This window comes from Drosophila mojavensis, unplaced genomic scaffold (assembly GCF_018153725.1).
Source record: "Drosophila mojavensis isolate 15081-1352.22 unplaced genomic scaffold, ASM1815372v1 contig_74, whole genome shotgun sequence".
Lineage (NCBI taxonomy): Eukaryota > Metazoa > Arthropoda > Insecta > Diptera > Drosophilidae > Drosophila > Drosophila mojavensis.
This window is the reverse complement of record NW_025318899.1, coordinates 18,646,755-18,790,933: the sequence shown is the minus strand read 5'-3', so window position 1 is coordinate 18,790,933 and position 144,179 is coordinate 18,646,755. Positions and strand designations below refer to the sequence as shown.

Genomic DNA, 144,179 nt, shown 5'->3' with positions numbered 1-144,179 from the left:
ATGTCTCATTTAGTTCAGTTTTTGTAGATGGTCAAATAATTAATAATAATTAATCAAATTAATTTGTTAGGAGCTGGTTGAATTAAGCTGTGAGCCACTATATTGACAGTCAAATCCAGATATTTCGAAATGGTAAGGGGGTCAATTTTTTTTTTCGAATTACACATAAAATCAAATTATTGAGAATTATTTAGGCCGTTCTAAATTTCTAAATTTTTCTTTGATTTATCGCATTTTTTGATTTAGCAGAGTACAAATTATCGAGACTCGACTGTATATACATATAAATATATGTATATCTACATATATGTATATGTAACATTTATAAGTAGTCCTGCGTCATGCACTAGTAGTTGGTCCATCAATACATGTAGTATATAAACGTTACAACATGGTCTGAGAAATCATTTGAATGCTATGTAGTAATGAGTAGTTCTCAGTAATAAGAGGGGCACTTGAATTGCATTTCTAAGAACTGAGTATGTACTCACTCTATCTGCTAACTGCAGTCGAGAAAATAAATTAATAAAGGCTTTCTGAAATTGAAACCTAAATCGAGCACTGGCACTTTGTGTGGATGTTTCCGGGAATGTAGAAGCCGCAAGCTATGATGGGAAAACGAGATGAATATGAAAGATTGGTTAAAGCACTATTTTCATTAGAAGCATCTGGAACATAATCTAGATATAAAAGATGTTGATATGCTAGTTTATATGTTTGTTTATGATCCAGTTATATACGGTTTAGTTGGCAACTGATTCTTAAATTCGCTGCAACTCAAGTGACATACGATTTAGAGACATCATTAAATGGTTGAGTTATAGCTACTAAAGGCTTCATTTTATTTGAGGACTGTACGCAGCTCAGTTGAGCTGTCGTAAATAGATCTTTAAAACAGTTTTAAGCTTTATTGACTTGTTTAAGAATGCCAGAGAGACAGACACTGGAAAGTAACTTGAAGTAGTAAATGAATGTGATTGAGCTATAAGGAAGAGCGTAATGATAATCTACTGCAGTTGGAATAGTTTGATATTCTCTACTCAATGGAATGTATGTATGTAGTATGTAGAGCATAAAGTTCTAAAATTAGCTGAAGATATCTAGTAAAAAGTGAATAAAAATCGAACAGCTTTGATTGAAGAAAATCAATATCTTTTTATAAGCCATTCATTAGTTGATTGATTTATCTCCCACGACTCCTGCTACAAACACTTCCGTTGACTTTGCAAATATTTGTCTACAAAGACTTCTGGGTCAACTGCATTGATATAAATTAACTTTAAGCATACTTCTCTTGCTCACACTCGAAACGTTACTCAGTTAGTGCCGCACTCCTCGCATTGTGGTCACAGTCTGATTTCAATTACTTGATTACTTTACAGAGCCAAGTCTCTGCATAATTTCGTTTAATTTGCGTTTAATTGAATTCCACATTGCCTGATTTTCGGTTCACATATTCCGATTTAGTTGCGGTGCATTGCAGTGTAATTAAATAAAGCCTCTGATTGACATTGCGGACGGCTTGACGCTGAGCTGATTGACCGCAAGGCGAGTCCAGGTTACGGTGGGGCGTGGCTGATAAGTGATGGCTAATCGATTTGCCAGACAATGAGATGTACTCTATAAAGACCCGCCGCTTCTTCTGCCCCCACGTCAGCCTCATAAAGCCAGTCGATGAGCAGCGGACAAACAATCTGAAACGTGTGTTGCCCAAAAGTCAACAGCCCGAAATCGAATGGGTGCCACTGCAATGCGAATGAACGACCAGCGGCAAATTTGTAAAATGCCGTGAAATATAAAACGTGACCAATGCAGTCGAATTGACAACACACACGCACACTCATGCACACACACATAGACAGCTGCACTTTGCGTTTATGCTGCATTTCGGTTGCGTATACGACGTGTGTGCCCCAATGGCCACGTTCCGCCAGCTAAAGCTGAAACATTTGATTATTCTGCTGATGGGATTACGTTGTTAATTTTCGTCCTCCTCTTCATTCTAATCAGTTTTGATTTGGTTCATACGCTGAGCTCATTGAAAATGTAAAATCAGGGCAAAAAGGTTTTGGGAAATGTATTTAACAGGCAGAACGAGGGTTGGCAAAAGCCACGAATTATATGCTATATATTTTATATTATGGGATATATGAACGCGTCGATCTCTGAAAGGATAAGTGTTAGAGATTTTAAATTATATTGAATGTTCCTATATGAAGCATGCACAGATCGAGTTTAATTAGAGAAATTGATATCTATTCCAGTTTGGATGTAATCGATTTATCGGCTAATTAAAATGTAGTTACCATATTTTCATAGCTCACAAATAACAGTTGAGCGTTTCATTATGTCTAAAAATAAATCTTTTCTTTTACTGACACTCTGAAAATGGTTATTCGTTTTCCCCTCGACTGTTTGGATCAGTTTTATAAAAACAGGTAAAGGTTTGTATTGGTATGCGAAGGCTCTGTTGTGCATGTGTATGTGAATGGGAAGACCATTTGTATTGATTTTAGCATACTTACTAATCCGAGCATCAAACGTATTGCTCCTTAAACGATGTCCGTGTCAAGAGCGTAGATCAACTCGGCCCGCACACTAGAAAATAATAATGAAAAGTAGTAAAGCAAGAACAGTTGAATAAAAAATACATAAATAAATTCGTCTATGTAAAAATCCAGCTAGTTCTGGGTTTAGGGTACCTCTTAGAGTTTTCTTATTTTTGATTTTTAATAATTTTATTCCTTTTCTCGTTACACTTAAAAGCACATTTACACAGTTGGAGTAAGTCTTAGGTCTAGTAGATTTAAACGGCAAATGCACCTTTCAAAAATACCTTAAAACTTAAAACTAAACTTAAGTTTAAGCTGAAAATTCGTCATACTGAATATACTTATTTATATTTTAAGAAAACACGAGGGTGATGCTTGGCTTCTCACTGGGAGTCTCTATTAATACTGCTAGATAGATAGAGATAGAGTAGAAAAACTGAATACGTATATGTTAGTGCTCAGATCATACATAATTTCTATACACTTAAGGGATATTCTAAGTAAGTTTAGCGACTAGTTTCATAGATCAGTTTGCTGAATCAGGCTGGAGCCGCGTCGTGTTGTCGTGCAGAACGCCTCCTGCTGATCGCTGAGGCAAATGATCAGATTCTCTCTCTCTGCATCTGGCGCGGGCACGGTCAGCTTGCCATTGGAGCTGCACGACTTGGGCGCATTGGTGGAGCCCGTCTTCTCGGCTGTGGTTGTCGAGGAGGTGGTGGTCGAGGAGTTGTTGTTGCCCATGTGCAGAGAGAGCAGCGGCGGCTGCTGTTGCTGCTGCTGCTGCTGCTGGGTGGTGTTCAGCAGACGTTTGGAGCCGCCGCGTCGTCGGCTGCCCTGCTTGGTGAAGACGCTCGGCTCCAGCTGGAGCTGGGCATTGATGTCCTGCTTGTTCATGCAGGTGAAGGCCTTGAAGAAGCTCTTGCGAAAGTTCTCGCTGAGGAAGGCGTACAAAATGGGATTCACTGCCGAGTTGGAGTAGACCAACGCGCCCAGCAGCAGGAAGATGAGTATCTCCAGCCGTGACAGATCACGCTGTGCCGGATTCGAGTTGATCAGCGCCAGCTGCGACATCCAATGCGGCAGCCAGCAGGAGATGTAAACGGTGATGACGGTCAGCACTAGGCGAGTTACCTTGCGATGGGCGCGACGCTTCTCCTTGGACTTGGTCGTGTGCTTGGGACCCACCGAGCGCAGCTTGCGTATGACCAAATAGTAGAAGCTGAGTATGAAGCACAGGGGCGTGGCGAAGCCCAGAAAGAAGGTGTACAGTATGAAGGTGGTGCCGGAGTGCTTCTTGTACGCGTCTGGCCACATGATGTTGCACGAGTAATTGATGCCATCCTCCTGCTCGACGGTGCTGGCATAGAGCATCACGGGCAGCATCAGCACCGCCGAGGTGCTCCAGGCCAGCGCCGAGACCAGCTTCGCGATGTGCAGAGTGCGATAGCGCGGCGACGATATGGGATGACAGACGGCTATATAGCGATCCGCCGACATGATCAGCAGAAAGATGGAGGAGGTGAACGACGTGATCGACGTGCTCACCATATACGCCTTGCACATCAGCTCCCCGAAGCGCCAGCTGCAAATGCGCATCGTGTAGAGCAGAAAGGGAATGCCAATCAGAAAGCACTCGTCCGCTATGGCCAGATTGAGTATGTAGATGTTGGTCACCGTCTGCATCTTGGAGAAGCGCAGCACCACATAGATGACCAGCGTGTTGCCAAACAGGCCCACAATGCAGACGAGCCCGTACAGCACCACAGTCAGCAGATCCGCGAAGGAGTTACGCGTCGCCATGCAGTGCTGATACGTCGGCAGATCCGTGCTGTGCATCGAGCTGCCCGTCGCTGGCAAATATCCCTCCGGCTGGGGGCTATAGAGCGTATCATTCGGATAGTCGTAGGGCCCCCTGCTTGTGTTTCCTCCAGCCAGCAGCCAGTCCGGCTGCTCTGACTCGGTCGTCGGACTGCCACAGACCAGTTGAAGCCACACGAACAATAGCCACATGGTTGTTGCTATAAGCTCTCTACATATATCAATATATATGTTACGTATATATTTAGTTTGTATTTTAGTTTTAAGCCTTATTGTTGTTTTCTCATTTGCCAAGTTGCAAACATGTTGTTGTCTGTTGCCTGCAAAATAAATATGCAAATTGCCAGTTAGATATTTTCTATTGGAAAAGCTTTTGTGCTTGTTACAAATTGATTGAGCTAGGGATTAAAAAGTTAGAATGCAGACTAACAAATACTCTAAACTAAACTAAATTTTCATTAAGACTGTAAACCTTTAATATTTTAAGCTGAAAGGAAACTTTTTCCGATCTATGATCTATTGCAATTGTGATACTTTAGTTAAATAACTTGCGTATTAGTGTTGCGATTTCATTGCAATTTTTAGCATGATGTCTTCTTATATTATTATATAAACGTCAATTTTGTTACATCCTCAATCTTTTCACATATTGCCAATTTTCGCAAATGAACTTCAATTTTAGGAAAATTGTGAAAAATTTTATTGTTAGCCAAAATAAAATGCAAATCAAAATTGTATAAAATACACAAATAGCTAAATGCAAAATTAGGAGCCTCTAGCTTCATACACGTAGGAGCATACCTATGTAATTTAATACAGGTATCAAATTCAGGAAGTATGATAATCTATAACACTAAACAGGTATAGCTATTGATTACTAATTTTTTACATTTATTTTATATATATATTTATTTTTAAGTATTTATATATTTAATATATTCTATTGAAACTTATATATTTATATGTTTATATAATATATTTATATTTTTTTATTTATTATTATTTTATTATTATTTTTTAAAATTGTAAGTCTCTTGCTCTTATAGGTTCAGATTTTGATACGTTCATATGTACGCACGGACGGTGAGATGGATGAACAGATGGACGAATGTAGTGCTGTTCAAGAATATTTCTACTTCAGTGCCTACACGCTTCCTTCTGCTTTTTTTTATAAGACTCAATGAACTATGCCTGTTGCATACATATTCACAAACCCATTATGCCCGGATTTTTCATTTTCAGTGGGCTCAGGGTACTCAAAAGTTATTTCAGATTGGCCAGTTAATTAATTGTAGCTATGGTTTCCCAGTGATAGCGAATCCTTGATGCATTCATTTATAAACTTCTGTAAACTTCAATTAAACCACTTCCAGGAATAACTAGAGCAAAAAGTAGTTAGCAATTTATTGATTGAGCTCAGCAACTTTTGCGTGTATCATTGAGCTACAATTTTTTTTTTTTTTGCGAAACTTTCTAGTCCGACTTTTTGGCCGAATTTCGCGCTCCTAACTTTGGCCAAGTCCGTGAAATTCATGGCTAATGCGCGCAATTAACTTTGCGCAAACATAAAATTCATTTTGCACAATCAATAGGAAATGGGATTTGCAAATTGGCATTAACATTTCAATTGAATTCAAATTAAGCATATTTCAACTCGAGAGAGCAGCAAATATATTCTCACTCAACAATCCAATAAGTGCAGGTGTGTGTGGTGCAGGTGTTAAGATAAACAGCCTGTGCTGTTGGCCATTCCAATTGACCTTTGGTATCGATACTTTGCTTAGCTTTTGCCAGGCCCCAAATTTGACTATAAACATATTGGCTTAGGCTTGTGTTTAGCTAGGCAAATTAATTTGTGGCATATTTCACACTACGCAAATATTGTAGTTGGCCCCGGCTGGCTCCACATTTTGCTGGCCCAAATGAAAATGGCCCTCTGCTATTGGCAGGTTAATGCATCTGCCATAAATTACCACACATTTTCAAGTGTTGGATAAACAAGCCAAGCTCACAAAGCTTTACCCAAACCCAAACATTTCGATTTCCATGCAACGCGCCTCGAGCACTGCAATACGAAACTGCACTTTGAAATGGGAAAATTAAACAAAAACTGTACAGAGACGAAACATTGCAATGGAAATTGCTGCAATGTAGCAGGTAGTTGATAATGCCAGAGACTGTGGCTTTTGTTGGAAAATAATTTGAAATATGCACATGTACAGACAAATTGTTATATGTTGTTCAATGTTTCGGGTCTGAAATGGCTGTGAACTCACTTACAAATATTGAGCAGTTAGCTCAAGGCCATTTTTCGGAAGTTGTGGAAAACAAGTTTTTATTATTATTTTTTCTTTTTAAGTTGCTACAGCTAAATGATTTACTATAGATAATTTTTCTTTTAACTTTAAACAGTTATTAGGCCTGTGATGTAGCATTTAACATACAACTTATTTTTCTCTGCCTAATATTAATTTATTTTATTCCCTTACAGGGGGATACTTTTTCTTTGTCCTCATTTACTCATTTCATACAATGTGCAATTTTAACAACAGTTTCACAGCTTCTGCAAAATATATTGAAAATTTTTTAAAAATATTTAGGGTATTTGCTAAGCCCCAATAAGTATGCTACACTATTTTTGGGTCGATCTGGATCACTGTTGATGATTATAATTACAAACTCAAGGTTCTCAACTTTAAGTGGGGATATAGCCTTTTCGATTTTTCACGCCTCAAGAAACGTTTCTATAACTATTTAAATTTCTATAACATAGATCAACAGTAATCGGATTGTCAAATTTTTAAATTCAAGCGTTGCACTTTATTTTTTAAAACCCTAAAAAAAAAGTCAAATTTTGACATATATGTAAATATAAATATATATAAATAAATATATATCACAACATATTTGACCCAAACAACTATAGCTTCAGAAATAACAATAAGTTCGGTACTTCATTCGCTTAAACAGAAGGAAAAACCTCTCAACTGTCGCACACGTTAAGCTCACTTTAAATTTTAAGTCAGCTCTGCAAAAACCTGGCAGAAATTGCTTTTCACAGTCGGATTGAAGCTGATTGAAGTCGACCCACAAATTGCCTGGGTATTCGGTTTGTCAAAAGCGTTTTAAATTTCGTTGTCGTCCACAGTTCATGCAACTGGAACGCGACTCACGAGTAATAAATCGCTTGCAATTGACGATGGCGCTCATTGAGTGGCGGGAGGCGGCGGCTGTGGGGGGAATTGTGGTTGATATCGGACAGGATTTGGTTGTGCCATCAATTAACGGAAAGTTCAGCGTCAGGTGCGTGAAATGAGCATGCGAACAGCGGAAAGTTGACGCGTTGTCAAGGCAAAGAATATCATAGTTGCGGTTTAAGATATTTATTTAAGTTGAGCAATTTAAAATCAGGATGCCTAAGTATGTGTATGATATATAGGTTCATGTCCCGTACTTCGCACAATTAAAAAAAATGTCGAAAATAATAAGGTAAAAAACATACAAAAATTAATAATAAAAAATAGATTTTCGAAAGTGTTTGAAAATGATCATTTTTATGGATTTCCTTTAATACATCTACAATCTGTATTATTATTTCAATTTTTTGTTATTATTTATTATTTGATTTTAAACTATTATTGAATACATAAATTTTTAAATATTTTTAAATTTTCATTATTAATGTTAAAATTTTTTGTTATGTCCATATATTAATTTGTTTTGAATACTATTAAATGTTACATTAATATTTACTTTAATTTAAGAATAATATAGAAATAATATAATAATAATTATATATAAAATATGGGAGTTGTCTAAACTTGTTAATGGTAAATACTAAAATAAATTATTAATTATACTTTTCAGATAAATTGTCCTATTGCTAACATCTCTTATAAGTTAGTTATAAGTTAGTTATTAGTTATAAGTTAATACATCCAATGATTTCAGTTTTTAAACAAATCTAATTAAACATGCGTATAATTATATATTTATATAAAGAATATAAGATCATAAGAAATTGCTAGTGGTAAAGAAATTTTTTTTTTGTTAAATGGTTAGTCTGACGTCATTTCAGATTAATTATTAAACTGCTAGTTTTCATTATTCTAAACATAGACTATATTTTAGTATAAAAATTACTTCAAACGATTCTATTCGCTCTATAAAAGGGAAATTGATATTACTAAAAAATACTAAATATTTATTTTTTCTGCCAATCAAATGTTAAATGCATTTAGTTTTGCATAAATCATAAAATATTCTGCAAATGGGGTAGTGGGTGACCTTTCGCCCCCTTTGCCCGCATTTTATTGCAGTGCTAACTGCTTTGACATTCGGCTGAAGGGTTTTAACGGCTTTAGTTTAACACCTGTCGACGCTTTGTTCTGATATCGTATTCGTAACTTCTGTCTGTTGAATAGTTTTTTGTTTTTGCTTTTATTGTGCTATCAAATGGCAAATTGCAGGCAACTGCTGCTGCTGCTGCTGCTGCTGCTATTGCTATTGCAACAATTGTTGCTGGTAACTGCAACCGCAATTCGGTCACAAATTGCAGCAGCAGTTGCGGCTGGGTGTGGCTGCAGTCACAGCTTATTCACAGAGCTCTGTCCATTGGCTGCCGTTTGACAGGCAAATAGGAGAACATGTGCTGCAATCATTGCAGCCACTCTGAGGCAGACGTTGGCCAAGCGAACTGAGAGGGCTAAGAGTCAGCTGCAAGTGCCCAGTTTTCGATGCTGACTCAGAGAAAGTCGGCTCCCCTCATAGCTGTCAAGTTTGTTCTGCTTATTGTTGTTGTAGTGTTGTTGAGAATGTCCCTTGGACGCATTTTGAGTGTGGCGCTTATTAAAAATTTATGCAGTTTATGAGAGACCGAGCACTCGGTGCCCATCTTCTAGTCGGATGCGGTGCAGCATGTGTCTGGACATGGTTGATGCCACTGCTGCCGCTGCTGCTGCTGATGATGATGTGGCAAAGGGCTATAAAGCAGCAGTTTAGCCTGGGGGATATGCATCAAAGCTGCGTCGAGCTGTTAAAGCGTAAAAACTATCGCATAAGCCACAGCAAAGACTACGACTGAATGGTATTCCATTCAGAGCTTGTCGCTAGAGATTTTTCAGCGCAAGCATTGAGTTTTAGTGAATTTCATTGAAGGGCGCAAAGTTCACATACTGGAAAAAAAAAAAAAAAAAAAAAAAAAAGGAAAAAACTCAAGCAGGGGGAATTTGCTTTGTCACTACGGTTTATATAAGTTGAATAGTTAATGATGTATGCAGTGTAGGATTTATATCTAGCTTATATATACTATATATACAGACCATGTGACATTATTATATTGTTAAAGCCAAAGCTGACGGTACCAGAGCTGACTGAAAATATGCTGAATATGTAAAGAAATGTAGAGAGACAGATTGTGATGTAAAGAAATAGTACAGGAAGATAGGGAGAGGGAAAAAGAGAAAGAGAGGGAGACAGTGAGTGAGACAGAGAGTATGAGTGATAGCTAGATAGATATAGAGAAAGACAGAGAGAGAGAGAGGGAGATAATTAGGAAGAGTGGGAAAAAGGGTCAAAAAGAAAATATGAATATAATATAAATAGACAAAAATCAGACAAACGGTACGAGAGAGAGAGAGAGAGAGAGAGATAAATACCGAGACAGAAAATACCGGGGAGAAAGAGAGGGAGATATAGGGGCAAAGAGAGCCTGAAGAGAGAAATGATACAGATATAATATATAATTTATAATATATATATATTATATATAATATATAATATATAATATATTATATATAATATATAATATATAATATATAATATATAATATATAATATATAATATATAATATATAATATATATATATAATATATAATATAAAACAATAACATTTAATATATATTATAATGTAATATATTAATAATGTATATATTCTACTAATAAGAGTAAGGCAGACTTACAGACGAAGAGAGATTGAGAGAATCAGATTCATAGATGCGCTGTCAATGAGATAGAAATTCTGTTAATGACAGCGAGACTGTGAATGAGTGACGCTCTAATTGGAAAAGAAATGTAGAGAGAGAGAAAGTAGAATAGGAAGAAGAAATGGAGCAAGAGAGACGGCACTCGAAATACAGTTGGAAGCTCGCTAAGCGCACATTTGATTGATTTGATTTATGGAGCACAGCAAAGCAACTGCAAGCGGTAAGAGTGTGGAGCACTTAATTAATTAAAAGTTTGCACAAAAGTTCGTCATTACCGACAGGCCACGCCCCACCGCAAAAGCCGAAGCTTAAACGAGAGAACTGAGCGAGTGCGGGGCAACTCCATTGGCACATACTAAAAGGCTGCAAGTTGCTGCACGCGTGCGAATAATGCCATAAAATTAGAGTTTAGTGTGCAGCGCATGGATGAGGGATGAGGCGGCGCAGGAGGAGTCACACATTTCAGTTGGATTGTGTGCGGCAGAGGCAGGCAGCAGTTGGGCAGTCAACAGCTTGGCAAATGTTTGGCTGCCGGCTGTCGTTGGGGCCGCATGTGGGGCGTATAATTTTTGGATACACAACAACAACAACAACAACAATTCATACATAAACAACAGCAACAACACACATACACTAAGAGTGTGTAAATTTGGCCAGCGCATTTGCATGCAGACCCCGCTCAGCTCCAACCCCACACACACGCACACACACACACACATATGCAGAGAACACCCAGTCAACAGAACAACTGCAGTTGGTGTGGGCCATGTTTATGGAATGTGCGGGCTGCCTGCCTAGTGTAAAGTGCAACATAAACAAAAGCCACTGGCGCTACTCAACCTCTCTCCCTCTCTCTCCCTCTGTGTGTCTCACTCTATTTCTGTCTCGTTCTGTATTTCCTTTGTTTGCCAAATGTTAACCGCACTTAATCTTTGAAACACCTTTGGTTAGGGTATGCTTTGCCGACAAAACATGCATTGCAACAAGTTTTACGCATAATCTGGTTTAGAGTATATAATACTCTAGTCTACTTAGAATTCAGTTACTCAAAAGTTAGGGTATATGAATGAATGTTTATAGCATTTAAATTGTAAAAAAAATAAATCATTGAAGCAAATCCTAATTTTTGTTATTTTGTTTATTACTTTATTCTTAAAAAATGAATTAAGGCAAGTTATGTGCATTCAAAGAGTTACAAAGAAAATAAAAAAAAAACAAGAACAAAAAAAAAAAATCCACAATAATGTATATAACATATAAGAATAATGTAAAGTAGTGAAATTTATATATTTTATTATATATTTGCAAAGGGCATTGTGTGTGTTTGTATCTTAACGAGCTTAAGTGTGCATCTAATATATGAGTTTATGCTTATCAACATCTAAACACGCACGGCTAGAGCAAGAGCCAGCTTAAACGAAGCCATGGAGCAACATAGCTTCAGTCGCATTGGAATGAGTTATATCAACGGCAGACGCCGAATATTAACTATGTAAATTCACGCACAAACATAAGAGCCTGAGTTCGTGAGTCCTGTTCATGGCGAATCACAAGCCGAACCTTTTGCCCATCTACTTTAAAAGCCACTCACGCCTCTGATAATCCACTTCAGAAATAGAAGCAGAAGACATCGGTCTTTTATCTCTTCAGCTCATATAATATAATTGATTTGTGAATGCAAGAGAAGAGTTTTAGGAACAGATCAGACAACGAACAGCAACAGAAGCCATCGGTCTCTCATCTCACCTGGAGGACGTTCAAATGAATTCAAGAGAAAAGTTTCATGAACAGATCAGAAGCGAAATTTAGTCAAATATTCTTAGATGATCACAGCTTGCTTTTAAAATAAATAATTGCATTGTCTCGCTCAAGCAAAGGCTTTCAGTATTCTGCCGCTATATTATTCACATCAATATTGGAAAATTTGCAGTTGGGCAGTTTCACATAAAGTTTGGTTATTTGTTAAGCTAACGCTGCAGTCAGTCAATCAGTGAGTTCAAATAGCCCAATACACTAGTATTCAGATTTGCTCTGACATTTATTGATATATCTAGCTTTGCTCTTCACATTTGAAGGTTCACATTTCCCATTTAAAGGTTTCTCCCATATTTTCACAAAAGTGTAGAGCTTCAGCTTTCAGCACTAACTAAACATCAGCTATCCGCCCGTTGGGTCAAACAGTTTTAAACAAGGCGCAGACTTGTTTGGTTGCGGTTGAAACCTTTTGTTGCTCAACAGAGATCACAATAATCGAAATGTCTGACTTTATTCCAATGCGTAATGGCAGAGCAGAGCACAATGTCAGTTACGGCCCTTTCAGACGGCTCAGTTATGCATGGGTGTGCAGGCATAGATGGGTATGTGTGTGTGTGTGTGTGTGTGTGGGTGTCTGTTCACACATCGCTAGCCAACTGCAGTCTAAGTCCTAGTTGTGAGAGTCCTGCGGCTTTTACCATTACCCAGCCGGACTGCTCATTTTATTTATGGAGCTCACTCTCACTCAGCCACACCTTGGCATCCCCAGCCAGCCAGCCGCCCCCGCTCACCCACACGCATATATCATAGGCACTGGCTTTCAGCTTTTAACAGACGCATTTGCAAATACTCACACACACAGTCACACACACACATACACATTCAAACATTTGCACCTTTTGTTTGGCTTAACGAAATGGAACACAAAATTGGGCCGTAGCTGGCCTTTGGCGTGGTTTGTGGCTAAATGGCCTCAACTGCAGACCTAAATCCTATGTCCTAGCTATCTGTATTGTTCCATGGACATTTTCTGCTCTCTATCTCTAAGTGATCCAGGTGATATATCAGTGGAACATTAACGGTACTGCTCCTGCCGGGAAGCAAACAGATTGCCATCGTAAATTAGAGCCGAGACGAAAATTTGTCTCCACTTAGCCAAGTTAACTGCAAGGTGCTGTAGAAGCGGCTTACTTGCTGCATTAAGTTTTCGATAAGCGCTGACAATTGATTTAATTAACAATTAATTAATAATATTTCAGTTAAGCAAAAGGAAGAATTTTTTATTGCTAATATGAATTTTGGAAATTAATTCTATTTTATTTCCAATTTTCACTGAAAAACTGATATTTATATATATATGTATATATATTCATTATTATTATTATTATTTCTTTCTACTATAAATGAAATGGTGCCTCTTTCAATTTCTATAAAAAAATATTGTTTAATATGAGTTTATATTAATTTCATTACAAAGAGCATTTAATTGTTGTATTATATTTTCATCCAAAATTGAATGATTTTATTTATTCTTCGCATTAATAATAAATTTGATAATTTTGTATTATTAATATGACTTCATATCGAATAATATTTTTTTTATTTATATTTATATATATATTTTTATAATAAACTTATATTATTTATATTTTTTATAATAAACTTATTTTGTAAGTATATAAATATATATATATTTTTTAAATTGCGATTAATATAAATGATAAAATGATTATATTTTTATTTATTAATTTATTATTATTATTATTTTCAAATTTTAAGTTTTATAATAACTTGAATTTTATTTCACATTTAATTTTTTTTTCTTTTTCGCAAAACTATTTATTTTAAATGTAATTTTTATAGGCATTTTTTTTTTTTCATCATGACTGCATTACATATTGCACATTCTCCTATAAATGAAGTCCGTTACCTAATTTATCAATTACAATTTTACGCTAATATAAATCACACTAGATTTTCTTTAATATTGTAATTTATTTCGTTAAATTTATAATTTCGTCGCTTGCCGAATGCAGCAACCGCAGTCCGTTTTACGCATGCTTCACTGTGTGTGCTCGTGTTCGCGCATTACCTATTCGGAGACCGCGGATAACGCAATTTACATAAATTAGCACCAATATATTGCCACGCCCCACGGCCTAATAGCCGCCCATCTGTTGGACATGCTCCAATAGTTGTCGCTTCGTGAAATTTTCAACAGCAATTTTTTTGGTCCACATAATTGAAGCATGCCCATTGAATCCATATGTGTTCAACTGGCCTTAGTTTAGCAACTGATGGGCGTGGCACTCGGCTTGCCGCCCACAGTCAGTGTTGCCATTGTTGCAGCAATGAATGAAGCCTTTGTCAGGCGACTATTTTGGTTTCTATGGTGCCGACAAAGCAACAGCGACATTTTAATTGGATGCTGTTGAAATTCGACATTTTATTTTAGCTGTTGGCTCACAGTTTGACTTTGTTGAAGGGTTTTAGTGGTAAAGGGCTTTAAATTCGTTGAATGTTCTGTGCAAAAGCGGGTATATGATTTCTGTGGAAAGCGATTTAAATAGGCAGATGAAGGAATTTTCTAGCTGAATGAAGACTTCAGAAGAAATATGAGAATGCCGATAGCAATACTCATTTTTAGTAAATCGATAAATATCGATTATAAAATATACGTAGCAGAACTTTATGAAAAAACATTGGCAATACAGTTGAAGAAATTAACATCTGTTCATATAAATATATTCAACTTTCGCTATAATTTACCCAAGAACTTATCGATGTTGGAAAGAATTTATTAAGCATATCTAGGCAATCAATGGTCTATAAGCATTTTAATATAAATTTCCTAATTTTCTCATATTAAATAACACAGCTAATCCTCCTAATACCTCCGGGTATCTTCTAGTCGAGCACTCCCCACAGCAGTTCTTCCGCTGTTGTTCTATTCACATGTTTTTTCCAACAGCTTAGCTTACACAGTTTTTTGTTACACGAACAACGTAAAATTTTGCGTGCTATAATTGTTTCGCACAACTTTATTAATATTGTCGCAAACTATGTTTAAAGCATTTTCAAACAATTCAATTAACATTTTTTTTTTTTTTTTTTTTTGCATAATTTGTGAACTTTTTCATTATAGTTGCAAATTTTGTGTACAGTAGTAGCCAGTCGACTGTGAACTAATTTAAAATGGCAATCAAATTTATTGAGCTGTTTATGGGGCAAACATAATTTAATGCGACAAAAATCACTCATACGCCACGTGACACTGATTTTATTTATTCTTATCGTATCAAAGAGATTTTTCTATATTTTGTGATTTCGATTTCCCAGAACTTTGCTTAGTCAATCAAAGTTATGACATTTACCTGTGTACAAATAATATTCGAAGTATAATTACCGAGCTGGAATAAATAGGAAGAGAGAAAATGGCTCGACTCGGCCTTTTATGTTTGCCGGAGCCTCTGCTCTTTTCTGTCTGTCTGCCTGTTAGTCAGCCTATTAGTCTGTCTGTCTGTCTGTCGACAGGTCTATGTGGCTCATCAGTTTGCCTTTGTGTGTCTGCGTTGATATTTACAGCTGACTCAGCAGCAGGCAAAGTGAAATATAAAAATAAATAAATTGAAATCAAATCAAGCGTTAGTCAAAGCAAATCGTCCAGCGGAAAGTCGTTTGACGCTTGGCAAGAAATGCAATTAGCAACATGAATGGCCAATTAATAATTATTGCAGCAAATGCATAGCACGTGTTGTTGTTTTTGTTTGTTGATGTTGTTATTTTTGTTGGTATTTGTTGCTGTTGTTGTTGTTGTTGTTGTTGGTCTTGTTATTTTGGTTGCTCCCGGCAAGTTGTTATTGCTCAATGGCACACAGTTTCCTGCACTTAGTCAGCCATCAATTTTATTTATTCATTTAATTGTGATAGTCGGTCAAGTTAATATACTCAGTAAACAACAGCACTGCACGGGGTATATTGAGTGTGGAATGCAAGCTGAAGAGGCAGTGGAAAATGTTTATATGTATATGTATATTAATATTGATACTATGGAAACTTTTATTGGGATCATTGAAAACTGCAGCTACTAAAATATTGAAAAGAGGAATATATAATAATAATAATACTATGATAAAATAATATTAAACATTATAAATATTAGCTCAGAAAACGTTTTCATAATTAATTATTATAATATAATATTATAATATAATACAACATAATAATATTTATATATACATTTTGTTAAATAAATTTGCCTTCCATAAAACATATGTAAAAAAAAAAATATATATATATACATATATATATATATTTTAAAGCCAAAAATTAAAAATAAAATATATATATATATACGTTGTCTATGAAAATGAATCAATTTATTATTTATTTTCTATGGCATCTATTTCTAAGTGCTATCATATTTCGAAAACTCATAATAAATAATTTAAACAAATATATATAATTCTGGAAAAATTACGAATATAATTCCAAAATTTCTATTATTCGTCTTTTTTTAAGGATTTTTTTATTTCTTTTCATAATTAAAAAATCTATGAATTGCAAACTAATCAAAAATTTGAATATGGATTACTTTTTCGTCTATTTCTAAAAGCTGTCAAATTTACCAATAGCTCAAAATTATTTCTACAAAAAACAAAAAATTTCAACAAATTATGTATCTGTTCTGTTTTTGAGAAATAGAAATCCCAATAAACTGTGATTATTATTTAAAGTCTTCAAGTCTTGTGCATTTCATTACTTTTAGGCTTCCGAACAGAACAAAGTGATTTCCTATTAATTTAACTTATAATGAATATGCTAAATCTCAAAGAGCTCACGTCATAAACTAACAGCTTCTCTTTGTCAGGATATTTTATAGTCGAATTTTCTGTGAACTGTTTCCCCCCACTTTGTTGTTGTTTATCCAAATTGCTCACTGATGTTTGTTGTTGTTGTTATTGCTGATATTTGTTTTCACTCACGTTTGCTTATTGAAGTATTTTTAATGGTCGTACGTAGCCATGACCAACCTAGACAATGCGCCTGCCATCCGTTCATCTGCTCTTATTTTATGAGTCCATTTAAGCAGAAACAATGAAAATGTGATGTACATTTAATTTAAATTGATTACTCTAGAGCAGTAGCAACGGAGAGTGGGCCGAGAAGTGGGCCACCAAGAGCTACCAGTTGAGATATGGATAGCTCTGTATAGTATATATACTTCTACATATGTATATATTTTTGTTTATGTTTGAATCGATAATGCATTGACGTTCAATTAACACTAAATCATGATATTAATTAATTGATATTATTTTTAGTCTCAGTCCTTCTCCCCCACTTCGAATCTCTTCAGCCACACACACACACACACAAAAAGTCCAATCAATAGTGCCCGAGTTGACATAGACGGGGGGTCTTCTGACTGCCGGCTGTCGCCTCCATTTCCATGCCATGGACAATTATTCATTTCGTCATCGGGCCGTGGCTAATTGAATTGCGAAATCGATTCGGAAGCTCAGCGAAATGGATCGCATGACTCACACATCAACTCACCAATATCTGCTCGAACATAACTAATGGAGTATTTAGTCAATGTGGATCGGAATGTCGTTGTGATTGATTGGCTAGCTAATTTCTGTGCGGCATTGCAATCAGTGTAAGAAATAGTTAAACTAATTTACTGCACGATAATGTTATCAACTTTTAGATATTGCTATATCCCGCAGAGCCAGCCAGCTGACTGTGGGGCATTCATTATCGTGTAACCCTTTGTTCTTTATGGTAATTTTGTTTTTTTTTTTTCAGCTTTTTATATACGTTTTTTTTTCTTTTGCTTATGTTTTATTTTTTTATTTTTATTATTTTTTTTGCTATTGTTGTCGTTGCTGCTTTTCTCTTTTGTCGTCATTAACGTCAGCCAGGCGTTGTTTAATTTGAGCATTAATCATAGCTACGCAAGCTGGGACTCCCAGCGTAACGGTATATAGTTGCAATCTGCTTGTGCTGCTGCTGCTGCTGCTACTGCATCAGCAAATGGCTGACGACAACTTGATGAAAAAGTTGTGGCAAGTTTTTCGGGATGCAAAGCACCAACCACGTTGCATAAGGTGTTGCCAGCAGAGCCAGAGCTGCACAATGTGCATTGTGCTCTGCCATGACTTGATGAATTCTTAGAAATTTGTTTTGAAAATATGTTGACATTCCTCAACCACCCGCTGTCCACCCACTGGCATACTTATTAACCACATGAGGTCTTTATATAGCCAAAGTATTCCCATTTTTTGCTCTCTTCTGTTGAATAACTTTGGTAGTCAAATTTATCATTGCACAAGTGTGTGCATGTGTGTGTGTGAGAATGAGCTTTTTGAGAAGGTATGGCTGACTTGGGAATTCATACAATAATATATTTTAGAGATTAGCTTAATGGCCTTTGCTATTCTGCATACAGAGGCAAAACTGCAATTAATCTCTGTTATAATTATGTGACACTATCAAAGAGTTTTCAAGTATGCTAAAATTACTCAAACACAAATTCCAGTTGAGCTATTCTGTATGCATATATATCATTTACTTTGGCTATAGAATGCGAGGGAATTCATTCACAAGTTAAACATTAAGGCAGACAGATAGAGAGAGAGAGAGAGATAGAGAGAGAGAGACAGGGAGAGAGAGACAGATAGAGAGAGAGAGGGATAAAGAGAGAGCTTTGTCTTAGTCCTTGCTGTTCTAGGTAGCTAAGCATATTTGCAATTAATCTCAGTTTTAATTATGTGAAACTATCAAAATATGCCAAATTATAAAAAACTTTCTAGCACAAATGCATAGTATGTATATTTATCATTTACTTTAGTTTTAGAATTTTACTTAATATAAAACTCACGACTATATTATACTATGCTATACTGTATTATACTGTAATATAAAGTACCGTAATATTCATGAAACACATATGTAATTCATTTAAATATGCATTATTTCCCATTTGCCAGAGACAAACGAAGAAGTATTATATCAGTATGTAGAGGAGGTTAACAGTGTTTAAGCTGCTGGGTTATGTGATTCAAGCTCTAAAATTGGGATTAAATGCGTTTGCTTTCAATTTGCCAGATCCCTAGAAGACATAATATCATAATGCTTTTTATTATATTACATACAGATAATATTTGGACTATCTGTTAGTGAGCTGAGCCAGAAAATGGGGCGCATCCTTAAGAAAAATATTAATAACATTTTTATATTTAATTAATTTTTTTATAGACATGTTTACAATATATATTAAATTTCCCATAGGCAAACCCGCAGCTAAACTTATACTCCCTATACTTTACTTATAAGCAAAATCTTTAAAGCATCGATAAATACTGTTTCGCTTCACAAGTTGCCTTACTTTATCCAAAGTTTGTCTCACTTTTGCAGCTACCTCCTCACATCATAATTTAGCATAAAAAAAGAAAAGAAAAAACTGCAAGAGATGTTACAGCATCCGCTTTGCAAAGGTTTCTCTTGACATTTTGCCAACACTAGTTTCAAATTCTCTCTCCCTCTCCCTCACTCTCTCTCTCGCACTTGTTATGCAGAATTTTGTAACTTGCATCTCTGCATCGTTGTCTCATCTAATTTCTTTTTACCACTTTTTGGCTTTTGTTTTCACTTTGTTTTCACACCTTAGTGCAGCTTTGTGGCATTGAAAGTTGTTTAGCACTCACAAAGTGCGCTTTAATGGACTTTTGTTTGATTTGAATAGCATCGATTCATCAGCATAATTTCTTGGCTAATGGGGAATGATTTAGTCTAGCTCTATCACAGCCTTCCAGTGGAGTTTTGCTACATTTATTATCATCGCATCGATGGCCTTTCAATTTTCATTTACGCTGCACACCTAATTGCAGCAGCTCGATAGCAGCTTATCTTATCTATCCGATGCGGGTGCTTTATACTATCTACAGAGGCAATGCAATGTGTTCCATTCATCCGCCCCGCGCAACTCGTTTATATAGATCGGTTTAAAGGTCCCATCGTAATTAATTGCAAAACTTTTCGCATTGCACGACGAAAAATTTGAAAAGTTTGCTGCTTCTGCTGCTGCTGCAGCTTTGGATATCTCATTAACTGTTTGTGGCTCTGCAGCCATTGAACGAGCGATGAGTGCTGAACGCAATACACCTGCATGACTGTCAGATATCATGGCTAAGTACCTGATGGAATGGTGGAAATTTGAACTGAGCTCGAGAGCAAAGCAAAGAGATAAATGACAGAGACAAATTGCATGGAAAGCAAAAGCTTTATATTTCTTTTTTCCCAATTAAATCAGCTATGTTAATTCAAAAGCCTAATATACATAGTTTCAAAAGCAAATCAACTCTAGTCTAATGAAAATCAAAGCAAAAGACCGCATCCCAATTTGCGAATCTGTCGCGAAAGCTTTTCATTTGAGTTGCCCCAACTTAAGTTAACCACAGTATTCGTTTGACTCGGTTAGGAATTTCTGTCACTTGGTTCTTTTCCGTTGACTGTTTGTCGAGTGTCAGTAGATCAGGAGGAGGGAGACTGGCTGAGAAGCTAGAGCTGGAGCTGGAGCTGGCGCTGGCGCCGCTGCCATCAAATTATACGAATTTGCTATGCACTTTGTCTGGCAAAATTCGAGGACAGAAATTTTGGCAGCTGGCGCTCAAACCATAAGCCTGAAGCTTTTGCTGCCTATTTTTTGTCGTAATACTCTTTGCATAGTATAGAATGGGTGGCTACAAAACACAAAGGAATGAAGGCAATTTTGTTTTTTATACAAGTGTTGAGTCCATACTACAGCATTCTGTGCTATAGAGTACTTAAAAGATATTTATGTATGCAAAAGCAGGAATCTTTCGGATCAGCAATAATCATAATGCTTATCTATTTCAAAATGCATTTTAAATTGGAATATTTCGTTTGTCCTATACCCTGGGCTGCCCAGTATTTCATTATAGAGTAACTGCTAGTCAGGCATATGCATGTCTGCATATAGATATATACTGTTAATCTATTCAATATTCCAAGCACAGCTCTATTCGAGTAAAACACAGATATTTAATTTATTCTGTGCCGCCTAATATTTGCATATACAGTAGGATATATTGTAGTATATAGAACATAGTAGAAAAACTGTCATGAATATATATAATATATTCGATATTCGATATATCGAGTGGAGTTTTTATACATTTTGCCTATTAAATAGGACATTTGAGGTAATTTCTATATATTTTCTATACATCTAGCAGCTACAGGGTATCTGCTAGTCATGCATATACTTCTACATTTAAATACTGCTTATATATTCATTAGACCAAGCACTGCGATAATTTCTTAACTCTATCGAGAGTAACTCAGTCGGCAGTGGATCTCACTCAAGCATAGGGTAACTGCTAGTCATGCATATTCATCAACTGTATTCTTTTTATCACATCATTTGCACTGAAATGTTAATGTTTGTTGTTTCCCTTTGCCGTTTCCTAGGGTCCCCTGTTTGTCCTGTATGTCCTGGCTCAAAAAGCATTTCCAACTGGCAGCCAGTCAGCCGTAATGGAAGGAAACTGTTTGGTTGCAATGTCCTCTCGTGTGTGCTGGTGTCGATTGTCGGAAATGGGAGTGGGCGTGCGAGTGGGAGTGGGAGTGGCCGAGGTGTCTTTGACTTGACGTTGAAAGAAATCTGTCTGACAAATTACATGCGTAGCAGCTGCTGAATGCTTCGTTTGCCCATGTTGTCCTTTTTGCTGTTTCTACTCCTGCTCCTACTGTTCCTGCTCCTGCTCCAGCTCCTGCGCCACATTTGGCTCAGCCAACAATCATCAGCCAAATGCGCGTCAGTCACGCTGTCTGTCTGTCCGTCAACAAGGAGTGCAACGACCTTTTAGCTGAATGGGACTACGTTTTGGTAAATGACTTCAGCTCCTTTTTTTACAACTGCGGCCCAATGAGCTGTACCTTGAATAATTTGATAAAAGCGTCTGCAACCTGATTAGGCTAACAAAGTTTTCTCGGACTTGGCTAATAAGCTATAAGTGACCCAAGACTTTCGCATTAGATACAGATATATATTTAGTTTTATAAATACTTTAGGATATTTAAAAAAAAAAAAAAACAGTCAAATATATTTCTGCTATAAAAGAGTTAAGATAATATTTATAAATAATAAGAAAACATATATTATTTATAGTTATTTGTCTCTTTAACTTTTCTTCTTCTTATACAAACAAGAAAAACAACGTTGAAAACTTTCTCATAGTAAAAATTGTATTATTTACTTTACTATTTTTTTAAATAACAAAAAAAAAATAAAATAAAATAAATAAATAAATAAAATAATAATAAAAAAAATATTTATGGGGATTTAAAATTTTATAAAACAATATACATATACATATATATATTTTTTTTGTCTAAAGTTGCAAATAAAAAAGTAAATATTTTTATATTGAAGACAAGATTGCTAGCACTTTATAATTTTTTTTTTAATAAATTAAAAAAAAAGATATATACTTTGTTTATTATTTAATATAACATTTTTGTTTAGAAGACTTTAATTTAATTAAATAAAAAAAAAAAAAGGATTTCATTAAAATAATTAATTGTATTTGTTTGTGTGGCTTTATATTTTATAAAAAAGATTTTAATATATATTTTTAAAAATTGTTTTTAAGCGCTTGTTTAAAATAATAAGAATCACTTTACAAGTTGTTGCTGATTTAAAGTCTCTGTAGAATTAGTGCGCGGTATTTGACAAAAATATTTAAAGTATAAAACTCAGACTAAGATTTTTGTTAAAGACATCATATAAAATTCTTAAAACTAAAGCACTTTAGTTTTATTTTTTTTTTCTAACGACTATTTGGCATTTTAAGCTCCGTCCAGGCATTCCTGTCACACTCTATTGCCCCATCATCGGCTTTGAAGTGCTTAACCCTCGCATTCAACAGTTATAAATGATTATGCGTACAAATTGTCGCTATCTTGATAAATTCGCATGCACAGCACAGGACGTGAGAGGACCTTTCGAAAATGGTATTTCTTCTATTGTTTGGCCAACATATTCACACGCACACACACACCATATGAAAGATACAAATGTATCTCAGAAATGTATCTAATGCTTACCATTGTTATGCGTCGCCAGTTGCCGCCTTGGCACATGGTCCACATCCTCGACTGCGTTTCGCACAAATTCCCAAACGGCACGCACTTATTTTTCTTTTTTTTCACCACGTTGTGTTTTGAGGTTCTCAAAATATTTGGCAAACGTTTCTATGATTTCTCGAATTTCACGAATTTTGCGAATTTCTCTGTTATTTTTCACTGTCTGAATTATTTGTGTTGCTGCCTGCGGCCGACGGCCTGCAGAGTTATTTGTTTATTTACGCTGCGTTCTGCTAATTTGAATTAGCTCTGCCAGCGTTGCGCAGTCGTCGTCGTTGCCGTCGTCGCTGTCGCCGTCAGAGTACCGTTGGATTTACGCACTGTTGCTTTTGTTTCGCTTTTAGCGAAACTAGAGGTTTCGCTTATCGCTTATGCGCTCGGCCCGGCTCGCTGCTGCGACTGCCAATGCCAACTGCACGTTTCAGCTTTGTTTTGCATACTGCGCGCCGCAGTTGCCGGCGAATGTTGTTGTGGTGCATGCGACGCCCCCGACTGCAGAACTGATGCCCCGACGAGACGCCAGCCTCGTGTGCTCACTCGGCAAAATTGGCTAACTGTTCATGCTCGTGTGTTTTTCATCTGTTCGCTTCGTATTCGCTTTCTGCTCATAACGAACTGCATGCATGTCTCACATTGCAAGTGCACTGGGAAAAAAAGTGTAGTAGTTTAAATATATGAAAAGTATTAGAAATTTCTAAAAAATCATATGGTAACTACATAAACTGAACAAGAACGAACAACTTTATTATAATATTCATTTGTTGGCCAAAATTTTATATAACTGTAAAGTATGTCTTCACTGCAAGATTTTGGGAATTCGACTAAAAAATATATAAATAAACATATATTTAATATTGAGTGTATGCCTAACAAATTTAAAGACTTGCCACGCTTATACTTAGTGCATGCATAAAATATTCTCTACCTTTAATGTGGGTGAAAAGTTTCTACTCAGCAGGCCAAACAAACACACAGAAATACAGACAGACACTCGGAAGGACAGGCGAACCAACAACAAAAGAAACTTTTAATAAAAGCACCACAAAGACTTTTCTCAGTGTCTATTACAATTAATAACACATGGCATAGACTGCTCTATATCTCTCTCACTCTATTTCTGTCTCCTTCAGTGTCATATGTTTGAGCTGTGGCTCTCTTATACTCACGCGATTATAAGTACTAGTATTTTTGCCGGCAAACTTTCACTTTCAGCAACTGCGCTGCTGCTGTTAACATAGCAGGCAACTGTTAAGCGCTGACAGCGCTGTTAGTGTGCAGCTAGGACATTTGTTGATTGCACACTGATTAAATGCCGAATCGATTCGGTTTATGTGCGATTGCTTCCAGCTGTGGGACTCATTAGGCTAATTAAACAGGTGGGAAATGGATTTTAAATATCAATTTCTAATTGAAAATCAGAAAGGTTTTTTTCTTTTCCCATTTGATTTGGATGAACTTGTCTGTAGCAGAGATGAAACGAGAAATTTCTCGGAATTTTAGATATTATTAGATGCAGCCTGACTATATTAAAGGAACTAATTTCAATTATTGGGCAAGGCTGATGCAAAAATGTCATGAAATTCAAGGAATTTTAGAGCTATGTCTACTCTATGAAGAGTAAAAATTCAGATAATTGGTAAGTCATGAAATTCGTTTAATTTTTAATTTCTTAGCATTTGTTATCTGAAGGAAATATTTTTTCAGTTGAAAATTGTCAGAGCTAAGTCAAGTGTGAAATACGATTTTGTAATAGACTTTCTTTATGTTAGGCTTAAATTTCTTTGAAACTATTTTTTCCTATCATATCATATAGATTTTTCAATATATTTCAGAAGAATTTAGTAAACTGCTAAGCAAAGTAGAAAGTCAGAAAGTATTTGAGTTCACCAAATTCGCTCAAAAAGTAATTAGAAATAAATAAAATTTTGCTGTAACTTTTTTGGGCCAACTCTTGTTGTTGTTGTAAATTTGTAATAATTTGAATGTGCAACAAAAGGATTCTTTGCTAGGAATTGAAACTTTGACTTAGGCATCAGCAGGAAAACATAAAAGTAGAAACAGAAAACAGCGTTAGACAAGTTCTAAGGATTCAAAAGAGATAGATATATAGATAGACGGAGGAAGAGGGAGAAAGGGAGAGATAGAAAATATATGGCAGCTGTGTTCTTTTGGACTGCGCCTTAGTTCGTCTTTAGAGCAAAACTTTTAATCCTTCTGCCTGCACTTCCATCACTCTCTCCCTCTCTCTCTCTCTCTCTGTCTCTTTCTCTGTCTGCCTGTCTCACTCATATTTCAGTTATTTTGCTCTCCAACTGAAATCCTCTAACGCTGACACTGAAAAGTGCTTAGAGTGCGAACTGGCTGAGCTGTTTATTGTGTTTACAATTCTCGCCCGACGTTAGGGGGCAAAGGACTGCAACTCGACGATGACCCACCCAGGCTGGTTTTAGCCGACTTGCTGTGCATTTTAGAAAAACTTTAATTAAATAAAAGCCACAACTGTTGACAGAATTGTTTGTGGTATTGATCAAAATTCAATTTAAAAATTGTTTTCTAAATCTACTGAATGTTGCACATTGAATTTAAGGCAAATGTGAAGAGCTGTAAGCTACAGCTCCTTCCTTAATCAACCTTGTTGCTAGGCTATTAATTAGTCAGCATTGCTCAGCTAAGGAGCTGAGCGGCATCAAAGCCTTTTAAGATTTTCAACTTTAAGCAGCCGATTCTAAAATATGTAAAACACAATAAATTAAATATTCTTTGGCTCCACAAAAGTTGCTGATATTTGGCAAAAGTTTTTATTGTGGTTATGCAAAGAGGATGTCTGGGAATGCAGACTAGGCGTATGCCAAACGTCTTCTTAGCACTTTATTCCAGATATATACACATTTACATAGACACATATATATATATATATATATATATATATATATATATATATATATATATATTTGTTTAGACAGTTTTAAGGCTAGCTCACAGAATTGAAAGGGGCATATTGGTTTTGTTTCAAGATGTTTTAGCTGTAAGAATGGAAGACAGTGATATTATAATGTATTCTCAATTCAATTTGAAAGTTTCAAGATACTATGATAAAAGCTTGTAACTTTCGAGTTGAGTTGAGAATCCATTATAGGAGATATACGGTTGTTGACCTTCTCTCTATTAATTTGTATAGAAAACCTTATATTTGTACAACCCTTAGGAGCGTTTCGAATTAAATAGATCTTCACTGTAGAACATTTATTTATATATTCCTCTGATAGCCTACTAAGAAGGAGAGCCATAATCTTCAGTAGATTTAGCGGAATACTCTCTAAGTTTTAGCTGGGGGATCACAATCGATATCTTTATCGATAGATCAATTCATTATATTTTTAATCCATTGAAAAGTATTGATTTTTGCGCAATTTTAACCAACTTTGCAAACGAGTATTGTACAGTGTATATCCTTTGGTCATGCTTCACTCAAATATTCTTTCTTCGTTCTATTCGAAAGTTGTGGGCAAGTGTGTTTCAGTAAAGTTTTCGACAAGTTTTATGGTAAATTTAATTTGGCTTACGAACCTAAACAGCCAAAGTTGAACTTTAAGAACTTTGCGCAGTAAAGCTGCATAAATAGAAGTCGATGATTTTGCAGCATCTCAGCATAGATACATAATTAAATTGTTGATATAAACGATTGATAATGTAAATGTATTTGCGAATTCGCCATGATTTTCAGTCGATTGATTTTCGCTTTGTAAACAAATTCTAATTACATTGTGCTAAATGTTTCGGGGTCGCTTCGAATAGATAAATGTTGAAATTAATTTACAGCTCTCATTTCATTACAGTTTTATTGCCAATTTTCGGTTTTAAGTGCATTATTAAATGCTGATAGAGCAATAAAACATAAATGTGCTGCCCACATAACAAATGCGCGAAAATAATTACACTGCATTGGGCATTAATTAATAGCTGGCAACACTTTTTTCGGGGCCAAACATTGAACACGAAATAGAACAAAAAATCGAGCCAAGCTGGATGCGCCCAGCCGCAGAATACCCGTTCAGAAATAGCTACAGTTATACTACATATTGGGAATTTAGAGCTTGTTGAGCATCAGTCCGGGTCGGATTATTTGATTTATATATGATATGAGCATTTCCAGAGATTCATTTCATTCTTATTCATTCTGATTTTGCAAGAGCTCAAAATAGGAGCTTATAGTATATCATTTTATATAAATGTATATGCATATATGTAAACACCTTTGGGTACGTTTTCTATATCTTGTTGGTTATATCAATTGTCGTAACGTCGCCTAATTCCAGAGATTATTCCAGCTGTCGAGTATATTTATTTTCTATGTTTACCAAACTCCCAAGTTAAATTAACATAATTAATAATTATGTCATGTGAGTGCTCTGAATATAGTTAAAGTGCTAAATTCTTTGCTCTAAACGATTCGGAAATATCGAAGGACTTTTACGGAAGACTATACAGTAACAAAGCAGGTCAGCTTTAAAAATGTGATAGATCTTGATCTTTAACATTTCAAATTTATGAACATACTGAAACACTAGATAATAAATAAGAGTATGAATGTTTTAATACTATATAATAATTGCCAAGCATTGTACTGTATTTAATTTAATAAAAAAAATAAAAATAAAAAATATAAAATATTAAAAAATAAAAAAAAATTGAAAATATTTATATTGAAATTTTGTTTCAAATGTAAAATGCTTCGCATCTATATACAACCTGATGGGGAAACATTTTATATCAAAGTAGTGAAAACACAAAGCCAATATACTCACCTTTGCTCACCTTTCACGAGTATCTGGCACAACATATATTCATATATAATTACTAGGTGTTTAGCGTGTTTATTTTCTTAAAAATTTATGGCGACAGCTGGTAATTAAGTCATGGGCTTTTGTAAATGAATATGCATAAACATTAATTAGCCACGTAAATAATCGAAATTACAAATAAAATCAATGCAAGCGAAGAGTTTTACTGTGGGCCATCAAACTTAGATGCATTATGAAATGAGCTGTGCGACAAAAATTTGAGTGCCTCTTTGGCTGTCAATCAAAGCGACGACACGCTGTCACCCGCTAGCTAGATGCAGCTGCAGATAGAGATAGAGATGCTGTCGCTGTTGCTGTTGCTGTTGCTGTTGCTGTTGCAGCTGCAAATGGAGACGACGATGAGGCCGCTGAGGCCTACGAGATGGATGTGTGTACGAGTTGGCTAGCTGGCGGGCTGGCTGGCTGTCAAAAAATGATTGACATGCACAAGTGAATGCTTCTGTTCTAGCCAAATGAATGTTGACCGAAATGGGATCGTGCTGGTTGCAGAGGGGCAGCAGGGGGCAACAGGGGGTGGTGGATAGCACGCAGTTGACCTTAAGCACGCCCACCCGGGCAAACGTCAAATGATTTGCATTTCACCGAGCCATATGCATATCTCACTTTGCTTTATTTTCTTTTTTCTTTTTTTGGCTAGCTCGGTTCATTGGACTCGGCCGAGCGGTTTATTTAAGTGCCTGCGGATATGTGCGGACCACATTCAGCAAATATTCGGGCTACTTGTTTGCCCAGAAGTCTGGCAATTGTCGTGGCATTCGCCATCAAGTCAACTCAATTCAGCCCGCGCGCTGCCATAATAAATTCATCCAGAGTTCTCTGCATGAGTCATGCCACATAAATCACGAAAGCTCACTTGTCAATATTTATTTTATTTCACATTCTCTGTGGCTGCGGCTGCCGATGCCGATGCCGATGCTGTCTCTGCTTTTGGCAAACAGAGCGTGAATGACAGCTCCATTGTTGGCCCTTTGGCACCAAGTTCTTTATGGACTCCAGCCAGCTGGACGACGCGTCTCCCACCTGAACCCCAGTGGCCTCCTGGCACAAAGTTTCCCTGAAATTCCCACTGACTGTGTGACTGACTGTTTCTATCACAATTAGACGTAGGTTAAGCTGCTTATGCATACCTTTTTCGCAACTTGAGCAACTTAAGCCGCTTAGCAGCTAATGTCCCAATGGTCTCTATTAGCCTTGCCAATTGAGCGTTTCGCTTTTGCATTATGATACTTTAATAGCAAGTTAGGCTGATTATTTCTAGAGAGACGCGGCTCTAGAAATCACAAGTAGTTTTTGTGGAATCTTGGCAACAGTCAGCCTCAATCAAATGCACAGCTAGGAAACTACTTGCATCCATCCAAGTTTAGTTTTGCTACCGCCTCTTGTTTTATCTCTTATGACTTATATGGCAACTTCAGCTTCAACTTTAACTTCAACTTCAACTTCTACTTCAACTTCAACTCACGACAATTCCCGACAGCATGACATAAATTGTCAGTCAACGTGCTTGAAAAAATAAATAGCTTTGTTCTAGCTGGCAGTGATAGACTAGAAGATACCCGTTATTTATATACCTTTACGTATAACAGCATTTCTTGCCTAATTTTATATTCATGGCAAATGTTTGTACATAGAAAATTCTGATTTAAAGTTCTTTAAATGGCGAAGCCAAACATCCTTTATCCTTAGTCCTTTCATAATAGTCACTTTTCATTATAATTCTAATACAAATTATTAGAATGATCGTAAGTTTGATGATGATCATCATTTTCCTAATGACTATCATCTGTAGTTTGCAAACAACTAAATACTTAACATTGCTCGATGTCTGCAAATAAGTTTTACTGACTCTCTGAGTGAAATATCAGAAAGTAACTCATTACGTCGGTTCTACAAAGAGCTGGAAATTTATTGGTTGTATATGTATTGGTATGTTTGCGAGGGTTGACTTCGTAAAACACACCAAATATTAATATATTATTATTTGCTACCTTCTAATAATAACTATTATGAGTACAATCATTAAGATATCTTTTTTTTTAGAACTTACGGCTTAAATAATGATCATTAATATAAGAATAATTATTACTATGAACAGGAAGATATTATATTTCCTCTTTTCGTCTTTTCATTTAAAAGAACGCTAACTCGAAATACCCCCGCTGCTTAAGCATTTTCAATGGGTGAAAAAACCCCACGCCAAGCATATGAGTTTTGTGCTCCACAATATGCGGCAGTGCAGCCAGCGCAACCAAACTCCCACTTGGTTGGTCGAGCACCCGCTCTTAAAAATTCATTTGCTTTGTGTCTGCGTGTGGGAGATTATAACTGAAAGTTGGGCCAGGCAGCTGATATATCTGAAGCGAGCAAAGTTTTTTAGAAGTTTATGACGAGCTTTGAGGCAGCAGCACTCTATTCGTCTGGTGTGTGTACAAAATGAAATGTGAATGGAACTACAATAGATAGTTTTCTAATTTGAGTTATTTCTCTTGACAATATTCAATTAGTTAAAGAAGAAATCATTTGCTAAGTGTTCCTTAAAGTAATTAAATATTATTTCGTTGCAAATTCCTGTCTGCAAATCTCTCTCACATTCCCCTTCATCTAGCTATGCTTGGCTTTTATTTTTATTTCACTGCATACTTTTGGGCAGTTCCACGAAATCACGCATACGCCGTGCACTCCATTGAACCTTGAACCTTGAGCGAGCCGAGTGCGCTCTATGAATTTTGTATATTTTATGCCCTGGCAACAGATTGTTAATTGCTCTTAATGCGAATGCTTGTCCAAGCGTGACCACGCCTCTCCTACCGCTCGTCATTGGACAACTACTACGCGCCGTCACGACTCGCCCGGGACCAGCACCAGGACAGGGACAGGGACAGGCACAGGGACAGACACATGTCAAATATTTCAGATAACGACTTTTTGTTGGGCTCTGCTCTCGGTTCAAGGCATTATAATTGAGCGGTTTATGGTCCTGTTCCTGACACCGAGTTCATTTGCTCGCTTTGCGACGCACGTCGTCGCTTTTGGTTCGCTGTGGTTTTTCCGTGCAATTAGAATGCCATTTTCACTCTGTGCCACTTTATTTATTTATTTTTCTTTTTTCTCACTTTGCTGTTGCTGTTGCTGTTGCTTTTTGACAAGTTTTTTAATGAGCATTAGCATTTTGGGCCGAAAGTTTTGCTAGACATCTGTGTGCTGCGGTTGCCTAGCATGCAAAAAGCTGACAGCCTGACAGCGTGACAGACAGACTAAACGCGCTGGTTTTGCCTCAACTAAATTTTATAAATTGCTTGAAAATGTTTACATAAGAACATTGAGACGGCGAAATGTATCGAAAGTCACTTGCAATTACTCTACTTTTCTGTTTAGTTATGTTGCTAGCTGTCTCTGTTGAGCTCTTCTACACGATTCTCATATTTACTTATATTCGATTTGGCTAACAGAGAGAAACAATAAGTATATTTAAGCTCACTTTCAATTTGCGGTATATGAATTTATTTCTCTTATTACAACTTTTCTATGTGATTCTCATTGTTATGCAAATTCCTGAATGGAAATAGAATCAAGAGCCGCTGTATCTACTGCACGATTTTGTTTTGATTTATAAAGTTAGTGAAGCATTTCTCTATTGTTTTACTCGCTCTGTCTTTATTATATTATAACTCAAGCATATATAAATGGAAAATATGTGCAGCACCCTGGGCTTTGCTATGCAATGCACAGCGTTGTTAAAACTTATGAATAAAAGCAAATTGTTAGTCGTTTTGATTTACTTCAAAATGGCTTTTCCTTTGTCTGTTTTGATCCAACTTCTTAATGAAATGTAGCATATGCGAAGATATAGAATTGTAATATAAAATTATATAAATATTCGTATATTTCAAAATAAGTAAAGCCATATTCAGATAAACATTTCTTTTGTATGCACCTTTCTATGTAATTCTCATTTATATTAAATTAGATTGATATGAAAATATATAACTAGTAGCTATGTTTGGCAGTACCTTTTCCCTTTACCTTTTTTCCTTTCTTCTTCCTTTCATTTTCGTAATTTCATCAATTGATTTGGCAAGACAATTTTCATTTTGCCTTCAAATTAACTTTTCATAGGAATAAAAAATGATTCCTTTATCAGATTATAATGTAAAATATATTTGAAATTCACAATTTTTGATTCTCCTTTTATCAATGCCCTAATTTCTATAAGTCAACCTTTTTCACATGAATACGCAATATGCTATGCTATTTTTTCGTTCATATAATCATTCGTTTAATGTTCGACCAATTCCTGAAAAAGATTATGTAGAATATTTTGCAACCTGCAAATTGCTCTTCTACAGAAACTTTGCGTAATTGAATGGTGTCTAGGCGGAGGATGTTTACCAGAAGATGAGATATTATCATTATGAATTCCTTTTTTCTTAGCAATTAAAAAGCATTTAGAAATTTGAATGGAATGCTTATGCGAATAGAAGCGAGTCAATAGCAGTCAAAAGGGCACTAATTAGAGCAACGTGGCACTGTTGAGTGCAGCAATTGCATAATAACAAAATTAAGGGTGTGTGAATGTGTGCTGCGTATGTGTGTGTGTGCGTGGTTATGTATTTCATTTCCATGCTCCTGCTGTGGCTAGAACAACATTTGCTGTCGCTGAGGAATTACGCGAAACAAACATGCCACAACACAGCTGACGCAGGGGCAGCGACAGAGGCAGAGGCAGAGGCAGCGACAGAAGCAGAGGCATTCAGTAGCAGCACGAGACTTGATGATGGCGATGAGGTTGCGTGTGCTCAGGGCGTGGACGACATTGACAAATGATGGCCGCCTTGGAACACACGGTGCGGAACACGGATCGGCTACGCCATGACACGGCAGGACAATGCGAGCTCTGCGCAGCTGATGGCGATTTGGCCAGCCATGTGCTGCATATTTGTGGGTTCACTAGGTCACACACACACACACACACACACACACACACACACACACACACACACACACACACACACAAAGCACACACTTATACACATGTATACTGTGCTGTACATGCTGTAGCAACTGGCGAAAAGTGCAACGACCAACTGACCAAGAATAACAATGGATCTAAAGCTCTTTGTTGCAACTTGGCCCAAGGCGACAAAAGTTGCAGCTGCATTTTATGGCTACGAAAATGTTCATATTCCTAGTTGCGCGCTAACTTCCTGCTTTATATTACAGGGTGCTTGTAGACAGAGATAATTAAAGCACATTTTTCATATGAGATAGAACTTGTGAAATTCTTTAAGAAATCCCATTGCTGAGTGCCCAAGGCGGAGTATTAAAGACGAGTGCCAGAGTCTTAGAGATGGCAGAGTGTTAGGGAATATTAAAGGATTTATTTAAAAAAATTCAAAATTTTAATTGAAGACATGTAGAGTTGTAGCTTGATTATATAGCCTGAAGCAGGAAACTAGTAAAAAACATTTTTCGAATGACAGAGTTAGAAGCTCTTTGAAATGCCCTCAGTAACTGATATGATATTAGATATGATATTTATATTAGTATTTTAATACAATTCGATAAACCATCAGAGAAAATCGCCATAGATAAAAAAAAATTCTATTTCCTTGAAAGAAATTCGTTGTTCGTTCTACTATATAATATAATATCGAGAGTCTGTAGACTGTAAACATGTATCCCCTGCTGATGACTAATATCCACACTCGGAACACCCTGTGTTCGCTCACATATTGTACGCGTTGCCCAGCAAAAATGTTCGTTTCAGCGGCAGTTTCGAAACTCCAAAAATTATTGACAAAGTAGCTGAGGACGTGACACAGCAAATTCAATTTGCAATAAAAGTGGGCGTGCGTGGGGGCAGTTGTTATACACTATATATATGTGTGTGTGTATATGTGTTGTCATTTATGTTGTACAGTAAGCTTTACTTTACTCTCTCTCACTCTCTCCATCTCCCGCTCTCCCTCTCTCTCACTCTCTCTGAGCAGTTAACACATGCCTAAAACTCAATTGACACCCGCTCGCCTCCTGCTGCTCTATAGTTCGCCCTCTGAGCGTTATTCGCTCGTTCTCGCTCTCGTCGAATGATATGTGTGCACATAATATGTCAACTAATGTGTCAAGCTTGTGTGAACACTTTGATTCAGTTGTCAGTGCCAACTGTCCCCCACCACCCGCACCACCGGTGTCTGGCTTGATGCGAGCTTTTAAGTTCTGTCATTTGCTCGTAATCCACATTTGTAGCGCTCACGTTGCAAAAATCTCAGCAGCTGCGTTATGCAAATGAAATATTGTCCAACATTTGCATTGGCAAATAGCAGGTAAATGCCACGGACGCACAGTTAGTGCCGCCTACGATACACCAGCCCCACCATGCAGCACCACCGCATACCAACGGCCTCTGCATATAATAAGTTATAAAGAAATAAAAAAAAATGAATGGCATTCGAAATATGAATTTCAAGGAAGTGCGTCAGTGCGTCTTGTTGCTCTGACTGCTCCTGCCGCTGCTGCTGCTGCTGCTGCTCCTGCTCCTGCTCCTGCTCCTGCTCCTGCTGCTGATGATGAAGACTTCGTCAGCAAAAAGTACAAAAATAAATAGAGGCATTTGCTTTTGGGCACATGGCTGAGTGAATACTCTTTGCTCATGAATGAACATCGTATATAGAATATTCCGCTTCCTGCCGTAAGGAGAAAGATTATAGAGGAGTTCCCTTGTGAACGAAATTTATACTACTTATAAGTATATATGATATTTTTTAATGCCTTCAAAAACCAAAAATGTAGCACTCTTATGGTTTTTAGAAATTTCTTCAAAGATTTGTTTGCTGGGGTATACCAATTTTATGATGATATAACATAAGATATTTTATATTTATATATATTTTATATTTTGTCTCACACAGAAGAGTTCTTTAATTATATATTTTTTGTATAATAGTCATATATAGTTATCATATTTTTGTTTTATTTTTTTTGTTACATCTTTCATGCAACAATCGATATATCTCAGTTGAAGTATGTAAGCATCGTCGAAGATGGATTTTCATTTCAGTGGGCGCTTTATACAGAAAAATTATAGCCCAGCGCACAGACTATATAATACTCATTCCAAAAGTAAATATTAATGTATAAATAAAAGTACAAAAATAATAGGCGGAAGAATGCATAATAATCTAATTATTTGACAACATCGTTTATAGGTTCAGCTGACTTAAGAGGAGGTTTACAATAATTTAGCTGTTTAATTTTATAGCTCTAGCTCTGAGATTGTAGAATAAAGCTAACTTTTTGCTTGCCATGCTTCATTTCATCACGATTCACTTAAAGCCTATATACCCGTTTTGTCGCTTCACGAACGTAAGTGAAAAGCATCCGTAATCCTCATACTGATTTTTATTCCGATTCGCTCATTCGCAATTTGAAATACTCGCTTTGCATATGTTTCAGCAAGCTGAGAGATTCCAGCACATATATTATATGCCATGTGATCTACATATACAACTGCATGCATGCATATATGTATGAGTGTGTGTGTGGGTGGGTCGCAGGTCTGTCTGCATTCATATTCAGGTTTCTCTGGTCCTCGCCGACGACTTTGCGGCGCAAACAAACCAAACGCGTCCTTGCCACGGGCTTTAACTGCTTCCTTTACTCAGCTCTGCTCTGCTCAGCTCTGCTGTTCAGTTAGCTGTTGTTTGCTTTATGCGCGCACGAGTCAACCAGATATAGCTAATGGATGTCGAAGCGCACACACACACACACACACACTCATATGTTAAACTGCATTAACCAAAGCTGACACTTATCTGCTGCTCTAATTAAATAATGAACTAACAAATTTTACTCTAGAGCAGAGCTGGCAACCAGCAGAGACGCCGACCATCCCGATGAACTGATAGAATCAATATTTTACTTTAAATTTATATATGTGTATATACATATTTACATACTTATAGGCAAGCTGATTTATAAACCTAAATTGATACGACTTGTTTTCAGTTTTACGCGCTCTAAGGCTTTCATCTCCTCAGAGTCTATTGTAAATTTATAATCTGATAACTTTAGCATTTATTTTTCTAATTTATTTTTTATTTTATACATTTGATTTATTATTCATATATTTATTTTTATTATTATATATATTTTGTTTATGTATAAAATCCCAGTGGATCAATAGGACGCTACGAAACATAAATGCATGGAAAGTCTTAGGAAAGCTTAGGCATTGACGCATGATACCTAAACTCCCTGTGTATCTAAAACTTGAGCCTGGACCTGAATCTGAACCTGATCCTGAACTTGTTCCGGAACTTAGAAACTGGAGCCTGGAACCTTGGATCTGGAAATTAAGACCTGGTTTCTGAATTCAGGAATCTAAGCTCTAAAGCCTGAGCCAAGAATTCATCAGCCTGAACTCTTTAACTTAAAACTTAAGACTAAACTAGATTCAGTTCCAGCTTACAGTTGATTCCAGTTCTAGATTTTTTAAATGAAGCGCTGCTGTCTATGTATAAGGTCCAGAAGGCTCAAGTAGGAATTATGCTTTTAAACTGGCGTCGTCTTGACTGTGAATGAGTATATCTACAGTTGGTAGAGGCTGATCCATTTATGGCAGCAAAAAAAAAAAAGAAAAGAAAACTCAATAAAATATGTAATCAATTTAATGGCAACAGCAAACAGTTATCGATAAAGGAATTTATATGCTCGAGCATCTGAATAAATGTGAATTTTTAAAGACAAATCCAATTGCAAATACAGTATGCATAGTTTATTGAATTGAATAGTGAATAGTGTTCGACAACTGAGTTTCCTCTACTTCTTCTTCTTATGCCTCCTCTAAGTTTACTTAATCATCTTGATTGCTGTTGACATAAATACAATTATACATATCACAAATACACTGACACACATAGCTAACTACTCAATCAGCTCCACCTCATCGTCTTTGTCGCCCCAGTCAAATGCCGGAACTACAACAGATGAGTCGAGTCCTTGTGTTGCCTTTGAGTGCTGGCTGGTTTTTGCATCCTTGTTCAATACTTGTTGTTGATTTTGTTGCCGGCGTTGGCTGGCGCTCTATTCCTTTGTCGGATGCTGGCAATTTCGCTGTGACTTCCGCCAGAAGAGTTAAGAGTTTTTATTTTAATTCTCAGCATAAGCGAAACGCGTCCGCAAGCAACAATAAAGACGAAACCGCGGCAGACAAGGATATCGCATGGGCGGAGTGGGCACACACACACACACACACACACGCACTTTTTTGCGCTCATTTCCGTTGAATAATAAATGGCGGGCGGGTTGCTCTGGCGCTGGCTGCTGAGACAGCTAAAGGATATAAATGAAATTTATGCCCCGGCGCGTCCCTCGCCCTCGCGCCTTGCACACTCGCGCATGCAAACACGCAGAAGTGTGTGTGTGTGAGTGAGGGTCTATATATGCTTAAGGATTGCTATCGCCGATATCTGCTTGTTGTATACACTTATATACACACACACATATACACATGTGTATATGCACATGTATATATTTGAATTGTCGAATTGATTGGCTGCTGGAACGTGCCACACGCAACGCAACGCATCGCAACGCAACTCGACCCAGCTTCGCCTTGCTGCAAGATGCTCTACGCAAACAGTTAACTGCCGTGGCGCGGAAATGAAAACGAAATTAAACAGAAATTTTACCGTACGTGTGTGTCGACAGCAACAGCAACAGCAACAACAACAACAAGCGCCACTTGCGCCATCTTGTTGCAAGCGCAATTAAACCAAAAGGAAATGCATTGTGCCCTTGGCATAGCCCCAACAACAATTGCATCAGTATCTTTATTTGCAACGGCTGGCAATTTACAGTTTGTATTTACAGTTCGGCCAAAAAGAAGACAAACACAAAGGAAGCGAGAAGTGAAAAAGCTTGATATACAATTTCATTTGCAGCGCTCGACCTTGATCCTGAGCGGGCAGGTGCGAACGGAAGTGCGGGAAATGGCACAGGTTGTTTAACAAGTTTTACATTTTTTTTTTTATAAAAAGTGCAGGAAAGATAAGGGAAACTAGTGGAAAGGGTGCGGACTGTGATAAATATATATATTTCTCATTATTACTGAATGGCTTTTTGCTGCTTTAATGAGTAGAAAAAATTGTAGAAGTATAAAAAAGATATCATTTATTATTAATTTATATATTATTAATTTATATGCTTAAAAAATTAACATATAATTATTAATCAGATACTAAGAAGCTTATGGATATTTATACGTTGTTTTATGACAGTTACAAAAATTAATAAAAAATAATAAAATGATATTAATTAAAGAATAGAGTCAGAAAGAGAGATAAATGTATAAATATAAATATAAATATAAATATAAATATAAATATAAATATAAATATAAATATAAATATAAATATAAATATAAATATAAATATAAATATAAATATAAATATAAATATAAATATAAATATAAATATAAATATAAATATAAATATAAATATAAATATAAATATAAATATAAATATAAATATAAATATAAATATAAATATAAATATAAATATAAATATAAATATAAATATAAATATAAATATAAATATAAATATAAATATAAATATAAATATAAATATAAATATAAATATAAATATAAATATAAATATAAATATAAATATAAATATAAATATAAATATAAATATAAATATAAATATAAATATAAATATAAATATAAATATAAATATAAATATAAATATAAATATAAATATAAATATAAATATAAATATAAATATAAATATAAATATAAATATAAATATAAATATAAATATAAATATAAATATAAATATAAATATAAATATAAATATAAATATAAATATAAATATAAATATAAATATAAATATAAATATAAATATAAATATAAATATAAATATAAATATAAATATAAATATAAATATAAATATAAATATAAATATAAATATAAATATAAATATAAATATAAATATAAATATAAATATAAATATAAATATAAATATAAATAGTTTATTATGCTTAGCAAAAAAACATATGGGCATTCTTAACTCACAATTATAGAGAAAGTCCTAAATGTGAAGGATCGAATGGATAAATATCTAAATATCATATTAGCTTAGTATACTTGAGCAAAAATTGTTTGGGCTTTGTTAGCTTACGATTATAAAATATTCACAATGCTAAATGTGAAACATCGAATAGCATAATGTGCATATAATTTTTGAATATATTATATCTTATAATATTCTAAAAACCATTGCATAATATATTTGGTCAAATGTATGAAGGATATACATATAGCATACCTGTGTAAGTGTATGTGTGCATTATATAATTTATTATTTATTTACAAATGTCTACAAAGCCCAACAGTTTTATGCAGGGCATCACCTGGTCAGACACTCCCGTCATTAGAGACCAGCTAAATAATCCTTGTTTCAGCCAATCATTTCATTTAAACTATCTGCAAATACAGCTTGTCATATTCCCGTTATCATTGAAGAATATATAGATATATTCATAATTTACAGCAAGTAAAAAACATTATTTGAATTGTAATATTTATTTAAATAGCCTATAAAAAAAACAAACATTTGAATAATCTATAATCCAAGTTAGTTAAGAGTTTCTTTTTCCCCACAATATTTCAACTAAATTCTCGATTTCAGCATTTTATTCGAATTGAATAATCGGCAAAACAAAAGTTTTTCAGTTGTTGTCGAGGTTATCTATTTAATGACCGCTGAACCGGACCAACACAATGCAATTGATGGACGCAGCTTTAAAGATATTTTATTTTAGAGTTTTTTTTCCACTGCTGCTGCTGCTGCATTTCGTGGTTGACCGCAACATGCGACAGCTAAAAAGTAAACATTACATGCAAGTTCACTAAATTACAATGAAATGTTTGCGATTTTTATTAAAAAGTATTTTATTTATTTTTTTTATTTTTTTTTATTTGTTGCAGTTGGATTGGAATACATTTAATTGGTTTTCGCTTGTGTTGTTTTTTTTTTTTCTTTTTTTTTGTTTTAGCTGGACAAATGGAAAACGATATAATATTATAGCCGTGTATTTCGCATGCAAATGCGAACGAACAAAAAATTATATATAATGCCAATTAAGCGAAATATCTCGTCTCAATGTTGTTTTCGAATTGTAAAACATAAATAATAATAATAAAGCAAAGAACAAAAAATAAATGAATGACATTTCGTATGCCCAATTGACGTTGTACAGCTTGGCTTTAAGGTTGTTTCTAAAAGAAATTGCCTTAAAGCGTTTTCCGCAAACTCGTTCTTATCGCATGCACAGTGGGTAACCATCGTATTTGTCTATAGTACATAAATATTCGATGTCGTTTTTACGCTCAAAGGGTTGAAGTGCTTTGATAAACACCTCAATAAAGGCAGGTAGTTGCTACCTGCTGCTTTCCTATCAAGCAAAATGTGCAAATACTTCATATGTAGATGCAAAGCACACAAATATGCGCACACACACTTAGACACGCGCACACACGCACACAAATATTGTAAGCAGCTTTTCTTTTATTATATAAAAATAAAACTCAAATAGGAACGTTGCAATCGGGCATTATCGACTGTAGAGTACTCATTCTCGACTCAAAGACTGCCACATTTATTTTATAATGTATCATGTGCCGAATAGGCTTAGATATATCCGCCATATCTGATTGATTTTGGGTTGTCAGCATCGAGTATATCTATCTTTCATTTCCATTTCAACTCTCTGCCACGGCTTCTGAAATATGGGAAAATTAATTTTCTGCTATGCTACGCCACTAGTGGAAAGGCTAGGATATGTTCAGAATATGCACAAAATGCCAGACAGTCATTGCCTAAAACCAATATACCCATTTCACTCTCGTGAATGAGTATAAAAAACAATTTTGCATGCTCAAGTGTGCGTGTGTGAGTATGTTTGTTTGTGGTCGTTGCCATAGGCGCTGTTTCTGCTGTCATGACAGCGCGTGGAGAGCACCTCAATATTCGGGTAAAACTTTTTTCAAAGGCGTCTCCCGTCGAGTTATTTTCAAAATCAAATTTCTTTGGCTTACCTTGCAACACACACCTGCAGCGATTTGAGAGCTTAAATAAAACTCGACAAGCCTCAATATTGCTTTATTAATTTGCGTGTGTGTGCGTGTGTGCGTGAGTGTGTGTGGCTGGAATCTCGCTCGTAATTTCCAGCGAGTGCATCGCAATTTATGAGCCAGTATGTGACTCTCTTGTTCATTTGACTCTCTTTATGTCAGTCAAGTCGAGCGGCTAACCTAAAAAGAATCCCATCTAATGGGATTTTTATTTTTGCCTGCCAGAAAGAATTGACAAAATTGCTTTGCGTGACAGCCAATTTTTGGCATTTATTCTTCATTTATTCTCCATTTTTTCCACATTTTTATTTTCGCTTTCAGACTGACATGGGTCAAGTGCGCCATGTTTATTTAAAAGATATAAAAAAGCTTGAGTAAACGACCAGATGAACTGTGAAGAGAGACACAGAAATACTTTTAAACTGCATTTGTTTATTTTATTCAATATATATTGTTATAAATATACTTGACATACTTAGTCTCAAATATATTTGTGTTATGCATCGCAGCAGAGTATTATATTAGAGCATTAAAAGCTCCAAAAATAAAATCAAATGCTCTTTGGCTTCATGTAATAAATAAATTTTGCATTTTTGATATGAAATGTAAATTAAAAAGTTTATTTTTTTATTTTACTTAATCCTGTTATTAGCCTTTGAAGAAGTTTTTTTGTTTGTGGAGAAGCAGCAAACTTTTTAAGCTTGGGCTTAAATTTGATTGTGAAAAAAATTTGTATTTTTTCTCAGAAATTTGCCGTGATAAAATCTATTAAAAAAATACATATTTCAATTTATATTCAAATGCTTAGTATTTTTTACGCCTAAGCGTATTTTTTAATTTCATGATAAGCGCTTTAGTAATAGTTCTGATTAAGTTAAGTAAATATTTATGAAAGTTTTTATATACATTAAGGTCAAAAATATTAATAAATGTCATTATAAATATGTAAATATATTTAGAGTTAAAAATGAAGCAATTTGGCTATAAATAAATACAAATAAAATTAGCTTTTAATTTAAAAATTTTTGATACAAATAAATATAAATATCAATAATATTCAAATATTAATAAATGCATATATAATTAAATATAAACCAATAAAAATAGTTATATAAATGTTTAAAACAAAATGTAGAACAATATTTGATTAAATATATATTGTTTTTATTAAAATTATATGTCGAAATAAATCTAGTAATTATAGTTATATAAATGTTTAAAAAGAATGTAGAAAAATATTTGAAAAAATATATATTTTCTTTTTATTAAAATTATATGTCGAAATAAATCTATTAACTATAAGTATCGGTACATATACATATGGGCATATGTATGTCGTTTCACAATACTAGTATGATCAATAATCCGTTTTTCCAAGTCATCTAACTCTGTTCAATTTAGTCATCAGTGTTTGTAATAGTATTAGTGTGAGACTGAGAGCAGGAATAGTTGCTGACAGACAATTGCTCGAGTGAGTTGGCAGCCTAACTGCACGCTGCTCAATTTCAGAGTATCCCCTAAATCTCTAGGCTCAAGAGAGGTATAATGGAAGAGAGTGAGACAAAGGCAGCTGTTGCTGAACGCTCCGAGCAAGAGAGGGATATTTATATGAATATCAGAGGCTTACTACAATTTCCTGTGAAGAGAAGCAACAAGACATTGTGATTCCGAGAATTCGTTATGAGGCGCACTTGTTAAAGTATAAAATTAGAATGGAGCATAACAGAATTGTGCATATATATTCGAAGATATCAATGTTAAGCAGACATCGATTGTATATTTAAGCTAATTATATATCATTTATATCTGTACAGTTCCCTTTACTGCTCTATTTACTTTCCCCAGAGACAGTTGCTATTGTTGCCCCTTCAAGCTCTCATTAAATTCAAATAATAACTTCTTTTGTTAGCAAGAAAACGTCTCCGAAAGAGATAAATGTGTAAGTTAGAGTGAGAGGGCAGCAGAATGGCAGCTGTAGGCGAGCCATTCAATTCTATTCCGCAGACAATGCCTGAAGATATCAGAAGCCGCATTACCGTCCAGATTGCCTAATCCCATTGACCTGTGTAATTAGCGAATATGCTTTGTGTATAGAGCCAAGGCCAGGCAGAGCGAAACATGTAAATTGTATTCGCACAACATTTCGTTTCATTAGCATAAACATTTCTAATTGCAGTCTGTGTGAGTGTAAGCCCACTTGGCTTATCATAATGAAGGCCTAAGCGTGATGCTGCAGTCAGTGGCTTTTGCACTTTGAGCGAGAACTTTTGGTCTAAGAAAATTCAATGGAAAGATTTTAATTAGATGTAATTTCATCTGGCATTCAATTTGCAGCCATTTAAGCGAGCTGAGCAGCTCTTAAGCCATCAGCTGCGGTCTTTCATATGTCATCTGTGCTCTCCCAGCACGTCTCGAACTTTGCGCCATTTGCCAGCCTTAAATGGAATGCCAACAAATAGTGAGAGCTTAAGTGTCTCGGCACCGGCGCATTGAACTGATGCGGATGGAAGTTGGAGCTGCTGTGGTGGCGCCAACTGTTTAAGTGGTTGGCGGATCAGACGAGGTCGTCCCTTGGCCTCTTCTGCTTGGCTTTGGGGTACAGTGGGCGCACACATGACACGAAAATGCGCTGCTGATTGTTTTGATTAATTAGTAAGCCATGCCATGCGCTCGACAACGACACACAAAGCACATCAGACTGGCCCTGATGGAGTTAATTGTCTTCGATATTCACTTTGATTAACATCAACATTTTCGTATCGCTTGCTGCTGCTGTTGTTGTTGCTGCTGCTGCTCCTCCACCTCCAGCGGCTCCTGCTGCCATTGTTGTTCTTCCATCGCAACTTGAAAGCTGTGTACATTATTTGTAATTATTGGCTCGTGGATAAACAATTAAATTTAATGGGCTCAACGAATGCCAGACAAAGCAGCCATTATCAGGCCCACTTTATTTAATGGCAAACCATTGCCATGCAAACCAAAAACTCCAATTAGATATTTCACAAAATCACCTTAACAATTTGCAAAGTAACTCAATTCCCAGTTGACACGATTCACTGGCATTTTTGTCGTTTGTGTCCCTTCGTCCTTTTGTTTTGAATTACGCTCCTAATTAGGCATGTAAGCATTTCAAAATCCTTCAGAGCACGTACGTGCCTGGATCTACCTTTTGCAAAAGGGCCAAAACGCTCGCACGTGGCTTTGTTTCCTTTATTTATTTATTTTTATTTTTTTTATTTTGCATACTAATTTACAACAAATTTAACTTTTGACTGTCAAAAAAAAAAAAAGACAAAGCATTTCTATATATATATATCTCTCATTACGGTAAGGCCTCTCTGTTGCCAGGCAGAAATTCCTCTCGGGAGGCTGCCTGGTGACGCGACTCTGTTCCCATAATCGAGTCATTGTTGCCTATTCGACAGCCATTCGAGTGTAAACATTTTAATATGCACAATAAATGAAGCAAGAATTATGCCTTCTGTATTGAAATGGGTAGCGAATGGGTATGTGGGCGTGGCCCACGTCTCCATTTTGAATTGCTTTCAATTTCAATTTCATTTCCGCTCAAATAAGTTTTTGTGCATTTTTTCTTTTCTTCATCGAGTGCCAGGCTGTTACAATTAATTAAAATGTTTGCATATTTCCAACGGTTGACATCTCACTTCGCGGAAGACCCTGAAGTGTGCAATTGGCATTCCATTGGAATAGTTGAGCTATAAGAATTTGAAGCACTTTAGGGTGTGATTCAGGTTCTGATACAGAAAAGATTTATTATAAAATCGCAGATGTGACTAGCGGGAGATAGTGAAAGAGACGATGGGAGATAGAGATAGAGATAGAGAGAGAGAGGCAGAGACAGAGAGAGGTAGGAAGGCAGAGAGAGCGAAAATGAGACGACTTTGCTGCGCGAGGCGATTCTGCATATTCATACATTTAAATATTCATATATTCATAAATTTATACATTCATAAGCATCAATTTCCTCTATGCAGAAATTTAAGAAGGCATTAATTCACAAATTCATGAATTTATTAATTCCTAAATTCATAAATACGTAAATTCATAAATACATAAATTCATGAATATATAAATTCAGAAATTATAAAATGCATAAATTGATCAATTCATAAATTAATGAATGCATAATGAAGTAAATTTTAATAAAATATAATATAATTTCATAAATAAATCATAAATACGTAAATTCATAAATACATAAATTCATAAATTCGCAGATTGATAAATTAATAAAGTAATTTTTAATGAAGTAAATACAAATATAGTTAATATAATTTGAAATTATATTATTAATTTCATAAATTTATAATTACGTAAATTCAGAAATTCGTATATTGATAAATTCGTTAATGAATTCATAATGAAGTAAACACAAATATAATGAATATAATTGCAATTCATAAAATTCCTAAATCTATAAATACGTAAATTCATAAATACATAAATTCATAAATTCGCATATTGATAAATTAATAAATTTATTTATAATGGAATAAATACAAATATAGTTAAAATAAAATAAATTTATAAATACGTAAATTCTTAAATACATAAATTCAGAAATTCGTATATTGATAAATTCATAAATGTATTCATAATGAAGTAAACACAAATACAATTAATATAATTTCATAAATTCATAAATTTATAAATACGTAAATTCATAAATGAAATAATTCATAGTAAGTAAAAACATAATTGATATAATTTCATGAATTTCATAAATTTTATAAATTCATAAATTCGTATATTGATAAATTCATAAATTAACTCATAATTAAGGTAATACAAATATAATAATTATAGTTTCCTAAACTCATAAATTTATAAATACGTAAATTCAAATTAAATAAATTCATGAATACGTAAATTCATAAATGAAATAATTTAAAAATAAGTAAAAAATATTATTGATATAATTTCAAGAATTTATAAATTCATAAATCAATTGATTTATAAATTCTAAAATTCATACAATCTTAGATACTTAATTGGATATTTACATAAGTTCATAGTTTTACACATGATGTATTTTAACGTAATGCAAAGTATGCTCCTTTACTGCATTCTAACATACGTACATCGAGTAATCTTGGCTACATGGTACCCATACAATCAATCTCTGCTCTGTCACCTGTTTAACTTGGCGAAGTAAAAGTCAAATGGATTCGCTTTCGAAGGCCAATGCCACATAATGGGTGGCATTTCACACCCACTGAAAGTGATTCGCACCTGCGACACAGCTGTCTGGGCCTAAGCCCCTTCGCATCGAATGAGTTCTCAAGTTTTCTGTGGTTAATTAGCACACGCAGACGTTGGCCTTGCCAGACTGGCAGCAGCGGCAACAGCAGGTCGAACCACCTGATCGGGTTGGCTCGGCTGACAACTTTTACTTTTTGCCAGCAGCGTGTCAATTGATGGCTGGAAAATTCGGTAGATTTGCTGTCATTCTGTTGCCGGTTCAATGAACCTGGCTAACAGGAGCGACATGTTGCCAAACTGAAATCGGAAACTAACCAACTGTTGGATGGCTCGTTTAATGATCTTGAAGAAGTACTCGAAGCGGCACGTGTTTGACCGTTGGCCATCAATCAGGCAAGGACTGGACAGAACGGGACAGGACAGAGCGGAACAGGACAGGATAGGACAGGTAAGAACAGTCCGACAGATAATGAAATGTATTGTGAAAGGTTTCCACTCTAAAGCTGGCAATAATCAATCAGAGGCGTGCCCACCCTCCCCTCTCCGCACTCTTTTCTGTGGCCCGACATAGGCCGCAGAATTCAATCAATTCATGCGCCTGCCCAGCCCTTCACAAGCAATTTCGAGGCTCATATCAAACGCATGACTAAATTGAATTTCAAATTTGGGCCCGGGCCAAAAGCTGATAAATTGAAAACCATAGCAAATGATACACAATCTAAACAGTAAATAGCTAAAAATCTTGTCCGGATTTGCATATGAAAGCCACAGAAAGTCAGCCAAATGAATTGTAACCAAATTTCAATAATAGACATAGACAACAAGCTTTCGCTCCAAACTAGCACAAAGCGAAGCGAATTCATTGAATTTTGCGGGGCCAACTATCATGAGGGCATAGTGAGTGGAGTGTCTGCTCGACTAACAGATACTCTCGCTATTCTTAGTTAATTGAATTTCTGTATTCGAAAATCAATAAAGCGCAATTAGCGCTACTTCAAAGATTAAAGACCAAGTGGCAAATGGATAAATGCGAGTGCTTCTAATTTAATTAGGCCAACAGCAGCAGCAGCAGCAGAAGAAGAAGAAGAAGAAGAAGAACAAGAAGAAGAAGCAAAAGAAGCAGAAGCGAAAGCAACAGCAGCGAGGCTAAGCCAAAGGAATTAAACCATTTGCAGCTTTAAGTTACATAAATTGTAAAATCGCGCATAACAAGCAAGTAAAAATGTTGCAAGCGGGCGTTGCCGACTGCAGAATACACATTCATTGCCAAAAAAAATTAAGATATTTATTCCCGATTGGAGTTTGCAAATTTAGTCAAATTTAATTCTGTGTTTATTAAAAATAGAAGTCAAAGCTCTGCTCGATTTCACAATGCGAATTTATTTACACAATTTCAAGTATCTAATAAAAACATATAAAAGATCTTGAGCAAAATACTGGATAGTTAAGTACGATTGGCCACGCCCCTGGCGGGCAAAAAACAGTCATAAAATTTGTGGTTAGACTCCTGAGGGCTACTGGAGCAACATCACTATAAAATTGTGCAACCTACGCTGAACAGCTGTGGAAATTATAGGGTATTTTTCAATATGCCAAGAATGAAATGAGGCAAATTAGTGTTGGGTCATCGATAGTGGAGGGTAATAGTACTCCAAAAACTGTAGAAGCTTAACCCGATTTGGCACGCCGCCAATGGGCGTAGACATACATGATAAATATGCTTTATATCTATTTGTTCTTCAGTTGTCCCAATTTCTCTTTATTACTTTAAACAACAGGAAACATCATCAAACAACATGCAGACGGACAAACAAACGGAAGGATGTACTGCCGAACGAACAGATGGACATCAATCCGGATAGGGCACGAAAGCCAATACACTCATTTCACTTCGTGCTCGAGCATCAAAATGAAAGGCAACAAGCAAAAAATCTCGAGTCCGACCACGAAACGAGGGAAGTATTAGCTTAAATTTCATGGCATTGGGCGGCGCTGGCAGCGCAATGAACACGCAAATGATAAAGATAAGCCCAGTTTATGAATGAATTTTTTATGCGACGCGTCGTCCGCTTTGGGTGTGGCCCGAATTCTAGCCGGCATTTGAATTGGGCGTTAAGGGCGCTCCAGCTCGAGGCAGACACCCAAAGGAGTAGTTAGCATTAGATAAACGACGCTTTAGGAGACACGGCCCAGACTATTGTGTGTCGAAGGGGCCAAGCCAAGTCGGCCACGCCAAGTCGGCCACGCCCAGCAAAGTCAGCCCTCCGCAACTCAGCTCCACTTGCAGCCAAACTTTGGCGACTGTCGGCAGCCATAAATCACAGAGACTTGAATCAGGGCGACGTTGCTCGATTCGAGTGAAGTGCTAAGAGCAAATCCTGTTGATCTAATCCCTTGGAGCAAATGCTTTAATCTATGCAAATAAGTTGCATATGCATGCGTAGGCGCCTCTCTCGGCACTTCTCAGGGCAATTAGAGTGTGTGTGTGTGCATTTTCTTTTCAATTTGCCTGAATCAACTCAAGCTGAATTCATTTACTCATGACTCTGTCCAGCTGTCCAATAAAATAAACTAACAGCATTTGCGTGACATTCATACAAATGTAGGTGAAGTTGACCAAGCAGGCGAGACTCAGCCAGACTTGGACTTGGAACTTGGCCAGAATTTTTGGTAATTGCTTTATGTACACACTAAATGGATTTACACGTCTATTAGATAACACTTGAAACTTGTTTATATTTAAATCGTAATTTGGTAATTGAAGCTTTTGCAAATATTTAGCAATATATTTGAAAGTTGAAAAACTTTTTTCAAAAGTGGAATTTCCACAGAAGTCGACCTCTCCTTATTATTATTATTTTTTTTTTTTTGCTGGCTGGCATGCCAGCTGTTGTCAAGGTCGCAACATAAAAGGGTCAGCATTGTGGTTTATTTAGGCCCGTCATGCGGCTTCGTGGCAAATAACAAATAAAATTCATTTACGCACTAAATGAAATTACTTCCCTTTTAACGACCGACCATAAAACGCTTTTCACGGCATAAAATATAAGTTTTCATTAAATTGTGCGCTGCGCCTTGGCCATCGGGATTAGATTTAAGGGCTAAGCTGAAGAGGCTACACTGGAGTAGAGGATTGAAAGCGAGTATTAGCTATATTTGCCGTTAGAGCTCTACAAATTTGCAAAGCCCACACAAATTGCTGGCTAATATAAGGCACAAAATGCGAAATTATTAGAGATATTGCGCTGCCAATGAGCCAGCCAGCCAGCCAGCTAACATCAGCCATAATCAAACCTCAACCTTAGGCTAGCTGAGCCACCCCAACCCACAGCAGTTGTCCGCAATAAACGTGGCCCATTTTGCATGGTTTGCAATTAAAACGAGCCGCACAAATGGAAAAACAATGTACTCCCGGACTGGAAGCATTTAACGCCACCAATATATGCGAGTCGAGGCGAGCAACGAGCAATTGTGGCCTCTGCCGTCGGCGTTCAATTTGCGTTTTTAAAGCCCGACCGAAGGCAACCAACTGTGATATTATTCTAAGGGATATACTAACTAGTATGGCATACGCATTTAGTTAAATACTAGCGGAAATACCAAAGGCCAAGCTAAACAAATTACCAAAACTAAACTTTGTCTAGCTTCTATCGAGCAGGAGGCTAATGAATTCAGAGTGAAAGCAGCTGAAGAAGAAGAAGAAGACGAGGACTGAGAAAAACAAAGCTTAATTTAGTGAAATGAAGCAAAGTATGGCATATATGCCAATTGTGAATGTATATGGCCATAAATCAATGCGTGCTGAATAATGAAAATTGACAGAAATCGAAGTCGAGCATTATTAGTCAATTTAATAAACAAAGACTGAACAATGGGTAAATACCCTAGACTTTTGTTTTATTTAGATACTTTTTTTAGTGAAAGAAAATATGGAAACGGAATTGAAAAAAAAAATAAAAATTCAAATTAACTAATGTCGAATAAAACCAAAATTTTACATACATATATGTATGAACGAAGTTTAAAAAAAGAATATTTAATATTAATTTTTTATTTATATTTATTAATATATATGGATAACAAATGCATTTAATATTTACTATTATCATTATTTTTATTTATTTGAACAAAAAAGAAATAAATAAATAAATAAATAAATTCGAATTTTGTTTGACTACATTGCTTAGATCGAAATTTAAACTGTATTGATTATATTATTTATTATTTACAGCAGTTTTAAGTAAGAATATTAAAAATTCATTATTTTTTGTTTTAATTTTATTTTTTTATTTGAGATAATATGTAATTTGATAAACAATTTTGTGTTAACTGATTAATCTCAATTGAGTAAAATCGAAATGAAAAATATATTAAATGTATTTTGTAGTTTCAAAATTAATTTTAAATATTATTTAAATTTTTTTATTTTTATTTATTTATTTTTTGGCTTTATTATTATTTTTCTTTATAGGATAATTTAATTAATTTATCTTTCTTTTATTTCACTAAACAAACTAATATGCTCTGTTTGCAGTCTCCATCGGCTTAGCAAATGAAATCAAGGCTTAATGTAAAAAGGTCTTGAAATCCACTTGTTCACATGTTTTTGCTAGACTTTCAAAGATTTATGCGCCGCTAAGACAGACACGAAAATGCCACAAAAGCAAAACAAGACAAAAAAAAAAAAAAAAGAAAATCTGAACCCATATTGAAACTGTCAGATAAACGAAATTGTCAAATAACTTATGGACGCAGTGGAACAATAAATGTGTGCGACGCGATAGCACGCGCAAATATATATTTTAATTGCGCATACGCCGTGTGTGCCATTAGCGTAAAATGCGAGATGTATTCTATTTTTTTTTATTATTTTTATTTTTATTCTGGGCGAGCATTAAGTAAATGTGTCAAAGGATACACGACGATAAAAACGTTTTGGCAGTGAATTGATTTATCGCTGAATTGCCATTTTGTTTTATTTGGCTTTATATATGTATGTATTTATATGTATATGTATGTTTCTTGATTGCTTCTGAGTAAAGACCTCGCCCATGTCAGATGTTGATACGCGATTTGGTCACGCACCATTTGCCGGCAATAGTCAAGAGACGGCGACAGAAGGTGCCCAAATTTATGGCCTAAGCCACATCGGCTGAGCCTTGACGTTCATATGAATTTCAGGAGCGGAAGCATAAATAAAATTCAATTAAAATGCCAAGGTGAAGCCGCATATTTGCTATTGTTGGTCAAGCCAAGTGCAGAACGCGCTAAAAACTTCTTAACAAATTCCTCCGCAAAGCTAACAAAAACAGCTGATTTTTTTGGCGGCTTTTTCCAGCAGCTGGAAGGTAAGATGAGAGAGCAACAGAGCGCCACGAATTCGGAGTCAGAGAGCAACAGAGCGCTGTTAGCTAATGCGCTGTTAGCAACAGCGCACTGTTGGCAGCATAACAGTGTAACTTTACAGTGCTATGTTATGGACAGTGCTACTGTTAATCGCACTCGGCTGGCTATATAATTAGTTTATTTGCTTTTCTTACACTTTTTAGCCATATTTCAGATTGCCATTTGATAGATAATCATGCCACGGCTATTGATTTAGGTGAAAAGTGAATCTGGTTTAACTTGAGTGCCAGCCACACCCTCTTAGGCCGGCAGTTGGCCTTCCAAGTAGTCTGGCATGTTATCAGAATTCATTAAAATCTTTTACACAAAAAAACAGCTACAACAGCCCAACCACTTGAACCACTTCAACCACACTTTGTCTCTGTATGTGTGCGTGTGTGTGTCTCTGCTTTGCATATGCTTAGAGCTGAGATTTCCATTTCGCATTTGATATTCGTACAGCTCCAGCGCGGGCAGGCAGGCAGGCAGGACATGTTTGACAGGCTGTCGTCTCAGTAGCAGGTTTGAAAAGGGTTCTTGGTTCTTGAGCACTGGCTAATCAGTGCGCCTCATGTCCAGGTGGTATTGAGGCTTTCGGCAATCTGATTGACACGCTGTGAACATGAGCCTAGGGAATTGTCTATTGCTCGCTCTCTCTCTCTCTCTCTCTCCCTCTCTCTTTAGCCATCTCACACATTAGAGCGCTACGAAGTGTAATTAATTTCAAATTAAAGCTAGCAAATTGCAATGGAATTTCTCCAAGTGCTCTCTGGGGATTCTGTAGATTAGTCAGATAGCGTGCCACAATTAGAGGCACTTGCATTATGCCCGGCCACATGTATTACTTGTCCACACCTTCGCATTATCTACTGCTACCTGGCGCAATTTCTATGCAGCAGCAGCTGCCAGCTTGTCAGCTGTCTGCTATCTGCTGTCCCCCTCAGCCCCATCAGCTCGCCTCCCACCAGCTGGACACGTGCACGTGGGGCTGCTGTGGTCCAGGCGCAATGCTCGTGCGTCTGAGCTATAATTACGCATAGCTCGGGCAAGGCCCCAGGTGAAAGTTTATATAAGTGTGACTCTGTCTCGCTCACACTATCTGGCGTGTGGGCGTGGTTGGCCGAGGTCTGCGCCGTGCGTCCTGCTTGCGTCTCATAATCAAAATATCAACCGTGACGTTATTTGCATTGTTTTACATAAGCCGACAGAGAAAATGCTCGGCCGTCGACAATGTGCCAGGGCGGGAGGGGCTGAGGGGGCGGGAATAGTGAGCAGAGTTTACAATGAAAGCCAGCGCAGATAAGTGTATAATTAATTTCATTGGAAACATGGCTAAAACATGCTGCGCTGTCAAGGCAAATTGTCAGAATTTAAATGCTATAAAAGGAAATGTGAAATATATATATACATACATATATATTTATACATTACTACATATATATATAAATCAATGTGCAACAATATCGTTGGCAGAACTTTTAATTGTGCCCGCATGAAGTTTTTGTTATTGTTATTTCTTTTTTTTTTTTTTGTCTGTTTTTTTTAATTTATTTTTTTTTTATTTTTATTTTATTTTTTTTTTCATTTGTGTATGAAAAATTGACATCGTTATGCGACAGGCTGTAGCATCATTTATTTGATTAACACGACCGGCCGCACCGACATTACAAGCATTACGGGTTTTCATTTATATATATTTTTTTTATATATTTCTGTATTTTATATATATAAATTTTTTTTAAAGCTCTTACGTTAACAGAACTTTTTATACGCAATTGTTTTTTGTTTTGTATTCTTTTTTTTCGATTCCAATAAACTGGAATCCATAATTGTAAGCTCCATATCATGGCATATAAAGCGCCTCTCATTTAAAAAGAATCGCTCCGGCTCACATTGTGCGCACCCGTTGAATTATTTAACAAGTTACACAAACAGAGAGAAGCAGAAAATAAGAGAGAGAAAGAGGGAGAGGGAGAGAGAGAGGGAGTTGGAGCTGCTGCTTTTTGTGTACATTTTAAATGCCGTTTGGCCAAAAGCGTAAAAGACAATTGAATATAAAATATGAACTTCAGTCGTTCCACTTAAAGTCAAACCGCATGAATATTCTATAAATGCGTGGCAAATATTTATTTAAAGTTCACGTCTTCTGCATTATACATTTTGCTTGCTTTGATATGGCTGCTAATGCTTTGACGCGCCCCCTTTTTGACGCCCATTTTCTGAGTCGCCTTTTTGCTGCTACTGCATGGCCGATGAATTAATAATGAACAAGTTAGGGTATCAGAAGGGCCTCTGCTCAGAAGACGACAAATTACATATGCAGTGTTGCATGATTAGGCTGATTGAAGTAGAATGATGCTGTTGTCATCTTGCTTCTTTTTTTTTTTTATTACTCACAAACATTTTAATTTATCTTCTCTAAGGCATATTCCTTTTGAAATATTTTTAAGAGAAGTTAAAAAAAAAATTAAAAATTTAAATTATTATTATTAAATTATTATTCAATTTAAAAATTTAAACTTGCAGAGCTTCAATAAATAATTGAAATTATTATTATTTCCAGAACATTTCAAAATTGTAGGTTCTCTTTTAAAGCACAGAGAGTAGAATATTGGGTCTGTTCAAGCAACTAGACTTAAGTAGAATTTTTTCCTTTGATATGGATAATCATAGATAACAGAACAACGATCACCTAAGGCTACGATTTAACAAAGACTTTAGTTACTAAGCCTATGGGCCTAAGCCCTATCCTAGGGAGCTGAAGTCTAAAAATAGCTAGAATAGGAATAGATATAATAGGAACACAGCGAATAGGAGCAGAGAGAAAAGGCAAGAATAGGTACAGCGAGAATAGCAACAGTAACAATGGAGACAGTGAGAATAAAAAAGTGAGAATAGGAATAGGGAAAATAGGAACAAAATGGGAATATAAACAGGGAATCTAAAGAAAGCGAGCAGAGATTTATCCCTACAGAGATAATTCCCTACATTACTACATTATATTTATATGATATCATTTAATGATTCCAATGATTTAACGGGCTCTGTGTCTACTCTTGGTATGATATACATAAGTCTAATGCAGCGCCTGCTCCCAGATGAGCCAAGCAATCACAGCACTTTCTGAAGATCAACATAGCAAACATTCAAGGATCCATTGCAGCTCAAAAATTCTGAAGCTGAGGTAGGTAATTGAATATTGATGACATATATGAAACTTCCATTTATAAAATTTCCATTGCAATAAAAAGTAAAATGCAATGATTTCAAAAATATAATATTTAAGAGCAACTAATAGTGCCCAGAGTCATTAATTATTATTAAATATCTTTCAATTATCTACATCATCTTTAACAAGAGCACAGAAAACAAAGAGCGGACTCACAATTTTTGGCATGTTTCATTCCTTATTCATTAGCAAGAAAAGTCGCTCACAATCAGGAGAAGACTCTCAACTGAGTAACAATTCAGCTGCAGTTGGACTTAAAGCAATTTAGTTATTCAAGACTCTCACTCCTGCAGTTGCCATAAATGCAACTGCTGCTACGCTGCCAATTAAATAATATAGACAACCACAAAGTAGAGTATTACAATGCAGTTAAATGCAGAAAAAGCAAGCCCTGCATTGGGACTTATAGACTGCACAGCAGCAGCAGCAGCAGCAGAGCTCTGCTCAGACAGAGCCGGCGGCAAGGGCTGTGCATAGGAAATGGCTCTTAATGCCATTCAAGCAGCAAATGCCAGGGCAGGTAGCTCAATGTGAAGCCTGGCCCAGGCAAACTAATCGCGCTGCAGCGGTTGACTGACTAAATTAATTTATAATAAGCGCAGCTTGATTAAACTGCATTATGCTAGCTGAATGACGACAGCCCAGGCCAGGGAATTGACGTCAGCTTGAAGCAAAGGCGGGTCACTTTAAAGCTGAAAAAAAAACAGTCAAACTAATGTTGGACAATATGTTGGGCTAAAATTAAATAGAGTCGTTAAGGAGTCTGCTGGGAGGGAGGCGAGCCAGTTGCACTCGAGGGACACACATTTCATTTGAAACAATTTGAGATTTTAGGTAAGCAGCGCCCTAGGGCTATTTGACCCGAATCGAGCTCTTTTTTTTCTGTTTCTTTTGGGTCTGCTGGTTAAGAGCTGACCGCGTCATTGTCACTCAATTTGCTGGCCCGACATTTGAACTGTGAACTCGATGCAGACGTTGGCCAAAACTGAGAAACTGTAGTCATAGATTTTCACTGGGTCAAGAGCAACAACAACAACATCTAAGCCCATGGCGTTTCGGGTGGCTGTGCGTGTGCTTGTGTGCGTGTGTGTGTACTGAGGGCATAATTTGTAAATGTCCCAACATGAAATCAAGGCAAAAACGCTTTTATATGCTACCAAATCCAACGGGCCAACACATAAAAACTTGTTACTGAAACACAAGCCCCGAAAACAGCTGACTGACAGACAGCCATGTCAAACGAAAAAAATAAAATAAAATAAAATAAATAAGAAAATAAGAATAGAAGACAAAGATGTAGCCAAGGCAAGGCTGAGGCACTTGCCTCCCCATCAACTCACATCTCACATAAGGCGCAGACACAATTGGGCCAAGCACGAAGAAGCTGTTGACAATTTAAATTCAGGCCAAGACGAGTTTTCAAATCAAAGTTGCGGACGAGCAACAAAACAACATGTAAAATATTTAACGCAAAATCTGCTTTTTTGTTCTCGCTGCGTATTTTCATAAAGCTCGTATATGTTCCACACAAAAAAGGAAATTGCCCGAGGGCTGAGAGAAAAATGGGGCGAGCCGAGCGCCTGCTGAAAAGTAATGAGCAGCATGCGGCGTCGGCGTCGTTGTCGACGTCAATGCCAACTGAGACGGCATAAAAGACTGCGACGCTGTGATAAATTTACTAACAAATTTATAGGGGCAACAGTTGTTGGTGCCATAATGGGCCCGGAGCGATAAATTTGACAACTCGTGTGGATATGGATATATATATAGTGGAGACCCTGATGAAGGTAGACAAAGAGACTGAAAGGGAGAGAGAGAGAGAGTGTGTGTGTGGAATAAACTAATTGGATTTAGCTTTAAATGCAAATGTAAAGTACAAAATTTTTAAAAATTAAATCTAATTGCAACTTTAATGAACACAGATTTGTTTAAAATAATTTTAGTTGAAGGTTGAAAATTTGAGCTTTACAAACTAAATTTTAAAATTGTTCAATAAATACAACAATAATATAATTAAATAAAATTAAATTATTTAAATATAAAATATATATATTATGCAAATTAATAATAATAATATTTAATATTTTAATCCAAATTAATTAATATAATATTAATAATAAAATAATTATACAAGATTAAATACATATACAATATATAAAACAAAACTAGATATATACAAAATAGAATAAATAAATTGAATATTAGTTGCTTTGATTGTAAATGGGATACTAAAACTTCAATAAAGCAATTTGTAAAAATAATTTTAACTGCAATTTTCATATCAAAACATGCAAAACACGGTTCTAATTGCAAAATTAATAAGGGACATTCATATTTAGATTTTAATGGCTGCAATAAAATATGAAAACATGCAAATAAATGTAAAATTGGAAGAGTTTTAGAACAATTCAATTTTCAATTGAAAAGTTAGGCTGAAGAAATTAATAATTGAAGGAGAAACCTGAAAAATGATTTTTTTTTTTTTTTTGTATCGCAGCAACAAAATAAAAATATTAATGTATGTAAATACTTATAGACTCTGATGTCGGCAGCTATAACTGGACTGGTTAATAAAGAAAGAGGGGGAGAAAGTGAGAGAGTGAAACCATAAATGAGTTAAAATTTAAATGGAAATGTAAAAAAAAAAAAAAAAAAAAAAAAAAACAATGAACTTGAAGTGAGTTCTCACAAAATGGCAAAATTCAAGTTAAGTTGAGCTCCAATAAATACAATAATATATGTAAAACCTAATTCTATTAGGGAATTAAAAAAAATAAATAAATTAAAATTAAAAAAAATAAATAAATAAATAAAAAAAATAAAGTTAAATTAAAGTAAATCTAACCAGTACCTTAAAACAACAATATATTAGTTCATACATATGTATAATCATAAACGTCCCAAATATCACAGCCAGCTCCCAAAATTAGCTAATCGCATGCAGTTTTTAGATAAGCCAAAAATATTGCCTGCCTTGGATACGAATGGCAACAGCTGGCACGAGAGAAACGAGCTACGAGCCACGAGAAACGAGCCACGAGAAACGAGCCACGAGCAATGAGCCAACTGCTTGTTGGCCCCAATTGCCTGGCACTTATTGCCGCCCATTAATTTGCAGTGTAAATTGTGTGTGCAGCTTGTGTGTTGCATACTTATTAGGGCCAACAGGGAGCTGCTAACTGGCATCAGGCATCAGGCAGCAAGCAGCCTGCAGCATGCCGCCTGTGGACGCGATGAAGCCATCATCAAAATGACATTAAACAATGCCAGCGAATGGGGTTAATTACCATTGTGTATGACATTTGGTCATTTTGCAAATCCATCTCTCTCTCTCTCTCCCGCTCTCTCACTCTCTTCGCCACACTCCTTCTCCGTGTGGAGCTACATATATCGCTTTAACATATCGCACATCATCAGACGCAACAATTTGCATAAACTACAGCAGCAACGTCGCATCGTCTGCGCTTTAAAAACAAATGCCCTGGCATAATGGTTAATTTATTAGAATTCTGCGCCTCATTGGCCTAGCCGGCGCTCGGGTTGACTATATGTCGAGTTATGGCGTTATTTTGATACTCGCCAAGCCACCGCCAAAGTCTGACGGCGATTACTCCAACTTTCAGTTTTATTGTGCCCTTGAAGATATCGTCTGCTCTGCTCTGCTCGGCTCGGCTTCATCTTAACTTAAATTAAATAGCCTAATATTTATTCTTTCTTCTTTTTAGATATATGCACTTTGCATATATATAAATACATGGCTGAAACATATTTTTCGTAAAATAAGTTTAAGATCTGAGATAAGAGCATATTTTATGCTTAACACTATATGGCTTGTTTTTGTTATTTTTAATAGTCTTAAGTCGTTGAGCATAGATATAAAGGGTAAAATGCATATTTTGGAAGCTAAATGTTGTAGAGGAGCAAGAATGTTTATGCAATGTAGAATATTAAGTGAATATAGTTTAAATTACGTTTACTTAGTTTAGTCTACTGGAAAATAGAAAAAGAGTCTAAATGGCAATCTAAATCTTGCTCTATGACTGCTCTTAAGCGCCTATATTGATTGTATGTTGGCTATAAAAGACAGCTTGCGGTTAGTAAAAAATTAATATCGTACAGTGTTGTGCATAAGTATTTAGCCATTATATAAGAGTATACAGAAAATATAAAATAATGGAAATTATTGTTTTTTGTTTTAATTAAATGAAATACAGGTAAAAAAAAATAATATTTCAAGTACAAAATTGTTTATTTAATAATTATTAGGTATATTAAAAATTAATTTAATTAAGTTTACATTCAATTCAATTTTGTTAATTTAATGTATATTTTATTATCTATTATTCATATTATTTTCAATCATTATATATCATTAAATTGTTTTCCCTACCTCAGTCCAACGAAAAAAAAGCAACATTCATATTTATCATGATTTATAATGTTAATTTTGTTATTTTATAATTTTAATCTTGTTATTTTTATGCATATATTATTTATTATTATATTTAATAAGTATTATTTATATTTATTATATTTAAATATACTAAAATAATGTTAATTTAATTTAATTTAATTTATTAAATAATACTACGAAAGCTAACTCAAATTAAAGTTAGTAAAAATAATTCTTTTTAAATGTATTATTTTATTATTTATTAATATTTTTTTTTATTGCTGATATTAATAAATTTTTTTCTTTATTCACATAATTACATATATTAAATGGTATTCTTTATGGATTATGCAGAGTAAAAATAGTTACAATTTTAAAGTTTCAACATCAACTGCGTAATATAAAAACAATATCTTTGATTACAGAGACTAAGAGTAAGCAAAATGCAGGCAACTCTATAGTGAAATAGCTCTAATACTTAGAGTATCTTCAAGTCGTGTACTCTAGGGCAGACCTCTCTCACTTGTTACACATCTTGTTGCACTTGATTTGATTCATGGACATAGTTAGCATGTCTGTCGAGTCGACGCAAGTCTCAGCTCGACTATTTTCGCCTCTCCCCTAGGCCTGACAGGAGACGTCCGCTCAACTGAGTCGTCGCGCCGACGTCATCGTCGTCTGAGGTCGCGCCCTGCCAATTTATTTGCCCCAACAAAACAAGAAAACAACAATAACAACAAAAAGTAAAAGTAAAAGAATGACAAGTTTATGACTTGGGCGCAGTGACGCGTTGGACAAGCGGCAAAAATGTGATGCCAGCGAATGCGATGTCCAGGCTGGAAGCGAACTAATCAAAATGCTGTGAAATGGAAGCTTTATGGCGCTTCATAAGGTGAGCTTAAGCACCATGGAATGAACTGCTCTGACAGCAAGTTTATTGGACATTAACGAGCCAAATGCTTCGTCCCACTTAAATGATATTTTAAGCCCAGGGCAAAAGAAAATAGTACGTTTGACAGCATTGGACAATTGTTGTCTACATAAATACAACTGTATATATTTCTGTCATCTATCTTTAACTTTTTTGTTTGCATTTTGGATAAACATAGAAATTTATATTGGATTTTCTATTGCTGCTGCTCCTGCTGCTGGAGATTGCTGTGTGTGGGTGTGCGTGAGTGTGTGTGAGTGCACATCCTTTGGCTGATTTGTTTTTGTCTGGCATCAAATCACATCTTGTTATGCATGCCACAGCCAGAGAGCCAAAGAAATGGACAAACGAATGGATGAATAGACTCGAAGAGTGGACGTCACATCGCCAACTCATGGCAGAGCATAATACAATATAATAATAATATCAGGGAGCTATACTCGCTTCTGCTATTTGCATAGTCCGAGCTTCTTATTTGTTGTTTGTATATATGAAAAAATAAATAAATAAATAAAGACAGCCTGCAGCTGGGAATTAAAATGAAAGCCATGCTCGGTGTTTGTTGTGTCGCGTTGTCATAAAAAGAATATAGAAATTCCAGCTAAACAACAGAAAACAAAATATATATATATATAATTGTTTTGCTTTCGCTAGAAAAACTTTTTGTTTGTACTCGGACGTTGTAGAGGAAGGCGCCAACGCGAAATATGGAACATATATAAAGTGTAGGTCAGCGCATTCCGATACAAAGTTAATTAAAATCCAATTAGATTCGATAAGAATTCTGGCTGCCAAAACCGACTAAAACGAAGCAATTTTTAATGAAACATTCTTGCTTCAATTGAGCAATTTCTTAATAAATAATTACTTTGAAATATGCCCAACAAATTGTCTAAAACGAAAATAAATATGGAGCATATGTTGGGATAGTATGCGAGGGCTGCTCGAGGAACAACATGTGCAACTCCCATTAGATAAATTTATGCCTGTTGCTAAAGCAAATATCCCTGTTGTATCTATATTGTCTGCCGCCACCCCCCTTCACTCATACTCATTAAGTATGCTCGACCCTTACCCAAGCAAAAAAATCAACAACAAAATCTAAAGCAAATCCTCACACTCCCTCGGGCTGCTGCTGTTTGTAACGATTCGGCTTCAGTTCGAGACTATTCCAAAAATGTTAAAGCAAATATTAAACGGAAATGTTTACTAAGGCTGACTTTTGCAGTTTGCTGACTGAGAGAGAGAGAGAGAGAGAGAGAGAGAGAGAGAGAGAGAGAGAGAGAGAGAGAGAGAGAGAGGCGCAGGCTCCACGTCATGGCGTATTATTTTGCGTTTAGGCTGCCACTGTCACGCCCACCTCCCCCCATTTGTATAATGTTTTTTGTGTGTGGGCTCTGCTGCTCTACAAAGGACATAGAAAATTAAGATATGTGCTCAAGTGCCAGAGGATGGGCAAATTGGGAATTGGCACGCGAAGGTTCGACTTGACTAACAAATTGATTTAAACTAAGTTGATTTTTATTGATAGAATTCAATGAGCTCAGCTCATCGCATTCCACATGCAGGTCAACCAAATGGTTACGATCCGAAGGACCCCAGAATATATTCACATTCTAGCTGCTCGCAAAAGGTAAATAGCACAACAGTAAAAAAAAAAAAAAAAAAAGAAGAAAAAACCGAGCGCATAGCAACAGTCAAATTAAAGTTGCCTTTTAGCCTGAAGTGTTAACCAAAGTGCTCGCAATGATGCGTCTCATTTAAATGCTTTGCCTCTCTCACACACACACACGCACGCACTCATACACACAATGCGAGTTTTCAGAAAAACCTCTCGAGCACTCACAACATGCTCAAATCTGGTACGCTTAATGGCCAGCAGGCGAGTCCATTAGCTAAGCTGTCAGGTTTGCAACAGTTCAAGCTAAGGTATGCAAATAAAGATTGGCGACTTTCATTAGATATGCAAAGTTTATTTATATAATTTATCAGGAAAAACATTCATAGAAAAGTGCACGCAAGGTGAGAGAGGCACGCCTCACCTCTTGACAAGGTATTTCGTGTTCGTGCAGAAGCCATTGATATGCCATCTTCCAAAAAGCGAAATCAACAAAATCATAATAAAAAGGCCATAACTGTGCTGCCAAGAGGAAAACATGCCGAGACGGGAATAAAAATAGAAAAGAGCGTTAGAGAGAGTGGAAGAGGGAGAGGGAGAGAGAGGGCGGGTCAGAGGCTGTGTGAGAGAGAGGGAGAGAAAGGCAAAACTCAACATTGTCACAATGTTGCGGCGCCTACATAAAAGACTGAAGCTGAAGACATGGCTTCGAAATGGGAGCAAAATATTAAAAAAAGTAAGTAAGCAAGCTGCAAGCGGGTGTTATCGACTGCATGATACTCAGTGGGAATCTCTTTTGATAAAGGAGCAGAAAATGCATCGGCAGCAGTTTGAATGTACCATTTTGGAGTCGTTCAAGGCATGGGAAGCTATGGTAACCTTCTACGATTTGCCACGACCCTAAATTGCATACACATAACAAGTTACATGCCATACGTTAACTTGAATTAAAATGAATGTGAATTAATATGCTTACGTATTGTTTCTCTTTACATATAGAATGCAGTGAAATGAGAGAGAGTAAATAAGGCATGCCTCGGCTATGGCCGAGGATAGTCGAACTACTCAGTCAGCCATAAGAAATCCACGAAGAAGGCAACCGAAGGTAAAAAGCCGAAGCGGAGATTAAGCGAGAACAGATAGATAGAGATAGAGATAGAGATAGAGATAGAGGTAGAGGTAGAGGTAGAGGTAGAGGTAGAGATAGAGATAGAGATAGAGATAGAGATAGAGATAGAGATAGAGATAGAGATAGAGATAGAGATAGAGATAGAGATAGAGATAGAGATAGAGATAGAGATAGAGATAGAGATAGAGATAGAGATAGAGATAGAGATAGAGATAGAGATAGAGATAGAGATAGAGATAGAGATAGAGATAGAGATAGAGATAGAGATAGAGATAGAGATAGAGATAGAGATAGAGATAGAGATAGAGATAGAGATAGAGATAGAGATAGAGATAGAGATAGAGATAGAGATAGAGATAGAGATAGAGATAGAGATAGAGATAGAGATAGAGATAGAGATAGAGATAGAGATAGAGATAGAGATAGAGATAGAGATAGAGATAGAGATAGAGATAGAGATAGAGATAGAGATAGAGATAGAGATAGATAGAGACAACAATTAAAATATCAGTTAGGCAGTCGAGTGGACTGTCCCCCTCAATCCCACTCTTTCAATTCTATTCATACTCCCACGAGTGTTAGGCTCCCAAAAAACCAATATACTCATTTCACTTCATAAAGAGGTATAAAAAAGAAAGCGAAAAAATAATATAAAATTGAAATGCAAAAAGCAAAGAAAACAAACGCTTAGATAACCACAACAGCAACAACAACAGCAACAACAACAGCAAAGCGTCATGGACACCGACCGACGTGGCTGACAATAATGGCGCACAGACCGGAAATAGAGCAGGAAATGCCATCAGAGCAAGCCCAGCTCACATATATTGGCTTAAATGTGGCATGCGACATGCGGCATGCGGCATGTGTGCAGCTGCTTTGGTTTTCCTTTCTACTTTTTGGTTTGGCTGCCAAAAGTTCATTGCGAATAAAAATAAATATATCTGTTATTATTGCCGCTTTCAATTTATGCCCAGGCCAATGGCCAAAATGCGCATTCATACTTGGATTATCCTGAAGTCAGCCTCGTGCGAGGGCGAAAACTTCTTCAAGCAAATTGTTATAACATGCTCGAGCGCCATTTGAATGACTCAGCGCCAAGTCACACACACAGAAGGAAGCAAAGTTTGCTTTTTATTGAATTTATGCAAATAGTTAGTGAATTGAATAGGCCAAGTGAAAAGCGACATACTTTTTAACTAGTTTTTTATTTTGCGCCTTTACCACCTTGACTGGCAGTTGCATGTCCCCAATCAGATCAACTCAAACTGCCCAAGTTTCAAAGCGATTGCATAAGTTTTTAGGAACAAGTTTTTTTGTATTTATTCATTGACATGAGAAGGGTATATAGGGTTTGAGTAATGCGAGCGTTAATTTATGCCTTTCTGCATAAAAAATAAATAAAATTAGAACTTTTAAAGCGATCATGATTGATTGATTGCTTCTAAACTTAGCTAATAAAGTGTTAAGAATATATATATATACATATATAGATGATAGGGATATATACTATGTATACCATATAAGACTCCATTGAAGTTAGAGATTTTAAGTTTGGTACAGATATTCGATGCATAAATAAACGTAAAATAAATGTAGTATAAATGCCCACAAAGGATTCATGCACATGCCCTACATATACATATACACATACACAAACATAAATATATTAAATAATATAATATCAATTATTTCTTGCAGAAACATTTCTTTATTTTTCAGCTAGAAAAACTTTCCTTTGTCAGGCATTTGATGAGCACATACCAACTGTATTAAAATGCAATCATGCAGCAGCATTTGCGTTTACAAAAATATAAACAAATATTTTGCAAGATGATGATGATGATTTTGCTCAGTGAAATATTTACGTTTACATCGTAAAATCACGTCAATTTGCGTACGTTGTAAACTCAATCAAGTCAATCAGCTCGACAAGAAATGCTACATAAATTGCTGGCACAAATGAATATTGAAAACAGAACTAGTAACTACTTGGCCACGCCCACACACATAGGCAGGCAATTTGCAATGCAATAAAATATCATAAAAATCCACAAACAATAAACTTGAACGACAACAACAATGGGTGGAACGGCAAACGCACATGTTTGGGCAGCAGTTGGCAGTGCTTGAGGATACCCTGTAAATTGTGCAATTGACAATGATTGTTGAGATTAAATATACAATGTTAAACTTGTCTGCTGTCTACCAGGGTATAGTGTATAGGGTATGCATAATTGGTTTATGACTCTCATGAGTTGATTGGGTCAAAAGGGTCATGGACGTACTTACCAACAAAAAGGAAAAAATAAAGGGTGTTGGGTCGGGCCGGAGCTGGTAAATTAAGCATTTTATAAGCGCTGCTCGACTGAATTGAAATAAACGCAGATATATGTGCACACATACACATACATACATACATATATATACTGTATATTTGTATATATCAAAAAATATATACACTCAGGCATTGAGATGTATGAAAGCAGCCTCTAATGTGGCCAGCATGTGTGAAATATCAGCGACCAATTTATGGCGCTTGTGCGGCGCTGCCTTTTGTTTATAAATTGCTGTGAGCACACACACACACACACACACACATACGCACACATAAACTCTAGAGCAAGTTCTACTCTTTTCTGGCTGCTCTCGTTGCGCAGCGTCACCAAATTAAATTTAATGAGCAGCTGTCGCTTGGCCACAAAGAAAAGGTTCACTCAGCAATGCGTCTAAATCAAATTAACATGCAGTTGCAAATTGTCCGAGTGGAGGTGGAGCGAGTTGACCCCCCCCTCGCATTGGCTCCGTTTTGCTATGTGCTCTGGCTCTGACGTGTCTCGCACATAATTCGCATAAATTGCTGTAATTGTGCCCAGCTGCGACACGACCAAGCTCAAGCTGCCAGCACAAATGTATATATAAACATACATATATATATATATACAGAAATATACATATATACATAAGTGTATATATAGCATGGACCGACAAAAGTCAAAAGCTGTAAAAATGGCGGAAAATATGTTGCGCTCTGATATTTTATAGCTCAAGCGGCAGGACCTTTTCAAAATGATTATATTTTATTAAAAAATACCTCTGTCTATCGACGGCACGCTGCGAGTAGGAATTAGACTATGAACAGGAAATTATTTAATAAACGTAAAGCAGCTTGCATGCTTGAGATGAACAGCGAAATAACGTGATTTTGTAACGCTGAATGACTTTGAACATTTATAAATAAATTTTATGTAAGAGAAAAAGAATCATATATTAAATTTGCATAAATTAATTTTATACAAAATTCTAGTTACTCCACAAATATTTATTTTTATCATACTGTCACTTCTTATTACAATCACGGCTTTCGTCATTTTTCTCACAGAGAGGTCTGTAAGTTCTTTATAGCATCACCCAAGTAATTGAAAAAAAATACAAACAATTTCCAAAAAAAAGTAATAATAATAAAAATAAAAAATTATAATAATAAATATTAAAAAAAAAAAAAATTAAAATAAATAAATAAAAAATAATAAATACATAAATAAATAATTATAAAAATAAATAAAATAAATAATAAAAAAAATTAATATAAAAAATTTTCAAAAAAAAGAAAAAAAGAAATAATAAAAATAAAAAATAAATTACAAAAATTAAAATAAATAAATAAAAAAATAATAAATACACAAATAAATAATTATAAAAATATACCAAATTCATGTCTTAATAAAAAAAATTTAATTTAATACCAATTAATTATAATAATTAATATTAAAAAAAAATAAAATTAAAAAAAAATAAAAAACAAAAAAGTAAATAAAAATAAAGAACAAATAAAAAAAAAATAAATAAATAAAATACATAAATAAATAATTAAAAAAATATACCAAATTCATTTCTTAATAAAAAAAAGTTAATTCATAAACAATAATGCTTCAGCTCCCACAGCTGGCCAGAAAATAAGCTAAGAAAAGAAATGAGATGATTCCAAACGAAATTATAAATAATTCGCACTAAATATGGAGTAAGTAAATAAATAAATTAACTAATCCTAATAAGAAAAGCAACCACGGCAAAACAGTTGAAAGCGCAAACTGAAGAGCCGACGATAGCTTAAATAAGCGTTAGCTCTGAATAGAGTTGGCCCAAAAATAGTAAGACAAAAAATTTATGAATGAAAAATAGAAATAATGAAATATCAGACCAAAACTCAATTGCATGCCATAGACTTATTTATGGCACTACTTGTATAGCTAATGGTATTAAATATCGATTGGAGAGTAAATGAATTATAATAAACGACTAATTATATAAAGAGTACCTAAATGCACACCAATTGTCAGTGCTTACAATGTCGTACTACCTCAAGGTTCTGCTGAATCTCTTCAATATTCTAACCAAAATATTCGGATTCAATGAATTTGTTTATGATCGCAAACGAAATAAAATGGTTAGATGTAGCCTGTTGCGCTGGTATATGGCAATATTACATTACGTCGTCATTTGGCCAGTTAGCTTAGCAGTAATTTTATCTATCAGACCTTGGAGTATGAAGAAATTGACGCTTGTGTACATGCTGATACGCCTGGGCGTGTACATAACTGTTAGTCGCTATATTGCCAGCGCTCTAATGGGCTGGTACATTATATATTATCGCCATGATCTCCGCTGTCTGCTGAATCAATATCTACGGCTGGCGAAAATGCATCGAGAGCTCTTTCAACGCGACGTTCATGTGCCGTGGCTTTGGCTAATAATTCATTTCATGCGCGAAATTTATTTAGCTTTTTATTTTACTCCGTTCAGCGTAGGGTTCGGCGGCTCTTTGAACTTTGTGACTGCAAGATTGCCTTTTTTGTTTGTTCTACTTGATGTGGGCCTGATGGTTAATCACAATATGATTCGATCTTTGGCTGAGAACTATGATGAAATCTCGCATAGCCAAGATCTCAAGCGATCATGCATAGAATACTTTGAGCAATTGCTGCAGCTAAAAGCAAAGTTGCAGCAATTCTGCTGGATCTCGACTGTGACGAGACTGAGCATCGAAATGATGCTCACAATGATGCTTTGCCTTACAGAATTTTGGATGCACTACATGCTTGGCAATACGACTTATTTAATATCAATAATTATTCAATGTGCGCTCATGTCAAATATCATAAGTAATATAAGAGTGGCAAGATCTATCGAATTAATGGAGTCCAAGATATTGCATCATTTGTATCAAGATGAGATACTGTTCAGCTTAAAACATCGAAAAGCGACAAGAAACTGGCGAATGGAAAAGGTAACTGTTGATTGAGTTCCTTAAAAAAAAGACATACTTGTTAATAGTTCATATTTTGTTTTCTTTTGAAGTTGGAACTGATTCACTTAAAGTGCTGCACTAAAAAGGAACGCTGTGTTTCGATTTTGAACTACATTTATGTCTTGCCTGCTCTAGTACTATATGTCGTCGACTTTATATTCTGCAATGTCTTTCTGATGATGACTTTCAGCATAAAATAGAAAGCATAGGATCAAAGCCTGATTTAGTGATTGAAAGATTAATTCCTGAATGTGATTAGACGTGATTATTCATGAAAATAACACTTAATTATAATAACATTTTAATTTATAATGAAAATCTAGTTTTTTTTTATAATTAAAAAATAAAAAGGTGGGTTTTTATTTAATAAATTATTTTAAATATATTTTTTTTAACTATTTGATATTTGATAAATAATAAAAAAATGTTTTGAATAGTCTATAGTTAAAAAAATTTTATATCTAATGAAAAATTCAAAAATTGTATTTAATAATAATATTTATAAATGAAACAATATAACAAAAAAAATTTATATTAAAAAAAGAATAAATAAAAATAGGTTAATAAAATTTATTTATTTCTTTTTATATATTTCATAATGAAATTTTCATTTATCTGTAATTTATAATAAAAAGTAAACACGAGAAGAGAAGAAAAATATACGAGGAGGAGAAATCTGCCATTTTATTTTGTAATTCAATACATACCAAACAGCGGTTTATTTTCGATTTACTTTATTTAAATTGCTCTCTACACTTACTTTAGTGATAGCAATTAACATAATGGCAATTGATAAATAATTACCGTTTTATTTCTGGTATCTACATCTACACATCTGAAGTTCTATTATAAATACTTTGTGGTCTCTACACACCTTTAAACATTTGCGTAAATTAATGACAACGAAAGTTAATTATAATACTATATAAATATATTTCCTAAGAAATTGCAGAAATAATATTTCCCAAGCACTTCTCATTGAAATGTGAAGAAGTTTGCCTAATCGAAATATTTACTCATAAACAGCCATCCTTCAGCTGTCACACGCCGACTGTTGACCAGAAAGTAGACGAACAAGAAGAGAAAAAGCAATGGTATGACCATTAACCCAGAACATTTGTTACCCCAGCAAATTGGAAACAGAACTATAAATAATTCGCACAAAATATGGAGACTCATAAGTAAATGCATAAATGAGCCGCACCCACACAGAGGACTCGCTCAGCCAAGCTCTCACAATCATAAATCAACGCTAATAGCAACGATTAATTTCTAGCGAATTCCGAGAAGAGAAACATCAATGTCGGTGAGTGGGTCGCCAAACTCCATTGTAGGCTGTCTCACAAATTAGGCAAATTAAAATGCTGCTAAGAGCTTGATTGCCAGGCAAAGAAAAAAACAAAAATAAAAAAAATAAAAAGAAAATAAAAGAAAAGAACAGAAAGACACCCACAGCAAGACAGTTGAAAGCATGACCATATATCATGTACGCCTGGCTGAAGAAGTGGGCGCCTAAAACCCACACAGGAAGTCGACAACCTAAACAGGTGTTGGTAGCTCTGAGCAGCCGCAGAGTAGGCATCACGACAATTATGATGAATGAGACAAGTTCGTTGTCAAATAAATTACTCTAGGGTGTGCTTACCAAGAGCGGTAGCAGGGGGTAAACATCGATTCACAATGTGTACATATGTTTTCGCAGCGCCGCACCAAGGGCCATAAATGAGAGTAGTTGACTAGAAAATACCCTGTGTGCAATTATAAGAAAAGAGGCCTCACCTCACTTGCTCTCTAGATAAGCCCTTCAAGTCACAATATGGAAAAGCAATTTCCTGGCTTTCCCTAGTTCCCTTTTGGCTGATATAGACATTAATCGCATGCTGGCTGAATTAATCATGCGAGCGACTTTCGCTGTGTGAAGTGCTGTTGCTTGATTAATGGAATAGTCAGGCACTCACTGTGCCGCCAGTTTCAGGCCAATTAGCATACCACAGTTCTCATCTGCTTTATGACTGCCTAATTGAATTGACTTTCGCTCTCACAGATAATGAACGAAATTGAAGCGGCCAATCATCCAGCGGGTGCTTATACGTTCACGAATTGTCACATTCAGTGTTTACAATGTCGTACTACCTCAAGGTTCTGTTGAAGCTGCTCAATATTCTAACCAAAATATTCGCAATCAATGAATATAACTACGATCGTAAACTAAATAAGATGGTCAGTTCTCGCTTCTGGCATTGGTATATGAAGATATTGCATTGTATCATCATTTGGCCACTTAACGTAATTTTTTTATATTTATTTTCGTATCAGTGTATGCATGAACTGAACCTTCAACTAATCCTCTTGCGGTTAGGTATCTATATAGCTGTCACGCGCTATATTGCCAGCGCTCTAATGGGCTGGTACATCATATATTGTCGCCGTGATCTCTGCCGTCTACTGAATCATTTTTTACGGCTCGCAAAAATGCATCGAGAGATCTTTCAACGCGACGTCCATGTGCCGTGGTATATACTGACGGTGCACATTCTGCACGAAGTCTATTTAATTTCACGTTTTAGATTTAGAAGTTTGGGGTGCATATTGATTTTGATAAGTGGAACATTATTTTTCCAATTTTATTTGCTTGATGTTGGCCTGATGATTCACTTCAATATGATTAGGACATTGGCTAAACATATCGCTAGCCCCTCGCCTATACGAAAAGTCCAACGATCTCGTTGCATTGAATACTTCGAACAGTTGACGCAATTGAAGCACCAACTGCAACAGTTTAGCTGGATCCCGACCACAGCTAGGCTGAGCGTAGAGATCGTGTATGTGGTCATGCTCTGTGTTGTTGCTTTCTGGCTGCACTTTTTAACGGGTAACGTTAAGTCTCTATACGTAATATTTCGTGCAACTCTGGTCATGTCCAACATGATGCACAATATATGGATGGCAAGATCCATTGAGGCAGCAGAGCGGCAGGTGTTGAACCAGATGTATCAACATGATATGCTGATTCCTTTAAAACATCAAAATCCTGCAAGACGGAGACGCTTGGTAAAGGTAAATATTTGTATTGCAATATTTGTATAGAATAAAAAAATATAATATGTATTTTTCATGTCTCACTTCTCAAGTTAACCCAAATCTATTTGAAGCGCTGCACTAAGAGGGAACAAACTCCTTCAATATACAACTACATTCACATCAGTCGATCTCTTAATGTGTTTATCATCAATGTCGTAGTCAGCAATGCGTTCTTAATGATTATGTTCAGCATAAAGTATGAGCGTCGCTATGAAATATTCTCCGAACATCATCAGCTGCACACTGCAAACGACTTAACACTCAAAATAATGCATAACATGGCCCAATTGTGATTCATTCGCGCGAGCATAATTCAATGAATATATTTTTTGCTTAACAATTAATAAACTCATTAATTTAACCAAATTGTAATCGATGGTCGTTGAGCATTGTGTACGAATAGCAATTAACTAAGTCGAACGACTAATAATCCAACGTCAACGAATCGTCACATTCAGTGTTTACAATGTCGTACTACCTCAAGGTTCTGCTGAAGCTGCTCAATATTCTGACCAAAATATTCGCAATCAATGAATTTAACTACGATCGCAGGCAAAATAGGATGATCAGTTCTCGCTTCTGGCATTGGTATATGAAGATATTGCATTGTATCATCGTTTGGCCATTTAACGCATTTTTTATGTATTTATTCACGGATCGGTGGATGCATGAACTGAACCTGGAACTGATTATCGTGCGAAAAGGCATCTACATAATTACCATACGCTATATCACCAGCGCTCTAATGGGCTGGTACATCATATATTGTCGCCGTGATCTCTGCCGTCTACTGAATCATTTTTTACGGCTCGCAAAAATGCATCGAGAGATCTTTCAACGCGACGTCCATGTGCCGTGGTATATACTGTCGGTGCACATTCTGCACGAAGTCTATTTAATTTCACGTTTTAGATTTAGAAGTTTGGGGTGCATATTGATTTTGATAAGTGGAACATTATTTTTCCAATTTTATTTGCTTGATGTTGGCCTGATGATTCACTTCAATATGATTAGGACATTGGCTAAACATATCGCTAGCCCCTCGCCTATACGAAAAGTCCAACGATCTCGTTGCATTGAATACTTCGAACAGTTGACGCAATTGAAGCACCAACTGCAACAGTTTAGCTGGATCCCGACCACAGCTAGGCTGAGCGTAGAGATCGTGTATGTGGTCATGCTCTGTGTTGTTGCTTTCTGGCTGCACTTTTTAACGGGTAACGTTAAGTCTCTATACGTAATATTTCGTGCAACTCTGGTCATGTCCAACATGATGCACAATATATGGATGGCAAGATCCATTGAGGCAGCAGAGCGGCAGGTGTTGAACCAGATGTATCAACATGATATGCTGATTCCTTTAAAACATCAAAATCCTGCAAGACGGAGACGCTTGGTAAAGGTAAATATTTGTATTGCAATATTTGTATAGAATAAAAAAATATAATATGTATTTTTCATGTCTCACTTCTCAAGTTAACCCAAATCTATTTGAAGCGCTGCACTAAGAGGGAACAAACTCCTTCAATATACAACTACATTCACATCAGTCGATCTCTTAATGTGTTTATCATCAATGTCGTAGTCAGCAATGCGTTCTTAATGATTATGTTCAGCATAAAGTATGAGCGTCGCTATGAAATATTCTCCGAACATCATCAGCTGCACACTGCAAACGACTTAACACTCAAAATAATGCATAACATGGCCCAATTGTGATTCATTCGCGCGAGCATAATTCAATGAATATATTTTTTGCTTAACAATTAATAAACTCATTAATTTAACCAAATTGTAATCGATGGTCGTTGAGCATTGTGTACGAATAGCAATTAACTAAGTCGAACGACTAATAATCCAACGTCAACGAATCGTCACATTCAGTGTTTACAATGTCGTACTACCTCAAGGTTCTGCTGAAGCTGCTCAATATTCTGACCAAAATATTCGCAATCAATGAATTTAACTACGATCGCAGGCAAAATAGGATGATCAGTTCTCGCTTCTGGCATTGGTATATGAAGATATTGCATTGTATCATCGTTTGGCCATTTAACGCATTTTTTATGTATTTATTCACGGATCGGTGGATGCATGAACTGAACCTGGAACTGATTATCGTGCGGTTAGGCATCTACATAATTACCATACGCTATATCACCAGCGCTCTAATGGGCTGGTACATCATATACTATCGCCGTGATCTCTGCCGTCTACTGAATCATTTTTTACGGCTCGCGGAAATGCATCGAGAGCTCTTTCAACGCGATGTCCATGTGCCGTGGTATATTCTGACGGTGCACATTGTGCACGAAGTCTATATAATTTCGAATTTGAGTTTTGACAATTCAGGACTCATTATGACGTTCATGACTGGACAATATTTTTTCCAATTTTATTCGCTTGATGTTGGCCTGATGATTCATCTCATTATGATTAGGACATTGGCTAAACATATCAATAGACCCTCGCCAACACGAAAAGTTCAACGATCTCGTTGCATAGAATACTTTGAGCAATTGATGCAGCTGAAACAGCAACTACAACAATTTAGCTGGATCTCGACCACAGCTAGGCTGAGCATGGAGGTCGCGGATGTGATCATGCTCAGTGTAGTTGTTTTCTGGCTGCACTTCTTAACGGGAGAAATTTTGTCTCTATTCTATATATTTCGTGGCTCTCTGCTCATGTCAAACATGCTGCACGTTGTTTGGATGGCAAGATCCATCGAGGCAACAGAACGCCAGGTATTGAATCAGATGTACCATCACGAGATGCAGATGCCTTTCAAATATCAAAATCCTACAAGACGGAGGCGTTTGGAAAAGGTAAATATTTTTATTTAAATTGAGTTTTAAAACATTTAATGATTTTTTCCATTCTCTCAAGTTGACCCAAATCTATTTCAAGCGCTGCACAAAGAGGGAACAAGGTCCTTCAATATATAATTACATTTACACCAGCCGAGCTCTGGGTGTTTATATCATCGATTTCATTGTAAGCACTGTTTTTCTGCTGATCACATTTAGCATAAAATATGAACGTCGAAATGAAATATTTTCCGAACATCATAAGATTAAGGACGATATCAAACTCAAATTAGCGTTAGGCATGACTAAATGATAGTTCGTTTCATATTTGTAATTGTTTTTATACCACATGCCCACTGGAATGTACACGACCATAATTCAATGAAAATATATTTATTTTTTTTTTTGCTCAACAACAATTAATAAAATACATTATGTAATTAATTTTAATTGATGGTCGTTGAACCTGGTATTCGAATAGCAATTAACTAAGTGGCATCTGCTATATACTCACGCTATGAATGTTTGAGTTTTGCAATGGAATATTAGTACTTGATCTCACATACTTCCTGAAAGTTCTGCACCAACTGGTTAGCGCAATGAGTGAGAAATTTACATAAGTAACTTTAAATAAGTAAATATTAAAAAACTTAAAAAATCTGAAGCATTAAAGTGGCACTTGGTTTTTATTTAATTGTAATTTCTATATTTAGAGTTAGTCTAAATAATGTGAAATTTGTATTGTAAATTTATTAAATAGTGATTTGATAAATCTGATAAATCAACGTTGCTTGATTAAAATTTTAATAAAATGGATATTCAATAGCCGTAGAAGTCGAGCAATTTATTTATTTTTCTAAATTAAACTGCATATTGAAGTATTTTTTGATAAAATAGTATTAATTCAAAGTTGTTTATTTTTACCATGCAATAAAACTAGCCGTAATAGACATCATCACAGCAAAATATCATTTTTTTTTTCTAGTGGTTTGCAAATATTTACACATTTTGCTGGCCATAGAAAACAAATTGATTTCACAATTTAACAACAACAAAGTTGACATCACGAACATTATTTTCAATCATTTTTTATCAGTCTATTGTTATTGAACTAAACAATTATAGCAGAGATATACACATTTCAGATTTTCGTTTACCAAACATAAAATACCCTAGTATTTTTAGTATGTATTTTTAATATAAATAAATATATACATTTATGTATATATTTATATACAGAATTTCATACATGTTATTATTTTATGTCAAATGGTTTGCATTACGAATCGATAGGTAAATTATTATTATTTTTTTTTTTTAAATATATATTTCTAATATTATAATTAATATAACATTTTTTCAAGTTTCATAAAGCCTACGAAACTCTAAAAATATATTTCAACTGTAAATTTTTAATATAATTTTATTTTAAATTTTTTGCATTGTAATTTTTTTTTTTTTTTTTGATTCTTTAATTAAATACAATATATTATTATTATTTTTTATTGCATTTAAAATTTTTAAAATTATTATATTGTATATAAACTCTTCGATTTAGTATATCAATTTGAATTTTTTTATTTATTCAAAAATTTCTAAATTCCATTTTATTTTTCTTATCTATTGGTCTAGAATTCATAGGAAATCATATTAATTATGGGCTAAAAACATATTTGCATACACTTTGTTTACACATGTCCATAGCGCGTCAGCTAATGGCTTTTCATTTGAATAGCCACGAAAATTGTTTGGACAATTGATTTAGAGCCACACGATATTTGATATTTGGTATATTTGCAAGTGATTTAACAAATGTTGCATGTTTTTATTTGTTTTTATTTGCTCGCGGTTGTTAGAGGTTGCCATAAAAGTATTTAAGCAAATTTCATGGTTTTTGTTTCATGCAAATCAATTTTAAAGCTCAATTCTAAATAAAAGATTTTTTATTTAAATTGAAATTCTTGATGCAATTTTCCATGTTAAAGTGGTATATAAATGTGATAGAGTCTTAACCCTAGATACCTTTGCTACCTCTACCTTTCGCCTCTCTTTCGTATTATTTGCACCTGAATGCGTCCACAAAAATGCGCTTTGGTGTGGTAGCAGGTGTCAAGCGGTGTGCGGGCTGCATGCCACGCTCAGACAATAAGACGCGCGCATCTCCCCACCTCTGCTGCAGGTTAATCCCCCTGGCGCTAGGTGGCGCCACTTGTAATTGCAATTTTTGTTCGCACACGTTTCAACTTATTTGTTTTTGCTATGACTTTATTTACACTCGAACTGCAAGTGGCATATCCCGAAAACTAGAGTTTACACGTGCACGAAATTCGGAATACTACATGTTAGATTATATTAGACATTCGTTGTCGAGTATAAAAATTCAATCGTGCTATTATGTCTACATTTTTAAGAAGTAAACCTTTTGATTTATTTTAGCATTTCAATTAGTTCATTATTTATAAAGAACATTTTGAATAACTATTGACAGTTTCTCGATGTTTCTCAGAGCGTCTTTTGCTGATCGTCTGAGAAGCAAAACTTGGAGAGTCATTGCTTGGGTCGAATTTTTAACGAGTTCAATCGCAATCGGCAAAGCCTGTTGTGTATGTATTGTTATGCACATGCGCGGAAACTATCTCTGCTAAACTCATTCAGAGCGTCTCCTTGTGCGAAACTCAATCGTATTGCTGCCTAAACGATGTTCGTCACACGATCAACAGAAGCCAACGAAAAGAACCCGAAGTGTCTTGCTCGGAGTGAGACCAATATAATATCAGTTTTAATAGTTATTTGTTAACAGTGAAATGAAGTGATAGAGATCGATGAAGAAATGAAAGAGCATGTAAGAGCAAAGGTCATGCTCTTCTTGTATATGGCTAAAAAATTAATTTTGAATTGTAAACTTACAGCGATTGATCGTTTTCTCTTTTGGTGCCAGCTCAGGGAGAAGCTATCGCCGATTGCAGCTCTAATTGTGATATACAGCAATTTGAGTAGCTGGAACAGGATAAGAGACACAAACTTTTATAAATAATTATAGAGAGTTAATTTGTTACTAATCAAGTCACTTTGAAAGTTGAAATTTAAATTGAATTCACTTAGATTGCTTAACATACATATTTCAAAGAAGCAGCAGGAAGCAAGTCAAAAATATGAAAATAAAATAAATTTGAAAAAATAAATAAAATGCTAAAAAAAATATTTAAAAAGCACTTCAAATAAATAAAAAAAAAAAAATATAGTAAAATAATAAAGTCTACAGCCAGGGAAATTCTATCGTTGCTATCGTTATCCAATAACATAAATAAAAACCAAATTTTAAATGATTTTAAAAAAAAGTATAATAATAATCATTGTAATAAAAAATAAAAGATAATACATTCTAACACCAGAGAAATTCCATGTTTTACATATTTTACTTTAGCCAATCTTCAATTTAGATTTCATGAAATTTTTTCTACAATAAACTTCTTAAATTTTTAACGATGCCTATTTAATTCTAGTCACAATTCACGCATATACTCAAAAAGGAATTTTATTGTACATAAATATACATTATTTGGCTCACTTTATGCCTCGGCCTCGGCATTGAAGAACAATAACTCAATTCGTGAAACGTGCGCGCATAAACCGCTTTCAAGTCCGTCTCTTTTATGTGTTTTAGGTGCAGCGGGTGTGATTTTTAGCTCCTGCCGCTGGTTAAAAATTCAGGGAGCGAGCAAACGATTTGGAATCTCTGAAATAACTTTTTCCGGAATGCCAGAAGGAATGCCGATTGAAGCTGAATGCGAGTGCTGGGAAATTAAAGCCATCAAAATGGAAATGCTGATTTAGAGCCGATAGGAATTAGATTGAGGCAGGCATTTAGCCAAGGCCTAATCACACTTCTGCCATGCTTATTTGTTGGCCTTTTGGCCAACGCTGGCAATATATCAAACGAGATGGATGTTATTTGACGATCCCGCTGCTGCTGCTGCTGCTTCTGCTGCTGCTCCTATGGCACCCTCGGCAGCAATGCCGTCGCTATCGTGTTTAGAGCTCTTCACATCAATTACTTTGAATGTTTTGTGGCTCTTTAGCAGCTAAAGCAGCAGCAGCAGCAGCAGCCGCCGCATCTGGCTGCTTGCCCCTTTCAATTGTACAAATGCGAGTTCGGGGCACTAAAAATGAGGGCAAGGACCTATAGCAGGAGGCGGGAATAGGGGCAGTGGCAGCAGCAGGGAACGGGACGGTGGCAGGAGCATGGACAGAGAGACAGGGTCAGCAGTCAGCAAACGGATTCGCGCCATGTGAGGGGCGCTATGGCAGCCGTGGTTTTTATGGTCGCTGATTTCATTTCCACGAGCTGCTTTTAGTATAAGGTTTCCTCTTTTTCCACATTTCCCTTATTTGTTTTTTTTTTTTTTTTTTTTTGCTGGTCAAAAGCATTTGGCCAAGCATATAAATTAAATGATGTTGCAGCATTGAGCGATTGAAATTAGGCTGCAACGTGCGCCACTTGAAATCTGATGCAGTGCAATCTCTCTCTATACCCCTCTCTCTCTCTCTGTTGCCTGCTCTTTTCTGGTAATTGCATACTTTGTGGCATTCTATTACATTCAAATTAGTGAAATTTGTTGCTGAGCGCAGACAGCAGCCAAATAGATTTTATAATGCCCTGCGAGCTTATTTAACTAGTATTTAAAGAGGGCATATTAATTAAGCGCCTAAATTACAGTGATATAGGAGAAGCTGCAGACTATTCACTAATCAATAGAGACTCGATACTGAGATATAGCTAAATTACACGCATTCATATAGTGGAAACCATTTAGATGAACACAAAAATGATTTATAATATAATATAACATATATAAATTCAATCAAGTAAACACATTGTAAACTTTCCACCATAACTAAGCCCCAAAGCCAACTCTAAATATTAATTTAAAGCCAGGCCTGAGCTCCTCGCCGAACAACTTTCATAATTATACTAATTTCAATATGGGCACATCCTGTACAAGCATATTCCATTAGAACAACAAATTATACAATTAGAAACAAGCTTAGCTGCTAATAGCTGCCATTTATTACTTAAGCCTTCGGTAAGTACAAGAAACGAATACCAATTTGCCAAGAGCAGCCCGAAAAGTTTCAACTCGAGCACGCAAACTTTATAATTGCCGCCCAGTCCCCCCAAGTTCCTCTGTCCAGGCCTGTGTGGCAACGACCTGTTGCAATTAGCAGCACTAGGCCGTCTCCTGCGACGCATTAAATACAAACAACGAAACTACAATATCAAGTATCCGACATGGTGCTTAGTGGCCACCAGGTGCCAATTTAAACGACTCGCAAATTGCGCTATCAACAGCTAAAGCTGAGCGTAACCTTGGGGCTCTGAGCGTGAACCATGTGCAATGGGTTGGCATTAGCTGGACTGGGCTGGCCCGGCCATTGAGGCAGGTGTATAAATCCTTGGCATGCCTGGAAAGTCACCTGTCCGATATCCTGATAGCCAACATCGACCAGGACCTGATATCGATGGCGATGTCGTCGTCTCCATTAGAGCTGCTGTCAAAGCGGCGTGCACCAATATTGAAAAAAACAGGGAAGTGGGTGGTCGAGGGGGTGGGGCAGCGTATGCATTCAGCGTGTGCAGCTATGCAAATGATGTGCCAACTTCAAAGAAATGGCCAACAGCATTAAAGCCAGGCACAGTGCTGCTAAGAGCTCAGCAGCTGCGGAGGAGTCAAAGTTCGCTCAGCCATGGCAATAAAGCGAGCTGTCGTCCTTAACTTAATGCTTGGCTTCGCTTGGCGTGGCTCGACTTGGCTGGCTGGCTAGCCGGGGTAAAAACGCATGTTGGCGGAAATTGTTTAACAAACGCAGGAAATGTTACACACACGCAATTACATAGACACCCGATGCAGCCCGCTCTACCAACACCCTCTATGCAGCTTAGATTGGCGCACATATGCACCACACGTTACGTATACGCAATGTACGCCCGCGTGTTGACAACAGTTTGCAATTGGGTTAATTGTACATTGGCTGCCGCTGACTGGTTAATGCCAACTCTCCCTCCCTCTCCCTCTTTCGCACTCTCTCTCTCTCTCTCTCTCTCTCTGTGTGCTTTTTAAATGTGGGTCATTGGGTTAGAGCTGGCTTTGGGGAATATCGTGAGCTCGCTTCAATGCCTTTGCAATTGCAGTTCGTAAAAATAAACATTTAAGCACGCCAAATGCTTGAACTTTGCTAAATTTAATTGCAGCCAGCTAGACGAATGCTCTTCAATACACTCTGTCTGTCTTGGTCTTTCTCTCTCTCTCTGTCTCACTCTCTTCCTCTGCCTGTCTGTTGTCCTCCCCAGCAGGCAACGTCGCTTCGTAGCTCAGCAGTCAAACGCAGTCGCAACACGTGCGGCTATCATTTGCCGCTTACACACCACTTGATAAACGCTCGAAGCATTGCTTGCTTGCAGCCACTGTACTATGGGCCAAGTCAGCCAAAGAAATATTTTAAATTTGATTTTTGAGCATGCATCAGCTTCCTTTTTTTATTGCTGTGCCCAAAGCAGAAGGAGCACAAAAAGTCTAAATTATTATCTAAATTATTTCTTTTTTAAATTATCATAAATATGCTATTTTAAAAATGAATTTTCAAAGAAAAAAATTTTTTTTAATTTATTATTTATATATATATTTTTGTTAAATTATTTTTACCAGTCAGCTTTTATTTAAGGGATATATAGTAGAATCCCTTTCGTCCAGCTTAATTGGATTTAGGTATTATTTGAATAAATAATAATACCTCGTATATATTTTATAAAATAGTATTATTATTTTTTTTTTTATTATTTTTAGTACTCCGATTTTATAAAAATAAATAGTCGATTCCATATCGTGAATAAAAATAAAAGAAATAAATTGCTGTATTATATTATTGATAAATTCTAGCATTTCTTATAAGCAAAATGTTTATCATTTATAAAAAAAAAAATACATTGACTGCATTTATTTAACTTTCTTATATAAAATATTAATAAAAGTGCAGAAACTTTTTAAGAAAAATAAAAAAATATAGGATTTACTGGGTTTATCTAAATATTTTTTAATTTATGTCAAATCAAGCTGGCATTTCGCCCATCGTGCATTGTTATGACTGCGACCCTTTCTGCCATAAATATATGCAAATATATTACGTGATTTCTAGCTGAGATTCGCTCATCAAGCAAACAACTAGTCGAACGACGCTGCAGCGAGTGGAATTTGCTCAAAAGAAAACTAATGCAAATATATATAGGAGAAAGTTAGAGAGTGAGAGTGAGAGTGAGAGAGGGAGAGCAAAACCTGATCGACTATGCGATGCTCTGTCATTTCTTAAAATTTTTGTTTTCAATTATTCGGCCAGTTAATTTTAAGCTCTTTGACTCATTTCATCTGGATTTATTATGCTACTTTCGGCTGTCGCTGCTGCTGCCTTTTATTTATTTAAATTGACGCGGGCAGTGGGTCGAAAAATAAACAATTACATCGCATTAAACATTTACTTAACGTGCTTTAATGTTTATGCCTTGCAATTATATGTTAATTAGCACATTGTTGCATTTTATTTTTTCGCATTATAATTAAAGCACATTTAATGAGGCCGCAAATTTGCATAGTTAATGCAACGCGCCACGCCCCTGCCCTCACTGCTGTCGATAAGGGCTGAATCAAAGCCAAACAACGAAACGGGTAAAAAAATATATATATACATAAATATTTATATATATATAAATATATATATATGTATATATATATATATATATATATATATATATATATATATATGTGTATATATATATCCAACGACGGAAGTCATTTAAAACACATTTCAACGCCTCGTTTTGCACAGAGTTGCTCAGGCCCCGCTCGAGGGAGTTGGTCCCGTTAAGGGTTGATGCTAGGGGCTGGTATGCACACCGACATATGCCGCTTGTAATTTCCATTAAGCACACATTAAACAAAATTGCATGTAATTCGAAATGAATTAATGAACCAAGCAGTTTCTGCCGAACAGTCAAAGACATAAGGCATGGAGCCCAGGTAAGAGGAGACGGAGGAGAGGAGGAACATGAGGCCTACTGGCCCAGGAGGAGCTCATTGTAAATTTGACACGTAAATGCAAATGACCAGCGAATGACAGGAAGGAAGTTGCACTTAAACCATAAAAATTAAGTAAGAATATAGCAATCGGGCGCTACTGACTGCATAATACTCATTGAATGATTTTTGGTAAAGAACTTTTTAAGCAATTACTGCAGAGGTTTACTGATTTAATTCCACCCCTGAAAAATAGAGAGAAATTCTTATTATACAGTATGTGCCTTTAGATAGACGTTGGTCAGTCGTACGGCAGACCGATAAACTTCACCAATATACTCACTTCACTTTCTAAACGAGCATAAATACTTTTAATCGCTGCAAAATTGATTAAATAATTAAAGATTTTTTTCATCACCCAAGGAACGGGGCCCCAAGCTCTTAAGGCCATCTGAACAACATACATATATATGAGTGCGTTTCACAGTCTATATAAGTTGAGTAAAATTGTGCTCTTAAATTATACGAGTGGACATAAAGCAGATTCCCCTCCCGAATGCTTAACCTATTTATTTGCTCAACGTAATACGACGAAGTCGTGAAGCCGAGCTGTGGCTCTTGATACTTAATGTGCTTCGGCTAATTTGCTTTTTATTAAGAGGAGGAGAGTAACTCAAGATTTCACCCACCTCAGGCCCTCAGTTTGAGGTGTCGAGTGACGTCGACTGCTGTTGCTGCTGCAGCGTTGCCTTGCTGACAGCCGCAGCTGACAGAAAGCAAACGTGGCCGAATTCCGCCTGATTCGAAGTCAAGGAACATGCACATGTTTATTATGCTGTAAATATATGGTAAATATAAAATGGGTAAGTGCTTGATCGACTGTAAAGATACCCTAGAGGAAGGTACTTGAGGCACTTATGGGGACTCCTATATTGGAGAGAGTTTTAAAACTCCACTTTAAAAGAATCCACAATAAGTTTACTCGGACTCGTTTTCTATGAAGAGCTTGCTCGACTATTGAAATACCCTTGGACACATTTCAGTCTTTCTATTTCTAAGAGAGTTTTTGGTGGATGCATGAGAAGAGAACAGCTGAACCTTATTTAAAATCTCTTCGGACTTCATATATCGGGGAAAGACATTGGTATTTAAACACTCTCTTTGCTTATATCTAAGTATATCCTATATCTAAAGAGCTTGCTCGACTATTGAAATTTCCTGGAAAATATATATATATATGACTTACTATATATATACTATATCGAAAGAGCTTGCCCGACCATCAAAATATCCTAGAAAATATTTATATGACTCATTGATGGATTTATATATCTCTTCACATTTCTCTGAGAGTAATTGGCGGCTATTTATGTTGTTGTACAAAATGAATTTGAATGTCTTATAGCTAAACTTTTGTTTTTTTCTGCGAGCATAAAAAAGCGTTACGAACGTAGCCAAGGCTGAGTTGCATGTTTCACTGTACATGCATATACATTGATATACATATACAAGCTTATATTACTCCACAGTCCAGGCTCCTGCGCCACATCCTTGCTCCATGGCTGGCTGCTGTTTTAATGCAGTTGCCGTTTGCCTGTGCCTACAGCGCGGCGCTTAAAAATGTTTACTTAAATAACAAATTTATGGTGAGGAAGAGCCAAAGTGGCTTTTAAAATTAACTGCGTTAATAAACACACATACAAATATGTACATATATATATATATGTATGTTTGCAATAAACGAATGCCAGCAGAAATATTTATGCGGCACCTGGATTTCATAGGCCAAGGTAAAAGGTGAGAATGTAGAAAGGGAGAAAGCGCTAGATATGCGAAATACCAAAATAAATGCAGCAATTAAAAAATGTAATATCCATCTATATATATATCTGCATCTATATATATATATATATGGCGAATAGTGAGTCGCACCCACACTTATTGAATATTTATGGCAACCATGAATAATATTTATTCAATACAACGGTATTTATTTTGGCCATAGCGCCAACAAAATTAGCCATCGCATTTCATCATTATCACGATTGGGGCACGATCATGATGGTGTTGCCAATTGAAATATTAAGCATACGCCGCATAGCCAGCGCCAAATGGCTTATGGCTAATTATTTACAAAATCAACACACACATACATATACAGTGGGCAGCGTACGCTTTTGACGTCACGAAATGTATTTAAGAATCAATTGACACATTCATAAATTGATAGCTGACTTATTACCAATAATTGCTTTTGATTGCTGCGCGTTTCTTTCCATTCGCCGAAGATGCAAATGCTACGCTACGCCCATAAACAACAACAGCAACAGCAACAAAGGCGTAAACAAACAAACAAACAATACAAAATTCACATAATTTGTTTATAAACAAAAGTGCGCAGCCGAGGCACATTAAACCGAACAGCGGCGAAACATCACAGGCAACACAAGCCAATTGCCGGCGCAGACTTTTAAAAAGCAATTATAATTATATTAATAATATTATTAAAATACGCGCACTACACAAACAAAAACTCAATCCCATATAACATTTCAATAACAGGGAATGCAAAGAACAAAAAGAACTCGGCTAACAGACCTCCCAATTGGAGCAGCCTGCTGTTAAATTCGACTCTAACAGCGCTGGAAATTGACTCCGAAACGAAGACGTTTCGGGCTGCGCACGAAGTGTGCTCTCTCTCTCTCTTTCTCTCTCGCTCACTCGTTCGCTTATACGGAACAGCTGTTTGGCGTGGGCCTGGTGGAGCATCATTAGCATCATCATGATTATTAACAGTGACAACAACAGCGAGCACACGCACACAGATATGATGTTAGGGCCAGCGGCTTCTTTAACGGCCTCAGTCGTTGCCTGTCAACAAAGCGCGACGCACGTGTGCTACAGGCGGCGCTCGTCCAAAATTCTTAACTAAAATCAAACAAATGCGAAACGCGCCAAGTCGAAAAACTTTAATAAAATAATAATAAAAAACTATGTGAAAAATTAAATTAAATTATTATTAAATAGCTGATGTGAAAATTGTGAATAATTTACAACACAAAATTAAAAATTACTTTTACTCAAGCTGCAACAGTTCAGTGACAATAGCACAATAAATCAAAGCAAAGCCAACAAGTTTTCAAAACTCGCAAAACGAGCTTCAAAACACGTAAATAGTTTTTGCCAAGCAGTTGTTAAACAAACTTCTATAATATAGAATACGAATAAGTATATATGCATATATAAATATACATTTTTGGTTCATAAATTTATCAACGCGTTCCATCGCAGCCGCAAGACAAACTCAAAACAAAAACGAGGTAAATATTTATTATTGTCAGTGCACAATAAATCTGCTTGAACATGAACTCAACTGCAGAGTTTATCAAAGAAAAACCCCAACAAAAAGAGCAGAAAAAAAAGAACAGTTAGCCAAACACAAAAACGTGTCAAATTTATGCGAAGCGGTAAAATGAAACTGCCGGAAATTTATATGGCTTATAAAGGGGCCACGCACAAGTGCACACACTTCAAGGATCTTTGTTTGCCTTTGTAATTCAATGCCAATTCTCAAATGGCAAAACAAACAACAAAATATAAGAAACCATAAAGAATGGAAACTTTCTGCAGCTTTGTTTAGATTTTCATAATTGCGCTATAAACAATCTTTTCCTTTTTTTTTTTAAGTACTTGATAAACTAGCTCAAGTTTTTAGTAGAATTTAAATTTTATTTAAACGAACTGCTTAAATAAACAGAGATTGCCAAGATTCATAGCGGCCAACCATAACTGTTCAATTAGAAAATCGATTATCATAACAAAGCCAAAGAAACTTTTTCAAAAGACCAACGCAACCCCCGAGACTCGAGGAAGTCTGCGCTAGGGTTACCTCTATAAAGCACATCAAGTCGCTATCAACCTCGAGACCCCGCAGCAGACGCATGTTGAATTTGTCGAAAATCTAAACTTATATCGTGCCACAAACACACACACACACAGAGAGGAAGAGAGAGAGAGATGCTGTTGCCTCGGCACGAGTTGGCTGATAAAACGTAGCATACTTTTTGGGGGCAAATTGCTTAGGGAACAGAGGGCCACAATGCATTGTAATGGGAGCGCCGCACAGCGACAAGCTAAATTAATAAACACGTCAAGAAAAAGAGGCAGACACATTACAAATTAAGCAGTAGTCAAATAGTTAACCGAGCAGCTGCAGAGAAAGGGCCAAAATGCGCAAAACCGCAAACTCAATGCAGATAATTAAATGTAATTGTAATGTGTTTCTCTATGGGTTACAGTAGTTACTGTGAGTGAGCTTAGATGTCTCTGTGTCTGTGTGTGTGTATTAATAATGCTTATAAATAGCCAGCGCAATGCCAACTGCAAAGAGATGTACAACATATGGTCTAATCAAAATTTTAATACCATAACTAAAGAGCTTTGCCTGATCAGATATAACTATTAACTTAGTTATTAACGTTAGGAATTCAAAAAATAATAATAAATTATAAAACAGTTACCTTCCTCAATTTCAATAATTGCTCTTAACTTACCCTTGATTATTGCCCATTCAATTTTCTTGTTTCGATTGTCTTAAACGATTTTTGGAGCACAATTGCAAAATTATCCACATGAGTGTTGATAATCTTCATATACTTTGAGATAATTGAACTAATAAATTGCTCACTCAAAGGAATTTATATGAAGTGTGCAGTTCGCATCAACTCATGCACTTACTAATGTACTTCAAGTCATTAAGAGCTCAAGTAGATTCTGCTTAAATTGTAATAGTTCATTAGGTGAATACATATTTAAGCCGAATTCTGAATGACAGCCAAATAAATATTAAAAATTAAGTGTTAATAATAAAAAATTATAGAACAATAGTAAAATATTAATAATTAAAAACAAATATAAAAAAAATTTTTAATACCAAAAAATAAAATATTTATATTATAATAATGGCTAAAAATAAATAGTAAATAATTAAATATTTAATACTAAAATTATATTTATATAATTATTATTATTATTTTCTATAATTACAAATATTTAGTAAACGAAAAAAAATATTTTAATATATTTAAAATATTAAATACATAAATAAAAAATTTTATAAATCAATAATTTATATATATTTAAAAATGTAATTAATTAATTTATCTGAAAATATAAATTTCCCACTGAGATAATATTAAAAAGTTGTTAAGATTACTAACATGCAAATATTAACAGTTGAATTAATATACTAAATAGCGTAAATATTTCTCTTGCCCTCGCAATTCACTTTAAAATGCTTGTCGATATTTCGCTTACACTAACAAACAAACTATTACAACATTATATCTGATCAATTCATGAGAGAGCATGAAATGCAGCTCAAAGCATATTTCATGCAATTTTATTGCATATAAGTCGAAACCCATTCATACACTCATAGTGCGCCTTACTTAATTAAACGCATTTAATGTTGTTAGCTTGGATGTAATTAGTGTAATTTGTAATGGTTAGTTGCAGTAATTATTAAAATATCTATTCCAACCATCTACTATGCCGTACGCTTCATTTAAAAATCGTTAGAGCTCGCCCAGCTCTCGCTGCCACGTAATTGAAATAACAACAATTTATGTGAAATAACAACAACAGCAACAAGCAAAAGCAATCTCATATATATCTACTACATGCGTGTCAGTGTGTGTGTACGCGTGTGTGTGTGTGTGTGTATCGAGGGCATAATGTGCGCCTAATGTCAGATAAGAGCTTATAATAATGACGTGCCGGGCAAACGCGGGTTGCCAAACTTTAATAGTTGGCATTCGCTTGTCGACGGCAAAGTCAATAAAATGTAATTAAATCAACATTGTTATCAGCAACTCACATATACACACACACACACATATACGCACACAGGCACACCCTCGCACAACAATTTGAGCCTTTGCTTTATGTATTAATTTTAATAGAAATTTTTGCCTCCAGATTTCGCCAAATTTTGCTTATCAATAATTTTATTAATTCAATGTTCGCAAAATTTGCATTTAGAGGATTTATAAAATAAGCTGACTATTTCGCATAGAAAACTCAGCTAATTACCAAGATTATCTTGAATGAGCTCAATTGCCAAGTAGCTCGCGAAAAAAGTAACAGTGCTGAGTTCATAAACTTTTTCATAAAAGTTGCCAAGTCTTCTCAGAAAAAAAAAAAGATAGAATGAAATGAAAGCATAGCCAAATAAAGGTAAATTATACCAAAGCTCCCTGAACGGTTCAAATCGACGAAACTAATTTATGCGCACAATGCTCTTGAAAACTATAACGATTTCCAAGTTGATGATGAGAAAAAGAGCGACAGAGTGGGAGAGAGGGAGTGAGAGTAAGAGAGCGAGAGCAGCAGGCCTGCCAACTGCTTTTGGCAGAAGGGGAATGGGCGGCAGCAAAGTTTGAAAGGGAACCAAAAAATAAATACTATAAAAAAGGAAATTGATAAGAAAAATTGCAGAACGAATATTTAATACTCTTTTGCTCTGATGAGCTGAGCTCATAGAAAATGGAAAATCAGGGTAAAATGTCTTATGTCTTGTTTTTTTTTTCTTTCTTTATAACTCAATACGAGGAAATGATTAAGGGGATAGAAACAGCGGAAGATTAGGAGAGAGAAAGAGAGAAAGAGAGAGAGAAAGAGCGCGAGCGAGAGAGAAAAAGAGAGAGAGAGAGAATATAGGTTTGCAGGTTGGCATATATTAAGAGAATATATGTATATGTACACTTTTACTTCCTCTATTGAAAGATAATGTTAATACATGATAATACATTTTAGATATATCGATATATTTTTGATGGGATATATCTATAGATTTTGGACGATATCATGTGCTGTTAATATGTAGATATTTTTTAATCTTTATATGAATGCTCTTTCAATTACAAATGCTGACTTTTGACTTTGATTTATTATTATTATTTACTATAAGAGAATACATTCCTATCCCTTCGATGACTGCATGATAACGAATTACTTTCACTAAAATTAGCTTTTCATAATACTATTCCAACTCAAACTGTTCGCTTTAGAAACCTCTAGCTGACTGCTGACCCAACAATTGCTACGCCTCAACAAATACGTATACTTAATGTAACTTTTGAACAACCTTTACGCTACACTAAAAATTTCCCAACACAGCAGAACAACTCAAATTGGAATAGAAAATAAGTTAAAGAGAGCGGCCAAAAAATAGAAAAAAAAAGAAGAAAAAAAGAGCGCAATCAGCTCGTTTTCATTTACCTTTTTCGGCTGTTATTCAAATCTTTAGCGATACGGCGGAACAGAAAGTTTAGCTAGAGCTCTTTGAATTTGATTAACAATTTGCGCTGGGCAGCTATCAAAAGTTGGCTATTCATATTACGAAAAGTTCCCCGGCAGACCCTTGAAACCGAAACCCGCTGATTTTAATTGAAATTACAGCCAAAACCGGTTGAAGAGAAAAGGTTAAGTGGCCTTCCTCAAGCAAAAAGACAAAAAATTGGCAAGAAAATTAAACGAAAACTTTTGTCATTCCGGTAATTTGATAATTCACAGAGGGCCTATCTACAAAAACCAGTTAAAGATTGTCCCTTTCTAACTGTTTAATACAGTGCCATGCACAAACTTCAATTGATACAGATATATATGTATCATCAGTCGAATGACAGAGCTGAATGAGTGAAGTGAGCTCTTGTCAGATTTGCATTTTACGAAATTGCATAATTCAATATACAAATAAACCTCTGCCGGCAGGCAGACAATCATCAGTTCATCAACAAGGCCCGTTGAGCCCTTCGGTTTGGCCAAAACCAAGTGGTCTACTATGCACACACGTGCTCACACAGCATAGCTGCAATCGCTCTGACTCTGGCAGTTGGTTTTTCTGAAAGTTTCATTACATAATTGCCATCTGCATGAGGGGCTCTGCACTTGTGGCAGCATCTGCAATGCCCGATTGTCGAGGAGATGGAATTGAAGTGCGTGCCATGGCACCGTCCATGGCAAAATCTAGTGGCATTCAGTTGAACTTGTGCCAAACTAGTAAGCTATCAAAATATTGTTGGCCCAATATCAGCAAGAGCAGCAAGCAACCTTTGCCCACGTTTCAATTAGCTACTTCACTTGGGGCAACGCTTGTAGCAACTGTTGCCCCGCAATTTGTGTTCCCTAATTATTTGTATAGCTATGCAATCTAATATCCAATTTAATTCAAGTTTGATTCTCAGAATGTTGCAGCACAGGTGGGCAAATTAGGTAATAGTTAGTTACGGCTAGCTGAGCTTATTAACTTACAGAGGAGTTCTTCTTCTATCTAACTCGCTTATTTCCTCAGCTTCTATCTCATTCTCTCTCTATCTCTTTTGGCATTTCTTCTCTCCTTTACTATCCAATTTTATTTATTACTCACTCTCACTTTCTTTCTCAGTTTCACTTTTTATTTCTTTTTCTTTTTGTTTCTATCGTCTCTTTCCCTCTTTCTTTCTATCTATCCTGTTCTTCTCCTTTTTCTTTCTCTATCTATTTCTTTCTTATATCCACTCTCTCTCCCTCTTTGCTTTTAATTCTTCACTTTCTTCATTTTTATGTTACTTTTTCTTCTCACCCTTTTCCTATTCCATTTTAGTCTATCTTTTTCTGTCTTCATTTATTTCAGGCTCTGTTTTATTCCTCTACTGCTCTCTCATCGTTTCTCTCTTCCATTCGTTTTTCATTCATTGTTTATCTTCTTCAATCTCTTCATATCACTCATCTGTTTCTTTATCGTCTCTTTCTCTCTCCCTCATTCTTTCTACTTATCTCTCTGTTTCCTTTATTCTCCTTCCCCCTTTGTCTGTCTCACATCTGATATCTCTCTCTCTCCCTCTCTCCCTCTCTCTCTTACTGTCTATCTCTCTATCTCTTACGATATTTCTTTCCTTCTCGTTTTCTTCTTTCTCTGCTCTCTCCCTCACACTCTGTCTGAACACCCACTGAAAATCGCATAGAAAGGCGTTTATTTTGATTTTCCACAACTTTGTTCAATCTAATTTCAACTGTTTTTCATCGATTGATTTACACAGACACTTGGCTTCGGGTTAGAAACTGTGTCCACTCAATTCACTTGGCAACTCTTGGCAGAAACTCTGGCGACGCTTGCAACAAGTGTTTGGCTCGTAGAAAATTTATCGATGATAAAACTTGGCTTCAAAGTGAATTACGACAAGTTTGCCGTTGCTTTTGCCACCAGCCCCAAGTCAGTTCCCTAGCCAGGTTTCTCTTTTTATAGCCAGCGTGGCAAAAACAAATAGCCGTATGGCGAGTCATCGGCCCAGGCCCAGGCCCAAGTCCAAGTCCCAGTCCAAGCAGAGCGTGGAGTAAGATAAATGTGTTGAAGTCGAGTCGTCCAAGCATGAGCATGAGCGTAGTTGGAGTCAATTTAATTGTTTATTCTGACTAATTAAAAACTTGTAGCTTCCAAGCGACGAAAATTGAATAAAAAAGTGAAAACAAAAACAACTTCAATCTAGCGAAAATTCTGGGAATGAAACTTGCTTGTCAATCACTATAAAAGTTGTTCATAAAACTAACTTTGGCAACAAAATTAACAAATTGGTATTCAACTTTATCGAGTAGATTGGCATAAAGTCCTTACATAGCATAGGCGACAGACAACCTATAAAAATGAATTCAATATTGACTCATAAGCTTAAGCTAACTTACGTTTATGGCCCTACAGGACAGTCAGTAGCATCTCCGATGCTAACTAGCTTATGTTTTCATTGCCAATTTATGAGCGTTGCGAAAGAGCTGGCCGGCTGGCTATCGGACTGGCGGAGCGGCTAGCCATCATTTTTATGGCATTCAGTGTGCGTCGTGTTCGTGTTTCACTTAAGCTTCACTTGACTCATAAATTGGCCAAGTTATTTTAGGCACGCACATGTTCGAAAAGTCATAGACGCATATATCTTTTTTGTCACAATTCGATCTGCATATCGGACGCATTCCATTTCCGTAGCGGACCTTCGTTTGATTGCCGCACATACCCTGGGGAAAATGTAACTAGAAGGGGGTTTTGATTTTAGTCAAAGATTCGTTTTTTTCTCAATGATTAAAAATCCATGAATAGATACATATTATTATAAAATTATATTTGCATATTTCATAGCCAATTAATCTTTCATTTTTTTTTATTATTATTATTAAGTCTTCTCTTTGGTGTTATACTATCTGAAATTTTAGCTTCAGTGAATATATAAAAATATTAATATATATAAAATTAAAAAAAAAAAAAAAGATTTTGAAGTCTTTTCTTTTAATCATTAATAAATGAAAATAATAAAATTTCATTTCCTATTATTTTTAGAAATTTTTTTGGTTGTACTGAAGAATTTAATTATTATACTTTTTGCTTTATTAGTTCTCCGTCTGATTCGACATTTACTCAAACAATATTTTTAAAATGTTATCAAAAAAGGTTCACATTTAAATTCGAATTTTCATTTTTTCTTAAGGAATAATTTTCTTATTAATATTCAATTATTTTTAAGAGTTTCTCAACCAACTTTATCCTACCTCACTTTTCACATTCCCATTTCTAGCGCATCCATTAGTCGAGCAACATCAGCTAATACTTATTTATTTTATGCTTTGTTTATTTTTTGCTATTTTGCTATAGTGCTACGATTTATGTGGACAGCGTCCATTTATCGCGCCATCATGTCTTGTTTTTGCTGTCAAACATGAGGCCGAGTTGCCGCTTCAATGGACATGTACCCATAACAATAAATATATGTCAAATATTTTACTGCTGCTCTGTATAGTGGCATATTTTTACAACCAGTCGATGCTAGGCGTGGCGGTGCGAGGCGATGCGGAGTGAAGGCCATCAACTTTGTCACTTTTTGAGCATTTCTATGTGCATACATTTCAGCCATTTTATTATGCCTGAATACTCTTGTTTATTTTTTATGCTCTCTGTTGTTTTCTCTTTTTCTCTGTCTCTTTGTCTTTCTCTCTCTGTGCCTGTGTATTGTAGTCTAGTTTATGTTTGCGTTGCTATTTGCTATTTCCTTACACGCTGCGCACAGCAAACTGCCTCGAATTCGCCATGAGACTGCAGCTGCAGCTTCTCGCATTTAAAGATGTTTCTGAAGACATTTGAGTGAATTATTAATAAAGTCAATAAAATATTCGTATTTGATCGAATTGACTAAATATTCTGTAAGTGTGGAGCTACAATGATTGATTGATTGATAGAAACTACAGAGAAAAATTAAAGATTTGCTTGAACAAACTGCTTACATTTATATATTTTATTTATTTTAAAATATTTATGCTGCCTTAATTTATAAACAAATATAAAATGATTTATCTGCTTTATTTAATAATTGAATAATAATAAATAAAAAACATAAAAAATCAGTTTATAATTTTACGTTTATTTCTATTATATATTTTAAAAGAAATTTTTACAAAAAACATTTTTAATATTTTTTATATTAAGTTTATAAAAAATTTATTAATTTAATCTACTAACTATATAAGTATATTAAGAAGTCTTGAAACAGGTACAAAAAAAAATCCTGTAATGGATTTATAAATATTTGGCATACTTCGCTGGGCATCTTAAAGTCAAGCACTGCGAATACGCCAAATATTCCTAAACAATTCAATACATTAATACCATAAAATATATATTATTGACGTTTCTTCTTCTTGTTGTTATTTAAATATTTATCTCTATCTATCGCATACCCAGCATAATTATAGCTTCCAGCTAACAATGGCGATGCTGTAGACGCCCACGCAGCTAGGCATCGATATCGACAGCTATGTTGCTGTCATTGTTCTAGTTGTTGTTGTTGTCGCTCATGTTGTTGTCCGGTCATGATTTATAAATAATTAAATATTTATTTTCGCACGTTGTAATGACGTTGGCAGTGATGTCAACGGTTGCCATTTGCCCACCTCATATGCTCATTAATATTAATAAGGCGGCATATCAAGCTCTGGCAGGGCGCTGGCATAGCAGCGGCATGGCTTCCACTCTATTGCTCTCTCTTGTTGCTCGCCTGCTCTGTTTCGACTGGGCGGTAATCTCAACAGGTGTTTGTGTTTATGTTTCGACTTGGCACACGTGTCGTCCTTGTGGTAATCAACTCAAGTGCCTGGGAGCTGAAGCCTGGCAAAGTTTCACTTGCTACACGGCTGCACGCTAGCCAACAAAAGATACAGAGAGAGGGAGAGAGAGAGAGAGAGAGGGAGCGAGAGAGAGAGAGAGAGAGAGGGAGCGAGAGAGCGAGCTAAAACGATGTTTATCGTTGTCGTTTTCGTTTAGGCTAGAATCCAATTTCCATTATCCAATTTTGATGCTGTCAGGCGAGCATAAATAAGACGCACAGCGCGCACAATATTCGAGGGCCGATCCCCGATGCTTTGTTATGCAAATCTCAGCACAAAAAGTATCAATCTCCTACTTGGGACTTAGTCAAGCTAAAGTCCATTTACTGTATGCACCCCAGGCCGCAGCTCAGACTCAGGCTCAGACTCAGGCACAGACCCGGACCCGGATCCGGACCCGGACTCGTACTCTGGCCCAGCAAATGTTTTATAGCCTTAGCCTTAAGAGCACCCACTTACCGTCGTTTTATAGCCGAAAAATATTATAACTCATATTTTTCTTAGAATTTTTGAGTGACTCCCCGAAGCGAACAAAATAAAAACGCAACAAGAGTGAAATGAAACAACAAAAGAAATTTGTCTCTGATTCGCTGCTTAAAGCAATCTTTAAATTCTCGCACAGCTGCCGCCTTCTCAAAATCATTTGGCAGAGCATAATTGCCCTGGAAGCGAGGACGCATGCATGATATTTCATAATGAAACAAATTGTATTATTTTTATGTAAAATGTACACAAACAGACGAATGCTGCGAACGCTTTGAAAACTCCTGCAAGAAACGTTCCTTCCTGACTTGATGCGGCTCCTGCTTCTGCTCCTGCTGCTGTTTTTGCTGTTGCTGTTGCTGTTGCTTTTTGGCAAATATATTCAGACGCTGCCCCAACGCCCCTCCACTAAGTGTTATCACAGGTGTTCGATGGAGGCAAAAACCTCACGGCAAATAAATAACGAAATCACTTGTGTATAATTTTCAAGGCAAATAGCGAGGCACCAATAAGAAATTCAGCTACAAATCTACGACTATAAAACATACCCTAGAGTGGTATGCGTAAACTTTCATTTATGCAGACAGCTGCTAAAAAATTTGGATCAAAAGGGCAATTCACCACAGATTCGACTGTTGTTTGATAATTATAATATTTAAAATAAAATGAGCCATCGAAAGACTGAAGCGAGCGCTGGCAGTTAAAGCCAACAAGCAAAAAATCTCTTTAGTAAATTAAAGGAATGCTTATTGCATTCAAAAATATATAATATATAAATTAATAATGTAAATAAATTAAAATAATAATATATAAGTATATACAGTCAAATAATTTAAAATTATACAAAAGATATATGAATAATAATTTCAAAATAATAATTATATACAATAACAATTTAATTATATACACTTATAAAAACTAGATCGATAGTAATAGTAATAGATCTATAATAATAGTATAGAAAAGGTAGTTAATATAACGCTGTCAAGGCAACGCAGGTAGATTTTCGCCTTAATATATAGTAACTTCAATTAGTCATATTTTTATAAAATATATAACTGTAAACAGTAATAATAAAATAATAATTTATGTAGTATATACACAGCTATATAAATAGTCGTAGAAAGGGTAAAGAGAGCACAGGTAAATCTGTACATTAATAAATTAAAGAAATACTAATATAATATATGGAAAGTAATCGAAATTGTCGAATATGAAGTGGCATAAATTAAAGAAAATTCAATTGAAATTATATAAAAATAAATTAGAATAATAATTTCCAATCAAATAAAAACCTTTTCTTATACAATATATTTAATATAAAAATCATTAAATAAAAAAAAAATGGTAGAGCTGCCGTGGCTTGCAGCGTGTGTCTGCTCAAGCTGTCGCTATTTATAGCAAAGCTTTCAATTTATCTTAAATGTTACCTGTGTGTCATCAGATAGAAATGCCCAAAGAAATCGGGTATACACCGACAAATAATCTGAAGCAAAAATTCTGCAATTAAAAAAAAAAACAACTCATCAATATAGAAAATCTTACATATTAATAGCTAAAAGAATTCAAAATACTCACACCATTAATAGTTTCTAATATATGAATATACCTTAAGGCATGTTTACAGGGTATGCGAATGTTTTGCATGATAACAAATTTGTGCACAACATTTGCAAGTTGACTTTTCGTGGCGCGTGTCGTTTCATGTGAGAGTTTTCATTTTCTGTTTCTTTTTTCTTTATTTTCTTACGACAGAGGTGAGCGTACTTATTATTTTTATTTTTGCTCTTTTATCTATATAATTTGATTTATGTCACTGGCAGCCACCGACAACCACACTACACACATTTATCGATTCTGTAAATTGTTGCAGTGGTGAAGATGGTGCACTGGATGTGGTGCTGCGGTGGCTCAGCGCCTTGCCCCAAAATCGCTTTAAGTTATCGCTCCATGAATATCCATTAAAGATGATGAGCCATGCGAGCTTTCAGCAGCGGTTAATGCCAGCGTCAACGACGTGTCACGCCCATACCGGGCCACGCCTCCGCCTAAGCATTTAAGCAATAAATTAATTTCGGCCACGAACCAACTGAGAAATCAGTGTCTAGACACAGGTCCCGGACGAGACCAAGACTCAGAAATCGCGCGTTGAATTTAAAGAGTCCGCAAGGCGTGCTCCAAGCATTTTTCGAGTTCAATTTCCAAGACTTCGAGTTCTGCCAAGAAAACGCAGCCGTCCTTAGGCTTGCCTTTTGTTCTTTTCATTTTAGATTTTCTTATACATTTTCATTTGTTTGCTTTTCTGGCTGGTCTGGGGCCTTTAGCGTCTTGCCTTGAATCTTTTATGTTACTCGCACATTAGTCAAATGCCACAGAGCCAAACAAGTAAATTAAAATATGCGAAACATTTTTCAAATAGGCAACACATCATTATGACGAAATTGTTTATAAAGAGCAACAGAAGAAGAAGAAGAAGAAGCAGCAGCAGCGGCAGCTACAGCAGCCAAAAGATCATCAACACTTCATATACATGACTTTCTGCGTCTTATAAATTGCTTCTGCGAACTCAAATGTTTGTTTAATTGAATTTTATTTTATGTGCTCATATCTGCGCGCTTGCATAAAGGGAATGCTAATGAGGAAGAAGCTCTTGAATAATATATGAAAATTAAGTACGCTTAGTTTAAGCTCCCAAAAAGGAGATGTTGTGAAATTCGCTAAGTTTGTTGTAGATTTAAATATGTACAGTGCTTATCATAATTATAGCCCACTTTTAATCCACTTAAACGAATCGGCTGAAAATTTTTCCCAAATGGAATATTTCCTCAAAATCTTCAAAAATGAGTAGTTCAATATTTCAATTATGAATGGCAAAAAACTTTTTCACTTAAAATTCACGATTTAATAACGATTTCTTAAAAAGAAGTAAAAAACAAGGAAAAACAGCACCATTTTCTGTATCAAAATTATAGCCCATATTCATATTTTTGTAAAAAAAATCCGAATTCGTTGCGGATTAATGGAAAAACTAATGTTAATACTTAGTCCGGCCTCCATTTGTCTTAGTTAACTCAAAAATTCTCTTCCTCATTGAAACCACTAAATTTAATAAAAGGTCCTTTTCGAAACTTTGTTATTTAGTCATTGTCGTTTAGAATTTGCGTTTTAAGATATCCAACTGTCTCCAACTGGCGATTTTTGGCATACACACGTCTTGCAAGATTACCCCAGACATTTTTATCGGGTTGAGATCCCCAAAACATGCTGGCCAGTCAAGGACATCAACATGACATTCCTCCAAACACTCTTTTGTACGTCTGCTCACATGGATTCTGGCATTATCCTGTTGGAAAACCATTGGTTTCTCACCTTATTCCCTTGAATATGGAATGAGACTACTATCCATAGCCTGAATATACTCTTCACTGTTCATTCGGTTCATTAAAAACTTCAATTCCCAGGTACCAAATTAAAAAAATGGACCCTAAATCATGACGGAGCCACCTCCAAAGTCTGTCCTTGAAAAAAACATAGATCCTTCCTCCAATCATGCTAATAAGTATCAAACCCATCAGGACCATCCAGGTTAAACTTCTTCCCATCAGAAAATGTGACCTGTTAGGGTAAAAATTTTTAAATATACTGTAAGCCAAAAGACGATGATTCAAACGCGCGTATGTCAGATCGGTCGCAGTATGTCCTTCGGCAAAACCAAGTCGAGCAACCTTGTGGCGACTTAGCAACATGGATGCTTTGGTCAGTTTAGACCTATTTATGATTCCTGAGCTCTTAAGTACTCGCCAAACAGTCATCGCTGACATAGATTCGCCCACATGTGCGGCCAAAGCTATACAAGCGGCTGGGTTGTTGCTGGCTTTCTTAATAATTTTGCGTTTATCGTGCGCAATTAGTAACGGTTTTCACCCAGTACGTCTTCTTGATCCTTATTCTTCGGGGTTATCCAAAAAAATTTTAATTACACTTTGACTTTTTTTTCAAAATTCGTAAAATACTCGAAATAGACTCTCCTGACTCGAAAAGTGAGAAAATACGGTCCTTTTCATAATAAGATAATTGTTTTCCAAGCGGCATCTCTTAAAAACTATCGAAATTTACTTAATTACAATGTCTGTAAAGCCAAAAGTCTGTTCCGCACTTAATAAATTCAAATTTGCGACAGTGGGCTATAATTATGATACACAAAAATGCAAGCAAAAATGCTAGCACAGAGCAAAAGTTAACGGTTCTTTCTTAGTTTTCCATAAATTGAACTAAAATTTTGATAAAATCTACTGAACATGCTCCAGTCTATAATGTGCTGTAAAATTTATTTTTAAAAAACCTTAAAAATTTTGTTACAACGGGCTCAAAGTTTAAGTTGCAGGGTGGGCTATAATTATGATAAGCACTGTATAAACATGCATGTACGTAGATCCCATCCAAAGCAAAGTGCTTTATATTATGCAAACGTAAGAGTAATTATGCATTTATAGCTTTAGCTGTCAATACCACATATAAATATTTGAATTACTAAAGCTAAAGAGTGATTTTGTTTAGCTTTGATTTACAAAATCTTGTCGATAATTTGAGGCAGCTGCATGACAAAAGCTGAATGCTATAATACTCGATGTAAGGTACATCACTGCCAATGACTGATTAATATGAATTCATTGATCATGATATATAAATCATATTCATGATTCACAGAAATATAAATGGTCTTAGTTTAGATCTTCTAACGAATTTATGGCAAAAGCTAAATGATATGAGACTGCATGACAAAAGCTGAATGATATAACACTCGATGGATGGTACATCTATGAAACTTGTGGAAATATTGATCAGAATTTGCTCGCTAAATAAAATGCATAGCCTTGAGAATGATTACGAAACTGTGATCAACTCTTCTAGTGAATGTGACAAAAACAAAACTTGAAACTTGAATTATGGCAGCTGCATGACAAAAGCTGAATGCTACAAGACGCTGTGAATGGTACATCAATGCCAAAGATTGCATACTATGAAGAAAATACTTAAGTACATATAAATCTGCATTTAAAATTTGATGACTCTGGTTCTATAGATGTAGCAGATAAAATTTTATTACTGAATGTCGACGATGTTTTTAATCGATAACAAAATAACGGGATGAGTTATCGATTTTTTGAGAACAACTATACCCTGATTTCCCATTTTCAATGGGTTCTTGTGCCTAATTCGCTTTAAGAGATTAAGCATTATAAATCATCATGATTAATTACGATTCATAATGCTGCTAATACTCTTAGCATTGTACTCATAACAAAATCCCTAGGCGTCTTTTTTTACCTTAAACAATTTATTTGGGTAAACAACCGTAAGCTATTTATGGCTCTCATTTATAGGTGTATAATTTTCAATTAAACAGAGTGCGCTAATAAACCAGCACAAAATACAATTGTGAGCAATGCACTATATATAGAACATTTATCAATTAAATTATAAGCTCAGCCTTGGGCTCTTGGACACGGAAATGGAAAATGAAAAAAAGAAATATATATAAGGAATAATCAAGTTATATTTAATAAGAAAATATGAAATTTTTGGATGCCTACCAGGTATGAAAAATGGCAATTGCCTAAACTTACTGAACATTTTATTTTCTATATTTTCATTTTGAATGTTCATTATTCGTTCACTATTCTTTGTTCAATGCTCAAATAAAAATGCAATATAAAAGAATTTGTAAAAGAAATCCAAATTCATAAACCAATAAACACAAAACAAAAAATTCATAAATTTTCTTCATATTTATATATATTATATTTATCGATTAAAACTTGCTAAGATGCTGCCCAACTACCAACGAATTTAATGGCTGTGGTCCATCCGCTCAGACTCAAAATACTCGGGGCTCCGCAAGTTCGTATCTGTTTTAGCTCAGCCCAACTCTGTCGTTAGGTCGGCTCATGGTCTTTTGTGGTATATGCGTCAATGGCAACATGTGTAGCAATTGATTGCTGACCCCATTCTGTGGCCAGCATCTGTTGTGGACAGGCCTTTTAGGCTGATCGGCAGCGTCAGCCTGATTACCTGTCGGCTAATCAAGTTGAGGCTGCCCGGTCAAGCCTTGCTGCACAAGCATTCAGGCGGCACTGTTATGTTGCGGCACATTGTGAGTCGAAAGCGATTAGAGGAGCTAATTGAAGAGACAGAGGGAGAGGGAGAGGGAGAGAGAGAGTGAGAGAGAGAGAGAGAGGTTGACTGGTATGGCGTTGTCTAGTTTATGTGTTTTGGTTGTCTGAGCTGGGCAATTGTCATTAATCGCAGCTGTCGACCCTCTGTTTGGGTGTAAACCAACAACTCATATATTTCTGACGACTCATGTTGTTTATCTGACGGCGGACTATGGCAATTAATTCATTAAAGTAAATCATGCTGCGAGTCTGCAAGAGTTTCGCCTTGACCTGACAAGGAAGACCACGAACTTTTGCTCCATTTGACTGCGGCTCGTGGCAAAACTAATTCTTGGCCCAAACAAAAACTTGACAGCTTATTGGGGCCGCTGTCTGCCGAGTTTTGTTTCGCTGTTTGGCAGACTGATTTACGCAAAAGTGTCGTGGGCCTCATAAAGAGCATCAAGTTTGCGCTAAATTATGGCCTAAACTCAAGTTCATTTTCGTTTACGTGAAATTGCAGCAGAAAGTAGTTTTTGTTGTGGAACTAAATAAACATTTACCAACACAATTGTTGTGTATTTTGTTTGCTTAGTTTTTAGTTATTGCTTTCATTTGTGCTGCTTTACTTTTTGCTTATCTAATTGGATTCTGGCTGCGAGTGTGCTGGCTGTCCCAGGTGCTCAGCTAGATTATATTGTCTACTACAATCCTCAGGGCAAACTCTCTGAACAGTTGAACATATGTTGTTCAGTGTGAAGGAGCAGAGCTGTGTCCATTGCAAATAGTTGGGCAGTAAATTGGGGAACCTAACATAAATTACTTCAAGCATCTGTAGGGCATCTGAATTTAATTTTTTCTTGTATTTTACTTTTTATTAAATATATTTTCTTTGTATTTCTACGACGCTTTTTACGAAAAAAAATTGTATTAGCAACAGTATTTTCTTTTTCTCAAAATTTATTTTCTTTGAATTTTAATGTCTTTCATATTCTCATGAATTTAGAAAAATGTCTTTCAAATTGGATTTATTTTTGTTTTCTTTTTTGTTTTTCATAAAATAACATTATGTTAATACTAGTGTTGGGAAATTCCTTTTTTTTTTTTTCAAGATTAATTTTGTAAGATTTTTGTTTTCATTTTGTTTTTGTTTTAATAAATATGAAGAATGCTTAACACGAGTGAGAGAAATAAATTTTAATAAAATGAATTTACTCGCACATATTTACAAACATAAATATATTAACAATATAGTTTATAAATTCATATGAATATATCCAAATATTTTGGTATTTTAAAATTTAATTTAAAACAATACTTCTATTAATTTAATTATTTTTGGGAAGAAATAATAAAGAAAGATTGTTATAAATAAATATGTTTATTTTAAAAAATAATTGATATCTTTTGCTTTGGTTTCCTTCTGATTTTAAGCATGCTTATGCCCTTATGCTACCTCGAATGGTCGTAAATTATTCGATTCGCTCTCGCAATCCTCTTGCAGGCTTCAGATGCTGTCATTACCACATTCATGCTTCAACAGAGATATTACACATGTTCTTTGTCAGTTAATGCTGCAGCTTTTTTTTTAAGCTTTTCATATTTATTTGCCATCTCTGTTTTCATTCAATATTCCCAGCAGCAACTATCAATTGTTGCTCTGAGAATTGAAAAACGAGCGGCAGAGCATAGTTGGACAATAGCCAGAATAAAATGCATTGGTGTGAGCTATTATGCATGCCTAACGTATGATATAAGAATACATCAAATCAAAACTAAATAACTGCAATAGGAACTTAAGCCCTTTCACAATGCGAGTCTCTTGCATATTTACATATGCATTTATGGTTATTTACCAACAGCAACAGCTCACACACGATGGCCAACAGGTCGTCCTGCTGCTGGCCAATAATTTCCAACAATTGAAATCAGACTCGTATTATTTGAGCGAAGACAAACTTTTGCCTTTGGCTGCTTTTAAGACGGCGCTTCACTGATTGCAGCAGATCAATATATATATACATATATATATATACATCTATACAAATTCCACTTAATTACAATAAAGTGCATTACCTAACAAACGACTTAAATTTGTTTGCTGTAAACACCTTTTGAGTATTTTCGAGCCGATTGCGTGAGAGGCTTATGCAAAGCTTTTGCGAGATTGCATAACAGAATTTTTTGTTTCGTTTAGCTTAGGCCATGTCTAATCAATGCTAATTAGTTGTGTAATAATAATCATAGGCATTTGCCAACTCTCTGTCTCTCGTTTCATGTGCAGCACTGAAATTATGTGACGACAGCTGCGTGGTGTCCAGTCGCTCGGTCAACACGCCCACACACCTATACGCCCACGCAGCCTCTTCCATGCGCACGCATCAAAAATGGAAAACATATCAAAATATTTGAATTTTAGCCGCAGGCAGCATCTAATGTACGCTGCTGTCCAGGATTGAAAATTAGCCAAGCGAACATAACGATAGCAACGGCAGCAGCAGCAACAACAACAACAATAGGCAATAACAACGCGAACAGGAACTGAGGCAGTAGGAGCAGCAGCAGCAGCAGCAGCAGCAACACCAGCAGCAGGAGGAGGATTAGCAGCAGCGGCCGCACAACAAACATGAAAGGTTACTCGAAACCAAATGACGGCGCTAACCGCAGCTGCCACATGGACCATGTCCATGGCCGCTGTGGCATCCTGTTATTTGTACTGACAGCGCTGACACTAACGAGCTTAATAACGCCCACAGAGCAGCTGACAGCGACGCCGGCGTCGACAGCGACGTCAGCAAATGGCACAGCCGCAGCGCCAGCCACTAGCCAACAGTCTATGCCCAGCGTCAGGGCAATGGATGTTGAGGGCGTCGAAGGCGAAGTCGACGGCGCTGGCATTAGTTCGATATTGGAACTCTCCGACTACTACAAGCACATGAATGCGAATATGGTGAATGGCGATGGCAGCGGCAGCGGCAGCGGCAGCAGCAGCAGCAACAACGGCGGCTTCATATTTCCCGGCTTCAATGGCACACTGCCGGTGGGCTTTGGCAGTGAGCTGCCCAACGGCAGCGGCCCGTACAATCCCATGCAGGGCTGTCGACGCGACGGCAACTTTGGCCTGGAGCTCATCACGATGATACTCTATGTGCTCGTCTGCATTGTGGGCCTGTTTGGCAACACGCTGGTCATCTATGTGGTGCTGCGCTTCTCCAAGATGCAGACGGTGACCAACATCTATATACTCAATCTGGCCATAGCGGACGAGTGCTTTCTGATTGGCATTCCCTTCCTGCTCTACACCATGCAGGTGGGCAACTGGCCCTTTGGCAACTACATGTGCAAGGCCTATTTGGTGAGCACGTCCGTGACGCAATTCACGTCGTCCATCTTTCTGCTCATCATGTCGGCGGATCGTTATATAGCCGTTTGTCATCCCATATCGTCGCCGCGCTATCGCACCCCGTTCGTCTCGAAAGTCGTCTCGGCCGTGGCCTGGACGACCTCGGTGCTGTTGATGCTGCCCGTCATCCTGTTTGCCAGCACCTATGAATCGGAGCCGAATCACTTCACCTGCAGCATCAACTGGCCAGAGGCTTTCAACATACAATCGGAGACGGCATTCATATTGTACTCGCTAATTCTGGGCTTCGTGACGCCGCTGATCTTCATTATGATCTTCTACTGCCTGGTCATACGCAAGCTGCACACGGTGGGGCCGAAGCACAAGAGCAAGGAGAAGAAACGTTCGCACCGCAAGGTCACCAAATTGGTGCTGACCGTGATAACGGTCTACATTATGTGCTGGCTGCCCCATTGGATCTCACAGGTGGCGCTGATTAGCTCGACGCCCAGCTGCGCCTCCCGGCTGGAGCTGGCCGTGTTTTTGGCCTGCGGCTGCCTCAGCTACTCTAACTCGGCCATGAATCCCATACTCTACGCCTTCCTCAGCGACAACTTCAAGAAGAGCTTCATGAAGGCCTGCACCTGTGCCGCCCGCAAGGATGTCAATGCCCAGCTGCAGCTGGAGAACAGTTTCTTTCCCAAGTTCGGCAAGGGCCGGCAATCGGAGCGTCTGATTGGCCCCAATGCCATGGCCAGCAATAGCAAGGCCAAGAAGAAGGCCCTGGCCAATGCCCGCAACAATAACGCCCACATGGCCGCCACAACAACCACAACGACCACAGCGGGCACCGATGTCATCACCGCCATACAGCCCATGGCCCTGGCTCAGGCGGCGCCCACCCAGGTGACGCCCACTGCCGCTGCGCTGCTGGTCGTGAATGCCGAGACCAACTGTAAACCGCCGGTGCTGCACACAGACTTATAAGAGCGGGCTGCACCACCACCACCACCACCACCTGGCATGCCACTGGAGACGGTTGTGTTTATAGCGCGCAGATGAGTGCGAATGGCAGTGGATGGAGAGGAGCCGCTGCAGCTGCAGCTGGACGCGAAGCTGGTTAGCAGACCAGAGTGTTTACTATAAGCATTGATATTTTTACCATATTTATATATGTATATGTATATGTATATGTATTTGTCTGTATTCATTTCAGTATTTTCTTTCTGTTCAAGTTAATCCTTACATTCACATACTCCCCGCGCGCCTAGGTTAAGCTCAGTGAGTTACAGATTTAATCTTTAGCTATCAGCATGAAGCCCTATGCCAAAGATCTAATCAGAGAAAGACCTCGATGTTGTTAGCTGGAAAGTTGTCTAAAAAATCAAACATCCAAAAAGGAATTATTCAAACAAAAACAATTCCACTGGAAATAAAACGAAAAAGAAATAATTAGAAACACACACACAAAGTATTCGAACAAACTTTCACATTATCGAATTAAATTCCCAATGTGATGATCAACTAAGAAACGAAGACGATTATTAAGATATTGCTTAAATAAAAAATGAAAATAAATAAATAAATTTAATATTAAAATATGAATGTTTAGATATCATTCAAAAAGTTTATAAATATTCAAGTAAAAAAAAAAAAAATAATTAAACTAATTTTAATTGAATTTTAAGCTTAAAATAAAAATACTTCAAGTCGATGTGTATCCCGTGAAAAAAAAAAGTCCTAATGGACTATTAAAAACTAAATTAGGTTAAACGAATAAAATTGCTGCTAAGCCAAAGAAATTTATAATAATTAAAATAAACAATTATAATTAATTCGAATCGCATTTTAAGTGTTAAAACAAGCAAATGTTTACATGTAATATTTGTATTTTTGAATGTCAAAGAAAAATAAACTTATTAACATTCTCATAGTTGTAACGATTTCCAAAAACTCTTATCAATAGTCAGACAAAAATCTACAGGAATAATGCATGCATTCATATTAAGTGTAATTTGAGCTGTTTCAAATTGTGAAATTCAATGGAATTTAAGTTCATATATAAACATTTTAAACAGAAACAAAAAATAAATAATTAAATTTAAAATACAAACGAATTTTGTGAATTTATTGGAAAAATATCTTTCTACTGCTGCTTGTATTTACTTTCCTATGCTTTATTCTCTCTCCAATTCTCAGTAAATATTAAATCCATTTATTAGCATCATATTCTAATGATAGTGTATGAAATAACTTAATGGTAACATTCAAAGTAGCCTTTATAGCTCACCTCGCTATCTAAATGCTTATCTTTTACATTGCTTGAATTCTCACTTCCCTCTCACTCTCTGTCTCTCTCTCTCTCTCTCTCAATCTGTCTCTCTCTTGCCTGCTGTTGACTTGCAAATGTAGCTTTGACCGTGCGTAATAGATGCAGATATCAGAGGGAGAAGCAGAGAGAGACAGTGAGTGAGAGATAGCAAGAGGGAGAGAGACTGATAAAACTTGCATTTGAAAGTGCGAGAATAAACTCATAAAAACAAGATACAAAAAAATATATATATTTGAGTGTGACGAAGTGGCAATACTCTACCAGATAGAAATAGAAGAAGGAGTTATAGAAAATATGAAGTATAGGATTTTATTTATATTATATACAGAGAGTCATATATAAAACAATATATATATATATTGCAGCAGCTGACTGTAACTAGAACGGTTTAAGGTAAAAGAGCTCGTAATATTCTAAGAGATGGATGCCAGAGGTAGAAGTAGAAGAAATTTAAAATTAGAATTAGAGGAAATTTATTAATATTTTATAAATATAAAATATCAATATATATAATATAAGAAATAAATGCAGCGAATTCTAATATATATATGTATGAATATTATCGCAAATATATATTTTATGTTATCCATAATATTCGCACAAATAATATTAGACAAATTCGCAAATATCTCAGTGTAAATTGCTCGACACCCAAACGAATTCATCGACTACAATTTCTGCTTCAGTTCAGTTAAGCATCTTTGCTTCAAAATAATAATACACTCTTTTTCTAGTGTATCTCAGCTCATCAAAGTGTGAGCGAGCAAAACAAAACAATAAACAACAAAGTGCAAAGAGGGCTGCTGAATTGTCAACAAGAGAAACAATTTTCATGCTTGATGTAATGTCCATTTGGAAAATTCACAAGATGCTAACAACCGAACACAGGGCGCTTGTCTGCCCAAAGACCAAGTGAAAAATGCTGAACTAACAGATGCTCTGTAATTATGGTAAAGAATTAATATAGAAAAAAAAAAAAATAAATAAATAAATAAATAAAATATGCCAAAAATATGAGAGATACTACCAGGATATATTTAAAGTCATTTACTGCCACAAATTAAATCGGGCCATTCAGTTTACAGGATATTAGCGCATCCACAATGCAGCATAGGAAAGTGAAAAAAGAAAACTATTTCCCTAGAACATATACTGAAAACTAAACCGAAATTTTGTGAGCAAATGGCTGGCTCGTTGCTCGCTGAACAATGGAAGCTGCATTGCTTGAACGAGGACTTCTGCTGTTGAGCTGCGAATAATGGGAATTAGGGAAAGAGTGGGCATGATGAGGTCTAAATGCACTTACGAAATTTCCATTCGCATGCGATTTAACACGGATTCGAGGCAGCATTTTGACTGGCTGAAGATGGCGCCATTGAGAGCCAATTTTACAGTTGAAATTCGATGAGAGCTTTGTATACTCTCTTAATGCTCTCTCCAAAGATAACACTCTTATAGCACTCGCTAAATCCTACATTCAAGTAGAGTATTTAGCATGAAGTAATTGCTGTTCAAGTTTCAGCGCCACAAGCCGGGGCAATAGACTTCAATTTGTGGGCTTTGGCTTGGGGTCCCAGCGATAGTAAATGTTAGTGCTTGGCAAGTGTTGAAAAACACGCAAAGTGTGGGCAACAAAGCAAATCAACAATTGCACACAGCTCGCGTGGGGCTATGCCACCCACCCACCTCTCTGGCTGGGCAAATGTTTTCCATTTTTGCCCCATCAACCCGGACATTGATGCTCCATGTGCTGGTGCTGTAGCTGTGCTGAAGGTCAGGCATATTGATTATTTCGAATTTCATTAGCTGGCGAGTCAAAGTCAAAGCCGTGTAGAGACTGGAATTATGATGCTCTGCCTGCATTCTTATGCACTTGTCCATATGCTGCACTCTGGACAGACAATGGCAAGGGATAACCAGCTGCTGGCAAGGATACGAAAAGTGCTTGGTCGATTGGCTAGCCGGGTCGGCTGGCTGGCGGATGGGTGGGGAGTCGGAGGTGCTGGTGCTTTCTGCGCTCTCAGGATTTTAATGGGCTTGTGATGATGGTGTCTGGTTAGCGTAGAAGGCTAACACGGCGGCTGCATCACGCAGCTGCAAATGCAAATCCCCTCGGCCCAGACCGGGGCCAAGTTGAAAGTTTGAGGTCAAGCGCAAGTACAGAAACCACTTAAAAGTCGCTACGTGCGCCAAGTTGCGGAACGAAAGACGCTGCAACCGGATACAACTTATTGCCATATTGATGCAGCGCAAACTCAGCTGTCAGTTAAATTATGAAAGCAGCCCGAGGAGGCTGCCGAGGCGTTTTATACATAAACTATGCTTTGTGCCGCCAGTGTGCAGCTGCTAATTAAATTCCTCGTAGACTCTGGACTGACCTTGCTCTCACGCCCCCTACCACTCCACTATTTCCAATTTCAATATCAAAGTCAAATGTGCGGGGGCTGTGCGGTGGGAGCGGAGGGGGCAGAGTGACTTCAAAGCGCGCGCCAACACAATTCCATACGTTTTTGACCCAATTTATTATGGCCAAATACATACGAAGACACGCGCACATACATATGCATATACATATGTAGAGAGAAAAAAATCAAATTAATGCTTCGCACTTCATAAATCGGGCATTGAAAATGAACAGATTAAAGGTCTGGCCAGAGCATTTTCATTTTCATTTTCACGTTATATTCAATTTTCCTATTTTCTAAACTAAAAATACAACAAAGTCGCTTTATAAATACATTAGCACCTCAATATGCTGGGTATGTATATATGTATATACTTTATATATATATAGATACATTGTATATCTGACATTCAAAACAAACAAGACATTGTGTGTGTGTGTGCTTTAATATGAAAAAGGCAGATTAGGCAAATTGGCTTTTTGGCTTAAGGCTAATGGCTAATAGCAAATGGCATAATCTCAGGTGGAAATTCGTGAGCACCTTTTACAATTGAGCAATAAAAATAAACATTTCACATTTAATTTAAATACAAATTTAAATGGCCAACAAAATTGAACGAGATTCTGTTTCACTGAATGAATTTATAAAGATATTTAAATAAATATTTATAGAATTAACAGATTTTTAAATTTTAAATTAATGCATTTTAAAAATGTATTAAATTTAAATCATGTAAAATTGTATATAAAATATTTTTAAATTGGAATAATTTATGGAAAATGATACAATCAGTTTTTTTTTTCTTTTAATTTACAAACGTAAATTTGTGTATATTAAATATGAATTTTGATTTTGTTTATTTTTTAATTGCTTGTGGAAAATCATAATTTAATATGGGATGATAAATATTGTTCTTTTCTATTTAAATTTGAAATCAAGTTTCAAAATATAAAAATAAATAAATATGTATATTTCAATTTATATTTAAATTTATTTTAACATGAAATAAATTAAAATATTTTTGTGCTAATGATAAATTTTGCTGTAGATTTGTATTGATGCAGTTAATATACAAATATATTAAATTGCTGTAAAATTAAGGTGTATAAAATATGTTTTTATTATTATTATCATTTTTTTTTAAGAATTTAAAAAAATGTATATATAATAATTTGGTACAAAGTAATACCATAATTTTAATATTTAAATCTTAAATGTGAGTATTTATAAAATTTAATTAAAAAAAAAAAATGTTTTACTTTATTTTTTGTCATTTCATTCATTTATTTACAATTTTTACAATTTGTATGTATTAAATTAAAATCAAAAGACATCAAAAAAATTATTGCAAGCGATTTTTTTTTTAAATTTAATCTTGAGATAAAGTAAATAAAATAAAATACAGAAAAACAGAAGCTGCTGATGAAGGCTGCTGTTGCTGCTCGACTCTTACTCATCGCACAGAAAGTTTATCTCGGGTTTTATCAACATATTCACACATATAAATATTTATTCAAGCATGAAATAAAAGCTTTTTATGAGAACATAAATTAATTAACTGGGATTTTTTTTTATATGTGTGCCATAAGTTATTTGTATTGAAGGCAACTTTAAAGTTGACTGAATGAGTTTTAGTGCAATATAAATGCATTTATATAAATGAATATAAATGTGTGTATTATTTATTTAGAGTATAACACTTTCTTATCAAATTATCAACGTGAAAATGTTTTGAATGAAGCTGCTTGATAAGCTAACATTGATAAAGTGGATAAGCGTGGACAAATAACAGTTATTACTATATAATATCAAATCAAGTCACAGTTTCTGTTTAGTTCTCCATTCAAATTCATATGCAAAAGACGACGACGACTTTTACATTTTCACGGTGAAAATGTCGATAAAAGTTCAATATTTCGTATATATTCTACATTTGGGATACTTTGCTACAGCAGCTGCTGATGAAAAACCGGTGAGTCAAGCAGTCGTAAGTTCACATTGAAATCGTGCTGAATTTCTTCATTTGCAGCTGAACAATGTGCTGCAGAGTAAAACCATTCACATTGTCGATGTCAATGGGAGTGCGGGCTCTATGCAGATAAATGCAACATATAAGAATATAAATACAGTAAATATTGCAAATGCGAATCAGAGTCTGTTAGCAGATCTCATTGGCACAGGTCTAATAAAATCTCCAGTCGTCCCAGCAGCAGATGTGACGGCAGTCATAAGCGAACTGAAAGCTCAAATAAACAGTCTGAATGCCTCTGTGAACTACTTAGGGAATTTGCTGACATCGCACTTAGCCGAGATGGAGATGGAGAGGGAGAGGAGGTCAAGTGGTTGCTCCGTGATCGAGAATGCGAACAGTGTTCAGGTGATCCAGATTCCTGGCTACGCTCCATTTCGAGTGCTCTGCGATTCGGATGTCGAGTGGATTGTCATACAGCGTCGCTACGATGGCAGCATTGACTTCTATCGAAATTGGCAAGCCTATCGCAATGGATTTGGCTACTATCAAGGTGAATTCTTTCTCGGCCTGGAGTACATACATCAGCTGACCACATCACGGCCATATGAGCTGTACATCGAGCTGATTGACTTTGAGAATCGCATGTTCTATGCACGATACGACAACTTTCTCATCGGCAGCGAACAGGAGCAATATATGCTGAAGTCTCTCGGCACGTACAGCGGCAATGCCGGTGACTCATTGAAATATAATCTCTATGACAAGTTCTCGACGTACGATTACGACAACGATGCTTGGCCGGGCGGCAGCTGTGCCAACTATTATGAGAGTGGCTGGTGGTACAAGTGGAATGCAAATAGGTAACTGAACAACTAGCAATAGCAGATTACCGTACCTAATTACTAACTAAATCTTTCTACTTTCATCAAGTAATCTCAATGGCAGATATATGAAGGGTGGCGAGAAAAGTGTAAAGGGCATCTGGTGGTACACACTGAATGGCTACTATTCGCTGAAATCTGTCGGAATGTTCATTAGACCGAAGTACACTTTACTCTGACCTTAGCATACAAAGTAAACTGATTAAAAACTGATTAAGTCTGGCGAAAATACAAATAAATTATTCGATTTACAATAGAAGACATGAAACACATGTTTTATTTATTGTTATTTATTTATTTTATTATATTTTTTTTATAAATTCAGGTTATATTGGTTTTGTTGAAAGGTATTAAAAGGCCATATTATATTTATTTATGATCGGCGGCATAAGCCACTCCGATTTAACTTTCTTTCAGTCTTTTATCTCCTTGAATATAGAATGTTTAATTGATATGGATTTGGATATATGCTAGTCAAGCATTCCCAACAGCAGTTCCACTGGGTATCTCCCAGTTCTACGCTCCCACTGCGACTTGAATCGTTCAATTATTTGAAATATAATCGCCCCTACACTGAACCGGAGAACTTTATTGCTTTTTGCAAATTGTTGCATAAGCAAAAACAAAATTTTGATAAGTGCCTGATTTGTTGCTTTATAAAGCGAATTCGTTGCTCAGACTAACAATATTCGCGTTCTTCCAGTCGGTCAGTGCACATCGAACATGAGAGCTCTAGACTTGTGTATTTTAAAGCTTTTTCTGCTTACATTATTGGCAGCTAGTTACGACTTTCAAGAAACTGATGTGAGTACAGTATATTTTACAATATCTGCAGTTGTTATATTTTTTGTTATATATGTTTGTTTATATAATAAATAGGCCAACTCAACTGAAACATGTAGTTCGGCTTGCCTACATGAGATGAAACCTCTGTTTAAGAGCACCCGGGAAACAAGCGAGCAATTGAAAGCTTATGAGACGTCCATGCTGGAAAAGGAGAAGAAAATTGGGAAAATACAGAAACAGCTAAATGCCATTCAAGTGCAGCAATCAAAGACTAAAGATGACCTGATGAAGGAGTTTAGCAAAGCTCAAGCTGAAGATAAGAAATCAATCGAATCAATGAAAGCCCAATTGGATGCCAATACAGAAACTCTCAAGGTAATACTTAATGAAATTGCCAGCTTGAACAGTTCGATTTCCGACTCGTGCTATAAAGAGTTGGCTAAAGATCAGGCCATAAATTGTATGCCCTTCGAAGACTCCTGCGATGTCCATGATATATTTATCAGTGGCTACGGCAATATCTCTGTGCGATGTAACGCCGATATAGCTGGAAGCGGTTGGTTGGTGGTGCAGAGACGCTTCAGTGGAAAAGTTGATTTCTATCGAAACTGGACTGAGTACAAGCAGGGCTTTGGCGATTTGAATGATGAGTTCTTTATTGGACTTGAGGCACTGCATCATTTGACCAAATCTCTGCCCTACGAACTATATGTAATGCTTGTCGATTTCAATGACAATGTCCGTCACGCCCGTTACGACAACTTTCTGATTGGCAGCGAACAGGAAAAGTATATGCTTAAGTCACTTGGCACCTATACAGGAAATGCTGGCGAATCATTATCATACAATCTGCATGACAGCTTCACCACCTATGACCGCGATAACGATCGCTGGCCTCAAGGCAATTGTGCTGTGTATTATCTAAGCGGCTGGTGGTACAACCTCTATGGCAACAGGTAACACAGGCTTTATACTCGATTAAGTTGAATACATTTATCGTCAATATCTCATCTCATTGCAGCAACCTCAACGGGCGATACTTTAATGAAAGGGTTAATAGTGAGCAGGGCATTTGGTGGTATGATTGGCAGGGCTATTATTCACTGAAGGCCGTTCAGATGATGATACGACCCAAATATACATCGATTTAAAACTAAGAAAAATATCAAATATTGATTTTTAACACATATATATTTAATTTTGTATTAAAATGTGAAAGTAATACGATTATTTAAGGCATTTTTTATATATCCATATCAATACAAATATAAAATATATGATATTGTCTAAATATAGAAATATCTATATAAATAAACATTTTTTTAAATTGTACTACAAATATGTTTTGATATTTGAAGCTTATTTATATTTCTATTAAATTACAAATTTATATATATTTTTGTTATATTTTATTTTTATTAATTAATATATTTAAATATTGAATATATTTTTCAGAAGATATTTACTTTTATTTTATCTATTTTACTTTTATTATTATTTTTTAAATAGCTACAATATCAAAATAATAGTCTTAGCATATTAATTTTCAATAAATTTTTATTTTTATTTTCTGGTATATAACAAAAAAGCTTTTAAATGTAAAAGAATATATTACCTATGTAATTAAAAAACAAATCTTAGTTTTTAATATTGTGTATTATATTTTAATCTAAAACATGCCAGTCTATCGGTTTGATATGCAAGTGTGATTGATTTATCTGTATTTATATAATCTAATTATAATCTTTATTACGTCTCACTTGAAGTAAAGCACAAAGAGGGTGCGAATCGTTGTCCAAGGTGCATATGCTTTGTCCAATCAAACCTGTTGCCATTTTTGATAGCTTCTACTCTCTGAGAGAAAAAGTAAAACACAACCGATCGAGAGACCCATATTTCAATTCCAAATCGTTCCTTTTATATTGAAGTGTTTGAAGAGCCTGATGTGAGGGGACAGTGTCGTTCTTATAGATCTTCTTGATAATTCACTCAAACAACACTTTTTCTCAGCAACAAAATGTTTATGATTTTATTGAATCTCTCCTCCTCCTCTACCTCATTAAATGACTCAAAGACATTTAACAACAATATATTCAAATAATAATACAAATATTGCTTAAAAGGCTTAACAAGCAAGGCGAAACTAATTCTACCTTTTAAGTTTATATTTCAATTAAGTTCTCTTAAATAAAAGCTCGAGAGCATTGTATGGCCTAGTCTCTATGAGAAGCATCAATTGAATATTATGTCTACAAGACTTAACAATCGTGTCAAAGCAATATCGTCTCTGCAAATCACTGCAACTGCTGCACTGTTTGACATTTAGTCAACCAATTATGTTCCTTAGAACAAAGTCTCTGTCAGTTGAAAATATTGTCTGCAAGGCTATCGAACGAAGCGTTCCTCTGCTCATAAAATCATTCTGAATGCATTAGGGTTCAATAGGTGCTTGGGGCCAAGGTTATTTGCGCGTCGAGCAACTTTGCATAATCCATAATTTTTGCATTGCCAATTGCTCTTTCAGTTTGGTGGCAGCTTTGACACTCACACACACACGTACATGCACATCCATGCACACATACAGACTCATATAAGCACACACTGGGCACACCCCTTTGGCTGCTTCGCAGAGCCAGCTGTTCCGAGCCAAAATTCGCCAAATGCGCCGTTAAGGAAATTGCTCAAATTTTGCGGCCAAATTGAAAAGTTCTTCAGCAATTTTTTTGTGCACTCTTCTTTTTTTTTTTTTGCAATTTTTTGTTCTTGTCTAGTGGGTGGACCAGCGCTGGCAGCACTTGTTGTGGTTTGTGTTTTATTATGTTTCATTCTACACTCAGCTTTTTGAGCGCATGGCTGCCTGATTGCCACCATTTCGATACTTGACTGAGCAAATTGAAAGTTTTCTCCATTTTGTTTGTGTGCTCGCTGGAAATTCTGTGGCCATTCGCCCGTTGCAGCACTCCATTTTCATTTTACTGTTGATATTATTTTTCTCTCTCTCTCTCTCTCTGCTGTTTTTGCATACGAACTAAACTAAAAATTTATAAACTATTTCGATTTGGTGTGCAGTGCCTTTTCTCGCCGGTAATCCGCTTCAGTATCAAATTGCTCAAAAGTGCAAAAGTTGTTGACTCGACCAATAAATTTGTGAATCGTTTTCAGGTTTACTTTACGCTAGCTGCAGTAATTGGACGCCAAGTCACGCCTCGGCCATATCACACGATGCATGCCAATTTAAGGCAACCACAAATCACATCGCATCACAATTGCAGCCAGTTGATTGAGTGTTATATTCGGTAAGCGAAACGCTCGAAAATGAATTTGAGTAAGTTATAAACAAGGAGGAGGCATAAGTGTAATGCAAGAGAAAATTAAAGAATTTTAATAGTAGTCAAAGCAACAATATATTAAATATTTAAAAAAAAACTTTGGAATTAACAAATAAATATTTTATTAAAAGAAAAATAAATAAATAAATAAAAACAAAAAAAAAGAAAACTTTAGAATCAGAATGGTATTCTGTTTTAGATTTTTCAAATAAAATCAGCGTCAGTAAAAATAATAATAAAATATAAATATATATAAAATATATAAATATATATAAAATATATAAATAAATATAAAATATAGATATATATATATAAATATTTATATACTCCTTTTATAAAACTAAAGTAATATTAACTATCTTTCTTTTCCGCTAATAAAACATTCCTAAATTCTACAGAATAGTTAAACTTGACATAATATAAAAATCATAAAATATTCCTTTAGCTTTCTCTCAATAATCTCAACCAAATCCAACAATTTCATCCCATACGAAATCCGAAAATGTAATAAGAGCTCGTGCGATTCAACTCAGAGTTTGCTTAATATTTTATCACACAAATTGTCGGCTTTGCTGTGGCCCAAAAACTCGAGTCACTTCCATTGTCCTCGGTTGACAGGTCGAACTCAAATCGATCAGGGCAGACGGCAGAGGATGGCGCCATGTGAATGAACCTTTTGGTCAGTCGACTTCCGTAAACAAAAGCCACACTAACTGCTTGTCTTCCTCTCGGTCAATGTTTTCACTGTTATTTTGTTTCCTCTCCTATAGCTCGTCCTTTCTTTCGTTTTGGGCTGGCATTCTTTGGCATAAACATGCCTCAAATATGTTGGTCATATAAATGGTTCACGTCATGCTTTTAGGCAGCCAGCGCCGCCTAAAACTGCCCAGCAAAAAAAAAAAAAAAAAAATAATAAGAAAACGAAAGAAGTTGCTGCCAATGACCAAGTCCACGTAGTAAATAACTTACGTGCCCAGTGGGCATGGCCAAGTGGAGCCGCCCACATTGTACTTGTACGTGCACTTGCTCTGGGGCCCCCAGCCATAGTCATCAATTACGTGAAGTGCGTGAAATGTTACACAAATTGCAGGCGTTAATAAGACGCTCCATGGCTCTAGCCCCTTCTACTCTGGGACAGCTCAAAGGAGCGTCCAAGTGGGCCGTCAACGGCATTGATTGAATGAAATGGTAAAAGGCATACAAATTGCAGCTGATTAAACGCGTCACACTTAAAGCACAGCAACGAAAGCCGTAAAGCCAAAAAACCTTGGACTCACATTTCAACGCAACGAGATAGCATCTTAATTACCCACCCACAGCAAACAAACACACACACACGCATACAACCATATATATACACACATACACTATTACATGCAGTAATATCAGCAAGTCATTGACCCAGCCGCAAGAGCAGAACATTTTGGTCAAGTCTTTAATATTGTGTAAGGAAATGCTTACACATCCTCACAGATTCAGTAACCCATCGCTGATGACGCGTTTCATATCGTATTTCGATATTGTTGGGAATATATAAGTATATGCTTAAAATGACAAAAGTTTAAGCTAGTCTAAAAAGCAAATAATTATATTAAATTAGTTTTATAAAAATAATTATATTAAATTATTTTATAAAGTATTTGCCTGCTCAATATTAAAGAGCTGACGAAATGTACGCAACTGAAAGATACCCTTTGAATCTTTCAGTTGCGTAAATTTCGTCAGCTCTTTAATATTCAGCAGGCAAATACTTTATATTTGCTTTCATATTCTCTATCTCTTCAATGAGATAAATATATGCATAAAATATATATGAATTAAATAATTAAATAAATAAAATTAATTAATAAATAAAATATATAAATCAGTGCAAATATGAAAAAAAAAACCCAAAAGTTTTTAATATTTAAAAAAAAATTAATTAATAATTAAAATATATAAATCAATGCAAATAAATATGAAAAAATCCAAACGTTTTATTTAAATAATATATAAATGAGTACAAATAAATATTAAAAAAAAAACACAAATTATAATTATTGTTAATTTTTTTTTTTTTTGTCAATATTATTATAAAGAGTTTTTGTTTTCTACCTTCAAGTCTAGTCTCACATCTAAATAATTTTTAATTTAGATATTCAAATATTAAATTTGTATATTAATATATATAATACACTTTCTCCTAACCACAGGGTATCTTTTAGTCGCACCAACTGACCTGATTTCTATTACTAAATGAGTTTCTTTTAAGGCGACAAAACGATAACAATTTCCTGTTTGCGTAAACTTTACGCTCTCACACTTTCGCGCACTTTCACAGCACTGGCTCGAGGCCGTCGAGCCTCGGACCGCAAACACCACAGTAGAAACGGAAAACATTAATTACATAGACCACACAAACACACACAGTTAGACTCACTCACACACACACACACACACACACACACTCAAACATGCCGACTTTGGCACACTTATTGTATAGAGACTGCACACCTGGGCGTATACGCAACAATGACAACAATTTGGGCCACATCGGCTGCCTACAATGAGCACTGCGCTCCAGCTCGCTCCGTTCCCTCCGCCTTTTTAGGCTCTGCGCCTGTGTGTGCAATTCAAGTTTGTTTTTGTGCCTCGTCTCTAGTGCCTTGCATTGTTTGTGCGTTCGCAGTTATTTATACGGGAGGGCGCCACACAAATGCGTCAGCCTCCATTTGGGCTGCGTGTGCGCCACGTTCTTCTTTTTTTTTCTCTCTCTCCTTCCTGATGAGCATTTTATTTGCTGACCATAATTGTGCCAGGCCTGGAGACCACAAAGATTTGTCATTGCCATTCAGACACCATGAAATGTGTTGAACATGTTTTCTTTGAGAGTTTCTCATAACAAGCTCGCATACAAGGAAAACAAGTGGAAATGCTTTGGTTGCACGGGCGCGACTTGAAGATATTCTGCGAGCCAGTACAACGTGGCCTTTTAATTGAATTCCATCAATCAATCAATACAAATAGAAATGATTCTTTCTTCCTTTTTTTGAAATTGACAATATAGGAAGGGAAAGCTTAAAGACCTGACCCTAAAGATGTTCTAGATAGCTATAAAGTTTTTATAGCAGAAATATTTTAGAGTTTAGCTAAGCTTGGGGATAGGCCTTAAAGGTAGTTTAATAATAAACTATATATTTCTGATATTATATATGTCATTAGTCAATAGATATGGGATATGACCTGAGCCCAGAATGCCGTGATCATATGAAATATATAGGTAAAAAATAAAACATAAAATAAAATATGCATTAATATATTTATGTATGTAATTATATTAAATATACACTAAACTTAATTTATACAAAATAAAAATATACAACAAAATATATTTCTATAAAATCAAAATCTAAAATTGAACATTTTATTAAAAAATTATAAATACATATATGACCAAAGCATCACAGCCATATTTTGATATATTAAAAAATACTTAAAAACAGTAAAAATAAATAAAATAAAAAATAAACCAAGTTCATTTTTTAGAAAAAAAATTTAATAAAAAAAAGAATATATTAAAAAAAAAAATAGTAAAAAAATATATAACTCTTATTTTATTTATATATCATAAATATATTTAACTAAATTTAAGTACGAAATTAAAACGATATTAAATCGTACCCTTTATCAAGAACTCTACTAAACTTGACTTTATGTGAAAATCAGAATACTCTTGTATATATATACAATATATATAACATTTATAGCAATAATAGACCTACCTCTGTTAAGAAAAAAAATACCACACATGAGCCTCAACTATTTTTTAAGAGCTCTGCCAAAATTATCAAACAAACACGTGCACACATACCCTCTTCTCAGACCCTCTTCGAGGGTATTATTGTAGTGCTTGTGTGCCTGCCTCTAAACACAAGTATTATGTTCCCGTAATGAGCTTTCGTTTCATGACATTTGAGTGGTTTCGCTTGGTCAGCTGCTTTTTTCTATATTTAATTTGTTTTGTTTAGAGACAAATTATTGTGGGGTTTGCTTTATTATTTTTATTTATATAATAATTTTTGTGTGCTGAATGATATATTGATTGATAAATTCGAGGAAATTCAAGAACTTTTTCTTAGGACTGCCTAGTTACTCCAAATTGCTTTCATCTCGACGCAATTAATATAAGAATTTAACGTAATGATTACGAATTAATTTCTACAGCTTTACAAGCATGTTGCGGCGTCTTCAGTTGCAAATTAATTAAACAAGCTTAAATTAATTAAAAGTTTTACAACACTTGGTGTGTGTGTTGGTTAAAAGTCACCTTTTTTTTTTTTTTTACTTCCTGCTTTTTTCCACGTTAGCATTTGGCAACCTCATTTGAAATCCCAGCCGCGAATTGCGTTGAAAACTTTTGCCAGAATTCCAAATTAAAAGCGACAACCAACTGGGACTCATATACACATACAAGAAAAATAGAAAGAAAAAAAAAAATGTAGGCTCCCAAATCATTTCAACATCAACCGAAACGAACGCCCCAAAATAGAAAATATGCAAAAATAAAAAAAAAATGCCAAAAAGCGATAGCCATAAGCCGTGGAGCGAGCGCAGACAACAATAAACGAATGGGCCAAACGAATTGGACAACGGTACAAATTCTCCCCGGCTCACTCGCTCGGCCATTAGTCATTATTGACACATTCCTTCCGCCTTTTCCTAAGCCACTTCGCCAATCTGCCCCAGCGTCGATTCGCCAGTCTCCAATTTGCTGTGTACTCTGAGCGGATTTTTTTTTTGCGGCAACTGAAACTGTTTGCTGCTGCTGCTCTTAAGTGATATTTCCGCTTGAGTTACCATACTATTTGTGTTTATCTTCCATATCGACTCGTGGACATGTTTTCCATATATGCGAGAGTAACTGACCTCCGAAAACTTTGCATTTGCCTAGCTTTTTATTTGAATTGAGATAAGGCCAAAGGCGCATATCATTAAAATAATAAATTAACCCAGAGATAAAGTCTTTGCATGTATGTTTGACTATAGTATAGTCTCTATTTTCCAGGGTATTTCGTAGTCGTTATTCCATTCACATTTTTAGCAAGAAATAGAGAAAATGCTGCTGGTGTTTGCTTTCCTTGCGTTGGCGGATTACAGTTCAATGATGTATGCTGTTAATTTGCCCAACAACAGATGAGAATCTCAACTTTCGCCTAAACAATCAACAACAACAACAGCAACAACAAAACTAAAGTTTAGTTTTTGTAAGGCTTAACCATTTCATGTTTAATTTAAGGCCAGTTGGTGAGCACGAAAAAGGAAAAAGTTTAGGGTAAAAAAATATTGAAAGTTTAAGCAAGCAGAATGAAACTCGGCTCAGAAATAGATTATGAAACTGATATGAATTTGGTATATCTAAATGTACATATGCCTGTTACATATATGTATTGCTGTTTATATTTAAGTTTTGCACAGAATATATATTCCTGCTAAAAGTTTACTTAAATGTATATACTAATTAAATTTTGAATATAAACAAAATATGAGAGAGTTAAAGTTCTGTAAAAGATATTGAAAAACATGATTGAGGAGGATGGTATATTTAGGAGCTTTCAGTATTCCAAAATTTATATATACATATATAGTCTTTAATAGTTAATATCACAAAGAGAACGAATGAGAAGAAGAGCTTGACTATCTCTTTTGTATTTGTTTGTATTTCTATCCTCAGCGCATGAGACAAGCTTTCATTGATTTATATTTATATGAATTTTAACAGTATTTATAAATGCAAATTTTTGGAAATTATTCTCTTAATATGTATATATAGCTATGCCTGATTTACATAAACACAAATTGTGTTCACTCAAGAGCTGCCCTCACTTCTCCTCGCTTCATTCAATTTTTAAGCAATTATTTGCGCCCAGGCGAACAATGAACTCTCATTAGATAAGCGAAAAGCTTAGCACACGATTAAACCTTAATCATTTTCGACTTAATTAAATTAGATATTTACAAAATAGATGTGAATGCCATAGCAACAGATACGAGCTAGCGCAACAATGTGTGCATAATGTGCCAAGCTACCTTTGCTGTGGATCATTCAATTTTAATGCCCACTAAGTGCAGATTTCAGTTCAAATAACAAATAACAACAAATGCTCCAAATAGTTATACACCCACACACACACACACACACACATGCGCACACATAGACAATTTTGTGTATGCATTTAAATCGAGTGTAAATGTTTATTTAATCGAGCACCGAGCAAAAAGCGAACTACAGCAACAGAGTTTATTGTGAACCCAATTAAAGCAACGCCTCGCTGGTTAGTTTTGTTGGTTTGGCTGGATCTGGTTTGTTGGTTGGTTAGCCTGGTTTCCTGGCTGGCTGGCTCTGGGTATAGATGGCAACATAAACACACACACACGACAAAAGCGAAAGCAAAAGGCAGTGCAGAAAAATGTTGCCGATTCCTGTTACAAAATCAACTAAAACAACGAACACAAAAGAAGCCGCTAAGTAAACACCCAACATTTACAAAAGCAACAACAGCAACAACAAATATTACAAAGTAAATAGAATGAAATGCCAGTTAGTTGCACAGTTGTTCAGTTGGCCAAGTTGTTCACATTGTTCTTGGCTAGTAAGTTTTGCCGAGATACAAAATTGCAATGCTAAAGTACGGTTAACAGTGGCTCGCCTTGTAATAAGTCGAGCATAGCCAGGCAACGATAATAATAAAGAGCGAGTCGACAAAAGGCCAGTGCGCTTAACTAAAATCACAGCCTCACCGGATTTGCTACAGGTCATGAATTTATCTGCCCCTGCGCCTCGTTGCGCTTAAGTAGGAAGCGAAAATATTTAGCATAATTAAATGTTACTTGAAATGCCAAAATAATTATTAAGGTGACAGCATAATGAGTTGCCCAACCACCCACACCACCCACAGCACCCGTATCACCCAACACCACTCAGCCATGCCCAGGCCAGCAAGTCAGCCAGCCCAGCCAGTCAGCCGTGCTTTACGCAGCTGTCTTCAAAATGGAAATTGATTGAAGCCCGGCCGGATGGCTGTAAGTAATTGAATGCGAAAGACGGAAGTGGGTCGCACGCGGCGGCTGCGGCCCGAAGGTCAAGTGGCAGCAGGTGCCGAAGTGTTAAAAACAACTAAATATCCTCAAGCTATTGAACTGCAGACACGAAATTTACACCTACCAACAAAGTTGCACCACTTTGACTTAGCCTCTGCTGCTGCTGCTGCTCCTGCTGCTGCTGCTTTGACTAGTCAACTCAATATTCTGGCCAAGGCCAAGGGCTGCGGCTGATTTGTAGACCGGCCGATTAGTTAAGCCTGACTACAGTGGCAATAAATTTCAGCTGCCTCAGACATATCTGAAGTGAATAGACAATGCGCACTCAAATCAAATTCAAAGCCCATATATAGAATTTACTACACACTAAATGTTTGTTTCATTTCAATGAAGACTGGGTCAGGGGTTCATAGAATGTGAAACAATTAATTTTCTCAGGCATGCATACATTGAAGCGTGCATAGCCTAAGGCGCATGAGGCGAACGTTTTTTGGCTGAGATAGCTTTCAAAGGTTTGTAGTTAACAGAACAATAAACAAGTCTTTATCTTTTAAATGGGAAAATAATGCTGTGAGCGTTGCTGAAGAAGTTCAACTCTGTTAACAATACTCGACTAGAAAATACCTAAAGCTATACAGCTACTGGACGAACTTCTTATTCTAATATATATTATTTTTTATATATATTGAAGTACATACGTATATTAGTATGGTTATCGCATTTGTAATTGATTCTTGTACTGAATTAAAAATTATGAACACAATTGAAGACCTATTTTATGAATATCGTAAGCAATATCGTATTGCAAGTAAAATTAAAATATAATATAGTAAAGTATAATATAGTATATAGTACAAAATAAATATATCGCACGTAAAGTGAATGTCCTGTTGTAAACCTATATTGAATCGTTAGCTAAACGAATATTGTAAGATAAGTAAAACAAATGTCCTACCGAGAGTAAATGAATACGAAACGGTAAGAAAAACGTCATATAGCAAGTTAAACGTATAGCATTCCGTAAGAAAACTGAATATCGTATCGCAAATAAAACGAATATCGTATCATAAGAACAATGAATATTGTATTGTAAGTAAATAATATCGTAAAGTATGACGAATATTGTATTGTATGTTTAACAAATATCGTAAAAGTGTAGTAAGTAAAGTGAATATCATACTGTAAGACAAATAACATCACAAGTTAAACAAATAGCATATCGTTAGAAACCTACGAATATTATATTGGAAGTAAAACGAATATTGTATTGCAAGTGAATATCGTATTATAAGAAAAATTAATTAAATAAATAAAATACAATATATTGTATATATTGAATATCGTAGCGAAAGTTGAACGACTATTGTAGAATAAGTAAAGCGAATATCGTATCATGACAAAAACAAATATCGTAAAATGAATACCGTACCATAAGTAATACGAATATCGCAACGTAAGCTGTACCTAATCCACGACTCTTATTCCTCACAATATACTCAAATTTAACACGTCTTATAGAAGGGTATTTAAGGTCTACGGACCACCTACCTTAAGCACTTTAAGTGGGCATTTGAGGGCACAACGCAGTTAAGAGGCATGCTGAATGCTGTGAAATATAAATTGAAAGTAAATAGACGTCAAGTGGAAATTCAATGTAAAACTGCAATGTTAGACATGCTAGAGTGGACCAAAACCAAATTGCATTGCTAAACAGGAAACCCTCTCTGCCCTCTCGCCTATCGCTCTCTTTCTATTTTATGCCAACAATCCGCATTTGGCCTCAATTTTATAAAAACATTTATGACACATGCCGTTTGTACGTAATGTGAGAAATCTCAGCTATGTCCTTGAGAAGTCGCCCAAAATCGATTACATATATTTGGTGAAAGCCAAGAGATATGCACAGACCACACAAACACTACGATTACACTCGACAAGCCAATTAATTCTTTGCGGTCTTTGGTCTCTTGAATTCCAATTCAGCTCTTGAGTTAGAGCAAATTTGAGTCATTAAATTTTGAAGAGGCTTACGAACAAGTTGGCACGTTTCGACAATTCACGGCAACTCGACAAGTATATCAAGAGGTAGTAGCTAGGGACCGGGTGACTATTCAAATTGCGTAAAATGCAATTAAATGGCGCCGGAAAGTATGCCGCAACCTTTTTGGTAGCTTATGCTAATGCATAAATTAGCTGTCTAGCACAACAATTAAAAAAGTTCCATACTAAAATTAGACATTAGATTTGATGGCCGTACAACTTTTAAATTGCTTGTGATATTTCAAAGCCCAGACGGCAATTATCCAATGAGCCCAGCGAGATACGTATCGAATGGCACTCAACGGGTTTTATTTTTCGGTAATTAAATGCGGCCAGGACTCTGAATGCTATAGGCGGCCGCGCTGACTGACAGCAAAATATCATCTCAGCAGCAGCTTTTCGCTCAAGCTGATTTTGTTCTTGTATGTTCCCTTTTACACTCGCTTCCGAGATTTTAAATTTGTTAAAGGAAAAAATTTTGTGTCCAGAACAGAATGAAGACGGGCATTTAGATTTACTTGAGCAGTTTGTGGAAGGCAAATAGAGGTGTATAGAGTTTAGCATCCGAAATGTAACCTATTACATAGTACTTTAATTAATTTGTATTAACTTTTATTTTATTTAAAAATGTAGCATGCTAGAAAGTATTCCAAAAATGAATAGTCCATTAACAAACAGAAAATACTTAACTAGCAAATCTATAAATATCTCAGTTGAAAAGCGATAGCTGACCCCTGTATAAAAATAAATTTATAGCATAAGCTTTACATGAATGCTAAAAAATATTCAAAGAAAATAACGCCGAATAAAAATTAAAAATTAAAAAGATAAAAAATAAAATAAATAAATAAAAAATAAAAAAATAAATAAATATTAATTTAAAGAAATAAATAATAATAAATAAAAAATAATAAAAAACATGTATAAAAAAATAATAATAATAAAAATAAAAAATACAACAAAAAAAAAAAAATTAAAATAAAAAAAAAAAAAAAAATAAATAATAATAATAATAAAATAAAAAAATAATAATAATATTAAAAATAAGCAAATAAAATAAAATCAGTTAATGTAGGCTCTATATGAGCAGCTTTTGATTTCACTATGGCACTGATAACACTCTAAGGTTAGTTCCACTTTGAATGCCCAGCTCTATATAAATGCTTATTAAATATCGTAATTTATTAAGCGCTTTTCTGATCCAATTTCTTTCACATATTTTTTAGATATAAATAGATGCAATAATATATTTTCTTTCTGTTTAATTAGCAACCGTTTGCTAATGAGCAGCGCATGTGGCAGTCGGTGAGCCACACTTCTTGCGCTGATTATTCTGCTGGGCCTGACATTTATTTCAGCCATTACTCATACGCACCGTTCGACGCCTGGCAATGGCCATTCGATGCCGCCCTCATCAGCTCACGGGCTTACGTGATGGTCCGTAATTACCCAACATAACAGTTAATGAATGACTGACAGCAGTAAGTAGAAGATGAAGTAGAAGCTGCTCCTATGAAGTCAACATTAAGTAAGCACGTAACGCGACTTCCTCCCTCTCTGAGAAGCAGACATTGAAGAGCTTTTTAAGGCTCAGCTATTGATTTTTGAGCATTAGATATGCATTTATCTATGAATTAAGTTGAGGTTTCGCGCCGAATTAAATCTTCAATTGAAAAACGCAGCAGCGGTATTTTGTTAATTATTAGATTTGCTTACTTTTTGTTTTTTGGGCGCTGCCACTTGAAATTCAATTAATTAAGGCTGTAGGCTGAGGGAGGGGGATCTGGGGAGAGCACTGACAAAGCTGACGCTTTATTTCGGCACGTGATAAATTAATTTAAGCCAAAAGCGTTTCGTGTAATGTTTGCATATTGCGGTGCTGTCCAGGTGCCACAACGACATGGGCGTGGCCACAGCACAGTAGTAACAAGTTTACAGCGCCAGCCGCGTCGCGCCACAGCTAATTGAGTTGCGTTGCGACCAAATTGTAATACCAACAATTTTATTTGGCAAATGAAGTTGGGACAGCTCTTGGCCATTGCACGCAATCCCATGTCGTCCCTAATTACCAAAATATTTGAATACTAAATATAGAAGAGTGCGCCTCGGATCGCCAACGCCAACAGCAACACCAACACCAGCAACGAAATCAATGGGGAGCACTTTAGAGCTGACCTCTAGCCCGGTGCTAAATCAGGGCTGGCTGTGAACCTGAACCCGGCTCAAGGCCTCAGTCGCACTCCTGACAGCTCAATTTAGTTTGGCCCACTAATTAAAACGCAGCACTGACTGCGCCCTAATCAGCGTATTAATCTCCGCCTTAGTGCATAGACCGGAACATAGAGAGGCACAGGGCCTTATTGGCCTTTGAATGCCCCACTTTTGTTAATATATTTTATATATTATTGCTAATCTATTCTACACTAATCTATTCTACACTAATCCATTCTAGACAACAAATAATATGTAAGGGATTTTTTTTTATTTTTATGGTGATGGTATGTTATTATTAACACTATAACGGATCTTTTCGGGAGCATGTCAAGTATTAGTCTTTAATATTCCTTTTTTATTGTTAGGTATATTGTATTTCCCTATAGTAATTTCTCAATCAAACTATATATGTATAATATATCTGAGATCATATCTATTTAATATAACTTAGCAAATAATGCAACTTAATTATTATTAATTATTTTCAATATTTTTAAATAATTTTAAACAAATAATGCATTTTAACAATTATTATTTTCAATTATTATTTATTATTATATTATATTATTATTATATTATTTTCAATATTAAAAAAAAAGTATTTCATAACATATCCAAAAGCGTATTCAAATTTCGTTGTATTTCGCCTACTTATCTCGGTTTATTTTCCTCTTCTATTTGACGTAAAACAAATTCTATGGAATTTGTTTATTGTTGTGATTTTTTCGGTGCTTTTGTCTAATATTCCGCCTGACACGAAATATTATTAATTGGTCTAGACGAGAACAAGGCAGGCATGAAACTCAATGCGTAGCTATTAAACATGAAGCGCACAGATACTTGAAACTAAATTTTGATATGGGGCGCGGACCATGCGCACGGAATACCAAAGTCAGATTTCTAAATGATTAACAATTATGCTTAAGCCCTAAATATATTTAGCTTATTATGAGATTTGCCCAACAGCAGCGGCATTTGCATGTAGGCTGAAAGCTGAAAACTGAAAGCACTCGACTTAACTCTAACTCCCAGCGGCATTTTATGTCAAGTCTGACGGGTTCTGTGCTGTGGGACAGCTGTCTGCACTTGCCTGCCAGAACTTAAGCTTAAAGTCAGTTTCTGGATTGTGTCACTGCAGCTGCACATGACACAGTGTCAGCAAAAAGTGTCTGTATAGCCTATTTCATTGTGATTTATAGTACTTGAAATGCGCTTGATGGATTAATTGATTTGCATTTGAAAAGTAAAATAGGCTAAACTGCCATTGTCTACGAAATATGTATATATAAAAATATATTTTTTATTTATTTTACTATATATATATTTTGTATGTATATTATTTTATTTAAACATTTAATATTTCTAACTTGAATTTTATTTGTAGCAATTTAATTTATAAAATTAATTTAGCTTTTAAAATATTTTGTGCTTTTTTCTTCCAAGCTTCGATTTAAAATTTATTTATTTTATTTATATCTCTTTAAAGGTATATTGCTATTGATTGTATATTTATTTATATGTATATTAATATCTATATAAGATATATTTCTGTCTCCCCATTTTTCCATATTTATGTATGCATAGTTATTAATTCTCCTATCCATCTAGATAATTTGTTTTTAATTTAATTCAAGTTTCTTTTCTACTGCTTATTTATAATATTCCCATCTCGCTATCTTCGATTAATCATTATTTCAATTTTATATAAAATTTGTTTATAAAAATAAATACAGCCGAGTCTTAATAATTCGTAGCCCTCTTGAAAGAAATTCGTTCTCAATAATTCTCGATAATTTTAATTCCTGTGTAAATCGAATAAAAACTGATTTAATGCCATTTCGCATTATCGGGATTCTACTGTATATATTATATTATCTAGGCCAAACTCTCCTTTTATCCTTTTAATATATATCTTCCTCTATTAATTTGTCAAATTTATATCCATAATTAAATAATATTTATAATTTTTTATTATAAAGATATATGCTTCTCTCGTTCATTCACCTTTACCCATATATCCCAAACCGATTCCCTTTAAACCCAGCATTCACAAGACCCATACAATTTTCGTCTGCTCTGTACTTACCATAAAGTTAAACTTATGAAACCTTTTAAATATAATTTTATATACAAAATATCTACATATTATGCTGCAAGTTTCCTCTTGCTTTTCCATTAAAAGACAACTTCCGTTAGCTACTGTACAATTTTCATGTTAAGCCCTGCACTTGGGATGTTTTAAGTCTGTGCTCAGCTCCTTAAGTGAAGTTCAGCCACATGTTAATTAATTGCAAGCCGCTGCATTTTGGCTCAAGTTTTTATATGAATTATTAATAATGTAGTAACTGCCGCAATGTTTGCACCGCCAACGCGAGCACCACACAGCCGCATAAACCACCGCAAAGGGCACACACACGCACGCACACACACACATATGTAGCAAGTGCTATAACCATTATTATATATACAACATGCATGCAGCAAGCGCTGTTTGGCCACGTAGAGTGGAAGAGTAGTTGACTCAACTAACAAGAGGCAACTGCATAATGAATCTTTAGTATTTCGGAATAGTGTCTACATTTTTGTACAATGCCAAGGAGAGAGCTTATTTCTAGCACACACACACATACGCCCATGTCTACTTGTCACTTTGCTCCTAATTAATCGAATTCACAGCTACACATCCTTCGATTCCTAGTTAAATGCAATTTGAGTGATTCGTCTATGACATCATTGTCAAACGCTCAAGCTGAGTTGGACCAGCGAGTGTATATCATGAATATTCATATATATATATATATATATGTGTGTGTGTGACTCCCGCTGCCCTAGCTGTACAGCGTCTATTGTATGTGCCCACAAAGCCAGCCCTGCCCGCCCCCCGTTTACCAACCCTATGCCTGGGGGCTATTGTCGCACATTGTCGTCCCCATCTTGGCAAAGTTTCACGCACACATGAGCACACAAATGATCACAGTCATCGGTAGTCAATGCAAACAAAGCGAGCAGCAAAGCATCCACGAAATACATCCTGAAATATTCATAAACATTAGATGGCAATATATATGTATATGTAAATGCTTGTGTGTGTGTGTGCTTAGGTCTAGTTGCATGTCAAATCACAGCAGGAAAGCTAAGACTACCGGCTAATCAATAGCATTCTCAGTTTCTCTCAGTTTCCGCCGTAAAGTGAAATGAGCTGCATGATATTTCCGCTGATATATGCACGCTTTTGACTTTAAGTTAGATTCATATGCGAGACAAAGCCTTTGATGTATTCAAATTGGATTTATGACAGCTTTTTTAAATTGAGCTCGAATATTGCTGACATAAACTCGTCTGCGCGCTTGCTCTAATCTATATACTATATACGGTCTATACGACTGACTTGCCGTAACTCACTTAATGCAGCTCATAGTCATTTTAGTGCTGCTCAAGGCGCTGCTTTTTCATGTCAAAGCCTCCAGCTGGGCGATATACATAGTATATACGTATTACGTATATCTAGCCGTAATATGTCGCGTTGTCTTATGCCCCATTCTCACCTGACGACATTTGTTAGTGCTAGTTTTTGAGTATGTAAATATTATCAGGTGTCTAGCTAGCTAGCTTTTCGCCTGTCACTCTCACAAACAAACAAACACAAACACCCTGAGAGAGAGAGAGAGAGAGAGGGGGAGAAAGACGAAAGCCGAATGATAAATGGATTTTACGCTTTTACGAGCTGCTTTCCATGCGAAACACAAAAAAGATACTCGCTTCGCTTTAGCTTCTGATAGATATTTGTTTGGAAGCATCTGCAGCTCAGTTAGCTCGAGCATAATATTTGTTTATATGAAATATGATATGTATATATGTTATATATAGTATACATATATATATGCATAGTGTTGTTGTATATCCATTCGGATCATTTTATACACGAGCTGACACATAATTGCAGCATTAATTATTAAACTTAAACAAATAGTTAAATGCATAATTTATAATAAAAATGATTTCTATACATAATTTATGCATTTCTTTAGAGCAATTAAATTAATAGTTCTATTTGCATAAATTTATATTTAAATCGAAATGAATAAAAATTGTGTTTATTTTTTCGCCCTCATACATTCAAATGAGTTAACGGTAAATTTAATATTTAACAGAGCATGAATCAACTAATAATTACTCAAATTGCCGCACAGCCAAAAAAATAAATAAATAAATAAAAATAAAAAATAAAAATGCATCGAAATGTAAATATTGGCATTTTTGCACAAACCTTTTTATTTTGTTGAAAACGTTTTTAATCCAGGTAAAAGTGCAAAACACATAAAAGCGAAAAACTTCAAATCTTTAAATCAGATTTACCAGCCAGGCAAAGCTTTTCAGTCATGGTATTTCTGTGTGCATGTGTGTGTGAGTACATCTATTGGATACATTTTGTACAAGGCCTAACTCGATACTGCCATTAAAATGATTGAACCACAAAAACCAGAAATCCACAATTCACCAGCAAATTTGCCAAGTAAACGGATTAAATTTCTCGTTTTTCGCAATGCGGAAAAATCAAAATTTAAATACAACAACGAGATACCCTGACAACGGCATATCTATTAAGTGAAGAGACTTTTGTTATCCGCTAAAAGAATTTAGATAATTATAAGTAAAATAATTAGAGTAATTCATTTAAGAGTATCATGTATTATAGAAATATATTTTTATTTAAAAAAAAATTTAATGCAATTTGTCTTTATATGTTTATTAAATTGAAATTGTTGGAATTTATTTTAGTTCTTTTCATTATTAACTTTTTGTACAATTTTAAAAACTTTTTATTCAAACAATTTTTTATTTAAGAAATTTTGAATTGTTAATTACAAATTTAATCTAATTTTATTTTTAAAATGTCTATTAAAAAAATAAATATTTTGTTATCAAAAAATTATTTGTAATTATATATAAATGGAATTTATTATATTTAAATTATTATCAAAAAAAGTTTGAAACCAAAACTATAAAAATAAAATCAGCGGTTATATATTTTTTTTATTAAAAATTAATTTATGGATATAAATTAAAATTATTACAAATTTTAAATCATTATTATTTATTCAAAACATGAAGTATTTACCCTGAGTTAATTATTTAAATGAAATGTATACAAATATTAAACATATACGACACATTTTCTGTTCAAGCTGAGATGCTTCTCATTGAGAGAAAGAGTATAATTATAAAGTCTTGTTACAATATCGTAATCAATTTAAGCATTTCAAATATAAACAAAGTTCTCGGCAACGCCGGGTTAAGTTTGGATGTTTGATTTCAGCAGGGGGTGTGGCTAAGAGAGGCGAAGCGGGCGAGTGGGCGTCTTGTGCAATTCAACTGGCAGGAAAACTTCGTCAGCCTGACGCGTTTCCGTCTGACAAATATTTGCGTGCAAAAATTGTGTTGAACAGGAAGCGAACGAAAAGAAAGAGAAACAAAAATTATAAGAAAATATGTGCCCAGAGAAAAATGTACAGTAAGTTATGCTCAGGTGAGATGAGTGCGCAGGCAGATATGAATAAAAAATCCAACTGAAGCTGAGCTGTGTGAGGGTGCTAGAGCAATCAACGTTGCTTTACATACGCACACACACACAAACACATATACACACTCAGTCAGTCATTCAAGAGAAGGCAGAGTAATTTACGAAAATTATGCTAAGCTCTTAGCAGATTTGATTGAAACAGTTTTGCATAAACAACAAATGCTGGCTAATGGAGTGCAGTCTAGGCGTATAATTATTATAAGAGAATCTAGCACATATACGAGTACTACATTTAAGCCTAACTGATTGCCAAATGCAAATAGGAATTAGATTGAATTACGCATACGCCATGCGTGCGCCCAAGCAAATGGCAGCTGCATACACTGGCATTCACGAGTGACACTTGAATTGATGGATGAATGTTCAGCCAGCTCTCGTCAACTGATTGACCCGTTAGCCAACACCCACAACAACAGCAACAACTACAACATCATCATCATCGTCATCATGGTGTCAGGCAAGAGCAGTCAGCTGCATGGCGCTATCATTATGGCTATCACTGGCAATCCAGTGATAAACTGCAAGATGGCTAAACATCATGAAGTCAATTATATAATGACGTCGCTAGTTAACGCCTCGCCCGGCTCGATGCGTCGACCACTTGACATGCTCGTTACAATTTATGGTTTGTTTGTATTGACAGAAGGAGGGTCGCCTGGCTATTGCACATGCCACATGCCACATGCCAATGGCTGGGAGAAGTCTTCTTCACTTCTTCACTCGCTTGGCGGCGCCACAATTTGACGGCATTTGCTGTTCACTGGCTGCAAAGAAATTGCTGAACCCAAATAGCTGTCAAAATAATTGTCGATGGTCGGATAACTTGCGAGGCTCATAAACCATAACACAGGTCCATGCCAGCGCATGTCAATGGACACATAAAATTAGAAGAATATCCAATATTAATTGGAAAGTGAACTTTATGTGGGCAATGAAAATGGAAACTTGAAATAAGATGGTACCTGAGTCAAGTCTTATAGAATAAGTATAGAAAACCAACAAGAGTTCTTTAGATGGAATATGAGCAATTAGTTGCATATGTATTAGTTGAATACTGTTTCAAATATAATTGAAATTAGCATTAACATAAGCAAACATGTAATCTGGCAACACCCTATGAAGAATGTATTTAACATTTTACTCAGTTTATATTTTTACTCTCTATTAAACATTTAACCGAACCACAACATTTTTACTCTCGCTGGCATTGCATCGCCAATATTAATCCAGCACACCTAACATAACTTTTCTTCTTCTATATAAAAATCTTTCATCATAGTTTAAGAGTTTTGATGAAATCTAAATACAATATAATTGCCAATATAATTATTATATTTATTTTATTAAATTTTTCTCCGCAAAGAGCAAACAAGAATTCAAAAAATTCGAAATATTCATAGTTTTGTATTCATTTCATATTAAATGTATATATAATCTGAAGATCTTATGTTAATAAAATCCTGCCTAAAAACGAATGAAAATTATCGATTATTAATGATAAGTATAAAGAATAAGTGATTATATTGTATAAGATTAACATAGCTCGCAAATAACTGCTATACGATTAATTTTCCTGGTTCTGGTTGAGGCAGCATCCGAAATAATTATGCTCTGCAGCTCCCGCTCTGAGCAAAAGCCTTCGGTTCTTTTCGTTTTGATTTTCGGTTGAGCGTTTAGTGTTGACTGTGGTCGCTCTTTATACGAACATCGTTTAGAGAGTGAACGATAGACGTTCGCACAATGAGTGCTACGCTCAGCCGATTAAGCAGAGAGAAATAGATTCGTGCTGTACAGACATTAGTCATTCGTGCTGCTTTTCTCTCACATGAAACAGCTCTCATCACATCGGCTATGAAGCCCTTCGTACTTCGAGCATTATAAGAACGTCGTTCACATAGTGCAGAGGCAAGATCACAGCTCAGAGGCAAGACAGCTCTGCTATCATCTCTTACAGACATACTTCATATATAAACATACAGTTGGACAACAAATCAAGTTATATAGTGTCTTCATTATATTTGATTTTATTAATTAATAAATCATTTTTATTTATAATTTATTTTAAAATTTTATAATTATTTCAATTAATATAATTTCAAATCAATTAATATAATTTAATTTAATTTAATAGTCTAAAAGGCTGATTGCCCAATCAGATTTGAAACCTTCAAACTTGCAAATTTTACAGATTTATTTCACATAATCACACAAATCCCTATAATTTAGCAAAATAATTATGACCGAGATCATAGGTCAAATGTAAGCTTAACCGCTTCCATTCAAAATAAAATAAGTAAAAAATGTGAAATAAACATAAACATAAAGTCAAATAGAAAACAATTAAAAGTTATAATGTTGCAGTGAAATGATAATAAATAACTAAGCTGAGATTAAGTTTTATGTAATTATTACATACATTTTTTGTATTGAATGACAGTCAATATTCATGTATAGGTATGCATGTGAATATTTGTATATGTATAGGTATATATAAAAATAAAAATACTGCATACATATATAATGTTATGTCAGCAATTGCGCCATACAAAATCTCTCGTTATCTGTAAATCAAAATTGAAAAAAAAAAAAAAAATAACAATACCTAATTAATGACGTATTTATAACTAACCTTTGGTCTCTATATATACAAGATTATCTGTGCAAGATTTATGCATATCTATATATATATATATATATATTTTTTTTTTTTATTATTTTAAAGAGTATTTAACGATTATACGCTTGATTATGTGTGCTAAAATGTAATACAATATTTTAATACCCCAAACTCAATGGACGCAGTTCAGGGTAAAAGAGTTTTCTCAACATTCACATACAAACAGAATTTTTTTTTTTTTTTTTGCAGTGCGCAATGTTTAATATACTGCATTTGCACATATGCATTTCGTCTTAAAGAGAATTTTATTCTCTTCACGATGATCTATTTCCAACAACAACAAAAATATGACTAATTTATTCAAACGATTGACTTAAGAGATAAGAAAAAATTGACCACTATTAATTCGAACACTGCGTAATATATTCTTAATCAGCAGCAAGAGTGCTAGATGGGCATTCTCAGTCTATAATAATTTTATATATAATATAATAATTTTTATTTATATTTTATTCCCATTGCAAGTCTCTCAAGCTTGATTTATTATTTCTTATTTCTATAAGAAATAGTCGGCGTAAGGCAGCTTCAGGTGTTTATTGTCCATTTTTATTCATAACAAAGAAATAAAAATAAATAAAAGTAGAGCGTTGCGCCGAAATTCATGAGAAACTTAGCTTTAGACGAGCACAGTCGACTTTGAGCAGATCTTTGAGCAGGTTGTCAGAGGCAATCATAAATCACAATAGCATAGAATAGAGACAGCATTGTAAACAATATATAATTCAATTGCAATGAACACAGAAATTGTGTTGATCTTGCTGCTGGTGGCAGCTCGCGGGGCACAGGTCGATGGGAGGCAGCAGATGGCAACAGAGGTGCACGATGAGAAGTTCTACTACTTTGGCTTTGGCAGCAACATGCTGGCCAAGCGCATTCACATCCAGAACCCCAGCGCTCAGTTTGTGGGGCCCGCCACGCTGGCGGAGCACCGACTGGACTTTGCAACGATAGCGGACAGCAGATGGAATGGCGCTGTGGCTACCATTGTGCCGACTAGGGAGGCGCTCACCTGGGGCACGCTGTGGGACATCGAGCTGACCAACTTGGCGGACATAGACAAGTGAGTAGTGAGCAGCGGCAATCGATATGTATGCTCATTCATATTTCACATATTCTCATCTCAGTCAGGAGGGCGTCCATGAGAACCTCTACAGACCCATCACAGTGCACGTGAAGCTGCATGGGAATGGCACAGAGATCGCTGCGAGAGCTTATGCGCTGGTGAAGCAGCCCGAGGGCAACGTGCATGGCTCAGGGCAGTCAGTCGTGCCTGAGGATCGTAAGCCATCCAAGACATATCTACAGGTGCTCGTCAAGGGTGCCATTGAGAGCGGAATTCCGCAGGAGTATGTCAATTGGCTGAAACAGATTAAGCACAATAACAAAACGGCAGCGGATATGGAACGGCTTCTGGAGTTGGAATCAGTGAAATTGTAGAAAATATTGCAACAAATCAATGACAGTTATAGAATATGTTAATAAAAAGTATTGGAATTCGATAAACAAACCATGTGGTTGTGATCTTGGCTAACGGCTGTTTGCAGTGAAAATTACTGAACTGCTTCAGAAGTGGGATGGATACTAACCAAACTGTTCTCACGCATTAGCTAATACTCAAACCAAGTGCACAATTCTTATTGGTTGGTGAATTCGATGTGGGTTATTATTTATGTGAGAACTGTGAACAGTAAAATGAGCATAATTGAATTTTCTTATCAGTATTAAAGAAATCTCAGATGTTTGTTTTGTTATCAGCGAAAATTTGGATTATAGTAATATATATATATATATATATATATATATATAATCCAACAAAATATATAAAAATATATATCGTACACTTTTTTTATATTAAAGGACAATATATTAAATAAAATTGTATATAATATTAAATACATCACTTATTTTGTTTCAATGTAAAACAAATATTTAATATGATTGTTATTATAAATTAAAAATTACACATACTACACAAATAAATTATTTTAGTCCACAGAAAGCGTAACAAACTTTTGTAGTATAGTGCTAAAAGCTTTACCCGCTTGCTTTCGCTTTCTCAATGTCAAAGTCAGTCGCTTGCGGTCAGCTGTGATAGCCACGCGTAAACAAATTTTTTGTAGCAGAAAGTGCAATTTAATAATCAAATTGGTAAATAAAAATATTAGTAAATTAGTTTGAGATTGCAAATATATATATTGACGAATGCCTATATATATTTAAGGGTAATCAAAGAACACGTAAGTAATAACAAATTTTTGCTCATAAATTAAATCAGCTGTTTGAATTACAATAAAAATAAAAGCTGCGATAGGAGAAAAGCTTTCAACGGCAGCCAGCTGTTATTTATGAATAAAAAGAAAAGTCAAAAATATATAAATAAACCAGAAAAATATAGTCATTAAAAAAACAAAAATTATTAAATTAGATATGATCAAGTAATTGATTTCATATGCAATTCATTTAATTCTGCTAAAAATAATTTAATTAAATAAATGCAACAATAAACCTTCTTTAGCCAAGTCAACAACCAGTTAAACTGCTTGCGCTGACGATAAGCAGTGTACCAATATGCTTAACAATGGCTGCCAAACTGTAAATCCAAATTTGACATTTCCGACTTTTTCAAGCATATTTCCACATATTCCTTACGAAACTAAAATTCAACCCCAATTCATTTTCTGTTTCTGTTCAGTGTAGATCAAATTTGAAAATGTCCCACAAAGTTTAGTAAATTTCAAATTCTTTGCAGTTACACAAATTCAACACCAGCCAGCTTTTAGCGTTGCAACAATCCAGGCTGCAACATGGCCAATAAGTTCTACTACTTTGGCTTCGGCAGCAATATGCTGGCCCGCCGCATACACATACAGAATCCCACGGCACGACGCATTGGCGCCGGCAAGCTGGAGGTGAGTGTGGATCGGGCATTACAATAGATAACGATATATATTGAAACGCAACATTGCAGAACTATCGCCTCGATTTCCAAGGGGTGGGCTCGAATACCTGGCTGGGAGCACCGGCGACAATTGTGCCTACGCCCGGCTCAGATGTGTTCGGCGCCATTTGGGAGATAGATATGTGCAATCTCAAGGATTTGGATAGGTATGAGTGGTAGAGAAATATATAGAATGGCTTTAGACTAACAATTTGCTAAACTCCCCTGATAGTCAGGAGGGCGTGTCCGATGGCCTCTATATACCCATCAATGTGCCCGTGCAATCCTTGAACACCAATTCGGAAATCATCTGCCGCGCCTACCACCTCAGCAATCAGCCGGAGACAATTGTGCACGGACAGGCGGCGGCGGCTGCGGCTGACGTTGAGGTGCCATCGAATCGCCAACCCTCGCACACATACCTCAAAGTGCTCGTTAAGGGTGCCGAGGAGTCGGGCATACCCGGCGACTATGTCAAATGGCTGCGCGGCCTCAAGCACAACGGCAATCACGTGGAGGCCATGGAACTCAAACTGGAGCTGTCCACAGTGAAGCTTAGCTAATATTGGCCATTGTTTTCAACAGCTAACAATTTAAGTTGCCAATTCTTGATTTGTGTATTCCCGTTTCTGTGTATAAATTTTATGAATAATATATATATGTATATGTGCGTGTATACCCGAATATAGCGATGTTTTATTGGAATAGAGGGAGAATCTCTCATGACACATGTAATACAAAAAAAATCTCTGACTGGGCACTCAAAGTGTAATAATGTCCAATGTTATATACCCGAATATATAGCTTGCATGGGAATAGATAAAAAGGGGTTTGCCTAAGGGAAAATCCATCATGTTGCATGTAATACTAAAAAAGATCAGTGATTATATTACTTGAAGAGTAACCTCTTTAAAAGGTACAAAATTGTATACCCGGTTACAGATATATGTACCTTGTATTGGACGAGAGAAATAGAGGATCGCCTAAAGTTCATTCATTCAATACCATCGCATGGGAGGTTTGTCTAAGACTTTATCGTAACTCTTAGCGCAAGATCATCTGCACGAATCAAAGTTTCTCGATCTGCGAGCGTCGGCTTGGCCTAATGCAGTTAATGGGCTGAGAGAGCGAAAGTAAGAGAGAAAGAAACGGCATGACTAAAGGCAATTTTATTACTATTTATAAATCTCTTACAACTATAAATCTATTGATAGAAACACAAGTCTTAAATGAAAGTATATAATGTAGCAATGGTTGTTGGGATAAAAAAAAAAAAAATTTTATGTAAGAAATAATAAAAAAACAACAAAATAATTTAATAATAATTATCATGGTAATATATTATAATTATAATAATAATTATAATAGCTTACTATGATAATACCAGCCGTAAAATACTTATATATTATATTTACTTATGTTTTTTGAAGCCATACGAGAGTAGAATACTATTATTATAATAATACTAATAATAATATAAATATTTAAATAGCAGAATATTGTTCTGCTAGTGATAGAGCTCAGACGATTCTGGAAAATCTGCACAATTTCTGTATATTTACAGCTAGTTAATTGCTGATTAATAACATAAACTAAAACTTGAAATAATTAGCAAAAATAAAATATAATAAGAAGGTAATTTGCATTTAAAAAACTCCTTTAAATAAATAAAAAAAAAAATAAAAATAAAAATAAAATTGGAAATACTAATCGATATATTGTATAAATCAATATTTTTCTTCCAGTGTAGGATTATGGTTAAGTAGAAAATTACTAGGGTGTGCTGTGCTCTTAAATGATAAATGTAAAACTGAAATTAAAAAAAAAAATAGCAATATTATTTTTTTTTTTAATAATAGAAACAAAATTTTCTAAGAAAATTTATAGGAATTTCTATAAACAATATGCGTCAAAAAAACACTCTTAATTATTCCAAGCTTCGGCACTGCCAAATAGTTTACAGAAAAAAATGGAAAAAATGAATTTAATTAATTTTAATCACTTATTTATGATGATTACCAATTTCCTGTCTCGCAGACCATTGTCTCTGTCGAGTGCCCGAAAAACTTGCCCGGACACGGACACGGAACACAGCTACGTGAACGAACACGGCAAAGTTTTGTAGCCTTTTTGGCTGGCATCAACTAAAGTGCAATTAAAGTGCAATTTAGTGCGAGCCAAAGATGCTCGAAATGCGCTGCTTTGCAGCTAACTTGGCCCAAATTGAAGCCAACTTCAGAGTCTGCAGACGCTTAACGAGGCTCATCGAGCAGCAGCAGCAGCAGCAGCAACAGCAGCAGCAGCATTCTGGACTCTGGCTTATTAATTTAAATTTCCAGCACCAGTTCCAGGTCTGCATATTGTTGCAGTACCGAGTGGCTCCCAAAATGGAAATGCGCTTGGCCCGAGCATAGCCCAAATTGCGTGCCAAAGTAATAATAAACATAATTTGCAGGGCACACTCTGTACTGGCTAATTTGTGGGAGGGGGCGGTGCGGGGTTGAGGTCAGAGGTTACACTGCGTAGGAGCCTGAAGGGTCTTGAGGGCCACTTCGCTCTCTCCCTCTCTCTCCCCCTCTCTCTCTCTCTCTCTCTCTCTCTCTCTCTCTCTGGTTGCCGCTGAGGTGTCCAAGTGCAAAAGTTCGAGCACAATTTCGAGTTGGTCTTTAACAAAGTAAAAAGTTTTGGCCAAAGTGCGGCACTGGATGCCTTTGTGGCACTTGTTAGCTTGTTGTGTTGTTAAATACCCTAGCAAAATACACAATTTACAACGGGCTATATTAGCTCTGCAGTGGACTAGCAATGTCAGCGAATTAAGTAGTGTTGCAGTTGTTTTGTTGCGATGTTTATTCAACTTATTACTTTATTGTATTGTTAATGTCCTATAAACACATCCCACAGCGGGTATATTAGCTGTGATGTAGACTGACAGTTGCTGGAGTGGAGTATGATGAGTTCTTCCAGATTTAAGAAATATATGTATAATTAAAATAAATATAAATAACATTCTATTTTATTATCTGCCTGACTGATTCATACCCTAGAGAAAGCACAGGGCAGAACTATTCTGGGTATGCAAAATTGCTGTAAGACCTTGCAAAATTTTAATTTATAGTATTTTTGAATGAGGCTAAAATTGTAAAAAATATATATATAAACAGTTGACTTATTTTAATATTGCTGCAAAATACCCTGCAATATGCACTCAGATGATAATATTGGATAATATTGACCTTTTACAATGAAAAATTTTGTAAATTTCTATTTTTTAATAATTTATTGGAGCTTTTTACTCTAGTAATTAAAATTCATCTCTTTTTTTTTACTTTTCATAGCCTATTCCCTAATATTTTCTGTTGCTTAATACTCTGTAATGTGCATATAATATAGATTAATGACTTTGGAATGTAATTGAATTTCCTGATATACATTTTTTTTTTACTTTTTTTTTATTTAAATATCTCATATTTGATATATTTAAATACCCTAATATAAGGGTATCAGTTCTAAGCTGTAAATCAACTATTTGTATATTTATATTTATATTTTTAAGATATTTTAATTCTGTGGTATTTCTTAGTTTTGATTTATAGGGTATTTCTTAGTTATAAATCTCTTCATTCTCATTGCTTGCGTTGTTGTTGTTGCGGTTTTACTTTTTGTGTTAGTTGTAAATTAAATTTGCAAACGGTCTGGCAACTCCGACAACTGCTCGACTGTAGTTTATAATCGTTTTGGGAATTGAAATGCACTCGATTCAACAATGTCTGCAAGTTTCGCTCTTTCTTTTTGGAGTCTGGTCAGCTTTTATTACAACTGTTGTTAGCTGTGGAGCGCGACTTCACTTCAGCTCGACTACTGGCTAAACATTAATTATTTAAACTGTATGAGGCGCCATAACCATTTAGAAGATGCTTTGCAACATGTGGCCTTGTAATCATAAAAGTTTACGGCAGACAAACCAAAAAAAATAAAAAATAAAAAAATAGAAAATCAAAACCGACAAGTGACGAGCCGCACAAGTTGACACGGGGCTCAGCTGCAGCCCATTTTGTGGGCACGGGAATTTAATTAAAATCAAGCACCCACAGCATCCATGTCCGCACTCCTCCACCACAATCTCAAGCTCAATCCCATTTCAGGCCTGCTCACCAAACGTTTAGTTTCAATCAAAGCGTTGGGAATATTCACGCAAATTGACAACAGAAGCGACGCCAGCCCATCAATAAAAAACCGCTCACAAGTGCCGAGTGGCCTCTGCCACGCCCACCCTCTGTTTTATGCGCCTTCGTAATTGAAACTCATTAGCGTGCATTTTAGTGGCAATTTTGTGACTATGGCCAAAAGCTTTGGCCAACCCTTTTGGTTAGCATTTGCTTGGCACGTAGTTTACTATGGTTGTTGTGCGTGCGTGTGTGTGGGTGTGTAGGAGTGTGTGTGTGGTTTTTATGTGGTAAGTGTGTCATCATTATGAATATTATAGCCTGGGTTTTGCCAAGCTTTTATGAAAAAATATAGCAAAGGGTTGAAGAACGGAAAAGAAACAACCAAAAAAAAAAAAAAAACAACAAAATTTGTCGTCAACTTTCCATTTGTTTTTCCTTCACATCGAGACTTGTCAATCGCACAAAGGCAACCGCAACTATTTGAAACCGATTGTAAAATGGAATTTCAAGAGTTTAATTGACTCTGCCTCAACTGGTGTAAATGAGACGAGAGTCCTGTAATTATGCCACATGCGGCGGCGAACAAGCTGAATTTTGTGGCATGCGGCACAAATTCAATTTGCAACGCGTTAGCCAATTTTCTTTATACATATCGTAGAAGAAGAAGAATAAGGTATGTTAAGAAAACTTGTGATGGAAATTTGCATATAGTTTCTGACAGTTCAAAGTGTAAAAGTTCGACGGGGCTGAACTATTAATTACCCAAAAACCACTTTCCAATAGACCCAAAATGTAAGTTTCCAAGGGAATAGAGTGTGTGTAACGGAGTGTGAGTGGTGTGAGTGTGTGTGGGGTGTGACTGTGTTTGATGTGAATAGCCTTTTAAGTTTTGTAGTGTAAAATAACTTCAAGTTCAATTAGTTTAAGTAAGTTTTAAGATTGAACTGAACCTTATGAATGATTCAGAAATTGTGGGCCAACTCTTGCTAGTGAAACTTGAAACTTGAGTTAGGGCATGACAAAAGCTGAATGCTACAAGACTTCATACTATAAAGCATGTGTAAGCCCTGAAATAAAGAATTTTAAATCTATAAGTCCAACAATCACACATCAAGCCATCAGTTTATCAACCATCAATGTCTATAAATATGATCGATTTCGATAACTATTTA

The 144,179-nt window shown here is 35.6% G+C and overlaps 8 protein-coding genes across 9 annotated transcripts; 7 read left to right on the top strand and 1 right to left on the bottom strand.

Moving 5' to 3' along the window:
- Positions 1-2,723: 2,723 nt before the first annotated feature.
- On the bottom strand, positions 2,724-23,890 carry LOC6582938 (somatostatin receptor type 5). 2 transcript variants are annotated; one of them, XM_002008584.4, is made up of 2 exons: positions 23,246-23,890; positions 2,724-4,690 (listed from the first exon to the last, which is right to left on the bottom strand). In XM_002008584.4, the coding sequence occupies exon 2, from the start codon at positions 4,560-4,562 to the stop codon at positions 3,072-3,074; it is 1,491 nt and encodes a 496-aa protein (XP_002008620.1). In that variant the 5' UTR covers positions 4,563-4,690; positions 23,246-23,890; the 3' UTR covers positions 2,724-3,071. The 2 variants fall into 2 exon arrangements, with proteins under 2 accessions (XP_002008620.1, XP_032587387.1); XM_032731496.2 differs by lacking the exon at positions 23,246-23,890 and adding an exon at positions 9,692-9,753.
- Positions 23,891-71,295: 47,405 nt separating this feature from the next.
- LOC122757519 lies at positions 71,296-72,093 on the top strand. Its single transcript, XM_044009836.1, has 2 exons — positions 71,296-71,551; positions 71,626-72,093. The coding sequence occupies exons 1-2, from the start codon at positions 71,327-71,329 to the stop codon at positions 71,866-71,868; spliced, it is 468 nt and encodes a 155-aa protein (XP_043865771.1). The 5' UTR covers positions 71,296-71,326; the 3' UTR covers positions 71,869-72,093.
- Positions 72,094-72,721: 628 nt separating this feature from the next.
- On the top strand, positions 72,722-73,519 carry LOC122757518. Its single transcript, XM_044009835.1, has 2 exons — positions 72,722-72,977; positions 73,052-73,519. Exons 1-2 carry the CDS (start codon positions 72,753-72,755, stop codon positions 73,292-73,294), a joined length of 468 nt encoding a protein of 155 aa, XP_043865770.1. The 5' UTR covers positions 72,722-72,752; the 3' UTR covers positions 73,295-73,519.
- Positions 73,520-85,450: 11,931 nt separating this feature from the next.
- LOC6582937 (somatostatin receptor type 2) lies at positions 85,451-106,232 on the top strand. The gene is made up of 2 exons (XM_002008583.4): positions 85,451-85,768; positions 103,551-106,232. Exon 2 carries the CDS (start codon positions 103,893-103,895, stop codon positions 105,594-105,596), a length of 1,704 nt encoding a protein of 567 aa, XP_002008619.3. The 5' UTR covers positions 85,451-85,768; positions 103,551-103,892; the 3' UTR covers positions 105,597-106,232.
- A 4,562-nt stretch (positions 106,233-110,794) lies between these two features.
- Positions 110,795-112,458, top strand: LOC6582936 (ficolin-2). The gene is made up of 3 exons (XM_002008582.4): positions 110,795-111,318; positions 111,376-112,178; positions 112,249-112,458. Exons 1-3 carry the CDS (start codon positions 111,241-111,243, stop codon positions 112,376-112,378), a joined length of 1,011 nt encoding a protein of 336 aa, XP_002008618.1. The 5' UTR covers positions 110,795-111,240; the 3' UTR covers positions 112,379-112,458.
- Positions 112,459-112,890: 432 nt separating this feature from the next.
- LOC6582935 (ficolin-2) lies at positions 112,891-114,215 on the top strand. The gene is made up of 3 exons (XM_002008581.4): positions 112,891-113,003; positions 113,079-113,941; positions 114,007-114,215. The coding sequence occupies exons 1-3, from the start codon at positions 112,923-112,925 to the stop codon at positions 114,134-114,136; spliced, it is 1,074 nt and encodes a 357-aa protein (XP_002008617.2). The 5' UTR covers positions 112,891-112,922; the 3' UTR covers positions 114,137-114,215.
- Positions 114,216-136,444: 22,229 nt separating this feature from the next.
- LOC6582934 (gamma-glutamylcyclotransferase) lies at positions 136,445-137,410 on the top strand. Its single transcript, XM_002008580.4, has 2 exons — positions 136,445-136,963; positions 137,028-137,410. Exons 1-2 carry the CDS (start codon positions 136,635-136,637, stop codon positions 137,338-137,340), a joined length of 642 nt encoding a protein of 213 aa, XP_002008616.1. The 5' UTR covers positions 136,445-136,634; the 3' UTR covers positions 137,341-137,410.
- Positions 137,411-138,571: 1,161 nt separating this feature from the next.
- On the top strand, positions 138,572-139,525 carry LOC6582933 (gamma-glutamylcyclotransferase). Its single transcript, XM_002008579.3, has 3 exons — positions 138,572-138,812; positions 138,872-139,008; positions 139,074-139,525. The coding sequence occupies exons 1-3, from the start codon at positions 138,708-138,710 to the stop codon at positions 139,402-139,404; spliced, it is 573 nt and encodes a 190-aa protein (XP_002008615.1). The 5' UTR covers positions 138,572-138,707; the 3' UTR covers positions 139,405-139,525.
- Positions 139,526-144,179: the final 4,654 nt, after the last annotated feature.

Excerpts from the sequence above, each read along its gene's own strand:
- LOC6582935 (XM_002008581.4), top strand. The coding sequence starts at position 112,923 with ATGAGAGCTCTAGACTTGTGTATTTTAAAGCTTTTTCTGCTTACATTA. Across the intron at positions 113,004-113,078 it reads ACGACTTTCAAGAAACTGAT|GCCAACTCAACTGAAACATG; the intron begins GTGAGTACAGTA and ends TATAATAAATAG. Across the intron at positions 113,942-114,006 it reads TACAACCTCTATGGCAACAG|CAACCTCAACGGGCGATACT; the intron begins GTAACACAGGCT and ends ATCTCATTGCAG.
- LOC6582934 (XM_002008580.4), top strand. The coding sequence starts at position 136,635 with ATGAACACAGAAATTGTGTTGATCTTGCTGCTGGTGGCAGCTCGCGGG. Across the intron at positions 136,964-137,027 it reads AACTTGGCGGACATAGACAA|TCAGGAGGGCGTCCATGAGA; the intron begins GTGAGTAGTGAG and ends TTCTCATCTCAG.
- LOC122757519 (XM_044009836.1), top strand. The coding sequence starts at position 71,327 with ATGCTCTGTGTTGTTGCTTTCTGGCTGCACTTTTTAACGGGTAACGTT. Across the intron at positions 71,552-71,625 it reads GACGGAGACGCTTGGTAAAG|TTAACCCAAATCTATTTGAA; the intron begins GTAAATATTTGT and ends TCACTTCTCAAG.
- LOC6582936 (XM_002008582.4), top strand. The coding sequence starts at position 111,241 with ATGTCGATAAAAGTTCAATATTTCGTATATATTCTACATTTGGGATAC. Across the intron at positions 111,319-111,375 it reads CAGCTGCTGATGAAAAACCG|CTGAACAATGTGCTGCAGAG; the intron begins GTGAGTCAAGCA and ends CTTCATTTGCAG. Across the intron at positions 112,179-112,248 it reads TACAAGTGGAATGCAAATAG|TAATCTCAATGGCAGATATA; the intron begins GTAACTGAACAA and ends ACTTTCATCAAG.
- LOC6582933 (XM_002008579.3), top strand. The coding sequence starts at position 138,708 with ATGGCCAATAAGTTCTACTACTTTGGCTTCGGCAGCAATATGCTGGCC. Across the intron at positions 138,813-138,871 it reads TTGGCGCCGGCAAGCTGGAG|AACTATCGCCTCGATTTCCA; the intron begins GTGAGTGTGGAT and ends GCAACATTGCAG. Across the intron at positions 139,009-139,073 it reads AATCTCAAGGATTTGGATAG|TCAGGAGGGCGTGTCCGATG; the intron begins GTATGAGTGGTA and ends CTCCCCTGATAG.
- LOC6582937 (XM_002008583.4), top strand. The coding sequence starts at position 103,893 with ATGAAAGGTTACTCGAAACCAAATGACGGCGCTAACCGCAGCTGCCAC.
- LOC122757518 (XM_044009835.1), top strand. The coding sequence starts at position 72,753 with ATGCTCTGTGTTGTTGCTTTCTGGCTGCACTTTTTAACGGGTAACGTT. Across the intron at positions 72,978-73,051 it reads GACGGAGACGCTTGGTAAAG|TTAACCCAAATCTATTTGAA; the intron begins GTAAATATTTGT and ends TCACTTCTCAAG.